This window comes from Anastrepha ludens, chromosome 2 (assembly GCF_028408465.1).
Source record: "Anastrepha ludens isolate Willacy chromosome 2, idAnaLude1.1, whole genome shotgun sequence".
NCBI lineage: Eukaryota > Metazoa > Arthropoda > Insecta > Diptera > Tephritidae > Anastrepha > Anastrepha ludens.
In genome coordinates, this window is record NC_071498.1 from 91,575,227 (window position 1) to 91,692,317 (window position 117,091).

General features: G+C 35.2%; 13 protein-coding genes across 40 annotated transcripts; 7 read left to right on the forward strand and 6 right to left on the reverse strand.

Moving 5' to 3' along the window:
* Positions 1-4,595: 4,595 nt before the first annotated feature.
* Positions 4,596-7,176, reverse strand: LOC128854746 (tryptophan--tRNA ligase, cytoplasmic). Of its 2 annotated transcripts, XM_054089103.1 has the most exons (5): positions 7,037-7,176; positions 6,721-6,958; positions 6,432-6,660; positions 6,034-6,216; positions 4,596-5,964 (listed from the first exon to the last, which is right to left on the reverse strand). In XM_054089103.1, the coding sequence occupies exons 2-5, from the start codon at positions 6,908-6,910 to the stop codon at positions 5,277-5,279; spliced, it is 1,290 nt and encodes a 429-aa protein (XP_053945078.1). In that variant the 5' UTR covers positions 6,911-6,958; positions 7,037-7,176; the 3' UTR covers positions 4,596-5,276. The 2 variants fall into 2 exon arrangements, with proteins under 2 accessions (XP_053945078.1, XP_053945077.1); XM_054089102.1 differs by lacking the exon at positions 7,037-7,176 and having other exon boundaries at positions 6,721-7,030.
* A 1,491-nt stretch (positions 7,177-8,667) lies between these two features.
* LOC128854743 (vacuolar protein sorting-associated protein 16 homolog) lies at positions 8,668-12,427 on the forward strand. The gene is made up of 12 exons (XM_054089080.1): positions 8,668-8,829; positions 8,906-9,095; positions 9,169-9,315; positions 9,367-9,496; positions 9,585-10,273; positions 10,334-10,461; positions 10,532-10,680; positions 10,735-10,856; positions 10,921-11,082; positions 11,141-11,415; positions 11,484-11,813; positions 11,872-12,427. Exons 1-12 carry the CDS (start codon positions 8,774-8,776, stop codon positions 12,017-12,019), a joined length of 2,526 nt encoding a protein of 841 aa, XP_053945055.1. The 5' UTR covers positions 8,668-8,773; the 3' UTR covers positions 12,020-12,427.
* Positions 12,428-13,360: 933 nt separating this feature from the next.
* On the reverse strand, positions 13,361-51,162 carry LOC128854744 (uncharacterized protein DDB_G0283357). Of its 21 annotated transcripts, none has more exons than XM_054089101.1 (7): positions 50,508-51,162; positions 49,050-50,337; positions 23,844-24,053; positions 23,587-23,695; positions 23,392-23,529; positions 21,564-22,126; positions 13,361-16,654 (listed from the first exon to the last, which is right to left on the reverse strand). In XM_054089101.1, the coding sequence occupies exons 2-7, from the start codon at positions 49,147-49,149 to the stop codon at positions 16,032-16,034; spliced, it is 1,743 nt and encodes a 580-aa protein (XP_053945076.1). In that variant the 5' UTR covers positions 49,150-50,337; positions 50,508-51,162; the 3' UTR covers positions 13,361-16,031. The 21 variants fall into 21 exon arrangements, with proteins under 21 accessions (XP_053945076.1, XP_053945068.1, XP_053945062.1 ...); XM_054089093.1 differs by lacking the exon at positions 13,361-16,654 and having other exon boundaries at positions 20,666-22,126; positions 49,050-50,155; positions 50,279-50,337; positions 50,971-51,161; XM_054089087.1 differs by lacking the exon at positions 13,361-16,654 and having other exon boundaries at positions 20,666-22,126; positions 49,050-50,155; positions 50,279-50,337; positions 50,878-51,161.
* A 4,432-nt stretch (positions 51,163-55,594) lies between these two features.
* On the forward strand, positions 55,595-59,762 carry LOC128854747 (ATP synthase lipid-binding protein, mitochondrial). 2 transcript variants are annotated; one of them, XM_054089104.1, is made up of 4 exons: positions 55,595-55,703; positions 56,426-56,538; positions 57,896-58,100; positions 58,668-59,762. In XM_054089104.1, the coding sequence occupies exons 2-4, from the start codon at positions 56,491-56,493 to the stop codon at positions 58,829-58,831; spliced, it is 417 nt and encodes a 138-aa protein (XP_053945079.1). In that variant the 5' UTR covers positions 55,595-55,703; positions 56,426-56,490; the 3' UTR covers positions 58,832-59,762. The 2 variants fall into 2 exon arrangements, with proteins under 2 accessions (XP_053945079.1, XP_053945081.1); XM_054089106.1 differs by lacking the exon at positions 55,595-55,703 and adding an exon at positions 56,032-56,138.
* A 2,591-nt stretch (positions 59,763-62,353) lies between these two features.
* Positions 62,354-64,197, reverse strand: LOC128870092 (uncharacterized). The gene is made up of 3 exons (XM_054112705.1): positions 63,612-64,197; positions 63,209-63,552; positions 62,354-63,136 (listed from the first exon to the last, which is right to left on the reverse strand). Exons 1-3 carry the CDS (start codon positions 64,195-64,197, stop codon positions 62,354-62,356), a joined length of 1,713 nt encoding a protein of 570 aa, XP_053968680.1.
* A 2,508-nt stretch (positions 64,198-66,705) lies between these two features.
* LOC128870146 (uncharacterized) lies at positions 66,706-67,959 on the forward strand. The gene has a single exon (XM_054112762.1). It carries the CDS (start codon positions 66,706-66,708, stop codon positions 67,957-67,959), a length of 1,254 nt encoding a protein of 417 aa, XP_053968737.1.
* Positions 67,960-72,391: 4,432 nt separating this feature from the next.
* On the forward strand, positions 72,392-73,597 carry LOC128854748 (probable rRNA-processing protein EBP2 homolog). The gene is made up of 3 exons (XM_054089107.1): positions 72,392-72,550; positions 72,607-72,690; positions 72,746-73,597. The coding sequence occupies exons 1-3, from the start codon at positions 72,479-72,481 to the stop codon at positions 73,511-73,513; spliced, it is 924 nt and encodes a 307-aa protein (XP_053945082.1). The 5' UTR covers positions 72,392-72,478; the 3' UTR covers positions 73,514-73,597.
* Positions 73,522-75,084, reverse strand: LOC128854749 (G patch domain-containing protein 4). The gene has a single exon (XM_054089108.1). It carries the CDS (start codon positions 74,572-74,574, stop codon positions 73,606-73,608), a length of 969 nt encoding a protein of 322 aa, XP_053945083.1. The 5' UTR covers positions 74,575-75,084; the 3' UTR covers positions 73,522-73,605.
* A 973-nt stretch (positions 75,085-76,057) lies between these two features.
* On the forward strand, positions 76,058-77,763 carry LOC128854751 (uncharacterized). 3 transcript variants are annotated; one of them, XM_054089112.1, is made up of 4 exons: positions 76,058-76,272; positions 76,385-76,498; positions 76,666-77,270; positions 77,674-77,763. In XM_054089112.1, the coding sequence occupies exon 3, from the start codon at positions 76,916-76,918 to the stop codon at positions 77,252-77,254; it is 339 nt and encodes a 112-aa protein (XP_053945087.1). In that variant the 5' UTR covers positions 76,058-76,272; positions 76,385-76,498; positions 76,666-76,915; the 3' UTR covers positions 77,255-77,270; positions 77,674-77,763. The 3 variants fall into 3 exon arrangements, with proteins under 3 accessions (XP_053945087.1, XP_053945086.1, XP_053945085.1); XM_054089111.1 differs by lacking the exon at positions 77,674-77,763 and having other exon boundaries at positions 76,060-76,272; positions 76,333-76,498; positions 76,666-77,418; XM_054089110.1 differs by lacking the exon at positions 77,674-77,763 and having other exon boundaries at positions 76,060-76,272; positions 76,666-77,418.
* Positions 77,524-80,666, reverse strand: LOC128854750 (conserved oligomeric Golgi complex subunit 4). The gene has a single exon (XM_054089109.1). It carries the CDS (start codon positions 80,507-80,509, stop codon positions 78,224-78,226), a length of 2,286 nt encoding a protein of 761 aa, XP_053945084.1. The 5' UTR covers positions 80,510-80,666; the 3' UTR covers positions 77,524-78,223.
* A 2,761-nt stretch (positions 80,667-83,427) lies between these two features.
* LOC128858533 (protein zwilch) lies at positions 83,428-86,241 on the forward strand. The gene is made up of 9 exons (XM_054094907.1): positions 83,428-83,651; positions 83,708-84,450; positions 84,515-84,693; positions 84,750-84,823; positions 85,079-85,275; positions 85,341-85,618; positions 85,709-85,835; positions 85,920-86,047; positions 86,103-86,241. Exons 1-9 carry the CDS (start codon positions 83,502-83,504, stop codon positions 86,168-86,170), a joined length of 1,944 nt encoding a protein of 647 aa, XP_053950882.1. The 5' UTR covers positions 83,428-83,501; the 3' UTR covers positions 86,171-86,241.
* An 894-nt stretch (positions 86,242-87,135) lies between these two features.
* On the forward strand, positions 87,136-115,971 carry LOC128854752 (chaoptin). Of its 4 annotated transcripts, none has more exons than XM_054089115.1 (21): positions 87,136-87,586; positions 93,377-93,613; positions 93,790-93,856; positions 93,928-94,574; positions 94,674-94,849; positions 95,724-95,858; positions 95,918-96,149; positions 96,316-96,534; positions 96,590-96,676; positions 96,753-96,887; positions 104,647-104,721; positions 104,788-104,881; positions 104,951-105,081; positions 105,924-106,037; positions 106,096-106,238; positions 106,649-106,790; positions 106,869-107,227; positions 107,288-107,711; positions 110,012-110,253; positions 110,323-110,509; positions 115,158-115,970. In XM_054089115.1, exons 1-21 carry the CDS (start codon positions 87,584-87,586, stop codon positions 115,257-115,259), a joined length of 3,951 nt encoding a protein of 1,316 aa, XP_053945090.1. In that variant the 5' UTR covers positions 87,136-87,583; the 3' UTR covers positions 115,260-115,970. The 4 variants fall into 4 exon arrangements, with proteins under 4 accessions (XP_053945090.1, XP_053945091.1, XP_053945088.1 ...); XM_054089116.1 differs by having other exon boundaries at positions 95,927-96,149; XM_054089113.1 differs by having other exon boundaries at positions 104,788-105,081; positions 115,158-115,971.
* Positions 96,936-100,292, reverse strand: LOC128854754 (uncharacterized). Its single transcript, XM_054089117.1, has 4 exons — positions 99,990-100,292; positions 99,747-99,917; positions 97,991-98,860; positions 96,936-97,928 (listed from the first exon to the last, which is right to left on the reverse strand). Exons 1-4 carry the CDS (start codon positions 100,134-100,136, stop codon positions 97,311-97,313), a joined length of 1,806 nt encoding a protein of 601 aa, XP_053945092.1. The 5' UTR covers positions 100,137-100,292; the 3' UTR covers positions 96,936-97,310.
* Positions 115,972-117,091: the final 1,120 nt, after the last annotated feature.

Here is a 117,091-nt window from a genome sequence, read left to right on the forward strand (position 1 = left end):
GGGATTGGCCATCCAAAACTAAATTGTGAGAGTAACGTCGGCTGCCACGTCATAGGGGACTAGGCCGCAGAATTGTGCCCGCTCATTTCACATGTACCACGCTCTTCCAAACGATTATTGTTCAGAGGACATACAGTCTGTGTCAGAAAAAAGTAACCGCGATTATTCATGAAGTATAAAATATATACAGTTAGCGTTAAAAAAAGTGTATACCACATATTGTTAAGATTTGACTATTTGTTTACTTATTTTATAATTTCCTTTATTTGCTTATAAAAATATGATTCGTACTAAAATAAAACCCACATAAACTAAAGTTTCGAACTTAACACAAAATTTATAAAAATTCTGCAAATGTTCAGCAAAATTTCACAATTTTTACTAGAAATTTATAGAAAAATTTCAGGTACGCAGTTTTGTAGATTATTCAATTTTGGTATAATAAAGTGCAAGTTTTAAGTGCATTCAAAATTACACTGATTTTTGACAATTTTTTTAGGAAGCAATCTTGCGCATTTTCTCTACCATTTTTTTATATATTTACATTTATAAATTTTGTGTTAAGTTCGAAACTTTAGTTTATATGGGTTTTATTTTAGTACGAACCATATTTTTATAAACAAATAATGGAAATTATAAAATAAGTAAACAAATAGTCAAAACTTAACAATATCTGGTGTATCTGAATATCTGAATATTAAAATTTTTTTTTACATAAAAATATGTACAAAACTACGAGTCGCAATTACTCAATAAGCCGTGTAGTCTTCGTCGTTGACGAGTATAGTGTGGTATATTCTTCATGCTTTCAACCAGCTTTTCTGCGTAACTCGTCGACAAACAGAACTAGATTTTGCAAATTTGACGCTTAGTTACTTTAAATCATGGACTGGCCTTGGACTGGGATGCGTTTTCATAATTCCCCACACATTTTCAATAGGGTTGGCGTCTGGGGACTGGGAAGGCCAGTCCAATACTGTAACGCCATTTTCTTGTTTTGTTGTTTCTCAATATGTTTTTCTGTCCGACGTTCGATGGTGTTGATAGTCACAGCTATTCTCTTTTTCGCAAGAACTGATCGTGCTTGACGTAGTCACAAAGAAGGGTCCCGCTTAAAAAGTTGAACGATCACTTTATCCTGCTTTTTTGTCGTCACTCGCTTCAAGCTGCGCTCGGAAAAGTCATTAACATTTTTGTACACCTTATACCGCTGATTCCACACCACAACAAACTTTTTTGATTTTTTTATCAGTTTTTGCAGCCGCGGCGTAAGATTATTGCGGCCCTTTCGAATGCATGCATAAAAATACCGCCTCAAAACGCTTCGCGTACTTCTCACTCATTTTTGTTTAGTTGCGTTTACGGGAAAGTTTCGAACGACACTAACCTGAGTTAGCACTGGCGTCGTAGCCCTTGAGTGGGACTACTATGCAGCAAAAAGCAGAACTAAATATATCTTGAAGTTACAAGAAAAAAACAGGTTATTTTCTTCTGACACAGACTGTAGATAGATAGATAGATTTATTAGAGGTTTGCATTTCGACCTCATGGTCTTTTGTGTCCTCTACTCATCACAGTACTTCTTCCAGACCCAGTTCTCTTATTAAATTCTAATAGATAGAATTGGGTTGGACTGAGCGTATCAGCATTGGCGTAAATGCTCGGACGATGGCAATATCCCATAGGGTGGCTCTTGGAGTATTCGAGAGAAGGATTCTGTGAAAGATTTTTGGATCTTTGCACGTAGGCAACGACACGGTGTCCAACGACTAGTGTGCTTTGACAAAAAGCTCCTCATAAAAATATCAGCCGTTCAGAGTCGGCTTGAAACTTTAGGTCCCTCCATTTGTGGAACAACATCAAGACGCACACCACAAATAGGAGGAGGAGCTCGGCCAAACACCCAAAAAGGGTGTACGCGCCATGTATATATATATACATATATATACCCTATGATCAAGAAGTACCGGGGATGTTTAAATAACACAAAACAAAGTTAAATTTCAGGCAAATTTATTTTATCTTCTTCAAAATACGACCCGTCTGAAGCAGCACACATGCCCCAACGTTTAACCCAGTCCTCCATGGACCCCTGGTAGGCCGACGGAGGGATGGCCTTCAGCTCCTTCGTCACATTATTTTTGATCTCCTCTATCTACTGAAATCATCTTCCACGAAGTGGAAACTTCTACTTGGAAAACAAAAAGAAGTCGCACGGGGTCATATCAAGTGAATACGGTGCTTGCACGATGGTATTTACTTGGTGTTTGGTCAAATAATCCAGCACAATTTGAGCTCGGTGCAATGGCGCGTTATCATCATGCAAAATCCAAGAATTGTTTGCCCACGTTTCCGGCCGTTTGCGACGTACAGCATCTCTCAAACGCTTCAAACTTCTTGATATATGTATATAAATATTTTTTTAAATATTTTTATATAACTATATGTCTGCCTGGCGATCAAAGTTACTGGGCTGTTGCCTTAACAGTTATTTGTCTGCTATAAATTGCATATTTATGTGCAAACTTACATTATTCAAGTCACCCACGGCGGCCGCAAATATATTATATATATAGGAGTTCCATTGGTGCGGAATTCGTACGCTACACGAAAGGTGGGAAAAAGTAGTGGCGAACAATACTTTGAAACGTAAATAATGCCTTAAATTTTGAGGATAAAACGGCAGACGCAATGTTGTAGGATATGTGAGCTACAAACCCTGATAGTACTAATTACAATGTAGAATCTATGGGACGATCATTGGCATCAAAGATGAGGATAGTACAACGTTCCGCCGCTGTCCAGTTTTAAACGGTTCATTCTTGTGTAAGATGTGCTGAAAATGGGGGAGCTACATTTTCTTTCCCTCGACAAACTGCTGAGATTCTTAAAAATAAATGTGAAAAAGTTTGCCGCGGAGTAATGAATCTCTACCCCACCTGTCTCTCCCTATCATATCCCTATACCAATAGGTAAGAATGCACCCAAATCTTTTTCTACACGGTAGATACGTTACTTAAAAATTCGTGTAAAAAAGGGTTGGCTGTATGTAATATTACCTGAGTACTTGGGAAATTTCCGGTCATCCACAATTCCATGCCAATACAATTCTTTAGGTTCAAATGAGCACGATTTTAGATTTTAAATTTTTAGCACATCGTATTTATCCAAAGATATGACGTTTAACTAATTTTTTATTTGAATCAATTCGAATATTTAAAAAAAATAGTTTTGTAAAAAAATAGTTTTTTGCATTCTAAGCTTTTTAAGAATATTGTACGAAAAGTTATGAGTTACTCCAGACCGGGTTTCTATATCTGCTCGACTTTAAAGCGATTTTGAGAAACTTGTTATTGTTGAAGTCCGGGTGCGCCATAACTCTAAATATATTGAACCGATCGATTTTCACATATTTCAACAAGTATCCGTGGGAGCTTGTTTGATTTTTTATTTCTAATAATTGTTAATCTTTGAAAAACAAATCAGCAATTTTTTAGTGAAAGTCGGATTTTTGGCTTCCAAGTGCTACAAAAAATTTTAAGATCAAAAAGAAAAACACTTCCTAGAATACCTCGAGGAACATCTCTTTTAACAAATGCACTTTGATTTTTTTGTTTCAGATGATTCTGTTGCGAGTTATAATGCACCCCGCTAAGCAACTTCCTTTCGAAGCGCCTCCGAAGATTCACTGTCATTCGCTCAATTTTTAATATTTTGTAATGAAAATTTAGGAAAAATTGCTGAAATGTGGCATTACACATTACACTGCAGTTGAGTGAGCTAAAATAGGACTATCTGTTAAAATTATTTCTTTTTTCACCGAATTGACCTTTGTATCATTATCATATTAAATCTCGAAACAAAGCAAAACCATCCATTTTACTTATTTTATATACAGGGTTACCGAGAAAGTCATCCTACATACATATGGACATTATAATTATTGTCATTTCTGATTAGTTTGGTTATATGATTTCATATCCAAAACTTACCTGTTTTTGAGATATTCGATTTTAAAGATTTTTTACAAAAAATATTTGTTTTTTGCTTGCAGGATTAAAGGGTCTGCAACTTATTGGCACGTACATAGAGCGAGTTCTGCGCGCCAAAAAACTTGGCATGGGCAGAGATGCGCACCGACATGATATCTTTAACCTACCTATCTAATTAAAACATGAGCCGACAGCATGAGGCTTTGCAGTCTTTATCAGAACGCCTATTTGGATATTCTCTCACTTCGTCCAGGAGAGGAAGAGAAAGAATGTTTTTAGCGGTCGCTGTAAGTGTGAAGGCATTTTAAACCCTACGTCACATTGCGGACTCAACCAGTGGAGAGTTAAATTTCTTGAGGGAAAAATTGTAAAAATTCATAACTATACCAAAAAACATAACAATTTAAAATCTTCTATTCATTCTCTGCAAGCCCACCTCCATTCTTGTTACAACTTCTCATTCTTTCCCTTAAATTTGTTTCGATTCCAACACTGAGTGTTGTCCCTGTTGAATTCAGTCTGGGAGGTTGAAGACCGTTGAGTTTAATCCTCATAATTCAACATTCACCAGCACCAGTTTCTGAATTACCAAACTCATATGTATGTATGTGTGTACAGACGTTTCAATGTACTTTTAATTTATTTCGAAATCTATCACAAAATCCAATTACAGCAATAACTTTACTAAATACGGCTTCACATCCATATATGTATATTCTAAAATAGAATTAAATATCAAAATTTATCTTGGATGTAATTTTGTATGCTTTTATAATAAATACCGATTTAATTAAAATAATAAAGTTCGTCTCTATCTGATTAAACTAAAAAGCATTGCAGTTCCAGTATAATTAAGTCTACTTGTATTTTTAATTAGTCCAAAAAATATGCATGTACGAGTGTATGTTAATATGCAACTAGCTCCCTTCTCGAATTTCAAATTACGAAAGCACGTCGTAGAGTAATAAAAAAACATTGCAGCGGCTAGCAAAAATTGTTAAGTAATTCTCGATATGTTTACACATACGTATTTACTTGTATAGTAAATAAATTGAAGTGAGGTCAATACTACCCTCCTTTACTATAATATTTGAAAAAAAATTATAAATATTTACATTATTCATTAGCATTATCAGACATAAGAGTATGCAAGCTATTTGTTTATTTTTATTTTTTAAATTCCAAGATGTAGTGCTTTTCACCATCTCACACAATAAACTTCTATAAAAAAATAAATATTCAAACTAACTAAGAAATACGTATTTCTGTTATTTTATTCCAACATTAATGCGCAAATTTTAATGGACGTATTTCAAAGAACTTTGCCAACATCTCTTCGGTTAAAGCTTTCCGTGCTTTTTGATGCTCCTCCACAATTGGACTAACAACTTCGATAGCCAGCTTTTTCAATTCGCCCGTCAGCAGCTCACCTTTCAAATATGCAACACGGACCTCTTCCAACTTGGCATCATCTTCCAAGAAAAATTTCAGCAATTGGAATGCTACATCTACATCAGGATTACCACCTAATTTACGATGCTCCTCGACAGTGGCACGTCCACCAGAAAATGCATATTTATTGATTTTATTCTTTATTTGTTTCGGTGTATCGGTAAGAAATACTGCTGAATTCTGATCACTGGCAGACATTTTGGATTTCGCACCTTGAAGTGCGGGGAAAAAGGTCGAATGGAGGAGCGCACATTTTGGGAAACCCAAACGTGGTGCCACATCACGTGTCATACGAAAGTATGGATCTTGATCGATTGCACATGGAATGAGGCAATGTACTGGCTTCTTTCCAGTAAATATAAAAGGAAACGTACTAGAGAGTGCTGGTGCTGCCTGCACAGCAGGAAAACATATTTTACCAATAATATCAGAACCACCGAAGCCGAATATACCTTTCACTTGGTTGAAAGTGACACATTTTTGAATGCGTATCATGTTTTGATACATTGCAGGGCATTTGCTGAAAGTAAAATGCAGATATGTATAGAAATGAAATTATGAATTTATTATATAATATAAAGTTATTTACCCAATGTAATCCAAGTCATTGAAGATAAAAGTCTTTTCTGGATCGAAACCGATGGCTATTATATCTTTCGCATTTTCGTACGCTAATTTAATAGCGTCTTCGATTTTCAAATCCTTCCACAGTGATTTCTCATCATCAGTCAACTGTATCACCAATGGCACATCGAATGTCTCTTGCAACCATCTGATGGGCAATTTTTCAAATAATTCATTAGTATTGAATTAGTTAATATCTCGTGAAAGTTGGGGAAAACTAAGTAATATTTATTAAAATTAGACTATAGCGGGAATGGGTGAGATACGTATATAGCAGGGCAACAGAAACAACCTACTGTTAAAAAGTCACTTTAATGATTTACACAAGAGTTTCTAACTGTTATTAATTGAGTAAATACTTACTTAGATAAATAAAATGGTATCAAGTGCCCGATATGCAATGAACCGGAACTTGGCCCGCGCCCAGTATATAAATAAAATGGTTTACCCTGTTCCTTTAGGGTCAAAATTGTATGAAAATCACGGTGCGAGAAGAATATGCCACGACGTATAAAATAGTGTACTTGTTTGCCTGTTATCTTTTCGAAGCGTGTTATCAACTCTTCATCTATTTTCGAAGACCCAAAGCGTTCTACAATAGATATGAAATGTGAAAACAAACAAATGTAAAAATAATTGAACAAAATCTTACTTATTAGCTTGTCATAATCGATGCCCTCATCATTGGTGCTGGTTACATTCCACGGATCTACAACATCACGTTCATCCTCGGTAGCCTCCACACCGTTCGGCACTTTATCCACCACTTTAGTATCGCCAACGTTATTCAAAGTCAGCGCATCTACACCTTCTGCAACACCTGGAGATTCAGTTGTATCCATATTTATTGATTCTTGTTGGTGTAAACGGGCTGCTCTAACACGTGTGCACTGCATGATGAAATGTTTGAATTAAATCGGGAAATTTACAACACACACACTATTCAATTTTAAATCCTCATCGCTCACCGGTTTGTCTTGAATTAGATATAAAAATTATGTTATAAATGAGGAATTAGTACTTGGTACAACTGAATGACTCAAGCACACATTCAACGGGAAAATTTAGCAACAAATTTACAATCTATGTGCAATCACCAGCGGAGCAAAACAGCTGATCAGGTAGACAGGAATGAAGCACAGTGTGCCATAGCATGGCTAAAATGAAATATAAAATTGATACGCATATATACATAATTTATTTTTTATCAGAATATTAGCATCGTCAATTGTCTATATTTATTGTGCGGTAACAGACGAATGTCGACCAAGTCTCTACTTTTGCAACAGACTCATTCCGCTATTCTATATATAAATATACATTATATGTATAATAATGTGTTTTGAGAAAACAATAATTAGTTTTGGAAAAAAAACGTGAAATGGGAGGTCAAAGAATAAGAACCGCTTAAACTTTGATTTGTTCGAAAAGCAGCCCCGTAATATTACGACCGGAATTTGCGGAACGATTTCTTCAAAAAATACGGATGTAATAGTGGTGCCGCTTTATGTAAAGTCAGTTGAACATGAAACTCAATTGGTAATCTTCTGTTCCTAGTGGACATTTTTTATTAACCCTGTTGGATCCAAGTAGCTGTTCATTAACTCTCCTGTTTTCCGATGATTTATTGCTAAAAAGTGTTAAGATTAATACGGGGAAAATTCGATTATCTTCTACAAAAAAGTAAAAATATTTGCTTACATAATCACTGAAAAAATAGTTTGATACCGTCACCGTATTAAATGTTACGTCCCTATTAGTTGTGGGGCCCACTCACAGCTCATAGCCCATTGAGGTGTCGCGTGGGGGCTTTCCCTATTCCTCCTAAAACCAGTGTGTGATTTTCAAAAATTTTAGAATATCTCCCTTTTCTGCAGAACTGAGATCTTTCAATTCATAAAAAAAATTGTCTGCCTATAATAGTAAATCTCCGTCTGGATAAAGCAGGATAATGGCACATAAGGGGCAAGATTGTCTCTTCTTCTTCCTCATCAAGACAATTTCTACAGAAGTCATGTGCTTCCACATCCTTCTTTTGTGTTAAAAAAGTGCAAAATAGCGACTTTTAATCTTTGAAAAAAATTAAAAAGTAGGCGTAGCTCTTCTGCGTGGGAAATCATTTCCTTCAATCAATTGAATTCTTCTTTCTATTACTGCAATGAAATAGAACACAATTCTTCCTCTTATCAAATATTATGGGCTGATTACCTAAACCAAATTGGATATAAAAAAACGTCCCTTCTGGTTGACTGGATTTTTTCTTGCTTTCAAGTGTTATTCAGTAAAAAAGCTGTAAATCAAATTTGCAATCAACAAAGAGTGTTTATAAGTGAATATTGTTCTTTTTTATTGTTATATTTGTGTGTAATTTTAAATTAGGTCCATGCACTTAGACATTATAATCAAAACTCTCGTGGTAGTAAGAGAAAGCCAAGACGATATTTTCATTGTTTGGATTTTTGACCGTTGACGTATATATTCTCTATTCAGCTTTTACGGCTTGCATTTAGTGTTATTTTGCCTTTTGGGTAATTGCACCATTAGCTTAAATATATACCTACATACATACATATTTCGTATGCAACACTGCGCAGCTGATTCGTAGCTACAGACAAAAAGTGCATTTGTTATTATTTTACCAGAGGGAGTTTCTTGTAATTTTTCGTCGTCTTCTTATTATATACATATTTTAAGTAAATTTCAAAATGCCGATCATGTACAATACTGGTGATTGGTTCGTTCTACGTCCGGATACGTACAGGTAAACTGTAAAATATATCCATAGGTTATTAGAGATCCACTTAACGTAATTTGTTTTTATAATTCAATAAAACAAGAAAATTGGACCTTTTTACTCCGGACTGGCCGCTCGATGTAGACCTGGAGTACATGCAGTTGGTGGGCGCTCCGTTTGGCGGCCCATTAGCCATGATGCGGGATCCAAAACAAATCGTACCAGTTAAGGGTAGTGTAAAACCAATGATACGCATTTTCGACACGGCCGGTCTAGAGTTGGGCAAAATCATGGTTAGTATTTAATGCAGAAATAAATATTTAACTATGATCTCTTTATACCAATTCCAATTCTTTCGTAACATAGTGGAATCATGGCAAGCTAATTAATATGGGTTGGTCAGATACTGAGGAGCTAATATGTGTACAGGATGACGCGCTAGTTTTCATTTACGATATGTTTGGCAACGAAAAAGAATCATACAGTATGGGTCAGGAAGCTAGTTTGACTAAGGTTAGTTTTACGTGAAGATTTATATTTCGTTTTAAAAAATATTAAATTTAGATTATGGACGCCAAAATATTTCAATCAACTTCTGGAACCGGCGTTGCTGTTCTTACAACAACCGGACGAATCTTCCTTAAGCTCAACAACGCAAAAGACGTCCGTACACGTCAATTACCAGAAATTCCAAGTAAGTTAAGTTGAAGTTACAAATTAACAATAAATATTAAAATTTTTTTTTAAATATACTATACATTCATATATCCATGACTGCGCAGAATCTATTTCAGAGTGCACATGCTGGGAAATAGTGACGGAAGAACGTAATACGTATTGTCTGTTGGGTCGTGATCAAGAAGTTATTAAATTATTTCCTGGCGAGTCCGTGGGTACAATTACGCGAAATCTCTTTGACCGACCATTCGAACGCATCCTACTCATGTCGGTGTCTTATACCCATCAAAATCTGGCGCTCTATACGAATAACGGTCTCCTATGGCTAGGCACTGTAGATATGAATAAAAAATACTGTGAATTCGACACCGGCCGCAAAGATATTCCACGACAAATTGAATGGGTTATGAATGCTGAAAAAAATCAAGCTGATGCTGTGGTCATTTCGTATCCTTCATTCCTATTGGTTGTTAACTGCAATGGCGATAAAAATTTGTTTACATATGATCCAGCCATTTTTCTTGTGGCCGAAATGGATGGTGTACGCATTATAACAAATAGCGCACACGAAATGATTCAAAAGCTGCCGAAGTGTGTACAAAATATATTTGCTGTGAATAGTCAGGAACCTTCAAGCTTCTTATTTGAGGCCCAAAAGAAATATCAGGAAAAATCACATCAAGCCGACGAATATTTGAGTTTGTTCCGTGACAAAATGAGTATTGCAGTTGACGAGTGCGTCGAGGCGGCCGGCTATGAATTCTGCACCGAAACTCAAAAGAGCTTACTGCGCGTGAGTAACTCAGTCGGTTAACACTTGCTTTTTTCATATACAAATATTTTATCATTTAAGACTGCTTACTTTGGCAAAGGTTTCATTCCTTCACACAATCCTGACGAATACATGCGAATACTAAGAATTCTGCGTGTGCTTAATACCTTACGTCATGAAAAAATTGCCATGCCATTAACCTATAACCAGTAAGCTCCATCTAAATTCTGTAAAAATTGAATTGTGAATTTATTTTACGTTATTCTTTTTTGATTGTAGATTTTGTCATTTGAAGCCAGAAGTGGTGCTGGGGCGTTTGGTCTTTCGCAAGCATTATGCCATCGCAATTCAAGTGGCAAAACACTTGAAATTACCAGAATCATGGATTTTAGAACACTGGGCATACCATAAAGTTGTACACGATAAAAGTAAGCCAAATAAAATTCCCTAACTTCTTATTATAATAAAATATTTCATTACAGACGACAATGAGGTTGCACGTAAAATAACAGAAAAGTTTAAAAATCCATCAGTACAAGGAATCTCATTCTGCAATATCGCTGAGAAGGCCCATGACGTAGGGCGCGATGAACTTGCTATTAAAGTCAGTTGCATACACATACTTTCTTATATAAATTAATAAACAATTCACTCCACTCCCTTATTAGTTACTTGAACTGGAACCACGCGCTTCTTTACAAGTACCACTTTTACTAAAATTGGGCAAGTACGATCGGGCCATCAGAAGTGCCACACAATCAGGCGATACTGAGTTAGTGGCTACAGTACTTTTGGACATCAAAAAGAAAATGATGCTTGCTAATTTTAATGTAAACACTTTTGATCTAAGCAGCCACGTGTGCAACTAATTTATATTTTTTCTATTAGATTATCATACGCGAATACCCGATGGCTTTGAATATCTACAAAAAAATGATGAATGAATGGAGCCGCACTGCACTGTACGACATCTACAATCAGGAAGATGACCAAAAATCCATTGCGGAATACCATTTTCGCAATGCGATCGAGAGCGACAGCTTGGAATCGAATTTACCAATAATAGCCAATAGCTATACGCAGGGCCGCAAGCATGTCGATGCCGAATTGTGCGCTGACACTGCCAAAATATTAAAGTTGCAAAAGAATGTGTTAACTCCAAAGTAAGCTCATGCTTCTGTATTCCTGCTCTTTGTTTTTATTTATTTTTATTTTGAAATTCAAATTTTAGATATGGCAAAGTGCACCAAATTACTTTCAATGGCCTCTCTATACACGATACACTACTACTTTTGCTTCAAATTGGTGAACTGAAGGAAGCGGAAAAAATCAAAAATGATTTCAAAGTGCCAGATAAGCGCTTCTGGTGGTTGCGCATTATAACCATGTCCGAAAAGTACAAATGGGACGATTTAGAGAAGTTTGCCAAAAGTAAAAAGAGTCCCATTGGTTATGAACCGTTTGTGGAGGTGTGCCTGAAGCAGAATAATTTACTTGAGGCGCGCAAATACATTATGAAATGTCGCGACGATCGAAAGGCACACTGGTATTTACGTGCAGAGTAAGCTCAAAACACATGTTTCAGTGTTAATACATCTAAACAATGTATACATTTATAGATTATTGGATGAAGCGACTGATAGCGCGTTCGAGCAACGTGATATGAATATACTATATGCAATCCAAAATAAAGCTAGCACGAATGGTAATCGGGCGCTTTTAGAAAAAATCGGCTCTCATATTGCGGCTTTGGCTTCAAAGAAATAAAATGTAGTGCCTATCTAGGTACAAGTATTAAACACACTATTACCATTATAAAAATGTAAAAGAAAAATATTTAAAACATTCTTCAACGGTTAGAATATATAAAGTAAAAGAATAAGCGTTTGTATTGACTTTTCAAAGGACCATTTATTTTTCCATATATATAATATATATATATATATTGTACGTATGTATATATACGTGAATATGCATGTATGCAATTATGTGTGTTTGTGTATGTATAATATATGAAGGTATTTAGGTAATAGATCACATAAAGCAAAAAAGAAATATACTTATCTATATTTAACTAACACTCCTTGCTTTTTAATTCAATATTATTATTATCCATAGTTAAATACATACATACTGTATTACTGTATATTATTACACAATTGTATGCTAATTAATATATGTTAAGGACAATGCTTTACATAAAAATATTGTTATTATTATAATCATGATTAATTATTGTAGATACTTTGTTTGTTTTGTATAGTACAGTATATTGACAATTATAACTATATTAATTATACATACATATATATAATTTATATATATGTTTTACGAACAAAACACAGCAGTCTTATGTAAGATGAAATATTTTTCTCAATGTTTTCCAAAAGTTTTGGTTTTCTTTTTTATTCTTAAATATTTTCACACTTGTATTTTTATCTCATTTTTAATTTCTTCGGCATAATTATATATTATATATATGTTTTTTTTTTTTTTTGATACATTTTACTTTGTAATAAATATTTAAATAATGTTGAACTAATTTGTTTACAAGTTATTTCTCTAATTGGTTGTTTGTTAAGCGATCGCAATATTTGTGAATACATTTGTCTGCTATTAATCAGCTGCGAGTTGTTAATCAAGTTGGGAAAGCAGTTTTGAGAAGGCTTGTTAACGAAAGATGTAGCAGCATAATTTTCTTGCATTTAATTCATGTGATTTAAGTTTTTATTTTTATAATATATATTATATTTCGAACACAAACATTGACTTTATTTGAAATCATGTGAAATGGCATTGTATGGTATTTGTATAAAAAATATCAAGATTCTTGAATCATTTAGTTATTCGGATCCCACAATATTTCGGTTCATCAGTTTTTAAAAAAAGTTATTTTCAGATTTTTGCTCCTCTCTTTTTTTGACAACAATTTGAACCATGAATACACTAATATTATTATAAAAGCGATGATCATTAACAATTTTTGTTTCACAATGTTAATATTTACAATCGCTATATGATTACATATTTATTTCGTAATTTAACGCATACATTCATAAACAAATGCAATTATTATGAATGCCTACTAGTTCTCGTGTTTGTTTCAAGTCAAGTTTAGCTGCTTAATACACTCAAAACGGTGCCGAATAATATTTTGCGCAAGGCTTTCAACCACTTCATGAATTTTAGTAACTTTGCAAAGTCGACCATTGATTTAAAATTTTTGCGAAATAAATTGCCCTGCCCTGTTATCAAATCAGCATTTAATCTAAATTGATTCTTGTGTTTATTACATTTTTTCTTTCAAAGAAAAAAATTGCATAAATATACATTTAATTTTTAATAATTTCAATTATTTCATATTCTATTTTTAAACTAATCGGCAAATTAACACAGCTAATATTTCACTATTTATAAACTATGCTAAACATTATGTACAAAAATAATTATAAATACAATTTCTAAACTATAAATTAGTAACTAATTTGCCTACAAGAATAGTGACTAGTTAAAGAGCATAAACAATTTTTCATATATGTATATAAATTGCGATAGATTTTGCTATAAAGAAAAGAAAAGCAGTTTCATAAGCAAAACTGTCGTATTTAAGAGGGCGGTGTGCAAGAGAAAGAGAGAGTGGGAAAAGAGGAGAGGTATGTAAACAGTGAAGAAGGTGGTTATCCATTTTGTTTCGGTCACAGCAAATGCGCGAGAACATTATGCGATTTTAGTCTTAAAGCGTACACATTTAAACACATACATTTTCATTTCTTTTTTATTTAATGAATTTTCCTAAATTTGCATAACATTGCCAGTTACTATTATAATTATAACTTTTTTTGGTTTTTGTGGGTGAGTATAGGTCAAGAATAGATTTTTTACTCCTTTGAGATAGTTTTTGGTAGTTAGTTACAAAAAATCTTTTTTTATCATTGTTCTTTAATTAGTCTTAATAGAGATTAATTTACGTGCACTATAGTACGCAGCCAAAAGCAAGAGAGTTCAATTTTCGCTGAGCGAACTCTTACAAAATTTAGTTCACTTAAAATGTCTTGTAAATTCAAGCTACATATAATTTTTAATTTGAACAGTTTATGAAAATTTTAGTGTAGGATATAACATTTTTTAGTTACCATACGCTTTGGAGAGAAAATATATATTTATATCCGTTTTTGAGCACACAAAAAAGCAAATGAATGATAGCTGATGCAATGATTGACATTAATTTTTAGGGAACAACATTTTATTTGAATTAGGTAAGGTTATGTGAGGTTTATTTCAATTAAATAAACCCCAACTTTGTCTCCTTTCTTTAACTGTTTCAAAAAATGTACTCTACTGCTTTTGGTTGCGTCATTTTTCTTTTTTTTATACCAAAAGCAAGATATTAAGGAAACATTTTTTTACTAGTGGCATCAGACATCACAACCAAACCATGAATTTTGTATATTCCTGTGTATGAATGCAAATATGCTTTAATGCCTCACACACATACTTATGCATACTAAAAATTTAAGTAAGTTATTTTACTGCCGTTGAATTTGCTTCAATACCATTTTTCACCTGCCAAAAATTCTTTAAATGGTTTTCTAGGAAAACTTGGTTGTAGGTAATGCACAATAACTATGCACATCCAGCGACAAAGGATGGCACGTAAACATTTTCAGCAGTTTTGTTTTTAATGTTTCAAATTCAATTTTATACGAAACTAGAAAAATTATGCATTTAGGTATAATTCATTCCAATTCCACGGTTTTTAATTAGAATTTCTGGGGAGATTTTTGGTACGCAATATTAGAGCTTATTAATTTTGGTAAAATGAAGCACAGTTTTGAAGTTAATGTTTTTCCATGAAAGCATTGCGGATTTTCTCCAAAACATGTTTTCTATTATAATATTGGTTTTGCCAGATAATGAGCTATACTTTTACAAAAACAACAATGATCAATCAAAAGCAAAAAGAGCAAAATAGTCAAAACTGTTCAAAACGTTGATGTGCTATCATTTGTCGCAGGCTGTGTACATACAAGTATATATATTTTGAGCTCTTCTGGCTATCTAGTGTTTTTTTTCAGGTATTCAAAAAATTCCGTACGCCTCTTTCAATTAAAGCTGGTTTAGCTATAAGAATTGTGGCAATTTCCGTATTCACAGTAAACTAAAATGTTGCTGACGAATGATATAATATAATATTAAATAATAGAGAAATAAACAAGATTTGGTTTACAAATATGAACTAATTCGTTTATATTGCAGTATTTGCATTACAAAAGCAAAGCACACAGGTACATCCGAATTCTCATGAAATTAATATGGTATACAAATGTATGTTTAAGCAAATTTCGTATCTAAAGAATAAATCGTATGCAATTTTTGTTAATTCAAGGTGTATAAATTGTGTTTAAAGGAGAAACAATTCGTGAAACATGAAATAATTAAATAACAAATCATTTGAAGTGAATACATAAAATGTGCAGAATTGAGAACAGCGCCAGCCTCCACTCAATTGAACATTTCTAACCGCTTTACCGCAAAGCCATCAGAAGCATCATAGTAACTGCAACGTAGATCTTGCAAAACGAATCGCAAACAAATCTATGTTTCTTTTCAACCTCCCTTTAACTCTTTTCCATTACTGTTTCTTTGCTTGTTGCAAATCCCCGCTTTCCCGCTCTGACTTCTTGTAATCTTCGCCGTCCTAGTCACAGCCAAAGATTCAACGCATTGTTTACATAAATACAGTTGTTCCACAACTTCATCAACTTGAAAGTGTATGCGATCAATTTATTGTCTTCTGGTACAATGTGTTTTTGTTATAGTTTTCACTCAATTGCTGTTGTATAGAACACAAGTCATCAATACCGACAGAAGCGCCCATTGTAGAGACGCTGGTCGTGTGATTGCCCACCAAGCCATTGGTTCCACCATCATTTCCAATAACGTTTGCATTCACGCTACTGGTCACATTATTATTGTTGTTATTAGTGGCAGAACTACTATTGTTAGTTGAATGTTTGTTGTTGTTAATGCTATTACTTGATTTGTGTGCGCCACTATGATTGGCACGCAGATTGGCCAAAAATTTCTCTTTGAAAGTATTTGCCGAGTACTTGTGTTCGATGAAAGTGGGTGAAATAATGGGCGGGTTATTAAATATTTGCGTATTGTTATAGTTATTGGCACCACTTGTAGTATTCATTGGAATGCCATTAACGCTGACCGCCACTGTGGCTACTGGAGGAACACCGATAACTGCGGCCGATGCACGATTGTTTGCAGCTGCAAGTACGGCATTGACGTTAGGACAGACACTCATGTTGTTGGCATTGGTGATCGGCGCAGCAGCAGCGAGTAGGTGCCCATTGAAAGGCATGCAGGCGGAGGTGTTTGCATTTATCTGTTCTGGAAACAGCAAAAGAGAGAAGGAGAAAAAGAAAGGAAATAAAAGTAAACCAAAAAACGAAAAAGAAAGAAATAAACTAAGAAAAATTTTAATTGTAAGACAAAGTTAAAAACCAATTAATATAGAATAATGCAAAAATAGGTGTTTGAGTGGGAGTTTAAAATTACAGAAATTCATATGATGCTATTTTTTTTGCTTTTGCATTTTGATTTCTTTTGATTAATTTAAAGGGAACACAGAATAAAACTTATCTACTACTTGTGTACTTATTTCGGCTTGCACATAGTCGAATCAAATTTGCAAAGAAAATAGGTTGCGCCAACTCGTTTCAACTTAGTTTTTAACGATATCCTGAGTTCCCATAAAGCAAACACGCCTAGTTATTTCCGATTATATAGGGATTTATTTGATCGGCTTCAAATTGTATCTGAATAGAGAATTTAGGGTTTGCAAGCATAATAATAATTTAAATTTACTACAAAAAGTAAAGGTAAAAAGGTAGTATGTGTATAAAAATCTCCTTGAAACAACTTAGTAGCTTAAGAAAAAACATTGAAGAATGAAAAACTCCTAAAGCTAAATATCACTAAATCCTCGCTTTTGTCCGATACTATTCATACTCATTTTTCACGCATATATTAAGGAATGCATTAATGATATTTAAAATATGTAATTACTGAAAGAAAAAAACTCTCCAAAAAGCCGTCGTACGAGTCAAATTATTTTGTAACCTATTTAATTCTAATAATTTTTAAATCAATTAGCCCTGATCTTTCGTAGAAAGTTATGATATAAAGGCCTGTTCGGAAATTCGCATAAAATATTTCCGTCGTATTTTGTTAGAATGAAAATCTATATATGTATATGTAAGTGTGTTTATTGGAGTAATTGAAAAAAGTGTTTGGAATATTTCTGTTCATAGCTAATTGGTGATACCAATTGGTTCAACCAAATTACGTTCCATTATTGAGATTTACAAGAATGCCGGAAATATGTCCAACAATAAAACTGATATTGCATTAGAAAGTGCTAAGTTGACTTAAATCCTTCTTCAACTAATTTTGATAATACATTTTCAGAATTTCAGGGGTTCTCAAATCATGTAGCGTTCTCTGGATAAATGTCAAAACTAGAGAACGACCTATAACGCATTTTAAGGCCGAACCGAACATGTTTGGGGGCTCAGTAACTTATAATTATTTTCGCCCTGCTAGCAGCACTTTACATCAGTACATTACCCACTAGCCACGCTCGATGGAAGGGCAGATAAGATATTTCGAAGCAATTTTTTCAACTTTGCTACAGTATCCAACATTTTTTTACAAAAAAATTAAAAAATGAAAAGGGCGAGGTTCTCAATTTTCTATGTCTTCCTAAGTAAAAGAAAATACATATTTTTATGTAATGAAATACTGTTAATTGATACCGCCATGAATTTGCTACACGTAGTTAGCATAACAGAAGATCTTGCAGGAAATGGGCGCTTTTTTTACCAATATTGGTATTCAAAATTGCAAAGTGGTGCTCGTTTTCATTTTCAAATACGTAGTTATTTCATATTAGTATTCAAAAAATTTTATGCACTCCTAACCTATAATTTTTATTTTGTAAAATTTCTGAGAACGAGAACCAGAGTATTCGTACTCAATCATTTTTTTATGCTAATGCACTAATAGCTCAGGGAAATAAGTAAATGTGAATAAATGATATATAAAAAAGTATTTACAATAGAGCCATTCTCTTTGGCCATTCCCATACTGGTATATTATTTATTCTAGTGGGTATGAAAAAGCGGAAACTTTCCTACATATTCAGAGGCGGGCCAAATTGTTTCGCTAATCATGCTAATCACGTAAATGCGTGTGGGTAGCCGTCGACTATACCTCGAAATTTAATTTTCTAGTCAGTAATGCATAACACCTGTATTTTTTAACAAATTACAAATGAGCACTCGAGTGGCATGTGAAAATATTGGTACACTCTCGAAATGTATGTAAGTTTCAGCTTTTCACTAACAATTGAGAGAAATTCATCTTCTGAAGACTGCTAGATGGCGAATCGTCCTCACCGGTCTTTGTTGTTCTTATTGGAATATTCCCCACCTAATAAACTTTGCTTTCGTCGACATTTAGCCGTTCTACCGCTGCACTTGAGCAAATAAAAAATTGTAATCCCTTTGTCAGACTGCAGTAACTGTGTTCAAGTTCAACATGGCATTCTAACGTAAAAACGTTATATTACTTGTAGAAGTGCAGTGTACAGGGCTTTCTACTTCACTTGCTCACATTTGAAAGTAATATTCTCTGTTTGTAGATATAAATACCGGTATTTTTTAAGCAAATAAAAAATCTCTATACAAATTTATGATAACCGTTCTAAGGATAAGACAATTTCCTGCATAGAAAGAATTTGCCTGACATGTGACATAAAAATATTCATATGAAGAACAATGTGCCGTTATATACACGGAAGATCGAGACAAAAGCAAAAAACGCACATAGCTTATCTCCCTGAGCTACTTGTCTAAGCTCAACTACGATTTAAAATTGTATATTGTTATCATTACAAATACCTTGCAAAATACTTTTCATTTCCACTCATCTCCGAAGCAACGCGCTTGTGGAATGACTTATTCTCTATCGTATAAGTTTTTACTACAATCATTTAGTGAAATGAACTCACAATTTAATTTGTGTTTACTTTTCCAAAGACAAATCAAGTATAAACTTTATTTTTGATGTGTATAGTATAGCGTTTGTTTATATTTAATTTTTAAATTTGAATAGGAGATCAGCAGTTATCAAAGCAATACAATACAGTGTTTAGGAAATTCAGTATCAAAAATATACACAAAAATGAGTAAAAAATAATAATAATTAGCTAAATAAATTACTTATAAAGAGTAGTATTGCACGAATCAACTAAAATGTACAAAAAAAATTTTAATTCTAAAATAAATCGCAGCAGTCTAAATTTACAAGGATACTTGAAGGTTGTCACTAACGCTAGATATTCGTAAATATACATAGAAGTATACATATGTATATATATACTAGGTATATGTATATAGAAAGAGTAAACGTATAATTTTCAATTAATTTCAAAGCATTTTTTTCCGTTTTAGATATTTTTGTTCGAGTGCAGAATTTAAGCTTTACGGAATATTGAATACACTTGCAATTAGTTTTATTGGGGCGTATTTAAATATGTTTCTATGTATTTATATAGTATATATGTGCAATATTGATCGCTAAATGCTTATTTTATTTCGATTTCGTAGGGTTACCATCTTTAGGAACCTAACCTAGTTGCAGGAAGTGGATCGAAATTTTTGGAATTTGAATTGAAATTAAACGTCTTCTCGTAAAAGACAATTAAGTTCTGTTTCCATACTATCGTAGTGGCGCACCAGGAGATTACATACAAATATTTATCAAACTCGAACAATTATAAATTCAAATAATTGTTTATATTGAGCAAACTTAGTTTCCCCAACATATTTTAATGAAAATTAAACATTTCTATCCCTCAACGATTCTTTTGTTGTTTTTGGTCAGTTTTATTAGCTCTTTTTCGCATATAACTATTAGAAAATTCACAAATAATTCAGATTTAAGCGCCTAATCTCAATTTTATATATGTACAATACAGAGCAAAAAGCTTCTTTTTTTACTTATAATAAATCAAAATTAATTAATGTACTTGTATTAAAATCTCTAGGTACTTCCACGTACTCACAACGCTTTCAAGAGTACTTGTAAGTGTCGCAGCAAGAACAACTTTTAAACCAAAAATTCTGCGTTAACACTTTTAAGGAACTGACAAAAATTGTATGGTGTACTCTTACATACATATATATTGTATGTATATATGTGTATCTATATGTGTGTGTGATTGAAATCATTTAATTCCTACAATCCCCTAGGTATGCAATATGCCTACACTCTCTAAACCAATACACCAAATATGGTAAGCTGTATTTTTAGCTTTTTGTAAATTTAGTTTTCCTGTTTTTGGTTTTTTTAAATAAAAACTAAATATTTCTCTTCTATTTAAATTCACGTCGCATTAGTAATGTCTTTAGTATAGGCTACGTTTCGTCGTTAACAACGCCTACCACTGCGTCAGCAGAAGCAGCAGCAACAACAGCGTTCGCCATGCCTGCAACGCTAGCGCCAGCCACAACACCGCTGCCAACTGTTGTAGCAGCAGTAGGGACACAATTACTACTGACACCATTGGTAGTGCTGCCGTTGCTGTTGTTGTTATTTATATTGGCATTCGACGCAGTTGTGGACGTTGACGTCGATGTGGATACACTAGTTAGATGTATGCTACCAATAACCTGAGCCGCTTTTTTATGTTGTTGCTGTTGTTGGTGCTGATGCAACAGCGCAATGCCTTTTTGCTGCTGTTGTTGTTGAATGAGTGTTGGTCCACTTGGACTAATGGGCGTCAAAGGAAGATTATGTGTTGGCTGTGATTGTTGTTGTGTTGGCTGTTGTGGTTGTTGTTGCGTAAATGTGAGCGTTTGCGTGGGTGGCTTCGTTGGCGAGGTGGCCGGTGTGAGAATGCCTAAATTTACCAAATTTGGCAACGCAATTTTAGTTGATGTACTTTGCTGCTGTTTTGACTGTACTTTATCAACGATTGCTTGCAGCTTAAGTTGTTGTTGCTGCTGTGCAATGATATCAACTGTGCCAACAGCATTGGCTGCGGCTGCAGCTGCTGCAGCCTGTGCCGCAGCATTGGTGGCCAACTTAAGTATTTTACTCGCCGTTGCGTTAGCTGCTAGCAAGTTTGTAGCTGCAGTCGCAGTTTTAGTTGTTTGCGTTGCCAACAGGCCACTGCCACTGATGCCAGTAGTGCTGCCGCTGCTGCTGCTACGCACTAAATTGTTATTGTTACCTGATGTAGCTGCTACGGTCGATCCAATGCTATGTAATTGTGGTTGCTGCTGCTGCTGCTGCTGATTGCTAAACTGATGTTGCTGCTGCTGCTGTGTGTGATGTTGATGATGATGCAAACTGAGTCCAACACCATTTGTGGTGGCAACGACATTGGGACTACCATTGCCAAGTGTACCATTAGTCAACTGCTGCAACACATTGTTGGTGACGGCGGATGTGGTTGTGTTGCTGCCACCGTTATTGTTACCAGCAGTGTTGCCATTGCCATTATGAGTATTGCTGCTGGCGCTGCCATGACAGCTACTGGCACTACTCGACATGTTGCTGATGCTGGATGGACTGAGGGAGCCCAACGATTGTGAGGGCGAACTACTACGTTGCAGAATTATGCCTGCGCCCACGTTAACGCTGGAACCATTACTAGTAGCAGTCATATTAGCCACATGTTGCGTGCTTAAAACGCTCTCCGGCGAGGAATTATGTGCAACTAGTGCGTGATTCTTCAGGCCTTGAGCAGTTTTGTAGCTCTTGCCACAATGGCATTTGTAGCCTTTGCGAACCCTAGAAAACAAAGCTTGATTATTAATATTCCTTGTGTTAAAATTTAATCTACTCAAAGCTTTAGATCTCTGTTTTCTTTTTCGTTTTGACGATAATGAAAAACAACAAAGATTTTTTATATATCCAAAATGGTATTAAAGAAAGCCGAAAAATATTTTACCTCGTCGGCCAGATCACTCTACAGAGTGTCGGTACGACTACAAAATATTTCTTTAATCAAAAAATTACTGTTCTAAAGAGGTAAAAAAAAAGGTTTAATACGAGAAGTACGACATAAACTAAACGACAAGATGAAATTAATTATTAACTGGTTTTCCCGATAAAGCTAAACCTACGTATGTCGACAGTGCCCTAGACACAGTAAAAGTACAACAATATTGTATTCACTTTTAATTTTTTCTAACGAAATGTTTTGGGTCTCGTCTCTACTGACGGTGAGCACAATAGCAGTTCCATGAAGTTCAATGAAAATTTAACTGCTGCTTATGAATTCAGACACTGTTTTGATAAAGTCTACAATAATCACGGATTTCGACTGACCAATATACTATACCAATGAACTTTGTGTATCACTAGAAATGATTCGCTAAATGTTTTGCCAAGCTTAAAAAAAACTCATTCGATTCTCATTTTTGTACTGATAACACAAACATATTATCTTTTTGGACTTACGAACTCGCTACCTTTCTGACAATTCTAGCCTCACTAAAAATACGTAGTTTTCACTAGCAATGTTTATCTTGGAAAACTACTTACAATAAACTAACTCCAATTCAAATTGCAAAGACTAAAAAAAGTTGCATTAAGTCTACAGAATAAATGCTAAAAATATAAAAGGTCAAGTAAAAAATTCTGAACTTTTCCGACGGTGAAATTAACATTATTAGAGTTATCCTTATGAATGAATATGAGTAATCTTAAATTTTTGGACAATGGAGCCATGGCTTTGCTGTTAAATTCGGTACTGTGTTGGGTCCAAAACGTTCAGAACTCTTTACCTCACCTAATACAAGATGACGCAAAATTAATCATCCTATTGTAAAATTTATATTTTTTGCAAATGGCGTCGTACGCCAATCATATTTGACACTTGTGAACTAGGCAGCTGCAGTATACAAATAAACAAGCAACGGAGCACGTAAAGCTAAAAACAAGGATTTCCGTCGATAAAAATAGTTTTTTTTGACTATAAAAGTTATTGAAAAACAAAATTGGATAATTAATTTTGCGCCATCTTGTATAACGAATGCTTTATCTACACTCACTTTCCGTCCTTTTTGTGGCCATTCTTTGAGTGATACTTGATACCGTTGACATTCTTGTAACGCTTTTTACAACCAGGCACAGGACACGCAAACGGCTTCTCATTGCCCGGTGTCCCATTGCTGCCGGTACCGGAATGCCTTCACAAATATATAGATTTAAATTTTTCTTACAAAAAAGTTTTGTTGAGCAATCACCTGCTCCCATAACGCATTATGAACTCAGAACTGAACTCCTCAGTTGTCCAAGAATCGTTGCTGTCCTCTGACTCCGAGACAACCATTTCATCATCGTCCATCTCACTGCCTAAAAATGCATTACAAAAGCGAGAAAAAACACAAAGTTGTGTAAACAAAACGTAGCTGATTAGTAAAAAGAAACTCTTTTGGTAAAAAAAATTGCTCGCGTTACTGTGCGAATCCAGTTTCTTATTTATACTGATTCGCTTTCTCACCAGTAGGTGTATTGCTGCGATTTGACGACGACATACTGTAACTGTGATGTTTGATCGCCAACTTCCGTTTGAGTTCAACGCCCGTCGTATTGGCGGAGAGGAATGGGCTCTCCTTACGGGCATCTTCCGATATGAAACGCAACACATAGCTCAGCGGCAAACATGCAGGCTGCGCCTGCTCTTTCTGTTCGACCACTTTAGGATCATAGTCTGCAAATAATAGAAAACATATAAAAGCATATTAAAATTAATTAATGACTAGACGAACAAATCGGATAATGAGTATACATTTGTATTGTAGACGTATAGAATTTCAAAAAACATCAATGATAATAGCAACGTTGGTATTTTTATAATAAATAGAGCGTCAATGAGTATCATAACGGAGGTGCGGAAACCTTAGAAAAAAGACATGCAAAAAAAGGAATTAGTTGTAGAAATTAGATAGCAACTAAGATGAAGTTTTCATTATAAGAGAAATGAAAACAATGTCATACATTAGTACGCGCTCGTATCTATGTACGTACTAGCATATAGGTATGTACATTATTAAATTTGCAAAGGGCGAAAACGTTTGATATCAACTAGAAGCCAACAAAGACCTAAGAAACATCAAATAGTTAACTATTTTATACACTTGCAATAAATATGTGCATGTGTTAGTGTGTATGGATATGGATACATATGGTTGTATATGCGTGATTGATTGTCTATATATGGTTGTTTTAATTTTTATTGCGGTAATTACAATTAAGACACATACACATCCCACAGATGGGTGAAATTTTTGCAAAGTACAAACACGCAATATTTTCTTTGTGAAAATAAATCTGTAAATACAATTAATTTATTATAGATTCGTCAAACTTTCTTAAAATTAGTAAGCTTTATGTTTTTTTTGGCGGCCGCCGTAGCCGAATGAGTTGGTGTGTGACTGCCATTCGAAATTCGGAATACGTATATTCGAATCTCCGTGAAACACCAAAATGAAAAACAGTTTTCTAATAGCGGTCACCCTTTGACAGGCAATGGCAAACCACCGAATGTATTTCTGCCATGAAAAAGCTCCTCACAAAAAAAGATATCTTCCGTTCGAAGTCGGTTAAAAAGCCTCCATTTGTGGAACAACATCAAGAAGCACGCCACAAATAAGAGGAAGAGCTCGGACAAACACCCAAAAACTGGGAGTAAGCGTCAATTATATCGCACTTGTTACGTTAAAGCGTAACAACTCAAAATCTGAACATTTTCAGTAGAGACGAAAAACTGTTTCCGTAAATATTAATAATATAGGTATTACAAGGAAAAAAATATGTAATTGCACGAAAATATCTTTAAAAACAATATAACGGTTGTTTCATTCTTATTTGTTTAGTAGTTGCGCTAAAATAACAAATTTTTGAGTTGTTACTCTTTCCTCTTCTTTTTGAGTTGTTACGCTTTAACGTAACAAGTGCGATATGTATATATTATATATATAATGCCAATATTTCCGCGATTTTGCCAAATACTGAGATGAGATTATTTGTAGAAAAAATGAAAGCACTAAATTCTACAAACTGTTGCCTTTAAAATCATTATGGATCAATTTTTATCGGAACTATTGTTTTGAATTGGTAAATTATTGTTATAAGTTTGTTTTTTGAAGGTGCGTTGGGTAATTTAACCTTATAACAGGTTAATGGGTATTTACATACAAATGTACAACAATTATCGAATTTCGCTGTGGTTTGCTCAGTCAACGTTCCCCTCGTATTATAAATTGATTTTATGGAATTATTTACATATACATATATGTATGTATATACGTATGTACATTTGCATACAACAAAATATTTGCATATGTATGTTATTATTCTTGTTATTTGTTATGAACTTAATTCAACTGGAATAAAATATCTACATAAAAAATAAAAAAAATCGAATTATCGACTGTCAATAAAGGACATGGTTTAATTAGAAGGCGAAGTAAGAGCAGTACAGACTATCTGACACTAACGCGCACAAAGTGGCTACCTCTTGTATTTTTGTTGTTGTTGTTTTTTTCGGAATTGGGTATTATTTTAAAGAAATGTTCCCCCCTTTTAGAGTACGCAAGGGAAAATAATTTTAATTTTATTTAGAATTTATTTTTTAATTGAAACTTGCAGACATTTTAATAAGTGCATTGAAAACAGTAAATTCCATAAATTTTTTGCTGTCAAAACAAACTGTTATCGCTGCAGAATTAAAGGGTTTGATTATAGAGCTTAATTATTGGGATCAAAGAAAAAATATGTTTATGAACTCTGAAAAATAAATAATATACATCTTGTGCTTTTCCTGCAAACGCTTATTTAGAAATTAAATTCGAAATGCATTACACTTAAACAACACAAGTTTTCTACATCAAAGCATTAGTAATTTTATAAACAGTTAAAAAATTAAAAAAAGATTCATAGATTTCTTTAAGAAATGATCAACGGAAAATATGGGAAAATGACAGTGTTACAAAGTTTAAATTGTTTGAAAATAATAGCGGGAACTCCGCCCAAAGGAAAGCCGCCTACTTACGTCATCTGTTTATTACACCATAGTATCTCGCTAGGTGTTGTTCTCGATTTTGGTTTCACCTTTTTAAGTAAATTTAATTTTTTTCCTATTGTCCGCATAAGCGGGTGATCAATAAGTCTCTGAAAATTGGAATAGATGGTGTTGCCATTTCAAATTCAACATTTTGCTTATCAGGTGCTACTTCGATTTAATTTCCTTCCCTCTTATAAGTATTTTCAATTTGCGTCTTATTTATCATTTAATTTGCCGAGCTGATCGAAGCATATCTCAAAAGGCTTATAAAATGGTAAATTTAATGTATGCAAACTAATGTTATGCAATTCACTAAAGCGTCGCATCTAGAAGCTGTTTTGTTTTATAACTTCTAAAGAGTACAGTCACATCCGAACAGTTTTTTTGTAAAGTTTCGTAAAAGTGAACGAAACATGGACTCATTGCAACTCACTAGAAACCAAAGAGCAGTCGAGGTGTGGACTTCTGGTAATGAATCAAAGCCGAAGAACGCTAAAGTAGCCAATGCCGCCGCCGTTTTGATCCGTATACCTCAAAAGCTATACTTTTGTTTGCAAATTTGCAGAAGATACTTCACTTTTTCACGTAATATAAATTTCGATACTTTTAAAGCAAAAAAAGTTGCCACTCATATGATTTATTTTTTATTTTAAAATTTGTTACATCCTTGTGGCAACTTCTGAATATACAAATCAATTCGCTCCTACTAAACGCACAATCACTTGGTGGCATTTCTTTCATGGAAAATTTAGTTGGCATCATTGGCCATGGCGGACATTTTGTCTTTCCATGGTCTAAGAATTATGTCCAGCAAAATTTGGTAAATATTATTTAATACGAAATATTTCACATCGTTATATAATTTACGTAAGCGATAGGCTTTGAGTAGGTTTAACAAAAGGTTGAAGGGGATAAGGATACGATAAATTTCGTAAATGTAAAAAAAAATAACGAACAGCTGACCGACGTAACGAAATTTGTAAACAAATTTTTTACTTTTGTTTGTATTCTATTGATGAAAAATTGTGCAAAATACTCAAATAAATGTTTTAAATTGATAAAATATTTTCAATATATGTATGTATATATATATGTATATAATTGGCGCTTACACCCATTTGGGTTTTGTCCGAGCTCCTCCTATTTGTGGCGTGCTTCTTGACCTGGTTTCACAAATGGGGGACTTACAGTTTTAAGCCGACTACGAACGGACGGCAGATATTTTTTTATGAGAAGCCTTCTCATGGCAGAAAAACAGTCGGAAGTTTGCCATTGTCTGCCGTGGGGCGACCGCTATTAAAAAAAAACTTTCTTAATTATGGTGTATCACGGAGATTCGAACCTACGTTCTCGGTTTTTCCGAATGGTAGTCACGCACCAATCCATTCGACTACAGCGGCCGACAGTCCACCCTTTTTGTTGCCCGTGAGATACACAAAATTGAGCGAAACTTGTGTGCGTAGAACAGCTGCTTTCGTGTGGTTACATATTTACACAGTACATCTGTTTGTGTGGGTTTGTGTTTGGTTGTGTAGACACAATGTTTCCCTTCATATTTTTGCACGCATACTTTTACACATATCCGCGTTATCAGTTACAAAGCCAAAGCCAAAAACCAAAAAAATTCAAATATTTCATTTATCTATAATTAAGATTATTAAACAGCGTTTCATAGAAATTTCAATTTTAATAAGTTTATTTTGTTAATGAATTCAAAATGTACTGTTTGGCAACACTGTGTGGTGAGAGAGCAATCAGCTGACACGTTTTTACGAAACAATCAAAATTTTTCATTTACACAAGTACACGATACCGTCGTAAGGTTACGATGATGAGTTTTCATTTACATGGCGCTCCCACAAGTTTGATCATGTCAGCTGACACGGAACGTACGTTTACGTCGGTGAGATTGGCCACCATAAGTCCGGGTCATTTCGGTAATGTAGAATCCGCTATTGTGGGAACGCGTACAGTTCGTTCAATCATGGCCACAGTTTTTTTTGGAATACGCGCAGTACCATTCACATCGATTAACTTGAAATGGATAATAGGATTGACAGACGGCGGCGATAATCCGGGCAAATTAATCTGGTTAAAATTATAGCGCGACAGGCTGTTGTTACGCAGATTAGTGAACAGCTGATTTGTTTATTAGATAGTTATGTCAGTAAAAGATGGACTAATATTAGCTGCCTTATACTTAAAATTAATTGTTTATTAAAAAAAAAAACTTAAATTGCTATTTTTCAAACTGCTTCGAAATATCGAAACAATTAATGTAATTTCGAATGTGCTAGCGCAAACAAAAATTGTAAGTTTAATATTATACTATTTATAGGGTTGTAGTTCATATTACATATATTCATCCTATAAAATGAATACTCCTGTTCTGTTAATCATAGTGCTCCAGAATATTAATGCTGCAATGATTTTTTTCAGTCTTTCTTGTTCTTCTCTTTAAAAGTTTCATTATTTTTCATTCACAATAGAATTAACTGCCCTTTTTCGGCAGTTAGTTTCGGAAACTAAAAAATAATCGAAATTCGGGTATACGTAGCCCGCGAAATTTAAAAATTCACCTTTTTTTTTCAACAAACCTTGTATCTTTAAAAAATATTCTAATTGAAGACTATTAAAAACTCGTTTAGCGTTTGGTGGAAGCTCAATATTTTTTGGAATTTTATATTAAAACAGCTAAGAAATATGTATATGGGAGTATATCCATTTTTAAAATTTATTTCGACATATGTGTGCCGAAAAATACAGCTACAACTTGCCAAATTTGTTATCTAGTTTAAAATTAAAAAAAATAATAATAAGGATTATTTTCTGTCCCTGTTATAAACTTTTAACTCTTTCAAGGCATGTAATTATGTAGCGGTATAGATTTTTGCTTACAAATGATAGTTTCGCTGATGATGAGCTATTCTAAGATTATCCGTTAAGCTGGTCACGGACGGAAAACAAATCCAAACAATCCGTTGAAACTCATTTTGCCACGCACGTGTGGATTTGTTTACGACTTTAGTTTCACTCTGTTCGTTGCTGAGTGAACATCGAACGCGGAAAAAATGATTTTCATGTATGGTGTTTATTTCTATATTACCGTTTTTGTCTAACTCTTTATATTTTCTAATAAAATTTGCCACGATTTTAATTTTATAATTCTGTCTTTATATTCATCACTCCTATTTTCCTACAATGACGGGGCTTTGTTTTCCGTCTGTGCCCAGCTTAAGTTAAGCGAAAGAAAGAGTTTGTGATGTATGCTGCGAATAATCAATCAGTTGTTTAAAACAGTAAAGTTAAATTTTTGTTGAAATGTGGTTTATACTGCTTAATTGTAATAAATAAAATGTTCCAAAACGTCAACAGGGTTGTAAAGCATGTGTGTAATTGGGTGTTTGGCCGAGCTCCTCCCTCCTCCTATTTGTGGTGTGCGTCGTGATGTTTTTCCACAAAAGGGAGGAGGTTTCATGGCAGAAATACACTCGGAGGTTTGCCATTGCTTGCCGAGGGGCGACCGATATTAGAAAAAAACTTTTTCATTTTGGTCTTTCACCGGGATTCATACCTACGTTCTCTCTGAATTCCGAATGGTAGTCACGACAGGTTGTAAAGCATAACTTTACAAATTATTGATACTGTACTGATGCAATATATAAGTATACATATATACGGTATTCATGCAGTATTGATGAGATACTTTCACATTGTACTCGTATACCTACATGTGTTTTTGAAAACGCCTGAAGATTTACTCAACACGACGTAACTTTTACAAATATTAAGCAAGCGCGATAACATTTTGGTTAGAATATAAATCATAGATGTGGCACCCTAACAAAAACACATAATGCAAATCCGTTGACTTAGAGCGTACCTGGGCGGTTATTCCGGGAACTTTTGGATGAATGAGAAATGAATTTTATAATGGTTACCACTCAAAAATACATTCACAAATCCCCACCACCCCCTATATAAAATATTCTGGGTGCTCGCTTGTACACACATAGATACATACATATGTATATACATTTACATGCATACATACATACATACATACATATGTACTCATATGCAAATTTGATGAACTTTCGACAACTGAGGTGAAGTAACAAAAAATACTTACAATTGGTTTGATATCATGCGTATGTGGTGTAACTTTTTTTCTTTCATTGACACATTAAACTCATATTTGGGCATTGAAAGTACATATGTAAATATATATAAGTAGATAAGTACTTATGTGCATATGTAGTTAAAATATGGGTCCTTATAGCTCAGTTTTAATAAGTAAGTTTCATTAAGTGAGTAAGATTAACTCAAACCCGCACAGAAAAAGACGATCAGAAAATAAAAATATGAATCTGATGTTGATAACCCAAAGGGGAGTGATTCAAATGTAAATATTAATGAATTTATTTACATACTTACATACACACACATACAAAGACAACTATATTTATGTAGAGATGAATGTACTTTTCGTGAGCACAAATGATTGATATTCAACGCTAAACTTTTGTTATTGGCGCGCTGCCACTGTTTTTAATATTCCATTGGTTTGAATACTCTAATAGGTATAATTATTGCATAATTAATGCAGATTTTTGTTTTCGTTTCTTGCATAGAAATACATACATAGATCCAGATGCATATGTGTATTTTTCATGCCACTGCTATGAATCATATTAAGTGGAGATATTTATTGATGGCATGAATATTTATAAAATGCGTAAACATATATGTAAAAGTGTGTTATCTGCTTGTTACTAGCCCATTATCAATCGTTATTAAATACAAAACATGCACACACTTGTGTTCGCATAATTAAGTCACTTAAGCTTTTAAAAATGATGAGCAAATTTTTTCGTAAATTTTTCATAAAAACATATTTCATTGTATAACCAAAACCTTATATGTAAGTCAAAGTTCCGAAATTCACAAAATTTTTATAAATTTCAAAAATATATTATAAAAATTTTCAATATAAAAAAAATAAAGTGATCGTTAGAAGTCATTCGAAAATCGCGTTTATTTTTGATCATTTTTTTTGGATATGATTTTGAGAATTTTCTTCCAGTGATTTCAAATTTACACTTTATTATACTAAAATTGAATAGGCTATAAAATTCCATACCCAGAAGCCTTTTAAAGATTAAAGTTCAAAATTTGTATGAGAATTTTTTGAATTTGTTAATTTTTGTATAAAGTCTGTAAATTTTATTTATAAGGCTGAACTATACTTTTATGAAAAATTAAGGAAAATATGTTGCATGAAAAATATTGTGAATACAACGACTAAATTCATACATATCGTCTACTTTTGACAAAAGGTTGAAATAAATATAATATTATAAGAGATCTGAATTTATCGATCTGAGATCAAAAACTAATGAATTAATAACTCCCTGGGAACCCTTTATTCAGCAAAACAAAAATGATTCATTATTTAACGTGTAGGTACTATTCGCCCGCCATAGCCGAATGGGTTGGTGCTTGACTACCATTCGGAATTCGGAGAGAACGTAGAGTTGAATTTCCGTGAAACACCAAAATGAAGAAATGGTTTTTTTCTAATAGCAGTAGCCCCTCGGCTTGCAATGGAAAACCTCCGAGTGTGTTTCTGCCAGACAAAAGCTCCTCATAAAAAACCATTTGCCGTTCGGGGTCGGCTTAAAACTGTAGATCCCTCCATTTGAGAAACGACATAAAGACGCACACCACAAATAGAAGTAGGAGCTCGGCCAAACACCTAAAAACTGGGTGTAAGCGCCAATTATATATATATATGTATACAGATGGAATAACGATGATAAACTTCAACGTTTCACCATTTTCGTACCCACTAAATACAATTTTTCTCCTCGCCCTTCATTCGACACAAATTATCTACACCGGTTTATTTGGAAACAAGAAATAGTCGCAGATTGAAGAATCTAGAGAATATGATTCATGAAAAAGTCTGTTTATACTCGAGTAAAAATACCACAAGAACAAAAAGAGGATATCTTTACATTCTTTGGGAACGCATAAACCTGGTCACCTGCTCTCCCTCAGCTAAACAATAGTTTTAAACTTAGATGGCACTTCTTATATCGCAGATATCTTACTTTTATTATAATAAAATAATAAAGCGTTTATTACAGTACAGATATTGATAAAAAATTAAAATTGTTTACCTCAGATTACAAAGTATAAAGTATAACAGGCAGGAACAAAGGCAGAAAGGGGTTTTGGGTGTTCAATCAGAATATTTAGAAAAATGTCGGATGTGCAGTTTAACAGCCCATTGAATTTGGCTTAATATAACGCATATTTGAAATTATTTTCTTTTTTGATGGCGATTTGTTCATATTCTTCATATACGAGTATGTATGTTATGTTTAAAGAAAATTCAAATAAAAATTTCGAAATTTAAACCACTTTAAACTGCCGTAATATTGGGTATGGGAATAAGATTCCACCCTCGTAAAAGAGGTTTCGCTGCTGATACTATTTTTGAGTTCGCTTCAGTAATATCATATGTAGGTATACTGGTGATTTGAAGGTGTATATGTATGGTCTCGATCGCAGTAGTTTACATTCCTTCAAAGCGTAAGATCAATTCTATTTGACGTCAAAAATGTCTACGTTCGTCCCGAAAAAACAGCATTTGCGGGAAGTCATGCTTCATTGCTACCTATTAAAGAAAAGTGGAGCTGCAACGTGTCGTATATTGATCGATATTTACGGTATTACGCTCCATTAAATACAACTTGTAAATAGTGGTTTCGACGCTTCCAAAGTGGCAATTTCGACGTGAGTGATAAAAAACCGAAAAAATTCTAATATATTCAACTACAACAATTATTGGATGAAGACGCATGTCGAACCCTTGATGATATGTCTAAAGAGTTGGATGTTGACAGATCAACCGTCGGTAAACGTTTGCACGCGATGGGTATGGTCCAGAAAGCAGGTAACTGGGTGCCACATGAATTGAAGGAGAGGAATATCGAGAGACCATTGGTGACGTATGAGATGCTTCTTTAACGGCAGAAAATAAAGTGTTTTCTGCATCGCTTCGTCACTGGCGATGAAAAACGGATCCATTATGATGACCGTAGCGTGGAAAATGTTGGTGCCTGAAAGGTGAACCACGTCCATCGGTCCACGACAGCCGGTTCTTCGTTACCGGAACGACCCGGATTTATATTTGGCCAAGGACTGTCACTTCAGCAGCATTCACCGTATATGTATGGGGAATGTTTATGCTGTTACAACAACAACAACAACAATAACGAAAAAATTCGTGCTTTAAAGGTTATATTGTGCATCTGGTGGGATCAGAAGGGTATCATCTATTATGAAATCCTTAAACCATCTGAAACCATCACTGGCGATCGAACAACAACATCGTTACCGACTGCAGCTAATACGTTTGAATCGAGCTCTCAAACAAAAGCGGCCGGAATGGGACGGTAGCTATGACAAACTGATTTTGCTACATGACAATGCCAGCCCACACGTTGCTAAATCGGTCCAGAAATATTTACAGGGACTGAATTGGGAAATCTTGCCCCACCCACCGTATTCCCCAGACATTGCACCTTCGGATTACCATCAGTTCTGTTCAATGCAGTCAGCCCTTATTGGAGAGCAGTTCACTTCTTACGAGAGCATCGCAAACTGGCTCAATGAATGGATCAAGTCAAACGAACCCGAATTCGTTAGAGGAATCTGTATTGTGCTTGAAAGATGGAGTAAACTTGTAATTTCCAATGACACATAACACATCATATCATGTATTATTTAATTGTTTAAATATATCGTAACTTTGACTAAGAAAGGACGGAAACTTATTCTCCTACCCAATATTATACCAAATTGAATGGGCTATAAAACTGCATAACTGTTACTTTTGAAATTTTAATGAAATTTTGTTAAATTTTTTAAACTTTGGTACAATATTTTAAATTTTAGATTGTATGGGTTTTGTTTTATATAAAAAAAAATTAAGTAATTTAGTCATAGGTTTGTAATATGTCGTGCTACTATTTTTCTGAACACGAGTGTATATGGGTTAACTCACTGCGTATGCGCTAGTAACTGCTTTGTTTAGCTTGATTTGTAAAAATTTTAAGCAACAAAAGCTTACCGAGTTCGACTGAATGAGTTGATTTATTTGAAAATATTAATGATGCAGTTTTCAATTCAAATCAATTTACTTCATAATGTATAATTCAAAGAAGTTTATTGAAAATTGTAAACAAATATTGTAATAAACAAGTTTTTACTTCTTTCATTTCGATATTTACAGTTTTCCAGGATTGGCACCCCGAGTACAGAAAAAAATAGTTCAATTCATCTTAAAACACCCAAAAAGAAATATACTAAATGGCTGTATCTGTATCAAGATATTTATCTCGTAAAATATCGATCGAACAATTTAAAGTTTATGTTCGTTGTCAAGATGACATTTGACACTAAAAAAATAATGTCAATAGAAATCACAGAAAAAGTCGAAGATGACCGTCATGTTAGTAGTCGTAGCATCACCCAGGAGCTAAAGACCGACCATAAACCAGTCTTAACAGTTTACAAGTAATGGATTTATTTTTCCCCAAACTAATGCAATATATAACGAGGATGTGGCAACAAAATGGTGCGGAAGCGCTAGTTGGATTCTGGAAGAATCACCACAAAAATCAACCAACCAATGCAATACTCGTATATGTATATAAAATATAATTAACGGTTACACCCTTTTTGGGTGTTTGGCTAAGCTCCTCCTATTTGGAGCGTGCGTCTTGATGTTTTTCCATAAATGGAGGGACCTACAATCTTAGGCCGACTTCGAACGGCAGATATTTTTATGAGGTGCTTTTTCATGAAACGAATAGACTCGGAGGTTTGCAATTGCTTGCCGAGTGGCGACCCCTATTAGAAAAAACTGTATATCATTTTGGTGTTTCATACACGAAGATTCGGACCTACGCACTTCCTAATGGTAGTCACTCACAGAGGTAGTCACAATGGCGCAACTTTCTTTCCTGGCGTGTACAAATGATTCAGGCAAACAAAATTATAATACATTGTAATATGGAAAGCGTATATAATCATGCATACATATACATGCACATATATGTGTATGTATTTGTGAATATAATTTCTCATAAATTCACGCACACGCAAATTTGAACCATTTTCAGCCACTTTTTGCCTAACAACAATCCCCAATCGATTGCACCATAAATACCACAACGACGAACTTCGACAGTACCTCCCCTTTACATACCCCATCTACCTACAAGAGCAATGCTTCATTTTCCAACCACTCTTCTCTTTCTTCTTACGGATTTGTTTAACATAGATTGCTGGTAAAAACTTGGATGAAATACTTTTGTTCTCGCCACTCCCACTGTTCATACTTATCACAAACAGGAATACTAGTATAAACATCGCTAAAATGTAAGCAGAAACTTTAATGGATGAATGTTATACATGTTTGTGAGATAAAGTGCCAATTGTTTTTTGGCGAATAAAATTACATTGGGCATGATTGGAGTCACATACTCGTAATATACTTTAAATGGATAGTGATTTAATTAGTGCATAATAAATTACCACAACCAAACCCGAAAACAGTGCTTTGAGGTGTGTATCAAGTATCAATTATAATTATTTAACACATCAGTACTCATTTTATCTTTAATCAATGGAATCAAAGAGAAAAGAAGTTGCAATTTCAACGAATCTATTTAAAGAGCGATCAGAATTAATATGAGAACTTATTACTATTATACTCATTTCAGTTGGAATCTGAGTACTCTATAAATACCTTTAATGATAGGGATATCAAATCTTATACGTACAGCCCGCGAAAAATGATAGCACATCAAGCCCCGGTTTTGACTATTTGCCCTTTTTTTAATGTATTTTTTTTATAAAAGTACAATTCAGTATTATACAAAATTCTACGAATTTTTCATCATAAATCTTAAGGTTTTATTTAGAATTTCTAGAATTTTATTTTATTTAATTCAAATATTGATGAAAATCTTTCAAACTTCTTTAAATATTGTACACAGTTTAAAGCTTTAATTTATATGGTATTTGTTGTAGAATGAACTAACATATATTCTCATACAAAATGTACCAAAATTAAAAAAAAAAAAAAAAAACTAGTCAAAACTGGTTAAAATGGTTTTGTACTATAATTTTTTTTCGTGGTCTGTGTCGCTTATGTGAGAAGCATAAATTGAGCTTTACATTGGCAATTTTGCTTAGAGATGGTCGCACACAAAATTGTCCAAAGGAGTTAAATGAAACGATCTTGGCGGCGGAATTAGTGCAAAATATTGTGAATTATTCTTCCCGAACGATTCGTTTGAAATAATTAAAAAGTGCTTGTAGCGTAGTATACATAACAGAAGTGAAACTTTCAAGGCAGACAAAGAAAGAGGGAGAGACCTGAGAGAGAATGAGAGAGAGAAAAATAATATATATCTAAATAAATTCACAACATTTGCAGAGAATAAAAATAAAAATAAATAATTGGCACGTACACTTCTGTTAGGTGTTTGGCCGAGTTCCTCCTCCTATTTGTGGTGTGCGTCTTGGTGTTGTTCCACAAATGGAGGGACCTACAGTTTCAAGCCGACTCCGAACGGCACATATTTTTATGAGGAGCTTTTTCATGGCAGAAATACACTCGGAGGTTTGCCATTGCCTGCCGAGGGGCGACCACTATTAGAAAAATGTTTTTATTAATTTTCCTTTCACCGAGATTCGAACCAACGACCTCTCTGTGAATTCCGAATGGTAATCTAGCACCAACCCATTCGGCTACGACGGCCACCTGCAGATAATACAAATAGACAAAATTTACAAAAAACGAAGAAGGGTCGACCGGTGTAGGTAAACGCCGGACACAAACCGTGGCAACAACGCGTATTATTTCGAGCGTTTATCACCCGCACAAACGCAGCGATTCCAGGACTGCAACAACGGCACAAATTACCGCAAGGCAATACCAATAAATCCGGCGCCGGAATGGATAGCAATTTATAGTACGCACAAGCACTAGCCAGGAACCGGAAATAAGCGGCAAAAATTAGGCACCAAACAAAAAACGCCAAAAAAATTGGGACCAGAAAACGCCCCAAACAGTAGGCACCAAGGAAATATAACACCAAAAATATATTAACTACAAGTTTGCACCAACAAACAAACGCTAAAAAGTAGGCACTATTATTTCTCACTAGAAAATAGCAACCGCAAGGAAAAACTCAGGAAAAATACCCTAAAGTGTGTCTAAGATAAATATAGGGCTCACTTTCTCCTTTTCCTCTACGTTATATCTTTTTTCTCTCTCGCGGAACCAAAATTCCCAAAACGTTGCATGTCCTTGAAATTTTACTCTCCATTCTCGCTCCTCCATCGACGCCTAAGAAGTTTCACTTCAAAAATTTGATCTTCAAAGCTTTCGCTATAGAATATAATAATTGGGGGTTTGCACTTCGATCGAAAGGTTTTTTGTGTCCTCTACTCATCCAAGCCCAGTTCTCTAAGTAAACCTAAGATAGAGCTGGGTTGGGAAGGTGCACATCGCCCTTGTGATGCAGACACATGTGTTATGCTGAAGCCCTAGCCCTAGCTCTCCACGCAACCACTCCAGATGTTACGGCCTAATTATCATTGGTACATAATCCCAGGATTTTCCCGTTAATCGTTTGCACAAAATTAGAGCTTAAGTTGCTTTGGACATAGACATTTTATCAACAATTTTCAATTAAAGAAAAAATGCATAAACAAAAAAACAGTTATAACACAAATTTTGAGCCATGCTGAATCTAACACCCCTATTGCATATGTCGACTAATAATCGATAAACAACTGTTAAGTGATTATCGACTATCGATTGTATTGTAAGTGTAGAGTTGTCATTCAGTTATCAACTGTGAATAGTTATTTGTCGCTCATATTTCTACAATTCCCCAAGTAATTTGATTTGAAATTTTGGGGAAAAAGTAATATGTATTTTTAGGACTGTCGGTTCTACGTAACCGACACGATCCGGATTTATATCCGGCCAAGCATTTTCACTTTAGTCGTATTTCCCGTATATGTATGGGGATAGTTTGTGCAACTACAACAACAAGAACTTACGCTGCTTGTGCAATTCCTAATAGTGCAAATATTTGTGGATCATGATACGCAATACCAAAATAAAATACTCGTATAAGCTCAATCCACAAGAGTATATTCTACTGCCAGTCACCATTCGCAATAGAGGTGTAAATATATCATAAAATTTATACTTAGACAGTTAACAGCTGTTAAATCAACTATTCAGTAAGTTATGGCAAATCATCATGAACGTTTAACACTAGAAAAAAACTTCCAAATTATGGAAATTTTCTTTGAGAAAAAAAAAATTCGATTGTAAATAAATAAATAATCGCTATCAAGCCATCCTGACTGATTTGTTTTTTTTTTTTTTTTTTTTGTTTTTTCAAAAATTAATCAGCTAAACACCGACGACATTTGGTTCCCACAAGACAATACATGTTGCCATACAACGCGCTTAACAATCGATTAATTGCAATATTCAAGCCACCATTGATGATATATGGTCAGACTTATTGGAAAAAGGAGTCCAAAATTGGACTGATCGAATGGACTATTAACAGATTATAATAAAAAAAATTCATTCCAACAATATTTCTCTTTTGTATTATCATTTTAAGCTCCCGAGCTCTTAAAAAAACATAAATACAAATTTTCTTCCTCTCTAAATTAAAATTTTTAACAATTTATTATTATAATCAAATATTTGTACTTTATTTCTGTTATTTTGTCATATATTATTTGATTCTTCAACATCATCATTGAAAATTTCTTCAACACAAATTTCCTGCAAAAGGTTTGTTACAATTCCAAGCATAGAGCATGTTCAGTAAGTCACGGTAGCAGTCTTCTCTACTCATTTTTCTGCGATCTTTATTTTGTGCTTCTGGTGCCTCTTCTGAATTTGTATTCAGTAGTATTCTCTCACCTCTCCAATAATACGCTGTAACAGACTCTTTTCTGGTAACCGTTTTGTAATTTCTATTATTAATTTTAAGAATAAATTCGGCAATATAATTATTAGAACAAATAATAGATGAGAATATTTATTTTCAAAATCTATGTGCAACAGTAAAAATAAACAAAAATTAAAATTTTAAGCGCTTAATACATAAAGCCGCTGTTTGTTCACACTGTCCGCAAGAACTGACACGCGCACACTAATAATGTTTTCTTTTCTCGAAAAAAAAGTCACCTCATTATATGTATGCCGACAAATATGTTGTCAGAAGAATAACCAGAGAGCTTCAACACTTCCATAAATTATATTTATTTATTTACACGAAATATAATTATTAATAAATTACTATATATTCAATATAGATATATGTATATACTGTCAGCGTAAAAGGGAAATTTCTTTTTATTTTTTAATTTTAATAGTTTTTTTTTTATAAAAATAGTTTATATTACAAAATTATATAAAATTTATGAAAATCCGCCAAATTTTCATCAAAATTTCAAACTTATTACTCAGAGTCTGTAGATAAAACCCGAATATACAGTTTTATAGCTTATTGAATTGTAGTAAAGTAAAGTGAAAGTTTCAAGTGGCTCAAAATCGTGTTGATTGTTGGTAAAGAAAATGCACAAGGCTGCTGCAAAAAAATTGTTATGTTATATTCCCACGCCTCGAAATATTCGCTCTCTAAGTAATTCGCAAATTACTCTGTTACCACGGCGCATTCGTAATGTTTTCAGCTCATCCGAAATTTATTTTTAATGAAAGTTCATCAGTGCGCTGGCAGTCTACCTCCCAGAAGCATTGAGTTCGATACTAAAATATTTGTAATAATATATTTTTTAAAAATATTCAAATGTTTATATAAACTTTTCAACGGAATAACTTTCTTCCACAGTAATGCCAAACCCTTTCGTGGTAATTTTCAATAAGAAATTTTCTAAAAGGGAGTTTTACATACATACATAACAAATCAAGGGCATTTTGAAAATATACTTTTTCGTACATAGCTCAGTTGCGCCCATATCTTTAATTGCAAAGACATACAATCTTCCTACTGAAAAAATATATCCTACACATAAAAATATAGCAGTTTTATTTAATGACAAAAAAGGTAATTTGAAAAAATCTTTCCAATACTACATACTGCAGTATGAAACTTTACAGTATAGAATTTTCAATGAGTATGAATGTAAAAATGTCAGTGGCATATAAAGCAAAATAGGACCGTTCTCTCAATTCATCAGCCCTGATTTTTTGTTTTTAAGTTTGCCATTTTTATTATAAGGTCTTTCACCAGATCTAATGCAAATGTCATATAAAAAGAAAGTATCAAATAAATAGAAAAAAAAATTAACAAAATCAACACATAAAATATTCAATGGGTAAATTAATCACCCTATCGGAAGATTTATAATTTTTGCAAATGGCGTCGTAGTCAATCATATTTGACACTTGAGAACTAGATAGCTGCAATATACAATGGAGCGCAAGAGTCGAAATAAAGATTTCCATTTTATTTTTTATTTAGTAAAAAAAACTATTCAAAAATGGCACAGCAGTGAAGATATGACCGGCGGTATTTGAATATGCAGTGGCTCAAAGCAATAATAGAACAATGAAATCATACAGTTCAACATTGATACTAAGTTAACCAACGAAAATTCTATTAACCAAAATATTTATCTCAAGAAGTATATTTATTGTACATTAATTATCTGTAAACAAAAAACATAAATAACGTTTACAGTCTTATTCGGGCAGTCGCCGCGTTAAGAACGAGTATCATAATCGGTGTGTTAGTAACTAGAAGTTATAGTGATATTTTCGTGGTAGAGAAAAACCGTTGTTTCTTTTTTTTCCATACGAAATAAAAATTACACACGTATTCTGTACTGAACTAAATTCAAAATGAGTGGGGTTGACCACCCCAACAGAAACCGGTTCCGAGACCTCGATCCGGATAACCCCCCAGGAAAACGACTAAAAAAAACTGAGACGAACTTTATGTACCTACCAGAACATAAACAATCCGACGACCACATTCCCCGTTATCTTGTGGCAACGGCAACGGGCCCAATTGTGGAAGACGGCATACGTTCACTCTCCAAATACAATGTGCTCCAAACTGAAAGAGGATTAAAGCACATAAGCACTGAATACACTCACGTATCAGAACTTAAGTCAGGAGATCTACTCATCAAAACAAATAACCTAAAAGCGGCTGAAAAATTCATGAAAGCCACCCACATCGGAGTAATCCCCGTCAAAATCACATCGCACAAAACACTCAATACCATTCAAGGAATTGGTGGAAGGTTTGGCTAAACAAAAAGTCGTCGAGGTGAAGAAGATTATGAAGAAAGTCGAGGACAAACTAGTTCCAACCGGCGCCGCAGTGATAACTTTCGATCTAATACGCAGACCTGACACACTCATGCTAGGTTGGGAAAGAGTTCGCATGCAGGAACACATTCCAAATCCCTTGAGATGCTAAATGTGTCAAAAGCTAGGGCACACGAAAAAATGGTGCAAAGGCGTAGAACTATGCAAAGAATGCGCAGAACCACCACCACATGAAACTTGCCAGAAAAAATTCTGTGTGAACTGTAACAATGACAGGCACGCCTCCAGCGATCCCGCATGTCCAAGCTTTCTCAAACGCAAAGCAATAAATAAAATAAAAATTGAAAACAGGTGCACAGTAAGACCAGCATGGAAATTATTCAATACAAACCCATCAGCCTACGAAATAGCACCGTTTCAAAAACCAACAATAGCACAAATAGTCAAAAACAATATCACAACTACAAAAAATATAAAAAGTCTAAACAAAAACAACAACCAAACTACGCCAACAACATCAAATACAACCAAAATAAGCAACGAAGAACTATCAAGCGAAACTGTACAAAATCAAAAGAATGCATCTACTTCTACTACAACACCAATAACAACGAAACCAAATACACAAACTCAAAACATCACGCCATCATCATCTACTACTACAAAAGAAATTGAAAAAACACAATGAAATTGAATTTTCGCCTTCAGAGAGTAGTGACATTGAAATGTCTCCATGCTCTCAACTTTATAAGAGATTTTCAGACCTCAAAACCATCATCACACCTAAAACATACAAACACACACTTCCAGACTCAAACCAACAGCAATAAATTAAATAAATACAAAACACTCAACCAAAAACAAAACAAAAATAATCATAACCTTGACTCAAATGGATATTGGTACTAACTTATCAATATTACAGTGGAACATACAAGGATACTCAAATAACAAATTTGCACTCGAATACCTCGTACACAAACATAAGCCAGACGTTCTACTCTTACAAGAAACGCACATTGTACAAAAAAATCTGAATTTTTTGCACTTACCAAACTACAAAACCTATCATCACAACAAAACATCACCATATGCCAAATCCGGTATAGCGATTTTGGTAAAAAATACAGTCAACACATCCAATCACAGGACTTCTACTAGTAATCTTCTACATCAGACAATTAACTACACAACTTCTCGACGACATACCCGAAATAAACACAGGTCACCACCTCATAGGAGGTGACTTAAACGCCCAAAACACCTTATGGGGTTCGAAATACTGTTCAAGAAGTGGTGCACTGTGGGAACAATTCGCAGATCGACGAAATCTTACCATTATGAATGACGGATCGACAACACTTTTAAACACAAGGAACACTCTCACTTCAGTCGACGTATCTATGGCAAACGCTGAACTCGCATCAACGCTAAACTGGAGCTGCCCAGCTCAATCAATCGCGGGAGACCACTTTCCTATATTCATAACTAATACCGGACCAAAATACCTCAAAAAAGTTGAAAAGCGATTCCAGGAACGTAAAGCCAACTGGGATCTGTTCAAGCGGAAAAATGACATCCTACACCATCAATTTGAACAAACTAGAAACGTGAATAAGGAAGCGGCACAGATCAAAAAAATAATTCGGAAATCTTCCAACGAATCTATGCCACTTAACCAACCCCTCAAACAAAAGGAAACACCAAGTTGGTTCAACTCCGAAATAAGCAAGCTCGTGATTCTAAAAAACAAAGCATGGCAAAAATTTAAAGCGAAAAAAACTCCAGTAACTAGTCTAAACTACAAAAAGATCTCAGCTCAAGTTAGAAGAGCATGCAAACAGGCTAAAAAGGAAACATGGACTTGTTTTGTTAACTCACTTAAGCCTACCCTTGACACAAAAACAATTTGGGCCAAGGTCAAAAAGATAAAATCATCTAAAACACTAGACTTCCCTCCCATTTTTGAAAATAATGACATACTGTCACACCCAGAGGTAATAGCTGAGAAATTCGCTAATTTATGGAGTTCAATAGCATCAAACGATAATTTCAGTCCTCAACTAATCCACGAAAAAACACAAATAAACTTCAGCAATGTTTGCGACAACAATAATACTAATGGAATAATGAACGAAGTAACATTGATCGAATTAAATCTCACTCTCCAGCGTGTGAAAGGAAAGACACCCGGAAAGGATAAAATCACTTACTCCATGATCAAAAACGCATCGACCATAATCAAAAACCGCTTATGCGAGCTTTACAGTGAAATCCTCAGAACAGGAACATATCCACACGACTGGTAGCATGCAACACTCACACCAATACCAAAAGCTGAAAAAAATCAGAACTCCACGGAAGGTTATCGTCCTATTTCCTTAATAACAGTCCTAGCAAAAATTTTGGACAAAATAATAACGCAAAAGCTCTGGAAAGCTTATGGACACAACATTCATGCATCGCAACATGCATACAAAGGTGGACACGGAGTACATACCCTTTGTCACCTACTTGAAGCAAATACGAAAACCTGCTTGGGAAATCAGAACCTCAATGTTATAGTTTCTGAAGATATCGAGAAGGCATTTGACAGGGTCATATCAACACACGTAATAAAAGAATTAAATATATGGGGTGTACCCCAAATGCTTTTAAAGCTTATACTATCCTTCCTTTCACATAGAAGGATCACCGTCAAAGTCGACGGGTACTTCTCACGCCCCTTTACTCTCAACAATGGCATCCCACAAGGTTCACCTCTTTCAGTATTCCTCTTCAGCGCATACACAAACACACTTTCCAAGTTGGTTAATAACACACTCGGTGTAAACTTTATAGGGATATACGCAGACAACATATTTGCATTAGTCTCAGGAGCCGAAGCTGAAGTACAACGAAACTGGAATAATCTGGACAGGAAGATACAAAACTGGGCAAACATGACAGGAGCAGTGATTCCAGCTAACAAGATAGAAGCCCTGCACATATGCAGGAAAGAAGCTGCCACGCAAATAATATTGCAATTAGAAACACCACGATAACATTACAAAGCAATATGAGAATTTTAGGTGTCACTTTCACTAGAAATGCTCTTTGGAATGACCACGTCAAAAATATAGTTAACAAACTTAGCAAGGTGCACAACGTGCTGAAGATAATATGCACGAAGAAAAAAGGCCCACATATATATTAGATACGGCACTCGCAATATGTAGATCTTTAGCTGAAGGAGCAGTACAGCACTGCGTGACCCTATACGGATGGACATCCGAGGCAAATAAAAGCAAAATAAATTGTTTCAGAACAGCGTCTGGGCTACTAATATCAACACCGCTAGATGCCACCAGAGTAGAGACATGTTTTAAAGATTTCGACTGGCTACTGAACACCAGGTCTATAAATATGGCGGCAAAGGCCCTAACGTCTCCCGTACATGCTCTGCATACAGAATTCTGGAACGTAATAAACAAAAATCAAAACAAAGAAAAAATAAACAGAAGTTGGTGTAGCATTAGATTGATAGCAACGAAAATGCGGAGTACAAACATACCAATACCGGCCAAACCCATAGAACAGATCACAGCACATTCAAAATTAATGATTGACATCTCCTTAAGTAGACAAAAAAAAAAAAAACAACACCAACGCAATCATCTACCAACAAGCATTTCTAGAATACAAAAATAGGCACGCTCCAGATATAACCATATATACAGACGGTTCCCTGCTCGACGAAACAGCAACATACGCAGTAGTCGAACAAAACTCTAAGGATGAATACAATGTCGTTCACGAATCACTATTACCACCTAATACTGGAATTCACAACGCGGAGCTGGCAGCCATACGATTTGCAGCACACTATGCAGCAACGAAACATAATTGTGCACTAATATGCACCGACAACCTCAGCGTAGCTGTATCTCTTCTTAATGAAAACAGCGAGCAGTTCACATATCTTACAAATGGTCTGCCAGGCCAAGCAAACATTGCAGTGTTATGGATACCAGGTCACTCAGGGATAAAGGGAAACGAGCTAGCCGATGATGCCGCCAAAAATGCCAGCAAGTTGCCGTTAATGTCAGAAGTTCCATGTTTAAGAACGATTATCACAAATTATTACAAAAAATACGTCCAAGAGAATGAAAATCAAAAATGGTCTCTATCAGAATCCTTTTTGAACAAACACAACACCGGCATCAACCGACCCAAATACAACCCAAACTTATCCAGAACAGATTGCATAATCATGGCTCGCATGAGAGTTGGCGTAACAAAGTTCTCATCCCAACATTACTTTCAACAGTCAAGGCCATTAGAATGCGCATGGTGCTCAACCATCCTCAGCGTTGAACATATACTCAAACAGTGTCCAGTATCAGGAGACCAAAACATCAATCTAACAAAAGCCCTAAACTGTAGCCAGGAAAGTGCTATGAAAATCCTTAAAGACGCTCTTAGTGTACATAACTTACTTCATGAAGTGTAAATCAGCTTTCCTTGGGGCAATATGGCCTTAGTTGCCCAGCCCCAACATATATAAATAGAATAGAATAAATAAATAAATAAATAAATAAAATAAAATAAATAACGTTTACGTACATTAATTAAGAATAAATATTTTTACAACAAAACATAACAGTTCAGAGTCAAAGTTATAATATATATATATATAATTGGCGCGTACACCCTTTTTGGGTGTTTGGCCGAGCTCCTCTTCCTATTTGTGGTGTGCGTCTTGATGTTATTCCACAAATGGAGGGACCTACAGTTTCAAGCCGACTCCGAACGGCAGATATTTTTATGAGCTTTTTCATGGCAGAAATACACTCGGAGGTTTGCCGCTATTACAAAAATCTTTTTCTTAATTTTGGAGTTTCACCGAGATTCGAACCAACGTTCTCTCTGTGAATTCCGAATGGTAGTCGCGCACCAGCCCATTCGGCTACGGCTACCGAACAAGAAAAATTCATAGACAAGTTTAATTAGTGATGGGGTTAATATTTAGTTGGGAGCACTTTTTTTTGAGTGACAACATCGAATTTTGCTAAATTCATCTTTTATTTTTTTTTATCTGTTTTATTATAATAGTATGCGCTCAAAATATTTCCAGACGTGCTCAATGACACTTAAATCAGGTGATTGTGGTGGCGGTTTAATAACATGTGGACAATTGTAACAAAAAGTGCACAAACGTAGGCGCTGTGCTTTGGATCATTATCTTGATAAAAAATAAAATAATTTTCTATTCCAAATTTGTATCGCCTTCTCTCTATTACCCTCGATGATATTATATGAAGATTACCTAGTCCAGCAGCAGATATTGCACCACATACCATTACTGAGCCTATATCGTGCTCAATGCTCGAAAGCAAAATTTTCTTTTTAAGCTCCTTATTAGCTTTTCTCCAGTCATATGATTAAATTTACTTTCATCCGCAAATAAAACATTTTCCGAGAATGAAAAATCTTTGTTTATAAAGTTTTTGGCAAATAATTTATGCTTTTGGATGTTGGTCTTGTTCACAAAAGATTTAATTATGTTTTCTGATCACATTTCATTTCACATTTCTCCATACTGTTCCATTACATATTTGAGAAACAGGAATTCTACTACAATAATCCACTGTTCCAATTCAGAACTGGTTTGGTTTAGTGCTTTTATTGTGGTAGAGCGTTTTTCTTTTTTTTAATTTAGTGCCTTTTAAAATTCAGAAGTTATCAACTCTGTTTTTCAAACATTTTCCCCCCATTTTGTGGTATCAGTTTGCACGCGCAATAGACTTATGGCAATTTCATTCAAGTTGGTGGCACTAGAGCAGCTGATTTTTCAAGTTTGTGTTTTAATTGTCAAGTGCTCTGTCTCCTTGTTGTTGTTTTGCTTATTTGTATACATTTTCATGGAAATTTTAACAATCAGTATACAAAAAGCAAAAACCAAATACATATAAATTCGCTTTATTAGACTCATCCCATCCTGAAAGAACTTTAATGAGATTAGATAATGAGATGAATCCCAATGTGGAGATATGTTACGGATTCTCTCAAGCGCTACGGTTACAATACACATTTGCTAATGATAGCTTCTAGTATGTAGATATTTATGTATGCTCTTTTTCATATATAGGAACCACAATCATACAAATGTGTAGTGGTTTTTTGCACACGTTTTCTTATTACCCATTATCATACTTTTTATTATATTATATTTCGATCCTGCGTTTGGCACACTATTACCTTAAATTTCTGAGAACAACGCATATGTCGCGGAGAAATCAATAATGAACAGCAAGACACGGCTAATGCTACTCGCTACATCAAATCTAGTCAATAAATTCCCCTTTCGCAACAATCTCACCACTTGTTTTTGTTTTGACCTATGTGCATGTGTAGGAGGGACCGTCTCACACCAATTGCAATACATTTTTAATGTTCGACATCTTACAATGTTGGTCTGCAAGCAATTGATTAAAACTTGAAGCTTCAGGTGATGAACAAAATCAGCAATTAAATTAGTTTAATTAACATAATTTGTTTTGACTCATGCAAAAGTAATGTATATGAGGTCATATTTTTATCTACGATCTCCTCCAGCAGTTGTATTCTAAAATCAATCTTACAACAGTACTACTACTACTGGGACTTCCAAGATCCATATACGATCAATGACAAACATTGCCCAAACGTTTTGATGAGATCCATATGGGAATTGTGCCAAAAATATCGTTATACCACTTTGACCCACTGTGCAAAGTGTATGAATGAAACATGTATAACCCATCGCACTCTGCCCACGCGAAAAACTAGAGGGGAGATATATCATTAAGTAACTTAAGCACAATTCACCACGAGCTAAATAGCTGCTCTATCGATTTTTCGTAAACCATCCAAACACACGCACTCATATGCATATACATATACATATGTAAATATGCCATTTAGCACCGGCAACATTTGCCAGCAGCTGACTGTGACGTTAAAGCAGACGTTAGCTTTAGCTTCGCCACATTGCAACTATTTAAAATTCACCACACCAACACACCAATTTTAATCTTAATTAAGTAAACAAATACTCTCCGCTATATGCAATTATTCTCCGTGCACCGTTCACTTAATTAATAATCACGCGACCGCAAAATCACCGTCGCCTGGCTTAACCATATACATATGCACTTGACAGTGCATCTCTTAAAACACAAAAGTCGAAAACTCACCGATATGTGTGTCCTCAATGTGTTGTATTAAATCGCCTAAACTTGGAAATGTGATGCCGCAGCCATTAAATTTACAGATGTTTATTAAGAACACGGCCATATCCCGAACGATTCGACCGATGAATATGAATGTCGCTTCGCTGTGTTCCTCTACTATCGGACCGATGATGTTGTTGGTTGACTCTGTTTAGCGACAGGCACACAAGCAGTCAGGCAAACCGCGAACAGCGCTCACTCACGCGACTCGGCTCACTCCACTTCAGTTCTCTGCCAACAATACACCACTTCATGCATACATACGAACGAGTACGCTGATACTGCAAAAGCACGACTGAATGCTACGCACCTGCTCACTCGTTCAATATCGTCGCTTTTTTCCTGTCGTCCAGTTCTTCACCACACTCGCAATCTCGTTCACTCTCACGCACACACTTGCTAGTAATAGTTCGCGTCACAACACTTTCTATCTTTCTCACTCCCACGGTCGCTGAGTTGATTAATACAATACTGATGGGTTACGTTGTTAAATCTAATTTGACTAAATTTTATACGAGTATATCCTGTATCTGCTTTGCAGAAATCTTCATTTAATTTATTTATTTGCTTTAAGGCTATTTACGAAGTTGGATCCTGAACTATTGCCAAAAGCGCAAGCATCCTATACCGCTCTCCAGTTAACAATTCTTTTGGATGAGCAGCGCTGCACTATACCCTGTGTGACTTTCTGCTTGAGCAGCAAAGTGTAGTAGCTGCAATGGCAACAACGTCAACTGTAATGTGGTATGCTAAGGTGGTGAATAAATTCGACGGCGTTGTTTATTTAATTGTTTTTGTTGTACAAATTAGCTTTGTTTTGGACGTCAATTTGATGCTTGTGCCTTGTTGAAGGTGCTATGCTATTATTTTACATTGCCGCCCTATGGAACTGCCTGTTTTTATTGCTTTTTTTCCTGCTTACTAATTCAAAGCTACTGTGCCTTGTTAGCGCTTTTATTGTAGCATTGTTTTTTGTACCAATTAATATTATTGTTACTCTATATAGTGTGTTGATTTATGTATTTAGCTATAACTCGCCATTTATGCCGGTGGGACTAACTATTGACTCACTGAGATAATATGCGATAGATATATTAATGAATGATGTGAGGGATAGGTTAGGTGGTTAGTTTATATAAAAAACGAATCGGCAAAGACAAATTATTGTAGATATACTATATAGAATTGTTTACATGTTTTCGTAGCTGCGGTTGTGGCTTTTTAATGTCCCCTTCTCGATTTCTTTTAATAACTAGAAGAATAGAACAAATGGCAAATTAGCTAAAAAACTACCTTTCTTTCGACGTGATAAAAATAACATAAAATTATTTGTATAGTATCTCTTGAATTCGACTGCTTAGTATTGCAAAGGAAGCATATGCTAACTGACGTATATAAATGTAATCCTATTCGAGAAATTACCTAATACTATTGTATTACTACTTTTCAAGATAGTACGAGAATGACCGTAATGGTACACCTCTGCGTTCGTGTTTTTTGTTTTTATTTTGTGGACGGATTTCAACATCGACCTTCCTCTCACTTATTTGTTGGGTCTCCTGCCTCTCCCCTAATTTTCAATGCGATTCCCCTCTGCTTGCTTTTGGCCTGCTCGTTGTTGAACTCAACTTGCGAGCTTTGCTGCCTTTTATAATTCCACCACCTCTGCTGCGACAATATACCATCTCACAAACACTCACTAACACTTACGCACATACTTGTTTCATATACACAATAGGTGTTATGCAATTTGGGAACGTTGCTAGCTTGACTGTCGACCAACCAACATTACCAGCTAATAAGATAATTTTTCCACAAAATCCGAAGTAAATTTACACAAAATTCATTTGGTTAGCGTTCTGGTCGTTTTCTTGTCTATTTGTACCGTAAACTGCCCGCTTTTGCCCGGTTCCGTTATAGCATTTTGCTGCAGCTGCTACTTGCTCGTTGTATTCAATTAAAAAAACATATTTAGATTTGTATATGAATCGTAGCGAGGCGACGACGTTGTACGCAGCGAACGATCGACCCTCTTTGCTCGCGATTCCAAGCGAAACAATTTGCTGTTTGCGTTGCTGTTTCGATGCGATGCTGCTGCAGCTTTAGTAACGTTTACTGTTGCCGATGAATAGACGCCGACGATGTCGTCGGCTGTAGGAGAAATTATATGCATGTGTGCGATTAATAATTGAGGTAAAGAGTATGATTTATTAGCAAAGTGTTGTGCATTGTGTATTGTGTACACACTGTACCACTATATTGTGTTTAAATACAGGGAATTGTTTCAGTTCCAAATGCTGAACCAGTATTAAGCTATAATGGAAGAAAATATCTGTGCTTGTAGGTACGTTTCCTGCAAAAATTAGAATGTTAACAAGTTTTATTCAAACATTTCCTCTTCAAACTTCCCCTCAAACTATGTCACTTTGCCACTCTCGATTTCCCCTTCCTTTCAAGTTTTTTGGGTAAAATAACGCTAAAAAGTGATAGGTAAAAATAATTGGTACAAACCAAGACCCATTAAACAAATAGCAGCTGTAGATCAAAATCAACAACAGCTATGTATTTTGTTTTTGCTTTTGGTCCCTAGAATGTCAAAACCTATAACCACAGACTAACAATTTAGAGTAACTTAAAAAAATTTGATAATTTAGAGACCACATAAATAGAAAAAAATTAAAATGGAAACTCTACTGCAGCTACCTGTTTAATGTGGTAGATTTCAAGATTGCGACATCCGTGAGGTGAATAACAACAAAAATTAAAAATAATACAACCGTAAAATGAATAAAAATGTCAAGAATGATAGAGAAATAGATTGCGCCCTCCGAGTTCTCTGTGTCGTAAGAGTCCATGAATAAACAAACAAACGGAAGAGGAATTTGTGAAGAAGAAAAGTAGGCGATAGCAATGGAAACAACCAAACGCAAAGATATTATATGCACACACATATTTTCTAGCCACAGCGTCACCGGATAAAAACGCAAACAAACTAAATTTGAAGGCTTTTATTAATTTGTGCTTTCACAATTTAACGCACGGCACGTTGTTTTCATTAGTTTGATTAGTTTAAATCTCACAAATCATAATATTAGCAAACCACTCACTGAATTTTTACAAACATATGTATATATTTTCTTCTCGTTTTGTTTGTTCGTTTGTTTTGTATCGGAAAAATCGTAAAAAATAAAGTAACTGTTCTTTAAAGGCGCCACCTAAGGTACTCAATTCGCCTTGTACAAATATTATATAATTGCGTCAGCAAATTAGCCTATTCTGCCAAAATCTCTGAAAGAAAGATAGCGGTTCGCGGATGTTGCCACCTCTGTATTATTTCCATAAACTATCGAGTACGAGAACAGTGTCAACTAAAATAAGAAATCATATTAATGCGAAATTTCCATTTTAGCAACAACCACCTGCCCTGCTTTTTTTTATATATATTGCTAAAGTATCAGTCCTTGAGCAAATATAAAGCCGCAGATTTTCTGTTATGCATGGCATATCGATTTTTAGTTCATTCTTTGGTCAATTTTCACTGTCAAAAAGTCAGGGGCATTCCCCCTTGGAACTCAATTATGCTTTTTATGTAAGAACGATAGAATTAGGATTATTACTTAAGGGGTAACACCACTGTAGAAATTTCAAAAAATTGATTTTTTTTTATAAGCTTAAAAAATTCTTTGAACCTTTTAAAATACAGAACAAAAAGTTTTATACGTTACCGAAGTTTATTTCATAAATATTTTAAGCTTTCAACCAAGCGTTAGTGACTGCTACCTAACAACTTCGCCAAATTTCCAAACTTTAAGCGCGTTTTTCTCAAAACACGTTTTCTGAAATTGGCACGCAGCATAACTCAAACAATTTTAAATATTTTTAATCAGGGTTTTCACTACGTCTGTATAATAACCTTCTTAAGAGAAGAGCGTAGGGGATTTTCGATAGATTAATTTAAACGATTGTTATAATTATTTAAGTGCCGTTTTTTTAGTCCAAAATAGAGTTTTTTCCTTCAAATGCTTGCTAATTCCACAAAAATAAATATTTTTTAAATCCCCTACGTGTTTCTCTAGTTATTCTTATCTAGATTAAGAAAAAAAATGTTTCTTTGTTCCAGATTAAAATTTGCACCCTCTGTGCTGCGTGCCGCGGATCTCCTTCAAGAGAAACCGTATTACAAAAATGTCTCCAATGCCGCCATTTTGTAAAATTTTTCGATCAAACTCTGTAGTTTTGTATTTTAGTATATAAGTAATAGCTTCCCCAAACAGAGTGATTGTTTTCCTTTTTCTTCTATACAAAAAAATTCTTTAAAAATCGTGTTTATTTTACGCGTGTACAGTGGTGTTACCCCTTAATTCACCTTGCTTGGACAGCAATTCAAGGCGAATCCATAGAAGATGACTTCGGTATAATAACTGATTTGCTTTTCTTATTGTGATTTGGTAGTTCAAATGACAAAGCGCCGTTGTTGTTGTTGTAGTCCTTGCCCGGATATAAATCCGGGTCATTTCGGTAACGTAGAACCGACTGTCATTCATTTCCAATGGGAAACCTCCAGGCAATGCCAAACCTCAGAATGTATCTCTGTCATGAGAAAGCTCCTCATAACAATCAACCGCCATTTGGATGCTGCTTAAAACTGTAGGAACAACATTAAGACGACGCCCACCACCAAATAGGAGGAAAAGTTCAGCTAAACACCCAAAAACAGTGTAAATTGCAATTATATAATATATATATACTTAGTCCTGCCGTAAGTTCTGTTACAAGTTAATTCCGTTATAAATATGAAACTGTAATACTTTTTTAATGAAGTTAGTTTTATTTAAATATGTAAATATTTTTAAAACATTTTGCTTTTACACAAGTCTGCAAACAATGAGGCCATTCAGCTATTGCAGGACTCACGGTTTCCATGGATATTGAAGTCGGTGCTCGAACTAAAGATTGTTTGAGACTCTCCAAATTTCTGTGTGGTCTTCGACAGGCCATGTTCTCCAATTCTTACCAAAAACTATAGTTCAATGGAAAAAACTGCACTTGGAGGTTTTATATTGATTTGTGCTTTCACTATTTAACACTCGGCACTTCGCTTCCATTAGTTTGATTAATTTAAATCTCACAAATCACAATATTACCAAGCCATTCACTGAATTTTCACAAAAATGTAATTTCTCCTACCTTTGTTTGTTTTGTTCGTTTGTTTTGTATTGCTAACGGAGCTGATATCAGACTTGTCGAAATCGCGAAAAATAAAGTAACTGGCGCCACCTTAGATATTCAACTTGCCTTGTGGCGAATAGATGAAGCAACTGGTATAAATGAACATATGTTGGCAATTAGAGCTTCCTTAAATTACATGCGTTCGTACAACAGTGAGTTATACCAGTATAATGAGCTGTAGCCATACTCGCTAGCGGCGAATCTTTCTCGATAGCTTTGTTGTTGCTTTTCCATGCAAATTTTTCGTTAAGTTAAGTTATGCAAGACAAGGTCTATTCTTTTCGCCATTTTCCCGTTAGCGAGTATGGTTATATCTCATTGAACTGGTATAACTTACTGTCTTACAAACACATGATTTAAGGCAGCTCTATTCCAGTGTTGCCAATATATGTTGATTTTAAACAGTTGCTCCATCTTTTCGCCACTTGCTAACGCTTGACGAAAATAAGAGGCCTTATGTATATGTAAGCACCCTATTATTTTATGATGAACATATTTCTTTGAAAACCCGTCTTCATACAACGTGGGCAGTGAGTAAAGATGGCCAACTCTCATTTTTTCGCGTGCGTCGACAATCATGAGATGTAAACAAATAGAATTACTTCAAAAATGTTGAACCTGAATTAAATTTAAATAAGTATAAATTTAGTAAATGCCGTTACTATAGTAAATAATAATTTGACAAATTATAATATGCATGATTTACCCATTTTCAGCTTAAATTTTCCCTGCCAAATCCTTCATTGTAGCAAGGTAGTTCCTAGTGTGGGATCAAAGCAAAGTGAACGCCAAGCTTTATGTAGATGGGTCTTTTTTTACTACAATTTAAACGTTTTTTATAAAACATGTGCGTTTATTTGTAAAGAAGTAACATGTATTCAAATTGGGGGCTCAATTAGTTAAGAGCGAGCGAGAAAGCTGTTTACTTACCAAACCCTCTTTAATTGAGTCATATTGCGATATAAGATTCTTGATAGATTATGGTCTGATTATGCATACTTCGCACAACTTTTTTTTCTCGTTTGTTTGTTTCTTCGCAGCACTGATACCAACGGTTGCCAAAATCGCGAAAAAAGTAGCGGTTTTCGGAAGGCGCATTCTTCTGTAGCCTTTACAATGTGGACTACATTTATTTAATATATCGAAACTGCTAAAAAATCACTTTAATAACGTAATCAAACTCCATTTTGGGCTTCAAATTTAAAACACACCAATGTAAACGTGCTTTTATCTTTATGCCTTTTGAAAAGTGGTAATGCGAACTTACATAATTGTACCACATCCAACGTCAAGCTCAATTTGATTCACCACCCGAAAGGAAGACATCTGAGTCGTTCATTCGTGATTAAATTTTACAAGACGTTCCACTGTTGAAAGGGTTTGTTCGAAGTGAGTACACGAAGAAATTTTTAGCTCCGGAGGAAATGAATTTTCTGGTTACTGCCTGTCATTGATTGAATAATCATTCTTATGATGAAGTTTAAGTGTTTCCTATTGAAGTATTTGATGAGACTAATTAAAGTATTGAAGTATAAATAAAGTAGAATGTTGTTGATTGTTGAAAATTAGCAGTTTAATTGGTAAAAGTGTATGGATTTGTGTAAAGAAATGTGGTTTTTTCGGCAGCGGTTTCCGCCATCTTGGCGTGGATGTGTATGTGGTAAAATATCTACCATAGAGACACGAATGAGAACAAAAATGAAACGAAACGGTCTATTGCGAACGTCAACGAACGACAGCAGTGAATTTGTCAGTGGAACGAGATCGTTGCAACGTTACGAAAGCGACCCGCAGTTCTGTAGCAAGACTTGGAAAAAATAAATTGTAAAATAAAATATTTTCAAATTATTTGTGTAAAATAGAAGAAATTTAATATTAATGCGATTTATATTCTCCTTTTGATAACGCAATATTAATGCCAAAATGCGTAAAGTTACGGAATTAAAGACTTGATGAAATTACGTAACTTTTCCAATGGCTTCAGTGAACAAGAATCATGTGGCAGTAATTAGAAAATTCTATCGTCATACCATAAGCAAAAATATGGAAAAAAACAAAAAGTTATTATTTATCTAAACCAAATTATTTTGTTTTATCATCTTTCTTTACAGAGCACCGTGAGCTAGCTTCAATTTCTGGTTGATCCACGTAGCATCATCAAATTAAAATATACAAAATGTTCGTGTCAACAGTCTCTCGTATCGCCCCCGTCGCCAGGACTGCCGTAAGTTTTCACTTATTTATTACAATGATGATTGCAATATATTAAATTCAATATAGGGTGCTAATTGGCCAATAATTTTCATTACATAAGGAGTTAGGAATCGATTTTCCTCGTTTTCTCCATTATTCTTGAACATCGTTGCACGATACCATGATTGGTATGGTATGGTGAACTTTAATGCGGTGAAATATTACATAAGAAAAATTGAGGTTAGGTTGTAGCGGTGTTGTAGCTCTGCAGTTTAGGGAATAGTACATATTGGAAATTATAGCACTATATTTCATATAGTATAATTAATATTATTTTTTTCTTTTATATTATCCAATGTTATCGTCAATGCTTGCTTTCGTGATGTTGGGAGTTTTGTTTTCATTGGAGAACATGCTTCATTGTATAACATTGCTAACTAGTGTTACCTTTTGAGGTTAAAACCGGTACATTTGCCAATAAGAGTATCGAGATGATTGGATTCCTAACAAAAGTTTACAAGTAGTTTCTTGAAATAGTACATTTTTTTTTTAATTGAAAACATTTTAAAAAACTCAAGACTAAGTGAAAACAACATTCACGAACACGAACAGTAGAAAATATACATGACCAACCTTAGTGCACAGTATTTACTATTTCTCACTTACTATTGCATAACGGTGTCATGTTTTTGTGGTAGTTGCACTCCTTGGCACTATTATTTACATTTATATTCTTATATAAAAAAACTTAATTACGTAAACTTCAGAAGAAAAAGAATTTAGGATTAATAATTAAATTCATCCGTCTGCCAAGTTCCCTAGAGATATTTCATAAAGACAGAGGGGCTGGAATATTTGGTGGGTGTGGGTATAGTGCATCCTTTCAGTCCGTGTGTGAAGATAAATTTGTGGGAAACTTTGGAAATGAGCGGTTCGCCATTTTAAGCGACAATCAATCTTCACCTGAAGATATATTTTGAGGCTAAATACTCAATAGTTCCGGGACGTTTATGGACTAAACTTATTAGTAATCGCGTAATCACTTTCAGTTTATTTAGGCCCTGGTTTTGAGAATGAGGTATCTTATATATTAGAGAAGAGGGGCATGTACGCTCCACCCCAACCAGTACCATCTGGATGAATAGAGTATAATAGGATTTAAGGTCATTCCTCTATTTTGTATCTTATACAAGAAAACCAATTGAATTGGATAGAGTCAACTCAAAAACTAGAAAAATGTTTTAGAATCGATTAAAAACAGTTGAGTGTAGGAGGCCATTTTGTAGTGTTAAATTTTAAGAAAAAGCTTGATGAAATTTTAATTCAAATAATTAACATAATTCTTATTAGCACATAATATATTTATTTATTTATTTTTATATTTTTAGCTCCTTAACGGCTCAAAGCAATACTTGCGACCATTGAGCAGCGCTGTGATTAGCCAGAGTCAATCCTTGGCCGCTCAGAACACAACCCCCGTTGCATTACTGCCACAAATCAGGTCATTCCAGACCTCTCCAGTCACTCGTGACATTGATTCAGCTGCCAAATTCATTGGTGCTGGTGCTGCAACAGTCGGAGTCGCCGGTTCCGGTTAGTATTGGAAGATTCTACTACATGTGTTTGCTTAACATAATAGCGAAAGAAGGTAGCTGAAAAATGCATTGAATACTGCGAATGTTTGTTTTTAGAAGTCAGTTGCAATCTAGCATCTGGGGCACACATACGAGTATTTTTTATCAATGCCTTACATAACTCTTAACGGGAAGTGTATATGCTTTGGTGAAATGTAGATTACTCCAATATTGCCTCGGGAAGGTCTGAGAGTTGGTCGAAGTTCAATTCAAACACGCTGTGGTGCGTGTGAACTTAAACCGATATATTTTCTAGCAGGAAACTTGTATGATTAAGAGGCAAAGGGACAAGAAATTCTGAATGCCCGACCACCTGGTTGAGCATTCATTGAAATCCTTTGTGGCCAGCAATTTTAGTGCGATGTGCTTGCTGCATTCTTTGCAGAACTCAATTCAGACTAATCTGCGACTGACTTCGCATAAGCAAAACTAAACAGAAACTCTGCTTATCTGCAACTTTCTTTCGCTTCTTGTTAGTGGTTTATTAATTTTTATTTTCTTTTGCAAAAACTTCCAATACAAACAGGTGCTGGTATCGGAACAGTATTCGGTTCCCTCATCATTGGTTATGCCAGAAATCCATCGTTGAAACAACAGTTGTTCTCATACGCTATCTTAGGTTTCGCCTTGTCTGAAGCTATGGGTCTGTTTTGTCTTATGATGGCCTTCTTGCTGCTCTTCGCTTTCTAAAGTGTTTGACATTGAGAGATTATAAATAACAGAAACAGCAACAACACCAGCTCCACCACTTTTTGTTTTTAAAAAACATCCAATAATACAAACACTTATTTAAGTTTAAAACGAAAATAAAAATACTATGATAAAAAAACTAAAAATGTGCAGAATACGTTGAACTAAAGCGAATATTAACATTATTGAAAACAGAAAATGTAGAAGCAAGTCAATTGCAAATACAATATATGGTAATAAAAAGAGATATGCGCCGCATCGGATATTCTACAGATCGAATGACAAGTTTAAGAAACCATGTGCAAATCAGAATCGAATAAGCTGTATGGAATAGTTCAGTCACAATCGCATATAAAAGCATCGTAGCAACAGGAATCACATTTTGAAAAGAACTGAATAAAGATAATTCAAAATACATTAACCTGCTCTCGAGCAGCAGACGATTTAAATCTTTAATAAGTGAAAAAATATACTGGATTTTATGGTCCGTCATTAGAAATGTGCACATGTTTACTTTCTTATCATATGAGCAATACAGTTTGCAAATCCCATGATATGTGAGCCCTTGTTTGTCCTGTATGCGCTCTCGTTAAACAACCAACAAATGCAGGAAACATGCGAAACAATAATGGAATGCAGTGTGTAACTTATACTGATGCTAAAAGTTGATTACTTATTACTTACCGATTTTGATTTATATATATACATACAGATATATTTTTCGTGCATGAGATCACAACATATTGTTGCTGCGTACGCATTTCTTAGATAATTACTATATAAGAACGAATGAAAAGAATTGAGTCTTAAGTATATACTACTTACACTGCTCATTTAACTATAATAATTTATCCATAGATGCATTCTAGATTGTGACGTAAATTAGGCATTGAATAAAATCAAGATGGAGTTCATGAATGGTTAAACATAAGTATGAAGAGGTTTTCATTTACTTAACTCACGAAGTGCAAGGTAAACTTGCTCTGAATTCCTTTAGCCATGCCGGATAATATATGATTGGCGCTTACACTCTTTTCGGGGGTTTGACCAAGCTCCTCTTATTTCTGGTATGCGTCTTGATGTTGCAGAATAATAGAAGTAAGGAAATGATTATTTCTAAGATTTTATTGTTTTGATAAACAATGGAGACTACTATGCCAGGTTAAGAACATAGACCTTATGTTACTGGCTTTCCGAAGTTGCAGGAATTTCCGGATTTTGATTACTTTAATACGACATTTTGTTCATTAGTTTTAAATCATATGATGCAACATGAAGTACGTGTATAAAGTTTGATTTAACTGATCAGGGATTTATTGTTGTTGCAGCAACATATATGCATGTGCGGGGAATGCTGCTGGTTCTTGGCCATATTCCAAATTATAGACATAATAAACCGTTTAAAAAATAGCCAATGTATCAATGGGTTAGTCCGTCATACATATACGGATATTTTTTAACTAAAAATATCGTCCTGGAACGAAAAAAAACTTGAAATTATATTCACCCATACCATTTGTCAGTTATATTTTCAGGTGAGACACCACAAAATGTGCACAAAAAATTCACATAAAACAGATATTGCTCTAATAGCGGATGGAAAGCAAAAATAATTTTGCAAGTAGCGCTTCGGGCGATTCCCATTTTTTTACTTCTACTACTACAACTACAGAGAGCACTGAGCATTTTGTTTGACTATTGCTCTAAGTTACTAGCAGTAACGAAACGTAGCTTGGAGCGGGGCAAAGTAGTTGATTCCGCATTTTGTGCTACCTGTTCCACTACTCATCTGCATAAGTTCAGAGCAGTAGCGAGAGCAGACCATTGCTTTCGTTGTTATTCCTGCTATGAAGTAGTTAATGCAAACCCTATACTAAGTGATTATATAAGGGAGTATAAATTAACATTATTGTGTTTTAAAGTTTAAAAAGATATATTCTATAGTGCTTCATAGCACATCTTATCTTTATTAGAACTAAAAATTTACTGATGTAAAACATATAAAAGACATAGAATTCTTAATCTAAGCTTGCAACGTCACATGCACCTAACATGTCTTACCTGTTTCCCACAGTTACGGGATTTGGGTGATATGACACCCAAAACTAGCAGAAAGTGTGTTGGGCGTCTGAACTGCACTATTAATATTTGTGGTGTTAACTTATATAAGTATTTAATTATGTAACGGTAATTATGTTATAAATAAGCAATTCTCTAATGCATAAAGATATATGCACATACTTGCGAAAATTCGTTTTGATAAAATTAACCGTGATTTTTTTATTTATTGTTATGTTGGAAAAAAAAATGTTAATGCATTTTTGGTCTAACTTTTATTTATTAATTTTTATTTACTAAGATATTTCATTCACCAACATAAACCATATAAATTCATAAATCGTTTTTTTGTTTTGCTTTGTGTATTTTTTTTAATTAAGTCTAGACTACGTAAGTTATTTCATTGCTTTTTTATTTCAACACTTCTTTTCATCACCTTTTAAAGATTTGTATGGCCTTCAGTCGGAAAAAAGTCTGAAAGAAAAAAAGTAATTGAATTTATATAATATATGCCTATTAAAGCATTTAGTAACGTAGTAATTTCATCAATGAGTTTGAGCTTAGTTAAAATTGTATTTGCCCATCAAAGCTAAATAATATGACGAGTCTGTCAGCCAAATGATACAAATACGTTTCCTGTAAAAATGAGAATGCAAAAAAGTATATTTCAGCTTTGAGTTTTCGATTGCTGTGAGGTATTCCTTGTTTTCCAGCTTATCTTCTACGTCTTCAGCGGCATTTGTAGTGATCTTTGCAATTTTCAATTACAGTTTATCTTCAAGCTCTCCAGTCAAACGACCAATAGGGCGATACATTTTATAAACCAAAACTTTATATTCTTGATATCCTTTACATCTTTAATACTTTAGTTTTGTGTCATTTACGTCGACGTGGCGAGCTTCTGGAAATAAATGTCAAGTAAGAAGTTAAATAGCTAATTAATTACTAATAATTTACATATGTAAACCTTTTCCAAATCCTTCGAACGAGCATGCTGATCGGAAATAATAACTGTTTGATATTCCAAAATGTGTTCCAGAAAGGATGTTGAATATATACATATATTAAAGGGGTGGCGAATTGATATGCCATCGATATTATCGATAGTGCTAATGATAGTTTACTACCAAGTGTGAGTATTTGTACATGCAAAAGGTGATTACATACATGCATTAGGGGTGTCCTTATTTTGGGAAAGTTACTAGATCATCGTTCACCGGGTCTAATTTTTTTCCTTTTGGTGTAAAAAAAATAACTGCAAAGTTTGAAGCCGATCGGGCTTCATTTGATGGACCCGGAAATCGCTTATATCTGAAAGATCCACTAATAGGTGTAAAAAAGACGATTTTTTCACTTTTTTACTTTATTCTGTATTTTTTTGCTCATGGTTGTTGCTTTTTTTTACATTTTCTAGTAAGGGTGTTAAATAAACTCACTAAAGTTCAGAGTGTCAAGTCAGATTTCTTATAGGAACCATGGCTTGATATAAAGTTTGATGAGAAAAATGCAAATATCGCGCAAACCATTCGCTTCTCTTTTTGTAAGCTGAAATTGTTGTCGAAATAAGAAAATCTTCAAGCAATAAATAGCTTTTGCCATCCATCGAGCGTTACTCGTTGGTCCTGGTGTACGGAAGTTGAACGGTCCTGCTCCAAGAAATGTAAGAACCAATTCGAGAAACTCTTTATAATCGTCTCGAATTTGATTCTTTGTCAACTGATCAAAACAAAATTTTTTGATGTTCTCTTGTTCAACTTGATCAATTTGCAAAAGAACCATTTTTTCGTTGAGACCACTGCAAAACGAATCCAAATCGTAACTTGTCCAAGACTTGGCAAATCTTTCAAAAATTAGAACTTCTGGTGCCGAGCTAGGTGATAATTTGACCTCAAAAACGCTCGACAGAAGAATCTCGTAAACATGATGTCGACACGATAAATCTAACAACTGACGCTTTAGTTTCTTTTCCAAGAGTACACTAGCTCCTTTTTCTGTGCCGGTATTACTTGAAGTTGTGTCAAAACATTTGCCTTGCACGTACTCCGCAATGTTCCATTTAACTAATGTCTCGTGAACCGCAGCAGCAATGTGTTCTCCACTTGACGATTCAATTTTCGGTGCTCCGAGGAACTTGGATGTCCCATTGTAGCTCACAAGAACTGCTATGCGCTCAACTTTGAGTCTACCAATCAAATCTTGTAGTAGTTTGCCATCCCAATGAACAACTAATGATCCAACGGTATTTATCTAAAAAATTTATTTTAAAATGAAAAATTGAAAACCCAATAAAAATTAAATATAAGCTGAAGTTTTAATTACGTTGTCGGGAAACCGAGCCATCACATCTTTTGTATCTTCCAATCGATGTTCCAGGCGAGCGCGATGAATAGTTGAACGGTTGATAGCTAACTCTTCAGCCCGTATTCCAAATGCTTCAGCAGCTGCAATGAGGATATGCACGGCCATACCATCCGAAACTTTAGCATTATCAAGTGCAGCAGCCAATCTTGCTGTGATGAATTCTTTTCGGCCTCTTTTTTTGGCGGATGTTGCGTTACCAGCTACTTTCTCTGGTTCCCAGTCATCGTCAATCGGTTCATTTTCTTCATCAATCGTTTCACAAAATGGCATTTCAGCATCTTCATCATCACAATTCACGACATCTGAAAAAATTCACAATCAAATATGATTTTTGAAATTATGACATATTGCAATAAATTACCTGAAGGTCTAGCCATCTCTTCCTCGCGTTTTCTTTTACGCGCTTCTTCTTTTTCTTGTCGTTCTTGCGTACGTTTTTCTCGCCCATATAACTTCATATCGACACCAACCATGTAGCCTGGACGACCTTTTTGTCTTTGCAATTTTAAAAATTCTCTGTCCTCTTCAATTCGAATTTTTTCCAACGCATCACCGATGGCAATATCAAACAAATCATCAAGATTTTGAGTAAATTGTTCGGCAACTTGCTTTTGTGCATTTGACCTTTTATCTGGGACAGTTCTTTGTATGTTTTTCCATTGGTCGTAAACTTTCATCAGCTTTTTCACACACTTATCATCATTAATAATTGGAATGCGAGCTTGTTGCCAAAATATTACAGCTGCACTTATGGTCAATTTTGCACTGTCTTTTGCAGTAAGTCCAACAAATCGCATATTATGGAACATCACTTGTAACACTTGTTTGATGCACGGAAGTTTGGCGCCCGTGATCTGATGCGCAGTGTTGCCGATCAAATCAATGTTATTCAAATTTTTCACAGATCTTCTACTTGAATGACTTGAGGTCGATGGTTTATCCGACATGGTGATATTTTTTTTGCCATATGTTCCAAATAAACTTCGCAGAAAGCACTTGATGTGTGATGCAGCACTTATACGACACAGGGATAAACTTTTTGTCAAAATATCAAAGTCGCTTTGAAGCCGCTGCGCATAATATCATTTATGGGAGAGAAGACTCGCGCGGCCACCTACCGGCGTGGCGCCGAGTCGCACACGACCCTTGCGCGGGGTTGGCTGACATGCAGGACGATTTAGTGGAAAAGGGAAAAATACGTATATATTTGAAAAAATGTAGGATTGAAAAAAAAATATAATTACATATATTTAAAAAAACCCCAACAAAAAACGATACGAAATCGACTATATTTTCATTTGACATGCTGTAAATTTAAATGAAAAATGTTCCTGTTAGGTGGTTTTTTTGTAAAATATATTTGAAATGAAATGTAATAATATTTATTCAATGTAATTTAATAAAAAAAAGCAACAACCATGAGCAAAAAAATACAGAATAAAGTAAAAAAGTGAAAAAATCGTCTTTTTTACACCTATTAGTGGATCTTTCAGATATAAGCGATTTCCGGGTCCATCAAATGAAGCCCGATCGGCTTCAAACTTTGCAGTTATTTTTTTTATACCAAAAGGAAAAAAATTAGACCCGGTGAACGATGATCTAGTAACTTTCCCAAAATAAGGACACCCCTAACATGCATACATATGTAACAAGTAGGCAAGTAAATACAAAAGGGGTATGCAGTGATATGCAAAACAATTGCAACACTAAAATATACGTTTGGGTTTGATAGTGTGCATAAGACCAATAAGAATATCTGAGGGAGAGCTGTAGCACAGTTTCGCACCTTATATTATATTTTTAATGAATCCACCTTGCGTCGGTGAGTGTAGACACCGTAAGGCAAGGATAAAGAACACATGGTTGCGCCTTCCGAATTCGCTGTGTCGTCAGAGCCCATGAATAAACGAACAAAAGGTAGGGGAATTACTTGTTTGTGAAGGCGAAAGCAATGGAAACAACCAAACACAAGAACTTATACGCACACACACAATTTCTTCCGCATAAAGTCGAAATCAAACTGCTTTTGGAGGTTTTATATTCATTTGTACTTTCCTAATTTAAAACACGGCACTTCGTTTTCATTGGTTGTTTAGTTTAAATGTCACGAATCACTGAATTTTCACAAGCATGCAAATTTTCCTCCTTTTGTTTGTTTTGTTCGTTGGAAAGGGAACTGACGTCAGACTTGTCAAAATCGCGAAAACTAAAGTAATTGTCAAGGCGGATTTATTATAGGTGATGGTATCCACCCAACTGATTTTTTCACCGTGGATTTGAATATCGACAAAATTTTTTCTTGTGTTTACTGGGTTTTTACCTTGCTATTTGTGTACATTGAGAATTTATAGTTGGTGATTCAAATAGTACCTAAAGTGAAATGTTACAAAAAAAAAAAGAGATGAAAAGTGTGTAATGGGCTTGAAAAGGCTTAAGCGGGGTAAATTACCCTTTTTTAGTGTTCTTGGTGGGGAACCCAAATGGCAAGTGTCATCCACTGATTTTAACCTGATGGAATGGTTATGTTTTTGCTTATATACGGATGCCATCACCTGTAATAAATTCGCCTAGGTAACTGTTTTGCGAAGGCGCCACCTATGGTACTTAATTCGTCTTGGTAATGCCTCATTAAACTGGTATAACTCACCATAGGCCACTTCTATTCAATATTTCTTTGCTTGCTATCTTTACGCTCGATTAGGTTAGGTGTTATCGGAAGATTACCTTTATTTGGTTGACGTGAAACTCCAGCAAATGTATGCAATGCCAATTTTGTGGCATAAATAAAATGGAAAACTCCAATTCACAAAACTCATTTTCGCATCCTAGCACGACGCAGTTGATTTTGTTATAATTTCCCAACCCAGGTTTAATTAAATTTCAAACGATCGAAAATAAACCGCTTTGTATAACACGAACCAATCACAAATGTAAACAAAAAACCGGCTTTCATATATTTGCTTCATGTGAGCTGCTCTACACCAACGATGGCAGAGTACATGGTTGCGCCTTCCGAATTCACTGTAAACAAACAAAATGAAGGGGAATTACTTGTTTGTGAAGGCGAAAGAAATGGAAACAACCAAACACAAGAAAGTATACACACACATACATACTTTCTGACGGCTTCTGCAAAAAACGCCAACAAACTCCGTTTGAAGGCTTTATACTCATTTGTGCTTTCACAATTTAATTTCGCCTCATTTTGTTTGTTTTGTATTGGTAAGGGACCTGACGGCAAATTTGTTAAAATCGCGAAAAATAAAGTAACTGTCAGTCATCGACTAGCTCTCAATCTATTCAGACGTGTGCTAACAAGTGTTCGTAGTTCGCGAATTAGTTATACATAACAGTTAACTCTAAATTATCCTACTCTCGCTTTTGTACACTTTTGTGATTCCGTATACAACATAAAACAACAAAGCAAACAGTTATAACAACACAACAGCAGCAAAATGCCATTACAACCAGAACCGCCAGACAAAACAACAAACAGATTTTCTTTACTAAGCCAATTTGACGACTATACTTCCGACTACTCTTTTCCGCCGCTCACATACAAACAAACATCACTCAATCAACCCAAATACATAACTATTAAATCACCTAATAATGAACTACAAAAACTCAGTCCTTTCGTAATTAAAAAATCGTTAGACGCAATATCTACCCAAATCGAAAACATTAAACAACTTAAAGACGGCTCACTACTGATACTAACACGTAACTCAAAAGTAGCTGAGAAATTTCTAAAGTTAAAAACGATTGCTAACCTCTGTCCAGTGACAACAAAATATCAAGACAATCTAAACACAATAAAGGGAATAATATACGCGCCTTGCCTAAACGAAGTAAACGAGGAGGAGATTTTGCGGGAACTTAAAATCCAAGGCGTGACTGGTATATATAAGTTTACCCGCATGACTGAGGGCAAAGTTGTTCCTACTGGCAAAATTGTCTTATCTTTTGACCTCTACCACCTACCCAAAGTCATCGACATAGCTTGGTATAAAGTTAAGGTCGCCCCTTACTATCCAACACCTATGCGCTGCAAAAACTGCCAACTACTAGGACACACAAAAATACGCTGCACCAATACTGCTACATGCGAAGGCTGCAATCTTCCACCCCACTCTCCATCCGACTGTACACGTAAACAATGTGCAAACTGTGGCAGCGATCATGCATCGTCAGACAAAGACTGCCCAAGATTTAAACAGACTCAAGAAATTCTAAAAATCAAAACCATCACAAAATGCTCCATGGGCGAAGCACTGCGCAAATACAACGAAAATAATACACAAACTGTAAAATCCAAAAGCACTTATGCAAACGTCACCATAACAAGTCAATCAACATCCACTAACAAGACACCATCATCACCAACGACAACAAGTACAACAATAGGAAAACGCCCTGCTACATCCCCACCAACAAAAACTAGTATATCAAAACTACAAAAAACAAAGAATTCACTCGAAACCAATAGTTTAAATAATCCTACTAACAAAACAACATCAAACTCACTCACTCAAACCGCTAACGCCAAACAAACGCAAAACTCACCACACCACATATCCCAACAAACCAATAATATTCTGGAAAGCCTTTCTACTATCTCACCATGCAGCAAAATTACTCAAGAATTACTAAAAAAAAACGATTATTTCATGCCCATATCCGACTCCGACGAAGAACCTAAACTATAAAAACTACCAAAATAAATCACTCACACTTACACTCATTTCTATTACCAATTAACTTATTCAAAACAACTATAAATTTTAATTTAACCATACTTAGATTTACATTTACGTATACAGCAACAATATATCTAAAGTTTATCTCCAAGCTAAAATATGAAGCTTAAAATACTACAATGGAATATTAGAGGCTATCTTAACAATTATAATGAGCTGTTGTTGCTAATAAAGAAACATAATACAAAAGTGATAGCACTACAGGAAACGCATATTCAACCAAACTCACCAATTCCTATTCCAATTAACTTTAACATTTATACCCTTAACTCCTCCAATGCTTTTGGAGGGGTTGCCATTCTTATTCACAATTCCATCCAGCACGAGCAAATAACCTTAAATAACGATTTCGAAGCTATCGGAGTCAAAATATACTCACAAAAACAGTTCAATGTGATATCTGCTTACATATCACCCAACATAAACTTCAACACAACAAATTTGCAAAATGTTCTCGGTACTTTCACATCCTCTAGCCTGATTATGGGCGACTTCAACAGCAGGCATCCCAATTGGGGATCCGTCTATACCAATCGCAGAGGCAGAACCCTAGCCAACTTCATTTCTCAATCTAATTTCATTATCCTTAACGACAACTCCCCAACTCATTTTAGCACACACAATACTCTTACTCACATCGACATCTCAATTTGTTCCCCCACAATTGCTGTCAGCTGCAATTGGTCTATACAGGACGACTTATGTGGAAGCGACCACTTCCCTATACTCGTCTCACTTTTTGAGTCTCAGCAGCCTAGCTCTCAAGTCCAAAAACCCCGATTTATTACTAAAACAGCCAATTGGGTATCATTCAGTCAACACTCAGAAAAACACAACTGCAACCGCCCGGTAGCCGATAATATAAATAAAGAGGCCGCTAATATCAATAAAATTATTCTTCAAGCCGCACATGCTTCCATCCCCCAATCTAACCCAAATAAGTACACCCACAATGTCCCATGGTGGAACTCAAAGCTACAGGAGCTTCGTATTCAAAAAAATAAGTGCTGGAATTCCCTCAAACGAAACATTAACCAAGGCACTGTGATGAGGTACAAACGAGCTAATGCGATTTTTAAAAGGGAACTTAAACAATCCAAAAGAAAATCATTGGAAGAATTTACCTCCCAAATCAACCCCAGCACTCCAACGGAAAAAATTTGGGCTAATATAAAACGACTTAGTGGTTATAAAACAAAACACGGAATTCACTGCCTGAAGAGTCTCAACGCACCCTTTTTCAACATTACAGATCGTAAACAAATATCAGATGAATTTGGCTTGCATTGGTCTAATTCATCTAGTGATAATAAATTCCCTCTATTATTTCAAGATAAAAAGAATATATCTCTCAACATTACGTTCCCACAAACCTCCGACGCCAAAGCATTAGAAATTGAAAGAGAAATAAATTTACTCGAACTTAAATCCGCTCTGCAAAACCTCAAAGGTAAAACACCTGGTTATGATCGAATAACGTACTCTATGATCTCTAAACTTCCTCTGTCAGTAACAAACAGATTGCTTAATTTCTACAATAGCATTCTCCAATCCCATATACCCCAATCATACAAACTTGCTATAATAACCCCTATATTAAAACCTAAATCAAACAAAATTGAAATCGATTCATACCGGCCAATTTCCTTAAATCCATGCTTATCTAAACTATTGGATAAAATTATATCAAACAGGTTATGGTGGTTTGTTCGAAGCAACAAACTTATCCATAACAATCAGGTTGGATTCAAGCGGGGAAAGTCAGTAACAGATGCTCTATTATATGTAGACCATCATGTTGCAGAATCTTTATCCGCAAGAAAACATCTGTCAATAATATCACTCGACTTCGCAAAAGCATTTGATAAAATTGGAATCCACGCTATAATAGATCAACTGCTCGAGTGGAAACTCGGGCCGCGAATTTGCAACTATATAAGAAACTTTATGACCCATAGGAAAATTAAAGTCAGATTAGACAATGTCCTTTCCGAAACTTACCCACTTCAAAACGGGATACCGCAAGGCTCACCCCTTTCAGTAATTATATTCCTAATAGCATACAACAAGCTTTGTGCCACAATTTCTTTTTATAAAGAAGTCTCGTTCTGCGCTTACGCAGATGATTTCAATCTTTTAGTTAAACAAAAAAAAGATAAAAATGTTAGTATTAATCTAAACAATTTATTTGGAGACATTAACTCCTGGTGTAACTACTCTGGTGCTTCACTCTCGGTACAAAAATGCAAACACTTACATATATGCCGTAAAAAACAGTGCTCGCCCTCTGTCCACTGCAACAACATCCAAATAAATAAGGTAGATACTCTAAGAATACTAGGAGTCACTTTTAACAACCACTATAATTGGAATTCACACATAGCACTTCTTCAACAAAACCTTTCACAGCGCCTTAATATCATCAAGTGCCTCTCTAGCTTCAAATTCAATTGCAACTCAGTAACACTTATACAAGTAACGAAAGCGCTCTTGATATCAAGAATTGATTTCGGCCTCTTCCTATATGGTTTCGCACCTAAATCTGCTCTAAATAAATTAAGAACTATTCTTAATGCGGCTATAAGAACCGCGCTAGGAGCATTTAGAACGTCCCCGATTAATAATATGCTTTTTGAAGCTAACATTCCCTCAATAGAAGCGAAAAGGGACTATATCACAAATAAATTAAATAAAGTGCTTATGAACAGCTATGATGCCCCTCTCTTCAAAATCGCTCAAACCTACAAAAAAAATAGGCCATCTAAAAGAGTCCCATCAGCAGTTAGTAGAGCAGTCCTCAACAGCAAAAAACTTAACCTTCCATATCTACCACTAAAACCTATTCTAACCCACATCCCCCCCTGGCGTTTACAGAAAGCCATAGTTAACACTGAGCTCCGAAAGTATAAAAAATTCGAAACACCAGCTATAATATATCAACAAGCTTTTGCACACATACAAAATGAACTCAAGGATTACACCTTCATATACACAGACGGCTCCCAAAACAATAATATGATCGGATTTGGCGTAACTACCGAAAATGCAAACTTAGTAGTATCCAACCTAGCTGCATACAGTACAGTCTACTCTGCTGAATTAATTGCTATCATGTCGGCTGTTAATATAATTAGAAATAAAAAAGGTAAATTTGCAATTTGCTCCGATTCACTTTCATCTCTCGATGCCATATCCAATATCGAAAACAATGATTACTATCCCAGTTCTATCCGTAGTATTTTACAAACAAAATACCCAAATATTTTACTGATATGGTCCCCGGGCCATGCCCTTATAAAGGGTAACGAATTTGCTGATAGCACAGCTAAATACGCCACCATAGCTCCAGTATTAACAACTACTAATCTAAATGTTAATGATATAGCTGAATTTCTTAAGAAAAAATTCATAAAACAATATAAGTCTGAGACTTGGCAAAAATGCTCAACTTGGTACAAAGCGCAAAATGTAAAAAAGCTTGATTTAAGCAACCTCCCAAAACACGCTAACCTTTCACTTTCTAGAATGGACCTTGTTAAGCTCACGCGAGTACGTTTGGGCCATTCAAAATTAACCCATAATCACCTTATCGACAGCAATACCCCCAGAACATGTCAGTTTTGTAACTCCACCCCGATCTCCATTAATCACGTTATGTCCGAATGTTATGCCTTCAACTCACTAAGAAAAAATATATTCCATAACTCCGATCCCATTCAATGTATTTTCAACCCCACAATCGATAATATTAAAAAAATTATAGCTTTCTTAAAAATATCAAAATTATATTACGAAATTTAAACAAGCATGTCGAAAAATTATATTGTATCTCCTAACTTATAATGAAATTCTAAACGACGCATAAGCACTTAGTATTAAACATTAATTAAGCACTAATTTTACATCATAAGAAGAAGCTGAAGGCCTTAGCAGCCATAGCTTTCCTAACTAGGCTTACAATTTTAATTATAAGTTTCAGTTTGTAATAATAATAATAATAATAATAAAGTAACTGTTTTGGGAAGATGCTATCTATAATACTTAGTTCGCCTTGAATGTGAACTACTACCCCGAAATCCAGACGAATCTATACAATGTTGCTGTGTTAATGACTTCACCTTCAAGAGTGATAGAACGCGGCATTTTGTTTCCATTAGCTGGTTTAGTTTAAATGTCATAAATCGTAATATTACCAAGCCATTCATTGAGTTTTCAGAAACATTTCTTCATAATTTGTTTGTTTTATTCATTTGTTTTGTATTAGTATGTTGCCTGACGTCAAACTTGTCAAATTTGCGAAAAATAACGTAACTGTTTTCAGAAGAAATCACCTCCTGTATTCAATTCGCCTTACTGCACTTTTAAGAAATTCGCTTTGATGAAATTTTTTGACAACTGTAGCTCATTTACACGTGTGGGGTTTGTTTTTAAATTTTCGCGAGATTGCAAATCGAAGAAATATTTGAAAATGAAAAGAAAAGCACAATTAGAAGCTGAAACAGATTCCGAATATTATTCGGACGATAAATCCGATGAAGAGGTAAGCACTTTGCATATTTTTCGAACATGTAAAATTTAAAACAAAAATTTCAACAGCTTCAGGAAGCGTTTGCGCGTGGCGACCTTAAACCCGGCTTAAACATAGAATTCAATGCAGAAAAGAAGAAAGTCAACAATATTGTAAGAATAGATAATTAAATAAAGAAATTCATTTTAAACATATCAACATTTACAGCCACAACTGTTGTCCAAAGCTGATGAAATTAAACTAGATTTGCCATGGGTTGAACGAATGGATATGGTAAACGATTTGGCTCCTTTGGCACCTGAAATGGTCATACAATTAGAAAAGCATGATCAGAAACGTGTTAATATGTTTAAAGGCAATGCTAAAATTCCTTACATACGACCGGAAGAAGATCCGGTACTAAATGATTTTAAGCGAGAAATGCTCTTTCATCGCCAAGCTCAAGCTGCAGTAATAGAAGGAATAAAACGTTTACACGAAGCAGGAATTGTTACACGACGTCCCGATGACTATTTTGCCGAAATGGCAAAATCTGATGAACACATGCAAAAGGTGCGATCTAACCTGATGGCAAAGCAGGAGGGTCAAGCAAAGTCTGAGCGCATTAAACAAATACGTGAGCAACGCAAAATGGGTAAACTACTTGCTAAACAAACAAAAGTACAGCGGGAAATGGAAAAGAAAGATATGCTGGATAAGCTGAAGAAGTTCCGTAAAGGAAAACTTAAGAATCTTGATTTCCTTGAAGATGCCAAGGCTTTAGAATCGCAGAAGAAAAAATCGGGTGACAAACGGAAACAACGTAATAAAAAGTTTGGCTTTGGTGGTAAAAAGAAGGGGCTAAAGCGAAACACAAAATCTTCGGCGGGGGGCCTGGAAAAGGTGAAAAACTTCCGAAAAGGTTCTAAGGCGTCGAGCAGTGGCAACAAACGCTTAGGTAAATCACGTCGAATGAATGCTAAATCAAGGAAATAAAATAATAGTTTAGAATTTTTTAGTTAAGGCATATACATTTTAATAAACAATAGGTTTATAAATAAAACAATATCATAATTTTTATTTAGCTACTACTGTTCCTTCTTTTTGGACTTTTTCGATTTTTTCCTGCATTCTTCGACTTCCAAGTCTGTATTAGTTGCAGCTAGCTCAAGAGGTCTTTTTTCTTTTGTTTTACGCTTATTTTTCTTTTGTTTTAAATTGTCTACATCAACTGAGGCATTATCACTTAATTGAACTATTTCTTCTTTTTCATTTTTCCCCCTTTTAAAAGTGTCCTCTGAGGTAGATTGGGAAACTTTAGGTTTCTTTTTAACAGAAATGCAAGTTTCGGTTGCAACTAAGTTTTTAGACAGTTCTGAGTCGGGGTCACCACCTGCTATATCTTCCTCCTTTTTACTTTTCTTTTTGCGCTTAATTTTTTTTGAGTCTTTTTCGTCAGGTTGTCCTACAGATTGCTTCTTGCGTTCTTGCATTCTTGCCAAAAGTTCTTGTTCTTGTTGCTCTATTCGTGACAACTTTCCGCTTAGCTTTAAGCCATGCCGCGCTCCTTTATGCGCCGTTCTTCCTCCACATGCCCGAAATAACTCGTCATCCGTCAGAGTTTTGTATTCTGTTACGGATATGTCGGCGACGGTAATTTTATTTGGATTCTCTCTTTCATCGCCAGATTTGGTAAGAGTGGCAGATTGAATGAAGTTATCATACATCGCATCACTTGTAATGCGACCTTCCTTAGCTTTCTTCAATTTCTTCAGCGAATATCCCTTGGTAGATATTTCTACGCTGTCATGTTTATTCTTTAGATCCATGCTTACGCCATTTTTCCCAGACTTCACTTCCACATTGCCTGCAGCTTCGTTGAAGACACGCTCCCACCAGTGATTGTTAAAATCACTGGCCGCTTGATCTGAACCCAGACCAGCATTGTCAAATTTCATTACTGCTTTGAGGGGTTTGACAATGCCATCGCTATTCTTTCCCAAGCCTTCTCCTTCTTTCCAGCCGTATTTATTTAAAATATTGCGGGCGAAATCCATTGCAACTTTTATTGTTTACTTGCACGAACGTGTAGTGTTGTTCCGATAACAACAAATACTCGATACTTTGTTAAAGCACTGAGTACTTTTTGTACTCGAGTGCTTCATGCATGAGTCAAGATACTCAGTACGGGGTTAAGGTACTGACTTGCTTTTATTTCAAGAATTTTTGTTTTCAAATCGTCTGAATCATACTGAAGTTCTTCGATAATACTTGTACATCGGAGCTTAAAAACTGATTCGGCTCAGTACAGTTTTATAGTATTACTGCTATAGCTACAACTATAGATATAGGACCCTATATTCAAATGTCTTATGATTTTTGGAAGCACCACCGAGCTTGAGCAATAAAAGATTTTGATGAATTTTTGAGATATAATATATAGCAGCACCAAATTCGGCCGTAAGGAGTAACCCGTCAGAATTAGAAGATCTTGGACACAATTCCAATCCTTTATAAAATAGCAAAGAAGTTTTCTTCTGTGAATTTTAGAAGAATCCGATAAAAGTAAATATCGAGTACATGACGGTATCGGACAACACTTCTTGAATGATAAAAGAGGGTTGAGAGATGCCAGACTTAGTCTTTTATAATTGAGTTTTTAATAAAATTCATAGGCGAATCCCTTATATCGGGGATTCTGCTGTTTCCGTGGCGCCGCAATCTGACGACGGATTCTTATAGAACTCGACAAAGGAAAACGAAATGAAGAAGTAAAATTTTTTGATATTTCGCTTAGTTTTCGAGATATTTAATAAAAAAGGTCTCAAAATGCCCTTTGGAACTTCACTATAATTTGCCTATTACACTATATATTTTTTAACACTTCAATAGAATTCACGAAATATACACTCACACGCGTGTTTTTACTTATTTTTATCCTTATATTCGAATTATTTATATTAAAATAAAATGCAAATGCATTTGTCCATGCAGTGTCTTTCCAATTTTAAACGCGAGTAAGAAGAAGATTGGAATGACGGCAGTATGGTATTGCCGGATGCCTGCGAATGAAACAAAAATATGAACAAAAATTAAGTATTTAAGTTTAGTGTTAATGTTGGGGATGGGTGTTATTGTGCCTCCTTACTACATACATGCATATGATGTTTTAATTTTGGGTTCAATGGTTTTAACACGGAAATCAGTTCTACGCAAAAATACTGTGGATTGCGTAGCCGGAGTTGGACTGATGAGGGTTATTTTTTTGAAGCGCGGCCGAAGGCCGCCCATGCGAAAAGGAGTTATACGCAAAAATACTGTGTTAATTAATTTAATTTTAATTACTTTATTATTTTCTGAGATACGCTTAATATCATGGTTTTTAAGTTTGAATGAGTTGTATGTTTTTATTTTCAACTTAAAATTACAGAAAAAAATACTGCAGTTTTACAGTGAATTTTCTACTGAACATCTCTGCATACGAACTTCGTTTTTATTTCAGGTGTACGGCAACACCAACTTTGCGCTAAATTAGTGAACTTTAACATTAAATTACTCGAAAACTAAGCGAAATATCAAAAAATTTTACTTGTTCTTTTCGTTTTCTTTTGTCGAGTTCTATAAGAAACCGTCGTCAGATTGCGGCGCCACGGAAACAGCAGTATTGCCCTTATATCGAGACTTTTACGATGATCGTAACTGAATTAAAATTATTTTGCGAAATCAAAGCACATTGAATAGCATTAGGCCATCTGGTTTGATTTTTTCTATTTATTTTATTATTTATTGCTATAACTGTAAATCTTTCCTTACAGATTTTGACATTTTAGGGACGAAAAATGCATAGCTTTTGTTTTTTCTCTACAGGTAGTAGTACTGTTCAATGTGCCTGGGCGGAAGTGGAAAAAGTAGGAGTGGCAAAGGTCAAATTAAAACATTTTAATATGAATGAATACGCGCACATCCATCACAACATTTTTCGTAAGTCTAGATAACTGTATTTTTTTATTACAAAAATTTCAGAAAATGATTTTTGATTTCTGAATATTTCGGAAAATTATTCATAAACTATACGAGTATTTAGTTAAAAACAAAATTTCACAAAGACATACAATTTTTGTGACTCATAATATATTTTTCCCTTTCAGTTCATCAAAAATGGACTTATTAACTTGTTAACATGTTTTCATTTAAGTTTTTAATGTATTGTTCACATATTAATTAAAATTCAGTACTCTTTCTAATATATGTATGTTGCACTTCGATACTTGTTTGCGGAGAGCAGCTATTTCAGTCAACGGTTATCAGCGAAGTGATAAGCAGTTTAATTGTTCACGGTTTATGTCTGCGCGATTTCAACTCATTTCATATTTAAATTAATTATTGTTCTCAATTAGCATGAATACAAAATCGGTATCATTTCCATTATTTTTACTTATTAGCATAATATTAATATTTTGTGCCGCATTGCCAAGAGTGGAGATTGGGGATTTGCAATTACAATATTTAAAACGAGCTCGCCGTCAAATCGATATAAATTTGTCTGCTGAACATGATGACAAAGAAGATGAAACAGAAATAGCTTTAGAAGCTATAGCCAATCTGTGGCGTAGTGCTGACAGTAAAACACAGATTGAAGGAGCAGCCAAAGTGGTACATAGCAGTAGTTCGCAGCGCGCGGGAAATACACGTTTTTCAGGACGTTTACATGTTCATCACGATTACAGAAGAAAGTGATTTGGTTAATTAGTTGGTAAATGGCATTTTTAGTTGAAAAATTATTGTTTTCAACTATATTAGTTCAGCTAGTTATTAAGATAATATATGCAGTATTTACTTACTAAATAAAATGTATACCATGAGCTAATAAATAAATTATTTATTGATTCATCGTCTTAGAATACAGATTACAATCTACATTTGCACATACATACATATACCATATACGTATTTATATTTAAAAATATGTTGTATCAGCAGCTCTACAAATATTAAATTCGACTTAACTGTTATCAGTGCGCCGATAAGCTGTTCTAAATAGGGTTTTTGGTGTCGATTTTTTAACTTTTTCTTCACATAAGCCACTAAGCAATTTTTGACAAATATGAGATTATCTATTGTGTTTATTCATATTTTAATTTTGTTGCGCTGTGCAGCCTTGCAGCGGATGTTATCAGAAGAAAAATCCAATCCAGAGAATTACTTTGAACGATTTCATCGTCAGCTTGATTTAATATTATCCGCTGATCACGATAATCAGCACAAAACGGACATTACACTAGAGGCATTAGCAAACCTTTGGCGCAGTGCTGATAGTAAGACAACGGTTAATGGTGGAGTTAAAGTGGTTCGTACCAAAAACACTTTGGATACAGATAGCACCAAACTTTCAGCGCGTCTTGATTTGAACTTCGAAATTGGAGGAAAGTGAATTATGATGTGAGCTAATAAGCAATTTTATTGTAATATATTCCGTATCTAAATTTGTAACCAATATTAACGAATATATTCATATTAAATATAACTACACTCGTAAAATGTATTGCTAACTAACATGTTTTATGTTTGTATTTCCATTAAAGAAGTAAATAATGTTGTATATTTCCGATTAACATATTGTGAATGTTTTAAAATTATTGCACTGATATACAAAAATGTATGTATATTTCTAGTTTTTATATTTTGGTATTTACTCTTATCAAATACTTATAACTTTACACACTTTATGTCATCCATGCGAAAATCTGTACGTAGTGCCAAGAGCATCCTAATTTCTTGGGGTGTTAAGCGCCATGAAGGGGTCTCATTTTCATTTTCAGGGCTCCAGTAATCTGAAAATTCATCCACCTTTTCCAAATTTAATATTGTTGCTATCTGTGTTAGACGTGTCATTTTGTCGCGCACAGACCATGACGTAACTCCAGTTAAATATGAACTGAGTGCACGAATTTCCTGGTCGAGAATAAGACCACCCAGACGATTGAATGACGTTTTCTTTATTGCTCTTTCCAGCCTCGAAGTTGTGTCTGACGCCAAAATGCTTACGAAAGCATCGAAATTCCGTGGAGTTAGTGCATTTTTGAATTGACTTAAGAAACCATCGAGTTGCACAATAAGCGTTTGGATAAAGGTTTCACCAGCTTCGTAATCGGCCAATTCTTCTTCGGATAAAATGTGACTGTGGTTAAGAAATTGATCAACCCAGGGATTCAAGCGCGGTTTAATTGCGCTCGATCTCAATTGAGTCATACCAAAATTCACACAGGCTTTTAAGGTATCCCTTACAGTTCTCAATTCAGAAATGCAACTATCTACTATCCGCCGCTCAGTAGCTGATATTGATGGAAAGGAACTTTTAATATCCTGCTCGATTGTTTCCCACAAAGTTTCGAGGTATTCCGTTGACATATCTGCATTATTTAGGCGATTAATAAAGTTACTGCGTGCTTTTTCGCTGTCGTTTGATTGCAATTTTCCATGCTGAACTGCAATTTGGATGGCACTATAAGCCAAATCTGTATAGCCGGAAGGATATCCATTTTTAAGTGGAATTTTTAATGCGTTTATAAAATTGTATAAACAGGAAGCAGCATTGTTGATTACAGCACACAATCCGTTAACAGATTGTGTCGTCAGCGACCGGCGAATACATTTTCGCAGAATATAGAAAACATCATCCACCATAGAAGAGCACTGTTGACCAATTTCAAAAGTGTCTAAAGATATTGCTTTATGTACACTTTCTTCCATAAAATGCCTCTCGAGCAGCAGGTAAGTACTTAGTAGTTCCTGCATTTGACGACTAAGATCTGAATTGCTTAAGAGCGACGTTAAACGTTGTGTCTGACGTTCTTTCTCGATTTCCTCTGCATCACTGGCGTCAATGTCCGACTTTACTTTACGCTTTAAAAACCTGAAGTACAGTTCCACACGGGAATGCATGATTGTAAGCTCTACAATAATTGGGTCAATATCTTTTGGTTGCGGTTTATCTGTGTTAATAGGTGGCTTTTGATATGGACTAAGAGATGGCATATTGCCACCCGCAGAGCGATTGTAGTCGTTGATTTGTTGAATTATATCGTGTATACGCCTATTTTTGTTAAACTCCAAGACAACATTCTTCACCTCGGAGTCGCATTCATTTTGTAGCAATATAGCTAAGGTAATTAGATATCCGGACCCATAATACGTCTCTATTATGGGTTTATTCACTTCAATTACTCGTGCGAAATTTTCTAGTAAAGTTGTTAAAGTATCTGCAAAAGCAACTGGCAAGCGGTTCTCCGCCTTTGCTATATCCAATGAAGTACGCAATTCTTTCTCTGATTTTACAGCCAATTTCATACATATATATTTACCGAATTTCTCGATACCATCATAATGTATTCCCAATAGCGGAAATAATTTCAAAAAGCGCTCCACAGATGCCAAGTCATCTTTATTAATAGCTTCATCAAAACGCAGCATTACAAGTCTGCGCATTTTCTCCGTTGCATTTTCTAGTGTATGGACAGCATCGCTTACAGATGTCACTGAGCCACTTGAGCCGACATCACCAGCCGTACGCTGTAGCACATTTTGGTCGATTGATAAAAAGCGTCCAATCAGTGCAGATCCTTTTTCATAATCTTCTTCATCAATTGCTTTCAAAACACCTTGACTACAAAGTTGTAGATCTATCAAATCGTGTACACGTTGCTGACATTCAGATGCGCGACTCCGAGCCAAATCTACACAACGTACTTTAGCACTTACTGACTCAGCTAAATTCGCAGTATGTGAAATTTGCATACTCAATTTTTTTGTATCAGTACCCACTGTATTTAAAGCACCAAGAAAATATCCAATTGCACTCATTTTGGATTCTATTAGTGACTGCTTGGACAACAGATTTTCCAAATTGCAATTGATTTCATCCTCTTCCTCTGCTATTTTCTGCAAAATTGATTGGATATCCTCCGTGGTACTAATTTCGGCGTTGGATAACATTTCTATTTAGAAACACATTTATAATTATGCTTTTGAAGTTTTTATTGAAGAAGTATCAGGTTAAGTCCTGGAATTTAATAATTTAAAGTTATTAAAGTTTTAATGGGGTTGATGCAAAATTGCAATATATTGTCGTGTCAGTAATGTAAACAATTTCGATTACAGCCTTTAAATTAATATCGATTATCGGTGACATATTTAACGTTTCATATTATTTGAAGGGCCCTATTCCTCTGAATATATAAAATTTAAACCAAAAAAGGCTCTTGATTGTGTTAACAATTCTGACGTGAATTTTTTATCCATATCAAAACCGCTCTTTTAAGGGGCCTGATGAACTAGTGTTGTCTGGTAGGGAATGAATAAAGTGTTCTATTAAATTTTGTTTTAAAGGATAACTGGAAAAAAATTTTACTGTTAAGATTCGGGCTGTAAAAATCTTTAGATTTAATAACCAATATGAATATTAAGGCGTTTATAAAATTTCTTTACCATTTAAAGTGAAACTTGTTTTTCCCGATTTACACAAGGACACATTTTGAAGGGAATCATTTTGTTCGTGGGGGTTTTGTTTCCCGTACTGGCTTGGTGTTTGTTATTCTTATTGTCCATCTTAAAGAAGTAAACGTTAAAATCAATAAATATTGGTGAAAACAATTTTGCCTGTGTGACCGCGAATGAATATAAAGAGAATTTCTCCAGATGTCTGTGTATGTAAATCGGGACTTTCTAAACAATGCAATCTACACTTTTTTTACTACTGCCATAGGTCCAGCGGTTACTCACTTAAACTAAGTTCATATATGTATTAATTACCAATAAATCCACAAAACTAATCTATCTGTTCGCATATGGCAGATTACTTGCAAAATTGAAAATCAGCTGTCAATACTATTGTGAAAGGGTTTTCTTCATAGAAATAATTTTGGTAGAATATTTCGGTGTATTTGGTTTGTTTAATTATTATTAACGACATAAAGAAAAGACAAGGAGAAGAAATAGCTAATTTAATTCCGCAATTGGCTGCTAATAAAGAGTTTGAAGAAATCCGTAAACGACGTTTACTGAGGTTTCAAATAAGTATGGCAGCCATACGCATTCGAAATTCAATACTACATTTTATAATGGTCCTTATTATGAGCAACATTCGATCTTCGACTGTAGTCGAAAGTGCTGATCGAATGAATTTTTATTTGGTATTATGGTGCTCATTCGCTGAAGAATAGGACTATTTTGAATTTCGATCGCTCCACGCATTTACAAAAGATAAGCTGATACAGCAAATCAAATTAGAAGAAAAAGCGATTGCGTTGAAATTTTTTGTTAACAACATTTTTAAAAGTAAAAAAAGTATTTTTTGTGAAAATGAGTATAACGGAAAGTAATAGATGTCCTGGAAAGTAGTAGTATAGAGGCTGATCTGCAACAAAATATAGCAAATACCGGATTCCATAAATAATTGGCTGTGTTGATGGCACGCATATTAAAATTGTCGCTTCCAGGAAGAAGTTCAGAATTTGTATTACAACAGGAAGGGATTCTTCAACATTAATGCTTCGATTGTAAGTAGACATTGGCATATACTTATGAAAATATGAGTCATAAATTCCAAGTGCGAATAATGTAAATTTTAGGTTTGTGATCATACAATGAAAATAACTTATATAAAGGCGAAAAATCCAGAGGCTACTTATGATTCTATGGCTTTCAACATGTCGCCATTGAAAGCGCATTTAGACGAGCAGCATTTCAATGGCCGTCGCAATACTTGGCTCCTCAGTATGTAATAAACACCAATTGAAATTCCGTTTTTAATAATTTTTGTCTGTCTCGGGTGATGCTGGATACGTTCTAAATCCATATTTAATGACGCCGTTCAGAAACTTTGAGGAAGGGTCTCCACAAAGGACATACAAGAAACAACATGCTAAAGCGAGAAGTATAATTGAGAGAACAATTGGAGTCTTTAAAAACCGATTTAGATGTTTGTTGCAGGCAAGAGCTCTCCACTATTCTCCAAAAAAAAAACAACACAAATTATTAATGTGTGTGTAGCTTTGCACAACATTTGTCTGCTTTACAATGTTCAACTTCCGGATGAAGAGTTATCCGATGAGACCCTCAACGATGATGCTGGAGATATTGAAGAGGAGTCAAATAACGGAGAAGCAGAAAACATAAGAAATGAAATTCTTAGAATATTGTAGAAAAAACTAAAAAGTATTAAATAAAAACCTTTAAGCCATAGTTTCTTTCTTATTTTTGTAATAAATTTTCTTTATTCAAATATTCGTCATTCGTCAGCCCATACCTGCCAAGGGAAAATAAAAATTTATTTCTACAAACATCACAAAAAAAGCACTATTAATCATTTTGCTGCCGTTCTAACTGGTGGTCCCAAGCAATTCAGCTCCGTTGTAAACTCCTCCACATTTTATTAGAGTTATGTCTGCAAACCTGTTTTCTTTGCCGGCATCCATTTATTTAGTTTTTACTTTGACGTTGTTCTTTACACGCGTAAAAATAATGATCTATTACACAGAAAACATAGGGCTGTATGTAAAAAAGTATGGTTATTATCTAGGATTATTTTATAATCCTATTTACTTTCCTTTTTTAATACTTTCTCCAACTTCTAATTCTTTTCCACTAGCTGTAATTTTAATTTTAATTTCGATTTTACTGTTAATCCTTTTATGTAAACTATTCTTAAGGCCAATTAATAAAAATAAATAAATAAATAATCTCAGATTTTGACAGTGAATTTTTTATGGGAAATCTTGCTTTGTAATTAGAATTGGGAGTTAAGAACGAAAAAGTAGATCATCTACTTATATGTGAACGTATTATTATTTATGTTCTTTGACGTCTATCGATAACGATCATAATTACAAAGTCAGCCCTGTCACAGCTTTGTTTGATTTTTTCATTCGATTTATCGTCAATTTTCGAATGTGTCTTATTCATTTGATATTTGAGTAACTATTTGAAAATGTCCGCGCACTTGGCAAATGTTTACGCCTCCTTATTACGTAGATATGGTGAATCTTATACACTCATATATACTGAACCCTCATCCTATTTATCGAAGATTGTTGGACGGGAAGAATGTGACGGTAAAGTGGTTTTTTTATATTTAGAGGTATGCTAAATAAATTTGTGTGAGTATGTTTTTCGGTATTAATATTTGTACTTAAGGACCGGAGTAAATTGCCTAATGTGTACGAATCTCCGACAAAACTTCTCTTGAAAAATAATGAGAATGCTGGCAAAACGGATATGGACCTCACTGGTAGTCCACTGAAGGATGATTGTGTAGTAGAGGCGATCGAAGACATTTCAATAAATATACACTTGGAAGCGTTAAATCCCTGGCAATTGCAAGAGGAATGCCACAAAGGGATTAATGTAGAAAAGGCTCGTGCTATCCTGTGTAAGGAGGAACTCCAGGCTACAGACCCTGATGCAACAGGTTCTATTTGGATACTTTGCAATGGAGCAGATGTGGAAAAAACTTTGATGTTGCAATATGAATTTGTATCAGGATATTTTAGTCGTGGAATAATTACATATCTTGGGATGATACCTGCCTTCGAAGTGAATACGCAATCTCTAATGCGCCAACATCTGGCTCTCATTTCACGAAATATACTCCCACAAGTAGAAACGTATATTGAGAATACATATCAAATCAAATCTCACATATCTGTATGCTGCAGTTGGTCTTCGACGGCAGCATTACCTTCTTTGGTTGATTTAACATCATGTGATGTTACTTTGCGACAGACATTTCGTTTAAGCTCCTGCAATGAACTGACTGAAGATTTTATGAATCAATTGCGCATATTGACCGTAATAAGAAATGATATATTAGCATACAAGAGTTTGGTTAATGTTGACGCTGAGGGACGAAATGAAGCTTTAGTGTACCGGTGTGGCTGGTGAGTATAATCTTTATCTTTATATCTTCATGATCTCAAGGCTAATTTAATTCTTTGGTAATAGTGGCATTGATATGGATGAGTTGCGTGAAAATATTAATAAAGCAGTTACAGAAATTGCAGGATTTGGTGAGATCGACTCAGCAGAAAGCGGAATTGAATGCGACATTGAAGCTGTTGTGCAGCGCGTAAAGTTCAGGCGCCTCACTGATCTAACGGATAAGTTGTGGGAGATTTTGAAACGTAAGTTTGAGAAACATAAAAAAGATTTCTAAATAGACGCAGCGTATCTTTGATAGGATGTTCCTCATATAAAGACCTAAAAATGGCATTTACAATACTCTTCAAATGTGCGGCTCACTGCAATATTGTGGTAAGTGTTCCTGGAAAAGATTATTTATTATTTACATAAATAGTTAAGCATACATGAGCGCAAACCGCTAGAAATAGCAAGCGCTTAACCACTAACAGTTGAGAAATACTAAAAGCTTGACTATATATTTAAACTTGGTTTGTAATATAATTCTACGAACTAAAAAAAAAGTCCTACAAGTGTATGCAAAATCAATTGAACTTATGGCTCTGGCTTTCCTTTTCCCCTTCTCCTGTGTTTATTTGACTTGCAAAGAATACGCCAACAAACAAGAATCGACTGGCAGAAATCATTACCGAGGTTGCCAATAGACGCTTGGCTATACCGTGTCTCACGGGCACCGAACCATTGGAATTGTTATTGGAAATCGGATTGGAAAAATTGTACAAAGACTATGAGCTCATATTTGATGAAAGTAAAATATGTAGTGCAAATGATTTGAAAAGCAAAAGGTGAGTGTGATGTCACACAGACTTTGATGTTATTTCATTCTTAACAATTTTTTGCTTTTCGACAGTCTCTTTGATTCGCGCCATAACGATGAGAATGAGGTAATGCCGAATGTACGCAAATCGCTGCGCAATGCTGTGCGTCCAGATGCGGTGGCGATGCGCAAGACATTGCTGCACAATACAGCAAAGGGTGCTAATAAATTCCTACACGAAGATGGGGTAGGCTTTAAGAATAGCAATTTTGATGAGATAGAAACAGCTGAACGTCTTGCGAAACTATTGCAAGTGCATTGTGCGCTAGAACATTTACTTATGATACATGTCAATTTGAATTTGAGTAATGGTAAGTGTGTTTAATTTCTTCTTGGACATCTTTTTGCATTGCGTTCCCATTTTTTTATACATTATATTTATTTAAATATTTGATTTCCAGTATATAGTGAAGTTTGCGAGCAACTTTTGAGAAAACCACCACGGTTTCACGATAATATCGATGAACGCCTGGTAGATGAAATTGAAATATCGTTATCAGCACACGATGTACGTGAACATTTGGAGGGGTGAGTTTAATATATGAAAAGCAATTGATTAACATATATGCATATAGGTATGTGTTTGTAATTCAATATTTCAAATGCTTACAGCAAAGATCCGCATGTGCGCCGTATTTGCATGCGTTCGAAAAACAAATTTCGTGAAGTAAAATCGACCTTCTATTATAATATGGATAATATTTGCCCACCGAAAATATCGGAATGTTTTCAAGCAGAAGGTAAGCTGAATTTCTAATGGAATCTAAAATGTGTTTGCAATTATTTTTATTACAGAAAAGGATATCACTAAGGAAAATACATACTACAGTTGGCTTTATCGTAAAATAAAAACTTTACATTAATAAAATATTGTTTAAGCGAATTGAATAAGAAATTTTCAACTAATAAAACACATTTCCACGTGCTAGAAAAACAAATCCACCTTTTATTATGGTAAAAGTTATGGATAACCTCTGTTAACCATATCAGAAAGGTTTCAATTAGGTGAGCTGAATTTTTAAATTTGTATTTATGACTTGTTTGAGCAATTTTTTAATATAGAAAGCAAATTATTAAGGAAAATATATATTCATTTGAAGAATTGAGTATACTTTTATTATATAAGAACTTTTTAACGTTACCATGACAGTCGGTTCTACGTTCTACCGGAACGACCCGGATTTATATCTGGCCAAGGACTGTCACTCCAGCAGCATTCCCCGTGCATGTATTGGGATTGTTTCTGCTGCTACAACAACAACAACAGAAATTTTTAAATGTGTAACTTACAAAAATTTGCAAAGCGTATTATGTATGCCGGCATTGAGGGATAAGTAAAAGTTGCTAAATTACCAAATTCCTAATTCTTCTAAGATATAATAATAAAGATGCCAGGCAATAATAATAGGATAAGTTGTTTTAATTTAAACTTTTTGAAAATAAGTATAGAAATAGAGATTGGTTTCAAATGCAACAACTAAGGGGGGTCACTGATAGAGCGAATCCTATTTTGTTTTGTTCGCGTTATTCTAAACAATGCTAACAATTAAAAAAATGTATATGTTTATATTTATATACACATATATTTATCAATATAAAGGGAAAGCGGTAGTACACTCTCTTTCGAAATGTGGCTTCCAGACGCTTCCAAGTTTGGCAAAAAGTTGATGCAAAAGCAAATTGCGTCGAATGCTGAATTCACACCTACGAAAGTAAAAGAATATAAATAGTGTAAAATGCGAATATAATAAAAGAATATGCCACAATATGGTACAATCCAATTAGTGTGCAGGTTAAGCTGCTTGCTTTTAAGTATTTGAGGTGTGCTACGGAGCAGACAAGTATCAGAACGACAGTTGAAGTGATGAGGTCCGGACGTGTCTCAGTATAAAATAGAAGACCAAAAAAATTTAGTGCACATTTGCCAAGTTGCATAAAAAACACACACGTGCATACAAAAAAATAGAATATCTAAATTTGTGAAAAAATCCTGAAGTGTCCTGTTTCAATAACGGAAGTACATACATACATCCGGTGTAGTAAATGCAATGCAAAGGGAGTAATAAAAAGAGGAGCACGAAATTCCCATCAGAATAAAAAAGAAAGTTGCACATATTAATGCAAAAAAGTGTTGTATCCTTTTGAGGGAAATTCGAAACGCAACGACTTGCTAGCGACAGTTAAAAGTGGTTGAAAAATTTTGAGGATTGGAAAAGAAATGCATATAATCTGAAGGCTAATGCTGTTCACAGTGTAAAACGAAGAAAAAATTTACAATGGTGCGTATGTGTGTTAAGAAGGATATTTTACTACAAAGGATATGCGACTTATGGGTTTATAATTTTTTGTTAAGAATAAATAAAAAATGCTAAACGGAAGTTGTCTGAAAGGATTTTTTACAGTAAACTGAAATGCAATCTATAAAGCCCTACAATTTTGTCGCGTATCTAATTTCAAACGGTAAATGGTTGCACTTTTAAGGTTTCAGTGATGTTGTTGCGTACTAAGGATATGTGTAATATCAGTTTGTAATAATTTTTAAAAGTTACTAAATAGTAATACTGATTAATTGCTCAGTGCGTTGGCGATTTAAAAATCACATATAAAGATACTTTACACAAAAAATATATATACATACGTATATCCTTAACAATTTGGAAATTATATTTAAGGACATAAAGTTGTTTAACTGTTTTTTTTTAATTAAGTATATTTTTTAATTAAATATTTTATAATTTTGCGTTTTGCAAATTAATTTGTAATTTTTAACCTCAACGGGTAAGGAAGTGGTAAATTTGGCCCATACCGAACTCCATATACACCCGTGGATAATCCTTTCGCGGACAATCAAATTTTTGTACAAACATAGGGGCAGGACTGCATTCCCCGTCATTAATTATTGCAACAAATATGACAAACCTGTAACTCCTGCAGTTAATGCGATATTATTTGACGGTTTCCTAATATTTGTGTCGCAATGAGTTTTAATTGTTTCAAAATTATGTTTTACAGAAAAGAAGTTACAGTTACTTTAGGTAAGCTCGAATATGTTCTGACTCATAACAGCAAGACGGGCATACCTCGTCAGTTTTTAGTTCATTCATTATATCCGAAGAGATAGCAAGTGCCGCACCGAAACTTAACTTACCTGGCTGTTAATTTTTGAAATCAAACTTAAAGGGCATGAGGGCTATAGCTTGTAATAGCAGATGGACGGACGCCTAATTTTCAAAATTCATCATTTGTATCAAATTTTAGCAATTTTTCATTTTATAACACAGATATCACATTTGATTCATTTTGGGAATATTATATTACAATACTTGCGAAGTGGGCGTTGTTATCTATCGAATTCGTCTACTTTCTATACCAACGCATCTTGGACATAGAATAATATGCAGCTCAATAAATTTTAGGGTAAACTATTTCTCTTCGTCTATTTAACATATCATATGTGTCGAATTTGAGCCAAATTGGGTCATAAATACGTTTTTTACGGATATCTTGAACTCAATTCCGCCCATTGGCGAATCGTGCGATTTTCTTTTAATTGGATTGAAGAGAAACTTTTTCAGTTTATTGGTCACAATCATACATATATGTACATATATAAGATATTAAGGCATAATAATGCAATTATTACACATAAATACTAAATGAGTATTAGTATTTTTTAGTAATTTAAAAGAAAAAAGTATTTCCAGTTAATAAAGAACATAAGATAATATGTGAAGGAGATGCATGCACGTCCACCTTGAGATGTGTTGTGCATTTACTGCGCCAATACTTCATCCAGAACCAGTTCTTTTAGAAAACCTAAGATGGTATTGTGTTGGGCTAATCGTAGTACCTCTCTTCCGGCTATACCAGATGTTTAATATAGGGTTTTTCAGTAAGAGCGCTTCAACTTTTGACCTTTTTTGAATAAAACACAAACGGTTTGACCTTTTTAACTATTTTTTTTTTATTATCGACTTTGAACATATACATCTAAGTATGAAATTCGATTTCTTTTGCATGACCACCGCGTGCACGTTTACGAAGTCCAATCGTTGAACCCAATTTTCGACCACTCTTTGGCATAAATCGGCCGAAATTCCAGCAATTTCGCGTTCAATATTGGCTCTGAGCTCACAAATCGTCGCCGGCTTGTTACTGTAGACCAATGACTTCACATAACCCCAAAAGGGGACGGCTTATTAAATGGACCGTAAAATGGCCGTAATGCTCTTAAAGTAGCAGCAACAGAACGATTATTTTCATAAAAAATTTGACGATTTGCAATCGTTGCTCAAGTGTGTAGCGTTCCATGATGAAATGTATACTAATGAAGTTTACAAATGACAAGCGAAAAATAAAAAATATTGCGTCGTTCACCCTCCCTATCGGAAAAAAGTTGAAGCGCACCTATTGAATAACCCTATATTTACTTTTTGAAATACTTTCGAACTCCGACAGCAAGAATGATGGTGTGTCTCTGGGATCCGAACGTAGAATTGGGAAGAACCGGTAGAACTTATACCAATTCTGTGTCACCGACTTCGTAGTTTGCAGAGAGGACGCCTTTAAGCATTTAACAGCATACACACACAAAAGCACTCTGGTTCTTGTTGTTGTGCTCCATCCATATACGGGAAATGCTGCTGAAGTGACAGTCCTTGACCGGATATAAATCCGGGTCGTTTCGCTTACGTACAAGCGACTGTCGTGGGAACGGCACTCTAGTTCTACGAGTATATATAACGGTAGGTCCAGGAAAAATGCGGTTTCGACGGGTTGGCTTTAAGAGGGCATGTGAATAGGTAGTTAGCGTCGTGCGGTGTACCTTCACATGCCGGACATAGATATTATATGTATATTGAGCATGTCTTTGTCAATTATATGAAGGTCTTTGATAATGAGTAGTCCTTTTTCCTGCTTTAACTTTCTCGATCCGCGTTTTGCAGGATGTAAGTAGAAACATAATTTTTCAATACATATATGAAGTTGAAGTAAAGCAATCGATATTCGAAAATCCAAAGAAAAATATGGGCATGTACGAGTTGTAACAATTGCTGGGTTGCACGATTTTTTAAAGTATCGCATTTGATGTGAGATTCTGGCAACTTTGGCAAAAACGTACAGTCCTAACTGCCACGAATTCGGCTATTGTTTTGCGCATCTCTTAAATCAGTAGCATACAAAACTTTGTGCCTCATGCTCCTCTTTATCATTTTCAATAGTAATTTACTAGTTACTATCAATAACGAAATTATCAAGGGAAATATTTACGGAAACCTATCTATGCAAAATAAGTTCCGAACATCAGAAAAGTATCAGCTTAGCATTTGCAACAGGACTACAAACATTTACAAGTACTGCTTTTTATTGATATATTTTTTATGTGCTTGCTCGAAAGCCCTGTGTGGCTTATTTACAACGAAGTTTTGAGCTGGAATATATGTATGTGTCCCAATGGGTTTGATAGTGGGCTATATTTGACCTAACTGCATTTTTCACACATGTATTAGAAAATTTCTATGGTCAATGAAAATTATATTTAATGTGTTTTTTTATTGCATACAGTTGAAATAAAAGCAAATAATAATAAACCTTAGCTTGAAATTTTTTAAAACTATTTTAATTACATTTGAAAGAATTAGGAGCTTACAAACATTCTGTGGGAGAATAATGTCCTTGGGGGATCGAAAGGGTTGATGAATAGGTAATTCGAATTTTTTATTTGGTAATGATTTATCTTGGCTATAGAAGGTATAAAGAAATTGAAGGGAAAGTACTTGCTGAGTCTCTCTTTTAAAATATTTATAATATTTGAAACAGTAAATATTACCGTTTTCAAAAACGATTGATTCCTTGAGCACCATTAACTTTCCTAAATAAACAGCCGTTCGTGCTGACATTGCTCTACGAGGGTTGCCTTCCATATTAGGCGCCCAATAATAAAAAAAAAAGAAATTAATAATGAAAATGGCTTTACTGTTTTTTCAAAATATTCTCCGTGAAAGTTGATAAACTTCTGCATTCGTTTGTACCAATTTTCAAAGCACTTTTGCCAATCAGAAGTGGATATCTTCAACATGAGCTGTTTAAAGGCATAAATAGTTTCTTCAGCTGTTGAAAAAGGTTGACCTCGCATTTTATTTTTGATGTTCAGGAACAAAAAAAAAATCATTATCATCTCGATCTTTTGACTGCTCAAAAACTCTCTGGTTTGAGCAGATAGGAGAGAGCTCGCATAGTCTTGGTGAAGAGGGATCCGCCTTCGGCGGTTGATTTTTCTTAATTCTCCGAAAACTTTTAGTAGACGAGTGGTTGTGTACCACTCAGAATTGACTGTTTTAAGTTTTTCCTAGTGAAAAAACAGGAGTTTTTCTAGAAAAAAAAGGATACCATTTTCTTTGAGGTGCTTCCTCGGCTAACAATTTTTGTTGGTTTAAGCCGTCTTGGAACACCCATACTGTTGATTTCTGTTTGATTTCCGGCTCATATGCATAAATCCAAGATTCGTCACTTGTTACGATGCCATAGATTTGCTCTGAACCATCGAGTCTAAATTTCTTCAACATTTCTTTACACCGCTAAACGGCAATCGCTAAACTATGCGAATCCAACGAGAACATATTTTCTGGGCGACCAAATGTTTATATAATATTGCATGCATTTTTGGATGGCCTTAACGAAACTCATCTTTCAAGGATCGACGGCGACGTTGGAACTTGCTGTACCAGCGTTTTACAGTGGCTAAGTGTGGAGTTTCAACGCTAAAATCGAAGTCATCATCGAAATTATTGCTCGAAAGTTTTCACGAGTTGATTCCATCTTTCCGAAATCGAACAGAAGTTGACCAAAATGCGGTAAATTGATTAAATGAAAATCGATAAGCGATTACGAATGACGAATGACCGTGACAGTGTATTTCATTCATGAACACTGCCTTAGGATAAACAATCATCACTTCAAACGTTTCAGTTAAAGTTTAAAAAAAATTTATATTAGGTGTTTGCTTACGATTTTGATACCGAGAACTAAGATCACTAATTTAAAAAGTTTTGCTTACATGCCTCAACCTATCAAGCGTTTTTAAAGCAGAATAAAATTTATAAATGAGTATTTTATAGAATCTGCAATAATATTACCTAGGAGCTTATATGGTAGCTTCCAAGCATAAGAGAGCTTTTTTGGATCAGAATTATTCGCTCATTGTCATACCATTGAAAAGAGAAAAGGGAAAGCTGGAACAGAGAATGGGTAAGGGGTGAAAACAAGAACGAAGACTATCTACGGTTCTATTAATTACTTCGTGCATTGCTGTATTTATCGGAGGTATTTTGTATTAACAGTGAGATCCAAGATACTTCAATCTAAGCCTCGCGAAAGCAGGGTAGCTGCGGAGAACGGGCTGAAATGATTTCATCATCTACCAGACAGCTATCACAAAAGCGACTTGAAGTAATGTCAAGTTGTTGTTGTTGTTGTAGCAGCATAAACATTCCCCATGCTTACATACGGTGAATGCTGCTGGAGGGACAGTCCTTGGTCGGATATAAATCCGGGTCGTTTCGGTAACGTAGAACCGACTGTCGTGGAAACGTACCTTAAGCAAGAAATGTCACGTCTCACCGCATGGATGCCTAATGGATAATGCTTGGCTAGGACACTCACAAAAATCGAGAGCTGAGGCTTTGTATGACCAGAAGGATCTCGCAAGCTTGCATGTTGATGTACTTATCCAGAGCATGCTGTGTCGACACGGATCCATAGATAGTCAAGGAAACGCCAATCCTCTCCATCTCACAAGTCTCTAGTCTAGCATAAACAACTCTAAAATAAATATTTTTCGCATTTATTCAACAGCGCTCGACTTTCCAAAACCTGGGACAAATCTTCGAAAAAATGTCCTTAAAAACAATTTTATTATATATAAGTTTCAGGTCTTCGTTTCCCGAACGTCCCGGATGTGTCACTTCAATGCATTTCCAAAAATTTATTTTAACAACCAGAACATTCACTAGGAACAGTTTTCAAATTATTATTTTCTTTCCATCCATTGCACTTGCATACTTTTGCAGGGGCTAGAATTCTTTTTCAAATTCGGCTATGCGTTCCTCATCATAACGCTTATGATAATGATATGGATGTCTTTGGCGCGCGCCTCGATGCATATGCATGAAATGGACGAAATGCGCTATCCGCCTTGCACACAAAACGCACTCTGCACGTGTTCGAAATCATCGACGGATCTGGGCGTTGTGCACTGCAAGGATGTGCCATTTCCGGCGCTGCCCAAAATGGTGAACGAATCAAAGGTGCGTCGAGCCATGCAGGATGCACGAAAAATGCTACGCCTAAAAGTGGTTGTAAATTCTTATACAAGAAAGTGGTTTGCAGATTGTTCACATTACGAGCATGTCATACTTTTAGGCGCACATTTTTTACATACGCAATATACAAATTTTGTTTACAATTTGTCTATTTTTTTGAGGTTTTTATGCTACATATGGAAAATACGGGTTTGCGCGAAATTGAACCTTACTTCCTGCAATCGACAGGTGAGCTATTGATTCGTATTTTACTTATGCATTCACCTTTTTTATTACACTTTGCACTCTTAACCACTCAGGCATGTATCGCTTGAAAATATATGGCAATCACCTGACGGAAATACCCGACGATGCCTTTATGGGGTTGGAACGTTCACTCTGGGAGCTGATATTGCCGCAAAATGATCTTGTTGAGATACCGTCAAAATCGTTCCGTCATCTACAGAAGTTGCGTCATCTTGATTTGGGTTATAATCACATAACACAAGTGCAACACGACTCATTTCGTGGCCTCGAAGACTCACTGCAAACGCTGATTTTACGCGATAATTGCATTTCCATGCTGATGGCACATAGCTTTTCTGGTCTACTCATATTGGAAACATTGGATTTGAGTGGCAACAATCTTTTTGAAATTGATCCTAATGTCTTTGTGGATGGTATGCCCCGCCTAACCAAGCTATTACTGACCGATAATATTCTCTCCGAGATACCATATGATGCGCTCGGCCCGTTGAAAACTTTGCGAACCCTGGACATATCACACAATGTGATATGGTCCTTGAGTGGCAACGATACGTATGACATTAAATCCACCACAAAGCTTAATTTGGACAATTTGCACTTGGAATATAATCACATCGATATGTTGCCACCAAATTCGTTTAAGAATTTCGACATTGTGAACAGGACATTCTTCGATGGTAATCCCATACACACGCTGAGGGTAAGTAGATGGATGGAGGGAAAGAAGTAGAGAACGTGTACTGTGGTCGATTATTTTAAACATTTAAATTTTCTACAATTTGCCTAACGGCTCTGCCAGGAGGATGCTTTCAAACCGGCTAAAATACGTGAGATCTATATGCGTTACTGTGGCCTGACGAACATCTCGCCAGTGGCATTCGATAGTTTGGTCAATAGTCTGCAGATACTGGATTTGTCGGGCAACAACTTAACGCATTTACACCACAAATTATTTAACAATTTCGATGTGCTAAGGTGGGTATGAGGTAGAGAGGTAGAGTGTTCGGGGTTGAGGCAGTTGAACCTTGTCTATTCATTTTATTTATTCCTGCACCCGCAGCTATAAATACTTCCTTGATTTATATGCTAAATATGAATGTTAACGTTATTAGCATTGATGTTATGTTTGAGGTCTCCCAACGGCATGTGGAGGTTAATGGGGGCGTTAAAGCGGGTATGAGTGTGTGTTGATTCTTACAAACATACGTGGAATACTCATAGTCCAAACAGGTGGTGGCGCCGAGCTGCTTTCACTGCCATTTTAATCCGATTGACCGAAGATGTGGTCTGTAAGGTAAACGAAAAAAAAAAAAAAAAAAATACCCGACTTACGCTAATGAACATATTTAAACTTTAAATGGCATACTAAAACAACAAAAAGTGATGAACGAACGGCAGCAAAAAAAAAAAAAAATAAAATAAAATATAAGTACAATTGTTGACCGAATTGGGGGAAAATATTTGTACCTTTTAAAAGTGAGCAATATGGCTTCTGCTGACTGCCAGAAAGCGTGTTTAAAATCGTACAAGTTTACCTACAACTGGTGTATGAACAAATAAGCAATGTTTAGCAAATCGTTAGGCGCGCAGACCGAGCTGTTGATTAGTATTTGACCTTATTGACCAATTTGAAAATCATTATGTACACATTAACATTGTTTGCGAAAATGAGGAAAGTCTTAGTGAATTTTTCTGTTTTGCCAACAAGTTTTATTTATGTAGAGTATGCCAACACGCCACCGCTTTAACAAATCCATCATTACCCCATACCGTTAGCGATTAACGTCTATTTACCATACACACTCTCTCTTTCGCTCACATTCTTATATGTATATCTGTATAAATGCAGAGTTATTAGTCTACGCGATAACAAAATTAAGATCGAACAACCTTTGGAGACTTTCAACGCCATGCAGTATACCCTGCTGAAATTGGATTTGAGCGGCGACAAGAATGACCCGACAAATCTACAAACGCTACGCAAGTAAGTCCCGTATTTGACATTACTTCGCAGTCAAAACATATGTATTTATTTGCAAAAAGTATGACCAGAATGCGAAATATGCGCTCGTTGTCAATGTCGCGCATGGGTAGCGCCACTTCGATAGGTCCGGATGATTTCAAGGATTTCGGTGTTGAATTAGAGGATTTGCAAATCACACGCGCCACACTCGCCACAATACAATCGCATGCTTTCAAACATGTACGTGGACTTAAACGTTTGGATTTTAGTGAGAATGGCATACAAACAATTGAAAATGATGCATTTCATGAGGTGAGTCAAGTGTGAAATTCGAGAATGCGCATCAGAAATTCATTTAAATTTGTTTGCTTATACGTAGTTCCTTGACTATATGCATTCTATCAACACCAATATTTTTAACTTTAAACTACATCAAAATCAATAATAACATTAATTTTTTTTTCATCGCTTATTTCAGATTGGGCACTCACTTATATCGCTAAAAATTTCACATGGCTTCACCGGCGCTGCGCTACCGGCCGATCCGTTGCGACATTTGACGTCACTGCAAGAATTGGACTTCAGCAATAATAAAATTACTAGCATGAGTGATACCAGTTTCCATTTTTTGAAGAATTTGCGCCTACTAGAACTGCACGATAATCGCATCGAACAGGTCATGAAGGGCACATTTCAGGTATGTAAGCGTTGATGAACTGCTTCTGCTCAACTATTTTTTGGATTTCTTAAAGGGTGATATACATTCGAAGCTAGAGGAAATATCATTGCGTTTCAATCATCTAACTCAAATATCACAGCATACTTTCTTCGATCTGGAGGTGAGTTAATCCTTTTATTGCCAGTTATTTTTCTTACTTTCGGTAAGAATATATTCTTATTGGGCAATTTGTACAGGCTTTACGCAAATTGCATCTGGATGATAACAAAATAGAACGTGTCGAACGAAGAGCTTTTATGAATCTGGATGAATTGGAGCATCTCAGTTTGCGTGGCAATAAATTAAATAACTTGGCTGAAGAATCGTTTCAGGTAATAAGCAATTTATAATACCGCAATTCCCATATACATACATACATGTTTATGAATAAAATATTTAATAATTCCGACAGCCAATTTAGTTTTCAGTTTTACTGCTTAGAATGCTTGGAGCTTCTAAATAATTTTTAAGTAATACATTTTTGGGGAAATTAAAATATAATTAAAATTGTAGGTTATTTCCGTGGCTCCAGTTTATTAAAAACTTGCTTAAAAATGGCTATCGGTTATTTTTGTAAACTAACCGCTTTGTATAAAATCCAGATGAAGCAAAGACGCTTGGTAAATAGACACAAAATTATTTATAGTTTATCTCAGTTCGGCTGTTCTTTGAAATATCAAGAAAGAGTTCAAATCGGAACTTATTCTATTATAGAGTGGAAGCCTGTGAGATTTCTAATGTGCGTTGCTTACATACTAAGTACCATCAAAATCTCTTGGCTCCTCTTTCACTTTATTTTCAAATATCTGATCGTTGGCTGTGTGTAATGTTGCAGCATGTGACGCTGCAAGCCAACAGCTCAGGCTACTTGTGGCTTCTGCAGTAATGACATTAGGATGCACTGTTCTATGCGGTTTTGTGCTTTTTTGCATTTCTGTGATAGATCGAATTCTTATACCTGTACTCGTCTTCATATTGACTTGGCGTGTGATGAAATTTGCTGCCGAGTTCGTATTGTCTACTCTACGCTCACGGACAGTTGGCCAGGAATTGCGTACGGCATTTATATTGTGCACGGGCTTGCTTATTTGCCCTTCTTGGATTTGCGGATCGATATTATTATAACCATCGCCAAATGCATGTGGTGACAACACAATATCGCCATATATATATGAAGGCTTATGCTTACGCATATGTGAATTGCATGCTTTAAAATTATTGAATGTTCTATGACAAATGTTGCATGTGGCACTGCTGAAAGGATCCAAAGGATGTTTTCGTTCTGACTTCTTTTGCGTTGTGTATCTTGGGTTATTTGTGGTGGCTGCTTTATTGATTGCGGAACTCTGTTCTTGCTTTATGCTGCATTTAGTCTGTAAAATGAAAAAATTCTTTAGCGGCTGAACTGTATTTCTGTGGCGCAAATAGTATTAACCTTTGTGGTTACATAGTGATTTAACTTATCTTCTTGCGGTGGCGGCTCTTCCTTACATGCAGTTTTGTGCGTCGATAGCGTTGTCTGTCTTATTTTCGAGGAACGGTAGTTAATGCCGTGCACCCCTTGCACATGATCGCGAAGTAGTTTTGGGGATGTTGGGAATTCTTCGCCACAAATATGACAGTAAAAGTCACATTCTCCCCACAACCAATGATTCAATATTGACTTATTGCTTACAAAAAGATGCCAACAATTCAGACATCGTATACACTTTCGCTCTTGTACTGTTATAACACGACCTTTTCGCAATTTCTTCTGTAAATATTTTTTATCACATAGACGTGGAATGCTAAGACGCATATGTTGCATCTGATGTGTGGCTAAGGAAGACTGGGATTCGAATTTCAACTCACAGTAGCGGCATTTAATGCTTTTCAAAGATTCAGTTGAAGTTGAACAATATGCCAGGGGAATATCATCTTCGGTACTCCCAGCTACACCGTTATTTTTCATTGTTGTATCACTGAGTTTGTCATCAATTTTGCTTTTAGATGCATCTAATGCATCATTAGATTTACTTACAGGACGCAACGTGCAACCATTGAGGGCTAACATTGTTTTCAGCTCTTTTATCTCTGGTGGTGAGTTTGTTGTTGATTTGGTGTTAAGAAGTCCCAGGGATTTTTGTATTTGTTGGAAAGCTGGCCCATTTACTTCTACTCTAGTATTGTTTACAACGGTATCAGATACTTCAAATGATGTATTATTTCTTTGAGATGACTCTTTAGGAATCATTTGACCGGGTACTCGTTGTATATCCACAAAAAAATTTGTTTTTATTGATTTTAGGGTTGCGTTACTAGAATTCTGAATATATATTATTTGAAAGAGAAATCAAAAAAATTCGTTAACAAATCTAGTTGTGGATGGATTTAAAGCTAAAAATCTTGTGTAATAATATATCAATTATTCATAATAATATTTCTAATAAATAAATAAAACAATTATTCAAAAATTTAACAACGGTCTTGTTTAGTGCCAAGTTATTTGGTTTTGAAAGTGCGTGAATAATTTGAGTAATCTATTTTTTAATGTTAAAAAAGGTAAGAAGGCTGGTAGAAAATTACTATTTCTTATGGAAACAAGATGGGCAATGCTCTCTTTGAAGATTCACTGGAAAAGTAAAAAATAGGAAAATACTGAGTTTAACAAATTTGCTAGAGAATTACTACCCATGCCAAGTTTTTAAATGTTTCAAAATTCTGCACACAAAAAAATTCTGTGAATTAACATTGAAAAATGAAATGGACCGAACGTTATCAAATTATTTTTGAAATGATTAGTTACTAGTGACAAAAAATTCGCCACATACGACAGTAATGTCCGAATGGTGGATGAGAAGAGCTGCAGTATGTAAGAGAATAGAAAATTATGAGCTCAAACTTTAAATTCTGAGCTAAAACTGTAAACGGCAAACGGGCGGCCGCCGTAGCCGAATGGGTTGGTGCGTGATTACCATTCGAAATTCACAGAGAGGACGTGGGTTCGAATCTCGGTGAAACCAAATTTAATATAAAAAAAAAAAACTTTTTTCTAATAGCGGCCGCCCTCGGCAGGCAATGGCAAACCTCAGAGTGTATTTCTGCCATGAAAAAACTCCTCATAAAAATATTTGCCGTTCGGAGTCGGCTTGAAACTGTAGGTCCCTCCTTCAATAAATTACTACGTAGGTGCCTCATAAGCTACAATCTACCTCTATCAAATCCATTATGCGCACATAGTCATGGTTTGGTTGCACGCGACGAACATTATTAGTCCACTTCTCCTGAGTTTTCATCGCACGCTGAATGTCGGCATACATAAAATTAACGTTGTTAATACATTTTTTACAAATATTTTTGGGTAGCGGATCGTGCTGATACATCTATGCACAAGAGAAATATTAACATTATAGATAGTTCATATTGCTTCACGAAAAAAATTATTAGTGGCTCACGACAATTGGATAAACCGCAAGTATTTTGCATAGTAGTGCCTTTCCACTATCCGAAGTGAAGATATTAATGTTACAGATGTCGGCTAGTCCACAAATCCGACACTTTTTATCCTCCATGCAGTGGGCATTCATGTTGCCAGTTTCCATTTTCACCGATTGCCTAAACTTGGTCAAAACCGCCTGCTTTCAGAGAGTATGCAATTTGCAAATTTCCCTTTTCTGTTTTTTAATTTCACATATTTTCCAATTAATTGTTATTCTTTTGTAAATTTGGATTTGCATCCGTATGTCTGCTGAGGAGAATATGTCAAAATTGTATACATAACCAGTGTTGACATTTTGAGATGTTTCCCAATTCGTATAGGGAAAAAAGGGTGACCAGAATTTTTTATGTTGCTTAACTTTTGCGAATCTTGCTTACTTTGGAAAAATTAGAAGAAAACAATTGTTCATAAATAGAAACCAAACGATACCAACAATTTTCGTAGCAATAGAGTATAAACTTGATATTTGTGGTGCTATTTGCTTTAATGTTTTATATCTTCCTACAGCAGTTATACAGAGTGATTTTTTAAGAGCTATAGGAAAGTTTTTCCAAAAAACACACGTAAAATTTAGAAAAATGCAAGCAATTTTTATTTAAATCGGTAGTACAGTCCATATAATTTAATGTTTGAAGATTATTTCATGCAAATGTTGATTGTGACTGCGCTTCAAATGGTCCATCCGCTTTTCCAATTTTGGCATACTCTTTCCAATGTTTCGGCCGATATCTCACATATAAATGCTTTAATCTTGTCTTCCAATGCGTTAATTGAATCAGGTTTGTCTGAATAGACATGAACTTTAACACAGCCCCACAAAAAATAATCTAAAGGCGTTATATCGCACGATCTGGGTGGCCAATTGACAGGTCCCGAACATGAAATAAAATGTTCACCGAACTCGCCTCTCAACAAGTCCGAATTTTTACGAGTATAATAATATTCAATGATTTGCAAGCGTTGTTCGTTTGTAAGACGATTCTTGGTTAAATTATAGACCAAACTGAAGATGTTTGACAATGAAACAAAACACGAAACGTGCGTCAGCTGTTTAAACCAACTGTTTAAAAAGATAATAGCTAAAAAATCACCCATTAGGTATATTAGATGCGTTACTTAAAACGTTAAGAATATTGAAAATGGTGGAAAAACCACGCCCATCTTAGACATTATGGTAGTTCGCAAAAATTGGGGTGATTAGTGATGAAATCAAACTATTCACCTAAGTTGCCGGCCTTAGCCGTTCTTTTTTTTTAAATTGGCAATAATTTCCGTAATATTTTGCTTGTACAAAGTATATTTTACCACAGTTGAGGGATGTGACGACCCATTTCAACTGAGAGGTGGCGTTCCAACGACAGTCGGTTGGTTCTATGCTACCGAAACGATTTATTTCTGGTCAAGCTCTCCAGCCCCATTCCCCATAAATATATGGCCAATGTTTACGCTTTTACAATAACAACAAGAGCCACCTGTTGTCCAAGAATTTTTAGTTTGTTTCCAAATAAGTTTAGTTTTCAAATTAACAAAGCTCCTTATTATTGCCAAATTCTCACTGTTAACAGTGATGTGGATCCGAGATTATACTAGTACGCATGTACATCATCTTGTCCTTGTGCATTTCCAGACCCATACACTTCGTTTCTTTATACAATTTCCTAGCAGGTTTCCAAACATATTTCAAGCGGAGATGTAGGCCATTTGTCTATGTGCAAAGATAAACTTAGACAGGAATGTCCGGAATGAGCGAATCGCCATTCTGAGTGACAGTCAGGCGGCACTTATGGCTCCATCGACCTGTGAGATCAAATCCTCACTGGTACTTGAGTGTATCGAGAAACTTAATCAAGTAAGAATGCACAATTGCATTCGGTTAATTTGGGACAACACACCATCAAGGAGAAGCTTAGATCTGAAGAGTTAGGACTAAGGGAGGTTTGTTGGCACCAAACTATGGGGCTTCGCCAGACTAAGTCCTCCTCAAGGATAATCTGAGAATGCACAGGCCACTGTAGACTGCGAACTTATCTACACATGATCGGGATTTGGTCTACGGAATAATAATAAGGGTGAATAATCCCAGGAGACTCCAATACACCTTTTCCTGGAATGCAGCCCTATAGCGCGGAGAAGGTTGAGACATCTTGGCCAATTGCAGCCAATTGTGCTTTTCGCACATACGCTCAATCCAACCCAGCTCTATTTTGAGTTTAATAAGGGAACTGGGCTTGCATGAGGTACAGTGATGATTAGATGAGTCTATTATACAATTTAGAAAAGGCAAAACTACCGTCGTTTAAAATCCACAATGGGGTGACCTTTTTCAGGCTGTTTTCACGTAAATTGCACAAAATACACTCACATCCAGTCGTCGTATTTAAAGATCGTTATCTCTCTAGTATTACCTCCATGTTTCTGGTTTCTAAAGATTTCTTTCTGCTTATTGTGACATTGAGTTACCAAGCACGAATAAATGATGTATTGCAAACGCTCGTAAAGCTTTTTTTGCATCGTACTTGTATTTCGTCGGAGCGTGATCATATATGAATGGTGGTGGTCTCGCTTTAGAGCGAAAATTATTTAGAGGCGAAGTTTCCCTCTCACCACAAAACCGACTTTACATTGATAGCTATCCTTCGCATTTCTTGTGTGGCGTTGATACCACTTTCTGCTCTTAAAGACAATCGCTTTTCTTGTTAATAAAAAAAATCACTGGCTTGTGGGCCAAAGCTGCCCGAATTCTAGAATCTAATGCTTAGAAATCCTAGTTGGACTTTTGTTAGAAGTTTGAGATTAGGCCTTCTTGATCTCGTGGGATTTATGCATCATCGAACTACTTTCCTATAAATGTAATCAGCTTGTTTATATTGCATTTTGAAATTGGCAAAGCGCGATCCAAAATCACGCGAATAGTTTATTATCGAAATAGTATAATTTATAGACAGATACAGATAGATTACGTCATAGGACAAAAGATACCGTCATATGGATACGTTTTTATGGCTTTAACGTTATAAACCTAGTACATAGGGGAAATGTGATATCGCGATCTTTAAAAGTCATATTAATATAGCCTAAAGGGGTCCAACCATTCATTTTCTGACCAAAAACTTGACGCGAATGTAAAACCAACAGTCTTCCAATAGATCTTAAAATAAAATGTAACTAGTACGAGTACAGGTTCCATTACTATACGGACACGGGTTATATTCTCTCTAAATATCTTTGAGTAGGAAGTACAATCGGCGAATTCCTGAATCACTGCTGAACATCCACACATGCACATTGCTATGCTAGAAAAATAAGTTTCAGGGAATGTTGTTATTCATAAGAGTGTCATCTCGTTTCTTTACAATACTTATCCTACCGGACGACTCCTTAAATGTTGAATGACTCAGATGTGTGACTTCGCATGGAGGCGGTATGAAATCAGAGTCGGGCTTTCACAAAATCCTCTTAGAACATCGGCTTAGTTTGTTATAGTTAGTCAGGGTAACCTAATATTTTTAGCCTTCAAACAAGCTTTGCATTTAATTATTTGTTTCATAATGTTCTTGTGGTAGCAGTTTGTTAAGCCTTGTTAAAGTTACAGCTGTTCGATTAAGTTTTGTCATGGAGGAAGCTCCAGGTATCATACGTATTCGACGGCTGCGTTTGAATGGGCATGTGAGTAGTGGTTTTTAGCATATTTGCTTATGTTTAGTTTGGCCGTCGTCTATCCTGCACAAGTTAATCTACTATCATAACAAACACGTAGGTAGTTGTGTCAATGTTAAGCGGGCTTTACGAGGCAATTCAAGCTACTCGTCTACGAAGGGTGGTAGTTTATCAGCGATGGGAGTATTCGTATGGTTTTTGGGAGGTGTTATTTATTCCTCCTGATACTCCGAGAGTAACAACTTGGTCCTTGCGGCATCAACACAACAGCAACTGCTTGCTGGAAATTAGGTTATGACTTTTAACTGGTATCATAAGACCTCAGGAGTGCGCAGGGTCTAAGATGAGAAGTAAGCAAGCTCTCGAAGAGATTACACCCTTTTTGGGTGTTTGGCTGAGCTCCTCCTCTTATACGAGGCGTTAGTCCTGATGTTGTTCCACAAATGGAGGGACCTACAGTTTTAAGCCGACTCCGAACGGGCAAATATTTTTTATGAGGAGCTTTTTCATGGCAGAAGTACACTCGGAGGCTTGCCATTGCTTGCCGAGGGGCGACCGCTATTAGAAACAACTTTTTTTTTATTATATATTATATTATTCATGCACGGATATTAGAACCAACACATTTCCGAATGGTAGCCACGCACTTATATTCGATATTGGTGTTTCAGCGAAATGTGACTGCTTAACTTCAGCTCGACCTCCTTTTTTGAGCTTGTAGTACAGGACGCATTTAGCGGTACTTCTTCTAAAAGGAAAAATGATTCATAGCCGTAACGCCAGTACTGCATTCTTCCAAGGTGTTTATCCTCGAAACTGGACAGATTTTGTACCGTCTACCGGCAAGTGGACGGTCGATCTCGGGTGCGACCAGGCATCTGCCCGTCTAAATACTACTTTATTTGTTAGATGATGTTGGTGAAATTTTATTAATGCTTACTTTGCTTCCATTTCAGAATTTACCCAAATTAGAAATCCTCGATATGGCCTTCAATAATTTACCAAATTTCAATTTCGACTACTTTGACCAAGTAAGTACACACATATGCAGACATTTAGTACATGTATCCATTATAAAATATTGAATTCTCTGACAGGTGGGTACTTTATCTAATTTGAATGTGAATGTGAGCCACAATCAAATCAAAATGTTAATGTACAACAGTTCATGGACGGGTCGGAATGATCATGGTGAGTATACGAGTATGAGTATGATATTTATCTGTAAAACAATTACACAAAATGAGTATTTATCCACAGGTTCAATGTATCACTCAAATATTAAATTACTTGACTTATCACACAATAACGTCTCTTTAATACATCCGGGCTATTTCCGGCCCGCGGAAATTTCGTTGACCCACCTATACATGGGTTACAATTCGTTGATGGTGAGTTGTCAAAGGAAATAAAGGAATTAAGTAATGTATAAGTAGATTTTTTAAAATAATTATCATTGAATAAAAATTGGGTAGATCAAGTAAAATTTAGTCAAACAGGCGCTAGCTTCATTTTATTTTTTATATTCGAACGCAGCTCCAAGGGTGTTATAATATTGTTCACAAAACAATTGTGTGCCACAGCATAAAGAGATCAAGAGAGATATCGATTTATGTATGCTGAAATGCGCTGACTGTTTAGAGTAGTCAGCTGAGTGTTTAGAATAGTCTGCTCGTCCGTCCGTATGCACGAGAATTCATCCAAAAATTAGTGTATTTTAATCAAACTTGGTGCACATTTTACTCTTTATCGAAGGTAGCTTTCTATCGAAAATGGGCAAACTCGGTCAATAATCGTACCCTACTCTCATACAACGGTAGTTTCCAAAAAAGAAAAAAATTGATATTATCTGTTAAAAATAAGTAAAAAGACCCAAAACAAAGAAATATGATGAAAGTAAAATTTTGAAACTCGGAGGATCCTCACCCACTTTTGGGTAAATACGTGTATTTCCTTAACAACTTAATAAAACTTTCCTAAACTTGCTCACCACCTCACTTAGATCCGTCATAAATATTGATAACCACTTTTGTTATGTTAAGTTTAAATTTTCGTCTGCCCGTTTATCTATAAGTTTTTACTTGAGTTCGTTCCATGAGTTTGTTTGACTCTAAAAATGTATAGCCGGCCCAAATTCAATTTTACTAAAATGTGCGCCGGTACACAAAGTTCGGTCTATACCGAGTTTAGCACTTCTTTACTTGTTTTTCACCTTCACTCCTAACTATTGTAGAATGCCACGCGTGATGTCTTCGGCAACATGCCACATTTACAATGGCTGGATCTGTCTTATAATCGTATACGTGAGCTGGACTTTGATGCATTTAAAAATACCAAACAGCTGCAGGTAGGTGGTAGATGGCATGTTAGAGTTTTTAAATTAATTTTTTTTTGTTATTCACTAGCTTATTTATCTGGATCACAATTACTTAACAGACATTCCTCAAGACATCTTCAAACCCATTTACGCTTTGCGCGTCGTCGATATGTCACACAACCATTTACGTGGCTTACCCGATAATCTCTTCTATAATGGCGGCATGGAAAAGTAAGAAAAAGGGCTTATTAATATACACATGCACATACTATTTGTATATACACTTCTGCTCACATAATTAAGGCACTTTAATAAACACCTTATAAATCAAAGTTCGTAACTTTGCTCAAAATCCACCAAAATTTGACGTGTTTAAAAAAAATTGCTTATTTAGATGCGAATTTTTTGAAATTCATACAATTTTTTTGAATTTTATACAAAGTTTGGAACTTTGACGTGTTTGTTGAAGTACTTAATATGTGAATAGAATTATTTTCGTTACACAATGAACTATATTTTTAAATTAACGAAACAAATTTTGCATGAAAACTGTTTTTGAATACTATAAACAAATAAAGTAAATTTATCATTTGAGCACAAGTGTATATCAAAATCAATAACATTTCTAATTATCTCAACAGAATGGACGTCTCGCACAATATGTTGCTCAAAATACCTTCATCGTCCCTATCCAGCTTAGCCGCTTTGACATTGTGTGAGTTGCACTTATCCAATAATTTCATCTCGACCATACATAGCATGGATTTGTCAAATAAATTTAGGGTGAGTATAATTTTACGTATGTATGCGTAATTGAAATATATTCCCATTATTTATTTCATACATATTTATATTTCGTAGTCCCTTCGCTATCTTGACATCTCCTACAATTACCTGTTGCGCATTGATGACGCAGTTTTCGCCACTATGCCACGTCTCGCTGTGCTCGATCTATCACACAATCGTGATCTAAAAGTGATGGACAAATCCTTTATGGGTTTGGAGAATTCGTTAATTAAACTGGGCATGGAAAATGTTTCTTTGAGCACTATACCCGTAATACGTTTAAAGTACTTGCGTGAATTGCGCTTGGGCTATAATGAATTGCCATCGATACCTCAAGAATTGGCCTTCAATATGAGTAATCTGCGTATGATCGATTTGTCCAATAATGACTTAACTAATGTACCACTAATGACGCAATCACTGCCGCATTTAAGGTGGGTGAATGGCATAAAGTTGTACTCATTATATGCATTTTCTTTTTTTACTTCCCTTAGAAAACTGATGCTCTCGGGAAATCCCATTACCTCGCTGAATAACAATAGTTTCGATGGTGTCAATGAGGATTTGGAAATGTTGGACATCTCCAATTTCCGCTTGCACTATTTCGAATATGGTTGCTTGGATTCATTGCCACATTTGCGTTCGCTCAAACTTACCGCCTATTCACATTTGGAACATTTCAATATACCACATTTACTGCGACATCATCATAATATACGTGAACTATGGATTGAGGCACCACAGCCATTTACGCGCATAATAAAGAAAGGTTCAGGCGCAAATCAAGACATACAGCAAGTGCAAATGGGTCAACCTACTGATTTGGGTCGCGAAATGGAGGGTTATTTGCCGTCCAAGCTGACGAATATCACTTTCAGTGGTCCACAGTTTAGTAGCCTTAATGAGCGTATTTTGAAGGTGAGGTTAAAAAAATGTATAGTAAACAGACTCATATGTAAAGTACATATCGCTAGTTTGCTGGAGGAACGTCATAATGTTACAAAACAAAAAAAAAATTTAAGTTTCCAGAAACGATGTCTATTTTTTTTACCAAAAATGAATATTGACATAAATATATACATAAACCCGATTTGATTAGAAGAAAATATACCTTTATTTTTAATTAGAAAGCAAAAGTGAATTAAAAATTTTAAATTTTAATTTTTGAAATTTTTTAGTTGTGTTGTTCTTCCAGAGAGTGAGCAATATGTATTTGTATTACACTTCTTATTAAGTGAAAACTATGTTATTTTATTCTTTTTACAAAATTTTTTTATTTACTGCCCTCACCTCATATTTGAATATTAAGAAGTCATTTCGTATGGGCTATGAATAAGTATTATTTAAAGCCTTTAATGTCTTTTATTTTATTGAAATATTTTTAATTTACATTCTGTATATGAATTTGAGAAAAAAACTCGTAGGAAAGACTATTTTTAGGGGATTTTTGTTTAAATGTACGACGACAACTCTGCTAAGGAAATTGAAGCTGGTCGATCTCGCCGGTGTCCGAAATATGGTAGTCTGTAGCATCACTTTCCCGCACAAAGAGCTTGACTATGTCCTGATTGAAAAACTCGAAACCAAACCAAGCATGTTGTGATATATGTATAGATGGCACTCGGTTTAGATGTACGTCTTGTCCAAGGACCTAACATCAATTTAGAATACTATATTACCTCTATGCAGTCTGCAGAGGTCTGCAGTATCTGCGTCTAAGATTATAACAAATACAACGAGAAATGCCACTTGTCGCAGATCCAGCTCACACGTTTCGGACATGATTGTACCCAACGCGAGTTAAGAAAGGCAGAGGGATGCTTTATTTGAAGAAAGAAGAATGAGACTGAATGCTTGAATATGAAGAGCTTGTGGTTGTTGGCCGAAAGGAAAAACGCCATAAAATGCAACTAAACATTTGGCAGTTTACAAAAGGTTTAGGACTCTAGTCGTTCCTTTAAGGGATTGGAGTCAAGAACGCGCTTAAATTACGGAGAGCACAGAAGAAGATGAAAATAATATATATATAATTGATACAGCCTTTGGTACAGTCTTTGTTGGGTGTTTTGTCGAGCTCTTCTTTTTGATGCGTCTTGATTGTGTCCTACAAATGGTGTGACTTACAGTTTCATGACACCTCCGATAGGTAGATGATTTTTATGCGAAGCTTTTTCATTTCGGAAATACAGTAGGTTTGACATTACCTGCTAAGGGTCGATCTCTATTACAAAGCACTTTCTTCTATCTATCACTTCATATTTTGAATCCGATGCAACGGAATGGCAGTAACGTACACACCCATTCGACTACGGCAGCCGCCACCATCGCGGAATTAGTACTTTTGATATTCCATACAAGGCTTTCGCCAACGAGAAATATAGTTGTTTGTATATCACGACGGCTAAATTTAGAAAGTTTTCAACGTTAGTTTAGAAAGGGGGCCGTGTGAGCAGTTTGATGCCAAACGAGATTTCAGTTAGAGTGACTTCCTTTCACGTCAATGTAGAAAAATATTTTCCAAGTTGCAGAAATAAGTCGCTCGTGAACCATATATTTTTATAGGAGCGTACAATTGTGTCATTGCCGAGCGAGGGAATATGGAGTTGAACGACGCAGTATAGTAGTTCCTGTAATCAGAAAAAAAAATGTTTAGCTCAATCGCAATGATTAAATAGAGGAGTAAATTCTTCTCTCGGCAAAAAAAAGCACACTTTATAATAAGCAGAAGCTGGGACGATAACAACGTCCGATGATCCGGTCCGTGGACAAAATAAAATAGATTGTGTGGAAAATTTATTGGCCCTTGCTTTGCTAATTAGCAGATTGATCACTACTTCATAAATAAGTGTTGGGACATAAAAGAATATAAGCTACGCTATATGGATCCGAGAGCTCCTATTTACGAATCATACCGCCATGAAATGCGGCATAACTGTATACGAGATATGGTTTCAAAACCCAAATCAACAACTTTTTAATACATATCATTCGTAAATTAAATGCATGCCAGTCTTGAGAGTCTTTTTCGGTTTATGCTATGGAAATATTTTCTAAGGGACAAACAAAACTCTAAAAGGGGTTCTATTGATAAAACCTTTCTACACAGATTAAGTTATTCATTAATAAATTTTCGTACATATTTTTATAAATTTCCTATCGAGCCAGTTTAAATAATTCATTAAATAATATAATGTCCGTAAATTTTTTTTCTTTTCCAGGGCATGCGTTCACCATATTTGTATATGCAACTATTTAATACTACGCTTAAGGAGATACCGACAAATTTCTTCAAAAATGTGGGACGCGTGCGTAATATCTCACTAGACATACGTTATAACAATCGTATACTGAAAAAGATACCCAATCCGAATACTGGTAATGTGCCGTATTTGCCAAATAGCGTTTTTCTAACAGACCTAAAAATGTCCGATACAGATTTGAATTGTGATTGCGATTTAGGGTGTGTATAAAAAATATTGTTTTCAATGAGATATTTATTTGCCTTTTTCTGTAAAATGCCATTGTACAGATGGGTAGAGTTTTGGCAACGCAAACGGCGGCAGTATATTTGCTCTTCACAAACTTGGACCGACACCGTATTTAGAACGTTTATGAATTCACCATGTCAAGTTTATGGTCGACATAATTGCGATGAACATGACGATGATTTGCGTGAGACGCGCTGTGATAACAAAGGCGGACAGCAATTAATGGAAGTAAGTATTTGATGAAACATCCTAAGAGAGCATGGACAGATTTAGATATTGAAAATAGGAGTTAAGCAAATTCCGCTTGTCTGCCGGAGAAATCTCCGTTTGAGTTTTCCTGTACCCATTAACTCAATGAAAAGTTCGAACTTTACAGTCTTTTTTAAGCGTGTTACTATCTCAACAGATTCTAGTTTAAGTAGTCAAAATATTTAAGGGCTTATGTTGATTATTAGTCGTGTAAGTTGTTATGTGATTAGAAGGGCAACCAAAAATATGCCAAGCATGTTTTCTTTTTCCTTGAACTTGTTCTATAAACTCTTGACTCGTATACCAATGAATTCTTCTCATAAACATTCCGCTGAAAATTAAAAACAAACCTCTCTTTTTTTATAAAAATATAGTTCGTACTACAACAAAAGCAATTTGAAAATTTCGTCACTTGATGATGATGATAATATTTGACAACTTTTTTTTTGCAAGTGTCACACCTTTTCTTCCATACTAAGAACATCTTCGAGTTTTTTTATAAAAACTAGACAGAGACAGTCACATGAAGCATGCACTTTGTTATACTAAAATGAAATGCTGCATATTCAGAAAAATTCTGGTTAAAAAGTTGAAAGTTTTGATGAAATGTCGAAAAATTTTGAAAAATGTTGAACAAAGTTTGAAACTTTCCGAAGAAATGCTGCTACCTGTTTAATGTGTCTTGCTTTGATCTATATTTTTTATATTTATAAAAAATAATGTTGTGTTTATATTTTTGCAACGAGGTATATGCGAAGAAATCGTAAGGGTACGAATTAAAAATACAAAAAATAGAAATGTTAGTTGTCAAAATATAAAGCATTTTATAAGCATAATAAGTGTTTCGAAAGATTACGGGTAACAGATGTGGCACCGTATACAAAGTGATTCAAAATTAATACTCTATCGGAAGATTTATAAGTTTTGCATATGGCGTCAACAATCATATTTGAGAATCACAATCACACTTGAGAACTACACATAAAGTCAAAATAAAGACTTCCATCACTCAATAACATTTTTTTTAGTAAAAAACAAAATTAGATTATTAATTTTCTGTCACCTTGTAAATGAGAAAAAGCAGCTAGAGACATTGAAGTTTATTTTTCTAAAATAACGCATATAACTTGTGTTGTTAATGGACTATATCGAGTTTGTGAGAAAATATTATATAACTTCTGCATCTTTTAGCTTAAACGTGAAGACAAGTTTTCTGAAATCCCCGGCACGCATACAAATATTTAAGAAGTCCGTTCCTATCTACCACTCCCCACGTCCAATAACAACACGGTGGGGGACGTAGTTTGACGCCGTCAGCTACGAGTATTACGGCCAAGTCTTCGGGATCATCAGTCAAATCAGGCACTCTTTTAATGGTGAAGATTCACAGGTGGTTAAAGTAGCACAGAATTTGTTACGCTCTAATGGTCCTCGTAGCCACATGGTATTTATTTACAGTAACTAAAAATTTTTGCTAGAATAAATTTTGAAACTAGAAGAAACAGTTTTGACTTTATCGGCACAGATAGAAATTATTACCAAAGCTGAAGCAAAACTGTATATTTTCAGCATGTTTTTAATATTTTTTCGTCCATATTTGAAGCATTTAAAATAATGCTTTTACGGAATATTGCCATCGTGTTTACCATTCCGTTGGCTCGGGATTCAATGCTGAATAGCATTTCCTAACAGCTGTCATTCCTCAGCAGGCAATTTACTTATATAAACTTCTAGAGTGCATTTTCACTTATGATTAAAACTATCTACCGTTCGAAGACTGCATAAGCTTTAGGCTCCGCCATTGGCAGGACAACTTCAAGACGAATACTGCAAATTGGAGGAGAAGCTCAACGAATTATGTGCATGCCACTTTGTAAAGAAGGGAAAACTATATTAGAATTTCAGTTATATAACGATCCAAAGCATAAGACTTACAAGGTTATTCTGTAATTATCTACGTATTATGGATAGGACAGCCGAAAACTAGGCACAAATTATATTCAAAGATTGTACAGTTAACGTGATGGTAAAGTTCGCCAGCATTTTGAAATTCGAAGGATATACACATATACATATATGTACATACTTGTAGAGTACGAGTAGACGGAGTCGAAACATTGTTGTAAAAGTTAATCCCTGTATTTAAAGCTTATGTGGGGGGGATTTCGTCACTGTAAAAAGTATTTTTTATCCATCTAAAACCGCCAATTTTTCTTTGTTATAACTTGATTCTTTATTATCTGATTTTCAAAAGCAATATGTTGGGGGGTTCTAAGGGAGTTCCATATTTCCCAATATCCCTGTGTTTTCCAAAGTAGGATCGGTTGAACCTCTTAACATTTACTTTTTGTTTCATCTAATTCAAGTACTTTAAAATTCGTTAAAAAGTTTGTTTTTAAACTTTGTTTAAGAGCGCTGCCATTTATATTTCTGCCCTTTGGCACTTTTGCTTGCAAGCAGCAATTTCTGTACTGTTTTCAGTGGCTTTCGAAGTTCATCTCGACAAAAAAATGGCATTCAATTGCGAACATTTTCGTGCAATTATTTTTCACAATTTTCGATGTGTCATAACAAGTGTCATTTCTAGGACGTGCGTGGACACTTTAATAATTTTTTATTAATACCAATTTTTGCCTTGTTTTTGAGAGATTATATACAAATATATATATTTAATTTTCATAATCATAAATATCAAAATTAATTAAATTGCAGTTAATATTAATACGTCGCATAGAAATATGTGACCAGATATTACATTTTAGACGAAAACATTTTAAATTTAAACATTCAGCTTGGCGTACAAATGGAGTTTAGCGTGTACTGAGAACGAAAACACCATCTTTGGACACCGTAAAAACTGGTACAAACTACGTGAAAACGACTTCGGAGCTCAAAAAGATATTAAAACAAAATATAGAACTCCTCAAGACTTTTAGAATGGCATATTGTTTTTAAGAATCGGATGTCAAATAACCAAGTTATAATATTTAAAAAAATATTTCTGGGGTTTTTAAAGAGATGAAATGTTTTCTTTACGCTGCCGAAATCCTCTATATACCAGTATATATAAGTACAAGGTGAACGATATGAAGTGTTACCAACTTCACACTGCTTGTATCTGTAAAACAGTTCATGACATCAACGTCAAAATTGTTCTAGTGACACTTCAATATATTGTTTATGCCATCAATCAAAAGTATTTTCGTCTCAGTTTTGTTGATTTTTTTTTTCCTGTGATGAATTCAAACGTAATAGTGTGATTGCGTTATATTTGGCTGGAAAATCACAACCAGCCATTCTTCGTGAGCTCAGTCACCTCAAAGTGAATAAAATGTTTGTGTACCGCACTATAAAACGTTACAATGATACTGGTAGCATTGCCAAACGCTATGGAGGTGGTCCAAAAAAAACCGCAACAACGCCAGAAATGGTTCGGAAAGTGAAGGCTCTAATTGAACGAAATCCACGTCGAAGTGGAAGAAAAATGAAAATATTGCAAGACAGCATTCGACGCATATTGAAAAATGAGCTCAAGGTCAAGGCTTACAAGTTCCAAAATGCACACGATCTTTCACCACAGCAAAAAAAAGTTCTGTGCGAAAGAGCAAAATTAAAAAAATTCCCAATTGAGCAGTTCATAACACTCAAAACAATCGTGTTTACTTGACCGAACGCTCATACGAGAATTTGAGCCTACGTATGGCCACTCGAAGCAATTTTCCATCGCAAGTAATGGTTTGGGCCGCAGTGTCCGCTGATGGATGCTCTCCAATCGTTTTTATCAAGCCTGGTGTCAAAGTGAATGCGACTTATTATCGGGAAAATGTTTTAGAAGCTGCTTTAGAGCCGTGGACACGCAAATATTTCGGTCGAAGACCATGGACGTTCCAACAGGACTCGGCACAGTCTCATAAAGCTCGTGTGAACCAAGAATGGTTAAAAAATCATGTTCCAAATCCGACGGACTATTCCATCTGGTCCATTTTGGAGAGAAAGGTGAGGACTAAAAAGTATGGCAGTATGGATACGCTGAAAAAAGCGATTATACGAGAATGGACCAAAATACCTCAAGAACACATTCGTGCAGCATGCAACTCATTTTTTAACCGTTTGCAGGCTATAGTCAAGGCAAAAGGTGGTCATATCGAGCTGAATATATGTTAAAATTGTAATCATTTCTGAACAATTTTGTCTTTGAAATCAATAAAAACTAATTTCACACAAAAAAGTTATGGTCTTTTGAATAGGTAACACTTCATATCGTTCACCCTGTATACGAGTATATGTAGGCTTTAAATACAGGGAGAGCTTTTGCAACATTTTCCTCTCATATGGTGACTGACCCGTTCTAGGTGACGGGCTTAATTTTTGGTGTTGAAAATGAAGCGTGCCATTTTTTTGTTCTTTAACAACCTTAATTGTATTTGTACAAGAACTACTAACTATATTATATGTGTCTTATATGTTTCGAATGAATTAAAAAATATGATTTCCTTTAAATATTAAATTATTTCTGTCTTCAGGATAAATATCAGCGAAAATTCACATTTTCTTTAACTGTACAAGTTTCGTTTGGGATTAATGCATTTACTTTTTTCTTTTTCTTCTGCTTCTATTCACTATTCAGGCACTCAAATTCGATTTGGAATGCGGTTGGGATAATGCAGGGTGCCGTGAAACCTTCATACTCCTCATAACGGGATTACTAATGATTGTATTTTGGATGTGACTGCTGAGATGCGCATTCAAAGTATCGGCTGACTTTTACAAAACCCTAGAGAAGGTATACGGAGATAGTCCGGTTTAAAGAGAATATTTTACAAATATTGTAAAGCAAAGAGATCACTATGAAAGAAAGACAAAGCAGAGTTGATGTGAGGAGAGGATAAAGAGAATAATTAACAAGTGTGCTGAAACAAATAAGCGATGCCACCAATCTCTAACAACCCCACCACCAAAAGCGCAATTCCTGGACCTCAGCTGAAATTGGTTATGTAGTTTTTTAGAAATATTGCATTTGTATGTTTGTTTTGTAGTTCAACCGATAATTGGATGTGCTGGATTAACTTACCTCAATTGAATTTTTAATGAGGACAATTTTTTTTTTAATTCGCCAAATTTAATTAAAATATTTAATTGAATAACAGTAATAATATAAAAACACTTTTAACACGAATGAAAATTTCATGCAACTTAACGTATACACATACATATGCACTATAATAACTAAACCAACATGGCTTTTTAGCTCTAATCCCAGAACAATGGTATATTGTTATTAAGTTTTCTTTTTCAATTAAGCCTCCTTGTTTTTTTTTTATCGCTTGTGCACTGTCAGTGAATGTCAAAGTTTTATGCTGCGTATTACTTAAATAATTTTAATGACATAATTTGTAAATTTTTTCGTATTTCTAATAAATATTTTAAGACAAAAAAAACTGGTTTTCGTTTAATTATTTTCCTCAAGCAAAGTATTGCGAAGTAGAATGCACAATAACAGCGATGTTTTTCCATGTGCTCCGGAATTTGAAGTTTTCTGCACACAAACGTCCTCGAGTCGTGTCTTTGGATGCGGATGCATTAACCCTACTTTTCCTTAAAACTGCTTCAGCTACACACAACGAAAGCTCGGCCTTGTCACAATCAATGATATGGTATTTTTTTGGTACCGATATTAATTTTGATTTACCGCACCAATTTTCGACTTTTTCAAATATTTCGCTGCAGATGCGCGTGACATGTTTGGATCTGTAGGGTATTTACAGGTATGTATTTACATAGGAGCATATATATATTTTCCCGTGGTTCCTAGGTGGAACAAAGGGCCTCAATAAACAAGTTAAAGTTAAATCTATTAGAAGCTAGGAATTTTATTTGCCGCCAGGAGCGGCCTGCTTGTTGCACTTCTGTTTCTACTAGTCGCCTCCACGTGTTAGATGGTCTGCCAGGTCTGCGGCTGCCTTGGGGGTTCCAATCCAGGGCTGCTCTAGTGATATCACCATATGGCTTTCGAAGTGTGTGACCGATCCATTTCCATTTGCGGCGACGAATTTCGAGATAGACTGGTATCTGTTTCGTTATAGTCCACAGATCGGAGTTTGATATGACGTTAGGCCGAAAAATGTGCGTGATCTTGCGAAGGCTGCGGTTGATGAATACTTGCATTGCTTGTATGTCGCGTGTTGACGCGTTCCACGTTTCGCATGCATACAAGAGGACAGATTTCACATTGGACTCGAAGATTCTCAGTTTCGTGCGCCTCGTTACATGCGTTGCTCTCCAAACTTTATCAAGCATGCCAAACACTACGCGAGCTTTCGATATCCGGTTACGTATGTCAGCCGCTGAACCGCCGTTTTTATTTATTACACTGCCTAGGTAGCAGAATTCATCTACAGCTTCGATGTTAGTGCCGCGTATCTGAAAGATATGTGAATCGGTGGTGTTGATGCGCATTATCTTTGTCTTCGCAATGTTTATTTTCAGTCCAGCCCTCGCTGCGAATTCGCTCACCGCCTCTATTTTTGCTTGCATATGTGAGTGTTTGTGTGATAGCAGGCA

Excerpts from the sequence above, each read along its gene's own strand:
- LOC128854746 (XM_054089102.1), bottom strand. The coding sequence starts at position 6,964 with ATGCAGTGCACACGTGTTAGAGCAGCCCGTTTACACCAACAAGAATCA. Across the intron at positions 6,661-6,720 it reads CGATTATGACAAGCTAATAA|AACGCTTTGGGTCTTCGAAA; the intron begins GTAAGATTTTGT and ends TATCTATTGTAG. Across the intron at positions 6,217-6,431 it reads ATACCATTTTATTTATCTAA|ATGGTTGCAAGAGACATTCG; the intron begins GTAAGTATTTAC and ends ATTGCCCATCAG.
- LOC128854752 (XM_054089113.1), top strand. Across the intron at positions 93,614-93,789 it reads AAATGGTGAACGAATCAAAG|GTTTTTATGCTACATATGGA; the intron begins GTGCGTCGAGCC and ends TATTTTTTTGAG. Across the intron at positions 96,677-96,752 it reads ATACTTTCTTCGATCTGGAG|GCTTTACGCAAATTGCATCT; the intron begins GTGAGTTAATCC and ends CAATTTGTACAG.
- LOC128870092 (XM_054112705.1), bottom strand. The coding sequence starts at position 64,197 with ATGTCGGATAAACCATCGACCTCAAGTCATTCAAGTAGAAGATCTGTG. Across the intron at positions 63,553-63,611 it reads AGAGATGGCTAGACCTTCAG|ATGTCGTGAATTGTGATGAT; the intron begins GTAATTTATTGC and ends GAATTTTTTCAG. Across the intron at positions 63,137-63,208 it reads TGGCTCGGTTTCCCGACAAC|ATAAATACCGTTGGATCATT; the intron begins GTAATTAAAACT and ends TAAATTTTTTAG.
- LOC128854744 (XM_054089099.1), bottom strand. The coding sequence starts at position 49,149 with ATGGCCGTGTTCTTAATAAACATCTGTAAATTTAATGGCTGCGGCATC. Across the intron at positions 23,530-23,586 it reads ATAATGCGTTATGGGAGCAG|GCATTCCGGTACCGGCAGCA; the intron begins GTGATTGCTCAA and ends ATATTTGTGAAG. Across the intron at positions 22,127-23,391 it reads GGCCACAAAAAGGACGGAAA|GGTTCGCAAAGGCTACAAAT; the intron begins GTGAGTGTAGAT and ends TTTGTTTTCTAG.
- LOC128854754 (XM_054089117.1), bottom strand. The coding sequence starts at position 100,136 with ATGGAAACTGGCAACATGAATGCCCACTGCATGGAGGATAAAAAGTGT. Across the intron at positions 99,918-99,989 it reads TTGCGGTTTATCCAATTGTC|ATGTATCAGCACGATCCGCT; the intron begins GTGAGCCACTAA and ends TCTTGTGCATAG. Across the intron at positions 98,861-99,746 it reads GCATAATGGATTTGATAGAG|AATTCTAGTAACGCAACCCT; the intron begins GTAGATTGTAGC and ends ATATATATTCAG.
- LOC128854747 (XM_054089104.1), top strand. The coding sequence starts at position 56,491 with ATGTTCGTGTCAACAGTCTCTCGTATCGCCCCCGTCGCCAGGACTGCC. Across the intron at positions 56,539-57,895 it reads CCCCCGTCGCCAGGACTGCC|CTCCTTAACGGCTCAAAGCA; the intron begins GTAAGTTTTCAC and ends TTATATTTTTAG. Across the intron at positions 58,101-58,667 it reads AGTCGGAGTCGCCGGTTCCG|GTGCTGGTATCGGAACAGTA; the intron begins GTTAGTATTGGA and ends CAATACAAACAG.
- LOC128854748 (XM_054089107.1), top strand. The coding sequence starts at position 72,479 with ATGAAAAGAAAAGCACAATTAGAAGCTGAAACAGATTCCGAATATTAT. Across the intron at positions 72,551-72,606 it reads ACGATAAATCCGATGAAGAG|CTTCAGGAAGCGTTTGCGCG; the intron begins GTAAGCACTTTG and ends AAATTTCAACAG. Across the intron at positions 72,691-72,745 it reads AGAAGAAAGTCAACAATATT|CCACAACTGTTGTCCAAAGC; the intron begins GTAAGAATAGAT and ends CAACATTTACAG.
- LOC128858533 (XM_054094907.1), top strand. The coding sequence starts at position 83,502 with ATGTCCGCGCACTTGGCAAATGTTTACGCCTCCTTATTACGTAGATAT. Across the intron at positions 83,652-83,707 it reads TGGTTTTTTTATATTTAGAG|GACCGGAGTAAATTGCCTAA; the intron begins GTATGCTAAATA and ends TTTGTACTTAAG. Across the intron at positions 85,619-85,708 it reads CAATTTGAATTTGAGTAATG|TATATAGTGAAGTTTGCGAG; the intron begins GTAAGTGTGTTT and ends TTTGATTTCCAG.
- LOC128854751 (XM_054089112.1), top strand. The coding sequence starts at position 76,916 with ATGAATACAAAATCGGTATCATTTCCATTATTTTTACTTATTAGCATA.
- LOC128854749 (XM_054089108.1), bottom strand. The coding sequence starts at position 74,574 with ATGGATTTCGCCCGCAATATTTTAAATAAATACGGCTGGAAAGAAGGA.
- LOC128870146 (XM_054112762.1), top strand. The coding sequence starts at position 66,706 with ATGCCATTACAACCAGAACCGCCAGACAAAACAACAAACAGATTTTCT.
- LOC128854743 (XM_054089080.1), top strand. The coding sequence starts at position 8,774 with ATGCCGATCATGTACAATACTGGTGATTGGTTCGTTCTACGTCCGGAT. Across the intron at positions 9,316-9,366 it reads AGGAAGCTAGTTTGACTAAG|ATTATGGACGCCAAAATATT; the intron begins GTTAGTTTTACG and ends TATTAAATTTAG. Across the intron at positions 9,497-9,584 it reads TCAATTACCAGAAATTCCAA|AATCTATTTCAGAGTGCACA; the intron begins GTAAGTTAAGTT and ends ATGACTGCGCAG.
- LOC128854750 (XM_054089109.1), bottom strand. The coding sequence starts at position 80,509 with ATGTTATCCAACGCCGAAATTAGTACCACGGAGGATATCCAATCAATT.